Here is a 143,314-nt window from a genome sequence, read left to right as displayed (position 1 = left end):
TATTTAGCAGAATTTTCAAATTGACATAATCATTGTTCATCAAAATATGCCACATTAAGCATAATGGCTTTTTCTTTTAACCATGTCTCCGTGGGGTATTTTAATTTGAAACTTTCAAAGGCGAATGGTGTTCAGCCGACTTGTGTTCAGTCTTCACTGTTTTGTTTATTACTTTTTATTGCCCTGTTATCATAAAATTAAAATTAGGGTAAAGAAAATGTTTTGCAAACGCAGCCCTACCTTTACAGACTCCGACAGTGTCTATATTTACCCAGACTGCACCAAACATCTGGATGTGGGACAGAGTGGGGCTTGCTTGTAAATGTACTACAGTAGGCGCTACTGTACAGGCTGCTCCAATATGAGCTGTTGCCATGTACTGAGGTTTGGATCAAATTACCCAACCGCACAGTAAAAAGAAAAAAGGAGTTGTCGTCTCCCAAAGGCAGTGGTCTGGTGGCGACGATGTTGGGATTGAGGGTACGGATGGTTCATTTGTGAGTGGCTTCAGCATCAACAACACACAAATGAAGCGCCCCATAGCTCAGCAGCCGTCAGGCCACAGGACTGTGGTGTTAATGTCTGCGCCCTGGAAGACATTAGTCACTTGAGCCTCATTACATAACTCCACTCAAGATCTCAAGAAATGTCTTTACTGCACTGACTGTCTCCTAGATGAAATGTAATAAAGAAGTCAAAGCATTCTCTTTAGATGCTGATGACAATTTGCATTATCTGGTACAAACTATACAAAAATTTATGAAGAATATCATCTGAGCCCATGAGAAATTAAGTTGTTTTACACATATGCCTGAAAGAGTATTGCTATCGGTCCATAACAATAGATTCTGTATGTTTTGGTTGCTTTGTTCTTTATCTAAGAAACTTAAATTAGACTCTTAAGTGTTTTTATCACTTCAGGGTTGAATTGGCTTGACTATCACTTGTTTGACCTTTTATTAGTTGTTAGTTTTCAAACATTTGTACAATTACTAGAAGTTCTTATGAAAAAGCTTCTGCGTCTGTGTTCTGTGTCCATTGAGGATATAGACTCATGTCTGGTGCACAACGACTAAAGCACTTTGCCACTTCATCAACATTATTTCATTAGACTAATACTGAAAACTTGTGAAGTGGGTTTTAGTTTAAATAACCACATATAAAGTATACTGTATTACTATGTCAGTGGGAAATGAGACGAGTGTGTGGTATTTTTCTTTGAACATTTAAGAGGCTTCTCTTACTTATAAAATAAAAATTAAACTTCAATTTGGTTGTAGTTTTTTCGGATGTTAACATCTACATAAAACATCAACATACATAAAACTTACAATTGGATGAGGTTTATGTCAGTGGAAATGAAAATGGTGTCTTGGAACTTTCTTGAGCTGAGTAGACCTTTGTGAACAATTGGCATGATTTTCCTGATAGTTTCACCATCTGTGAGGCAGTAATCTACTCCACTTGATTCTTCAACAAAGTCTGAGTAGAAAAATAATACTGTACTTTGTTTAACTCCACATGACAGCTTTAAAGTTTCAGCTCCTTTAACCTAATCTCGCTTGTTCGTACCAATTCACTTGAAAAGAGACAAAAATGCAATTTGGCTAGGGCTGTTCACATGCCTTTTCCCCCTATTTTTGAGGTATCTATGGAAACTGAGCCATGTTGATGGGGCGTGTTGACAGGCAGACGCTGGCACCAAACACAGAGAAATCCCCGTTGCTCCTCTTGAGGGCAATGCATGCAGGGAAAATCCTGTAAAAAGTTATTTACAGCAGAGAAAAGTGAATTTTTTAAATGTAGTATGTCGTAATATTCATTGCTTACCTCATAAAAAGATCTAAATCTTAAAGATTCAATAAGGTTGACAAGTGAAAAAAAATCATATTTCATAGAAAAGGTTTTAGTTTGAAACTGGGCACAATCATTGCTCAGATGTGATTTGTCTCGTTTTTTCTATAAGTTTTCTTTTGGATTCAAGTGCATCTAAAACATATATTATTGACTTTGACAAGTCTCACAGTATTTCAGCCTTGTCATGATGTTGCTCAGAAAACTTTCAACTGCTATAACAATATCCTGAATCACGTACAGAGAGTTTGCATAAAGGCTCTTGCCTTCTGCAGTTACAGTCACCTATCAAATATCCATCCATCCATTTTCTACCGCTTGTTCCCTTTCGGGGTCGCGGGTGACTGGAGCCTATCCCAGTGACTTCGGGCCTTAGGCGGGGTACACCCTGGACAGTGGCCAACTTGTCGCAGGGTCAACACAGAGACATAGACATTACAGACAGTTCACGCTCACATTCATTCACTAGGGCCAATATAGAGTTACCAATTTTTACCTAACACATGCATGTCTTTGGACGGTGGGAGGAAGCCGGAGAACCCGGAGAGAACCCACGGTAACACGGGGAGAACATGCAAACTCCACCCAGAGAGATCATGTGATGTTGGTCTGGTCCGCCTTTGCCACCGTGCACCCCCTATCAAATATATTAATCCTAATTTATCCAATTTTATAATACATCTATGTTGGACCTAGGAGAGAATATCAGCAATTCTCTTCCCAAACAGAAAACATTTCATGCCGCTCCAACCGTTTTCCACTTCTAATACCTGAGACATCACAATATAATGACAAGTTCAAATCTAAAAACACCAAATTTAAATGAGGATTACTATATATGTGTTCTAAGATTATACATAGATGATAAGAAACTATATATTTAAAGTCATTTTCAATGTATGCCTTTTTCCTGGTGGGCATTTTGACTATGTGATACTCATTGATGTCAATATTTTGGTCTTTATTTTGTCAATATTTTTGCATCAATCATGCAAGAAGATTTCCTTGAATCTCAGAAAAAATCTGAAAAATTCCTTGAATCTCACAAAACATGATACGTTAATGTGGTTGAAACTATATACAGATGGAAGAGTTAAAATATTTGTGGAGAAAGAAGTGCGGGCATTTGAGGTTTTGAGGTCTCAAGTTAAAATACTTGACACTGAAAGTACCTACACATGTTAAGCTGTGGTCACTGGCCCACCTTGTCCTTACATGACATTGCTGCGTTGCACGTATAAAGTTGCTAATTATGTTACCAATTCTGCCAAGTTGATGACGTGCACAGGGGCAGCAGCTCTGAGCGCTCCAATGAGGAGGGTGTCCATTATATTCCTTGTCCTGACGGTGTCGGAAGATTTGTCCTGGAGCCAAAACATCACCGCCGCTGAGGGAAAAGCACAGCAGCTGCTCTTCAACCTGAGGACATGAGAAGAGTCAAACTCCCCCAGAGGCTCATGTCAAACTTCTAGAACTCTGCCATTCAGAGTTTGCTGACCTATGGTCTGCCTGTGTGGTTCTCCAGTTGCACTAAAGGAAGAGAAGCAGGAAATCCAGAGAGTGGTGAATTTAGCTGGAAAAATCAGTCCAACCTCCCAGAGAGTTCCACCTTGTGCACTTCCTGCTGCCTACTCTGGATTCACATCATCAGAGTCTGCTCTCATCCAGCGAACCCCCTGTTCCACCTGCTGCTCTCTGGTCAGAGGTACAGGTCCCTTCCCATCAAAACCACCAGAAGGACTGATCCACTGACCGCCTTCACCCACAGTCCATCAGACTCCTGAATGAGCTCTGTTCAGTACAGATACATGTTTAAACTTACTTTTAGAGTAAATAGTAAATATAGGGGATTCTTTACTGGTACTGGAATGTTATTTATGTCCTCCCACTTATGAGAGAGTCTGACATTCGAAGTTGATATCGATCAAAGAATTGGATCCATATTTCAAACATGGCGGACTGCATGTGAGTGTGGGTATGTTTATTGGAGTTTATTAGTGTTATGTGGGGCTCCATCCTGTATTAGGCATTTAACAATTCTATAATCAAATATCTAAATTAATTAATTTCTTGAAAAGATATTTTGTTTGTTAATCTGAAGGTTTGTGAAAATGTACCCATGACATTGACCCCTTTTCTGGAAATGACACTTTACCAAATGTGGTTTATGAAGATGTATTAACCAAATAATTAAATGGATAAACATGAATATGGAACTATCTAGTTGTGTTTGAGTTAATTCTAAGATGATATTATCAGCCAGGCTGTGACATTTATACGACCAGAACCAGAAGCTATGATCCTGAGGAGATGGGCCTGTATGTGTCCAAGAGCCTGCGTGTCCGTGTCACCTCCAGGGTTCACTCAGGGGTCAGGCTGCAGCTTAGTCCACACGCTGGGCAGGGCATGGCTGCACTGGAGCTCCAGGCTCTCACAGTGTCAGGCCAAAGATGCATTGGATCCAAGTTTTGTTGTAGACTTGAAAGTTGCAAAAAGGTCCTTTGCTTGAGTTTGAATTATGCAGTTTTAATTGCACGTCAAAAAACGGTCCAAAAAAGTTAGCTTCCGTGCTAGGCCAGAGATGAGATGAGATGAGATGACCCCTCATCTCCCGAGACCCAATCTCATGGAACCCCTCTGATGGAACTGAGTTGTCTTCTCTTTTTCTCACACATAGACCCCTGGGGGGTTGGGTTTTGGTGCCATTGTTCAATCAGCATGCATGCTGAGTCAGAGTTGAGCAGAAAAAAGATCCGGAATTATGCAGCCATTGTTTAGCATTAACATTAGGCCACATAGTTACAAAGGTAAATTATTGACAAGACTGTTATAAACTGTTAACTGTTGAAAATGATGAAAATGCAGAATGCAATAACATTATGTGCAGTAAATATATCTTGTGGACAAAGTCTTCAAATGATTGTTTACTAAAACCACATCGTCTTTTTAACATTTTAGCTTTTGTCTTTGGAGAGAAAATGGCTCTGTGAGTTCATTTCAATCCAAAAGCAGTCGTTCAAAGTTTCTGGTCCTGCATAGATGCCATAAATCTCCAGTATCATGGTACAACCTTACTCCCGCATTACTGTCACCATGGCAACATCCAGCGGTCATCTGCAGGTCCCTACATACAATTATTTTATATAACTATTAAAGAGTATATATGTATATTTATATCCTTTATATATGTATATATATATATACTTTTCAAAAATGTAGTGGTGTTAAATGCTTTCAAATGTTATAAATTGGTACTAAACCTAAGTATGCCCTTTAAAATGTACTTAAAGGCGGTATGGACGATTTTTCGGCGATTTGAGAACGCAGGCGGAAGTGCGCATGCGCACTCCCCCGTGCGGACTGATACAACACACACGTGCGTTTGTTTATTAGCGCAACGGAGCGCATCGCATCTCTCGTCTCCCGTAGATTTCTGTCCACTTCTGCGTCAGCTCGAACTGTCTTTCATCCGTCTTCATTTTGCCCCGTACACTGAGGGAACTATATTATGATAGATCCATGCACTTAGGCACGCGGAAACGTGGGGACGAGCCTGACGCGGCTTCAGGTGAGCGGCAGGTGCGTTTTATGATTGATACGTGGCAGGACAAATGATTTATCCACGCCACGAGGAAATATGATAAAAAATTTGCTGAAAAACGAACTAAAAGTTTTTCCTTAAGTACAGTACTTTTAATTTTGTGACTTTCCACCACTGCATACAAAATACCATGTGCCTTACATAAGTGCATATGTTTATATTTGGTGGATCTGCACTTTATGAACGGCGATGATACTTGCATCATAGCTATGTCAATTTATGGATGCCCTGTTTTATTCTTGAATCTTTTATAAAACAGTTCAATTTGTGGACATAACTAATTAACTTATTGAATGTTTAAAACAAAAAGTTGTATTATCCCTTGTTTAATGGTTATGCAGCTGGAGCCAATTAATCCAATGCTAGACTTGTTTTTCTTTTACTTGTAGTGCAGCTCTCTGAATACAGAACATCTACTGATACCCAGAGGCTTGTTTTTACAGTGTTCAGAGAAGAGTATATAGTTGATGTATTTATTTTGGTTGTATATTACATTTTATAAGGATATGTCTGCTTCTTTTCAGAGGGAAGATGCTTCCGCAGGCTGTAACAGATGTGAGCATGGGTGGAGTATTGATTGCTACTTCCATATGTTGTGTGTTTCTTCACGATTGTACTATTTTCCCTCCTTCATTCTATTGTGAATTACTTTCTTTGTTGTGCTTTTTTCTGTCCATGTGCAGGCTATTTCCATGAGTCACACAAAGTGCTCAATGCTGCAAACCAAGCTCAAGTATTATTACAGACAGACTCTGTTTATGCATTTCCATCAATAAATGGCCCATTGTCTCCTTGCTGGATTTAGTGTGTAGCGACTCTGGAGGGTTTTAATTTGTCTTTGTGAAGAAACTTAACAACATGTTGCATGGCAGCAGGAGAAGATAAGATAATAATTGCCCATATGAGATGAGGAGTGAGTGATATGTGTGAGTATGTTTGATATACTCAAATTATGAGTTTGCATTCTTGGCAGTGTTTCAAACGACCATCTGCCTTTAGCATGCCAATCATTTTGTTGTAATTAATTACACTGTCCCAGAATGCCAACCTCAAGGTAGTGGGTAGTTGAGTAGGCACCACTTCACCACCAGAACTGGCATCACAAAGACCTAAAAAAGGACCCTAAAAATAAACATGGGGTTTTGGAGTGTGGCTTAATGACGACATCTAAAATGTGTTAACAGCTTTACCGAGGCAAACCAAAAGACACAGCTCAGCTGCCTTAAAACAATTTGGGATGACAAATGACATAGGCGTTATATTTTCAAACACTTTTCTGACGCACAGGATTTAATACCATACACATTTTTAAGGACGCCTCCCCGTTGTCCCAAAACTTTTGACAAGTAACAGTGATCAAAGAAAGTTTTTTGTGAATGAAAGCTCAAATAGGTAAGGCCCATCATTTCCTCTGTAGTGTGGACCAGTGCCATGTAATGTTGGACTATTGGTCTGCTTCTTGACTTTGGTTCCCACCGATGGTCAAATGGGAATTACTGTAATTATTTATAAGGTGCATGAAAAAGAATGTAAACTACAAATGCAGCACTCTTGTTCTTGTTCTCTGTGAGGAAATGTGGGTCATTTTACCTCCTTGTTGGTGTGATTGGATCAAGCCCTGGGCTTGGCTCTGTTGTGGTTTGGGCCCCTTCAAAGCATGGTTGTTGGCGGAGTGCCGAGGAATGCCCATTACCTTGCGGTTGCCTGAGTCTGAAGTGCAGTGGAAGTGGCTCCTGCAGCGCAGCCACTGCATGAGGCTGTTGAGGGCTGAGTTTGTCCGGTCTGCCTTTTGGTGACGACAAGGAGGTGAACATGATGATGTTTCCTGTGTGGGCCTGAGGAACTTCCAGACAAGACATGTGATGTATTACAATCTTTTTTGATGGGGTCTTATAAAAGAACCTTTTCTCCTGGACTAAATGTGTAAGAAATGTAAAATATAGTTCATGTGGGTTGTTTTTGTCCAGGCTGTAATACTTCGTTTGATGTTGAGTCTGACACAAGGTGATGCAACTGTGAAAAGAGATGGGTGTGTCCAACAGGAGTTGACGCAGTTTACTCGGAAATTTCCCAAAGCTTGGAGACGACGGGCAGGGCTTTGGCTGCAGCCACCACCGAGTGGATCCTACTTTTTGTGGTCAACAAGATTTATTAGCCTTGACTTTGTGTTGATACCATTTGCTTTTCTTGTAGCGACTACTTACATTTCATGTCTTGTTAAAATTACTCCTATAATTAATCATTACATGACTTTGAATAAGTATTTACTGCTACACATTTATGTTACTTCAGGGTGTCATAAATGTTGATTCTAAAATTTAATGTATAAAATATATTTTTGTAGTCCTTCCACCATACATCAAAGAAACCTCAAAGGATGCAAAAGTCGTAAAAGATGAATATGCCTCATTGCACATGCTTTAACTATGTGTAAAGAGTACTTGCTGAGTAAGTTATTGATGTTTGTGGGGCAAAGCTCCATTCCATGAAACTCATACATTGTATCATACGTTTGTCTTTGGCTCTATCATCTCATTGTCATGTCACCAGAACTTTATCATCCAGAGACTGGACAAGATTCTGCTTACTCGAAGAGACAGGGCTAGAAACATCACAAACAGATTTGGCTTGAGTAGAACTAACTACAGCCACGTTTTTATACTTTTATATATACATCTTTTATACATTGTATAACAGAAAACTGTTGGCAACTGCAGTCAAAAGTCTAGACCCACAATATATGATGTAAGATGTATGAATGAGCCTGAATGCCAAGGAACATTTGAAGACATACAACATTGTGTTGTATTAATTGTATTAATTTTGACTTCGATAATAATAATTTTGACTTCGACATTTTGCCCAACACAAAAGAAAACGATAATTCTACCACTGGAAAGCGTGAGTCAAATGTGATATTTATAAAGTGCATAATTCTATTTTTTTTTAAATTAGGGCTAGTAATGTAGTATAAAATAACATAAAACAACAGTTACTCATACATAAAATGATGTGTCAATTAACTGAGGATTTCCCTTTTCCTTCACTGACGCACAGACTGCAGTGCTGTTGATTACTAAGCAGCTGATTAGGCGACCACCAGGTGCATGTGAACAAACGTAAATGTGTCCTACAGACCTGACAGAACTCATAGAGGACACATTATTATAATTATTGACGTCTGAGATACAGCTCACTCAAACAAATAAATCAAATTAAGTGACACATTTCATTAATTGGATGATGTTTAATGTACGGGTGACTTCTGAATGACCTTGTTGAAATTTTTGCCTCTGTATTCAGACTCAGATCAGTATTTTACACCTATAACAACATATCTCAAATATAAAGCAGCCATTTGATTTTAAACCAACTATACATTCACATACATACATACCAAAATCTGGAATGTCTTTGTTCCGACAAAATCTTCATATGTACAAGAATTTGAACATCAATGTGTCTTGTGCCTCAGCTTCAGACTATTTCTCTCATTTTTATGTCCACTAAAACACTATATATTTTCCTTCCAACTACAGGAACTTCATTTTGTAATGGTTTTACGATGTTTTTGTTACTTCTACACAGTTACTCTTACAGCTACTCTTACTAGTTTTATTCGTTTCCCCAAATACTTTTTTGCACCACCACTTAGTACTTTTACTCATACCCATCCAAGGATGGGTCAAATGCAGAGAATTTCATGAGGGATTAATAAAGTACACCTTAATCTTAAATTTAGTAATTTTTTTGGCCACTCTACATTCATCAAACTCAAAAGACGCTTCACATAGAGCAAATAACAAAAACAGTAATAGTTGTTCTTCAAAGTATCTGTTTTAGAAGTAAAGAAAATTAAAGCCGCAAGCGGCATCCAACGGCCCTCGCGGGCCGCCGGCCTTCCGACTCTGCACTCTCCATTTTACAGAGATGGCGCTAACGCACCGTCATTGTCTAAGAACTAAGACAGCGACACATTGTACATGTACAATGCTGTGCTTAACCAATGCAAATGAACACAAATGTCGGTCGAGACCGTGACACTTGGAATAAAAATATGGATAACTTTTGATGCCCCGTTTGTGTAGATGATTTCCCCAAATATGAACTTGATCGAGCTATCGCCCTGGGAGGAGTTCGTTAAAGTGTGAAGCGTAAAAATGTGGTCATTTTAGAGATTTCGCTGTTTTCCCATTTCTGACATATATTTGCGGGTCCGCCACACAGAGACCGTAGCACTTAGAATCAAAATATGGATAACTTTTGATGCCACGCTTGTGTAGATGATTTTCCCCAAATATGAGTTTGATCGGCCAATCGCCCTAGGAGGAGTTTGTTAAAGTGTGAAGCGTAAAAATGTGGTGATTTGAGCGATTTTGCGATTTTCCCATAAAGATAACATGGGATGTTTCTGTCATCGCTACGGTTACGCCGTACAAAATATGACTCTGGCTCTCATACTTGTATGATCAGGATGGCAAATTAGAATTTTGTGCAAAATATCATGTCATTTAGGCCAAATAGTCAGAATTCTGGGAAACGTTTGCGGCTCCGTCGCACAGAGACCGTAAAAGTTATCCTTAAAATTTGGATAACTTTAGATGCCCCACTTGTCTAGAGGACGTACACCGATTTTGAGGTTGGTGGGCAAAACGCACTAGGAGGAGTTCGTTAAAGTGTAAAACATAAAAATGTGGATATTTGAGAGATTTTGCGGTTTTCCCATAGGGATAACATGGGAGGTTTCTGTCATCGCTACGACTACGCCGTAAAAATTAAGGCATTTGTCTCATTGGCTTTTTTGATCGGGATGGCCAAATAGAATTTTGGGTAAAGTTTAGAACATTTTGGTAAAACTAATTTTTGACCTTCAATGTTAATTTAAAGGTCACTCTGTAGGGGGCGCTATCGCGGCCATTTCAATTTTGTCAGCCTAAACTGGTCCAAACTAGAAAGTTTAACAACTGATTCAAATTTGGTCCTAATCGGACTGGTTTTGATCAAATGGGAGCAATTTTTAGATCTGCAATATTCCAAAATAAGTTGTCCAACTTTGCGGCTGCGCTGCACACAGACCGTAAAAGGTATCTCCAAAAATTGGATAACTTTAGATGCCCCACTTGTCCAGAGGACGTACGCCGATTTTGAAGTCGGTGGGCAAAACGCCCTAGGAGGAGTTCGTCAAAGTTTGACGTGAACAAAATGGCTAACACAGCGTGTTTTCATTTTCAAAGGAAGATGGCAGCCATAGGGTAAGTCTGGGGGCGTGGCTACAGTGATTTTTTTTTTGTCCTCAAGAGAGGAATGCGTGTCCCGAATTTCGTAGCTCTACGACAAAGTTGACCTCGGGGCGTCTCCCATAGGCGCAATGTATTTTGACTTTTGTCGGTGGCGCTGTCGCGCCATTTTTTAACGAAAAAAAAATGGCCCAGAAAAAATCTAATTTTTCGCCGATTCTGAATTTTGGGCAAAGTTTGGTGAGTTTTTGAGCATGTTCAGGGGGTCAAATTAGAGCTCAAAAAGCAGAAGAACAAGAAAAATAATAAAAAATATAGCCGCAAGCGGCAATGATCGGCCCTCGCCACGCCGCCGCCACGCCGCAAGAGGAGGGGGCGCTAACGCGCCCCAATTGTCCTTTTATTACGCCTACTGCTGAATCTGTGAAGCTGTCACATCTTCTCACTTTGTTTTACCATCAAAAAGCAATTTTATTTTGAATTCTTGGCAAAATGTGCGGCTTTGCCGCACAGACACCGTGACTCTTTGAATAAAAATGTGGATAACTTTTGATGGTCCACCCCTGAAGATGAGCCTCACCAAATTTCAGGTTAATAGGGCTAAAGCCCTGGGAGGAGTTTGTGAAAGTCTAAAGTGTAAACATGTTCTGGCGATTTCCCCATTGGAATAACAAGGGAGGTTTTGGTCATTGCTACGGCAACGCCATAACAATTATGACATGGGTCTCATTGACTTTTTTGATGGGGAGGCCAAAATTGAGTTGTGTGTCAAATTTCATAAAATTTCGCAAAACTAAACATTTAACCTCCATATAAAATCTGTAGGGGGCGCTGTGGCTCCAAATTAATTTATTTCACTTCAAGTAGGTTTAGGGCAAAGAGTTTAACAACTGATTCTAATTTGACGCAATTCGGACTTTATCTGCGCAAACGGCAGAAATTTTAAATATGGGAGATTTCTGAAATTCTAGCTACAGTTTGCGGCTTCGCCGCACAGAGACCTTGAGAGGTATCAATGTAATTTGGATAACTTTTGATGTCCCACTCCTCAGTAGCATTTTCACCAAATTTCAGCTTTTTAGGGCCAACGCCCTGGGAGGAGTTCGTAAAAGTACGACGTTTGGAAAAACTCCGAAGTCATGTTTAGCCATTTTTGAAGCAATATGGCCGACATTTGGTTGGGCGGACGGCGTTGCCGTAATAATATTTTTTACTTCTCTTGTCACCATCTACCTCTGCGCCAAATTTCATGATTCTACGATCAGATTTTTTTTGGGTCATTTCCCATCTCTCAATGCATTTTTGGTACATTTGGGGGCGCTGACGCGCCAATTTTTTTTTTTATTTTAGAAAAGGGAAATAGCCAGAATGTAGAGAGGCACGATTTTTAGAGGTGTGCAAATTTTTGTGACTTTTCGTCAATGTTCACTGGGTGAAAAATAGGGGGGTTGGTCCCGAGAAGAAGAAAGAAAGAAAGAATAATATTCCGATACGAAAACAATGTTTCCCATTTTCCAAATATCATAAACTATACATTTTCGGAAAGCGCTCGCGCTTTCCTACCTCATGGTGTGGGTCCCTGGTCACTGACGGGTACTTTCGTTAATTTTGAGTGGGCTCCGCCCACTTTGTGTTTTTGGCCCTCTATACAGTAATAATGTTCATTTTTTGCATTACATGCTTATATGCACGGAACATGCAAGATATGGGGAACGTATTCGTGAGGTACTTAGCGCAAATGAGTGCTTTATATGGGGATGACGACCAAATGTAAAGTGCTCGTTTAGTGCGCACTTTTGCACGGGCTTCACCCGTTTACAACGGTAATGTTCCATTTTCCTACTACTAATTAGTATGCACGGGGCGTGCATGAGTGAAGGAGTGCGTTAGTGAGTGTTTGGAAGTGGGCAAGCGCTCGATTTCGTGCGCACTACGTGCGCACTTTCGCAGCCGTGCTTCGCACGGCCTTACGAGATTAATAGGCCTCTCGCCAGCTTGTGGCGCTCGGGCCTAATAATATTTTTAGCAAAAACAATATAGTCGTTTCCACTATAACAACAAATTATACATCGTTGGAAAGCTCTAAGCCTTCCCCATGCCGCTATGGGGTGGAATCATCATTACGAGCGCTTACGCGCTCGTCATTCCCTTTCCCGTCGGGATGCCCCTCCCACTCCCCATAGACTTCCATGGCGCATGCCTGCGGCATGGGCCATGCTTGGACTCATGCATGGACTCTCGCGTACAGGACGATGCCAGGAAGGTTTTTGGAGGAATGCAGCGCTTCGCGCTGTTGTTGTCAACAATGAGTGAATGGGCTACGCCCATTCACTCATTGTTCACTATTTCTGTCATAGCAGGAGTAAGTATGCATGATCCATGCCTACGGCATGGGCTAGTTCACTGTACTTGCCAGGGGCGACGGGGCATCAAACATGCGGGCTGCGCCTTCGGCAGCGTTGCGGGAGCAATAGGCCCTTCGCCCTACTGAGGCTCAGGTCTAATGAGAAAGAAGGAGAGGTGTGACTGTTCAATCTTTTTTGTGCATCACTGAGCGCTTTGAATAGTTTTTCCTTCATTAAACACATATTGGACCTGACCCTCACTATCCTAAGAAATGTTTGCATCAAATGGTTTGGCAGAAACTCCCATTACATGTTCATCTAATGTCTCCAGCTTTCCAATGTAAAAATCTGAATACACTGCTGAAAGTTAGATGAGGATAAATATTTCCTAATAACCAAGCAGAATTTCCTGTTGTGTTAAATATAGTACATTTGTCAATGCCAATCTTGTAGTAAAAAATGTTAGTCATTTTAGACTGAAGGGGCGTGTGTCACACTTCCCATAACCTCATGTGATGTCACAGGCTGACCAGACAAGACCTTCTGATTCAGCTCACAGTCATTTATATACATTTACATTTTATAAGCATTAGTGTTATGTTATGGTGATGGTCATTTTGTAGACCTGCCGCTAGGGCCTAGCAGCAGGTCTAGGCAATCGTACCGCTTTTTCTCTATAAAAGTCATCCAAGAGTTGAAGTTGATGTTCAACCCTTGTATCCAGAACTGTCCAAAGTAAAAAATTGATACTGCTCAGTCATGTACTCCAAAATAGCAAAGGTAAACTATAGTTCTTAAATATTATAATAGTAATTTCAATTCACTTGTTATAAGACATAAAACAACATTCTACTGAAGTACCTGGAGGCATGTTGTGCCGCATCAAAGCCGGCCCTTTACTGCCAACACAGTCATTAACTGTATGTCCTGAGGCTCTCCTGCATAGACAACCCTCAATACCAACACATCCAAATATTTACAAGAGGAAACTGCTGAGTTTTGTGTGGTCTAGACACAATACAATACCTGCATGCCACGTTCACCAATCAGGGCTCGTGAATGCACTGCGTAATGTGTGTTTTGGGTGTCTGAAGATGTCTGACAGGGACACCACAGTATATATAGTTACCTGTGGTGTCCCTGTATGTATATGTATGAATGTATATATATATATATATATATATATATAAAAATATATATAAAAAAAAAAAATATATATATATATATATATATATATATATATATATATATATATATAATAAGGAAGGACAGTTAAACATTTGTAATACCAGGATATTTAGCTGCACAATGACACTCTCAATATAATAGTGTTGTTGTTTCTCCTCAGACATACCATGTTTCGACGGGAAACCGTCGAACACACGATGGCTGGTGTGACGTGTCTTAAGATCTTCTTAGGTGTGGTCTTAAGACACATCACACTACTACAGCTTGTGATGCTTCTGACAAAGACAGAAGTTACTGTCAAAACATGTTAAGGTAATTACTTACTTATTGTTGCCCCAGGGCAGCTATGGCTTCAACTGTAGCTTACCACCACTGAGTGGGCTGTAAATGAGTAATGCACTTAATGCTTTGGATGTTATGAAAGGCGCTATATAAATCCATTTTGATGTATGATTAATAAATTAATTAATTAATTAATTGTGATCCAGAAGAAACAACAACACTTTTCTACTAAAGAAGACAAGATGAATATTCTTAATCCTAGTGCCTGCTGTAGCATCAAATCTTAACAGAAAAAAGCTGACGGACCAACTTGGAAGACATTGCAAATAAACTTAGTGCATTTTGGGGGGAAAGAAAGAAGCTCACGATGAAATAAGGTGTTTTTGATGGCGTTGTCAAGTGTTTTTGGTCATTATAAATTAAACGTAACACCAATAATCTAAATCTTGCTTGCCCAGTTTTGTATTTACCATTTCTTGTTTTTCACTTTTTCCACAACAGAAGCTTTGTGCATAATCCCTCTGCTAATGTAATGATGAATAGCCTTCAGTGGAGGAGGCCAGACATATCATATTTTCCCTCTGCTCCTGGACGTGACGGAGCAGGTTTGTGAGTCGGGGCTCGTCCAGAGGAGCAGGTCAGGTGTCTGCAGATGGACGCTTTGCTCAACAGCGCCAGGGACCGGTGTTTCTGTTACCTTTCTGCTCCTAATGAAATCAGACAGACATTTCTGTGATGTCATAGTTTAAGTAAGCCTTCTATTTCTACTCTTTCAGAATAATTAGTGATTCAAAGTCAAATTGGATGTATCAATTAACTAGTCACATGTTCGTTCAAGGATGTTCAAAAGCCTTGGACTGGTGGTCAATGGGCATTGAGCATAAACACCACACCTTTAATGAGGCTTGTGGCATTAAGGTTAGGTACGTATCACAATGCAAAGTTTGTTATTGAAGTTTTTGTGGTAGAATATTTTAGATTTGCAGTAAAAAGAATTGCCTATTTAATTTGGACTAGGCTACAGTTTGGACACAGCTGCCTTTGTGTTAAGTATTTGTACCGTTAATAGTTAGTGATGCCCTTTTTTGAATGAAAGTAAGAAAAACCTTTTGGACAGTTAAGGCATGCAACAGTGATGCTAACACTGGAGGGCTAAAAGAGATGTGAGGAAATGTGTCGCTGTTGTGAGCAAGAGTCAGTAGATAATGCTGGATCATGGGACTGTAGATGTGTACTAGCTTTTTAGTTATAACTTGGTGAAGAACATAACTAAAATAAACAACATTACCAATAATATCAAATACCAATTATCTTAAATCTCAATTATAGATATATTTTTTATTAATTAGATAATTTGGTTTTAGTTGTGGCACAAAGTGGCAACTGCACTTATTATTTCCACATCAGCAGTGAACCAAACTTTCCAGAGAATTATGCAATTCTGTATGAACAGCCAAATTCAGTGTGTGACTGACTCACCTTTGTGCACTGCCCCCTCATGGACAAATGCACAAAGTACACACTCCTGCACTAGGAGTGTGGAGACATTTGACCCATTGATGTCACTGGTCAGATGCATGAATGGCTGCCAGAGATAGATTACCACCACCAAATATTCAGAGATGGGTGTTAGATTTACTCAAGGGCAGTTACACATTTGTAAATGTGGATAAGCACCAGGTGTTGTAACTGTGAAACATGAATATAATATTTTTTTTTAATACGGTATGTCAATATGACAGCGGAGAGACGATTCATTTGCAAAAATAACTTTGTTATGAAATGATATGTACTTCTCTGAGTAATTTTCAGTCACTATACTTAAACTATGACTAATAAGTTTAGTACTAGTAGAGTAAAAGTTTTTGTAGCTCTTCCTACAGTGAGTACGTCTACAGTACTGACAAGAGCATGATGTTGACGATATGAAATGGTTTGTTTGTGGGGTTTCTGCTATCGCTGCTCTCTGTTACAACCCTGAACATGTTGGCTTCATGTAAACAGTCAGTCTTATTACAGATTAAATCATGGGCAGGAATCGTGAGTAAAATGATATGTTTAAGATTAATTTAAGACTTGGTGTGTGTGATTGCATTGTAGTGACTGACATGATTAAACTTAAATTAATTGACAAGAGAGTATTTTTGGCAGTACAAATTGGGAGTTCTTGGTAAACTGATGCTCAATAGACCCTGCAAAGTCCCGGGCCCACCCTCAGAAGTGCAGGCCCCTAGAGTATATGGACATGGTAGTTTCACTGGGAAAAAAATAAATAAATTACATATTGATTACTAACTATTAATATTCGGCTTCCAGTTTTAGCACATATTGTATAACATCCCCACGACGACGGTAGACCCCCTCACCAGAAAAGTAACAAAGCGGCTGCCACACAAGGTAACCATGGTTGCAATAGAGATGATTTGGAGGATTTGTCATTAAAGGTGCACAATGTAACTTTTCTCTTGAAGGGTCAGCCCCCTGATAGTTTCCATGGAGTTGTTATTGCTTTTCCTGAAATGTTCCACAATACAGCAACCTAGCTCCGTCAACGGCACGCCGCTAGGCCAAGCTACAGGTCAGATCTGTGGAGAGTCGCTCATAGTAAGAATGTATGTTTATGGTATTTGTTGCAATGAAAACACCTGCAATTGAACAAATGCAAGATACAGTAGATACGTATGGACTATGGCAGGCAATGCAATGATAACTGGCGGACCCCTACAGAAGAGTTGTCGAGGTATCAGAGCGCAGTCATCACGATCTCGATGGTTGTAATCCAACAGAAGTATTTTTTGGGGAAACGACCATTTGTGTAGGAGGACACAGGATAAATACATGCTCAGTTCCTCCTCTCTCGCATGTACAGTACTTCACCTACATTTCGAAACCTACAGTTCCACACAATAAAGTCTCTGTTATAAGAGGTAATTATTTGGAAAATGGCTGGTGACCACACCTTAGCCTCTTCTGACAGCCCCATTAAATCTGACGTGGGTGTGCTGTGAGAAGTAATACTGACCCGCGTGCCACCCCACATTTGAACCCAGGGATGTCACTAAGTTCTGCATGTTTATAAATATTATTAGGAGTGAGGTAAATTTGCTTTCTGTCTCCGAGTCATGCAAAGTTGTCTGTTTCGGAGAGGCTTTGATTTATAATCCATTACATAACTGTTAAATGAAGAAAGTGGCTGAAGGGAAATTGAGATTTATTTCAGCGGTGAAGTGGCCTGTGTGTTTTGGACCACAGGGGTATTTCTAAATGTGATGGGCGCATGCTGGTCAGACGAGAGGTGAACAGGCGGATTTTATGGTTGGCTCTGGAGCTAAGTGTGTTTAGACTTGTGGTTTTTGAAGAGGCGACTACAGATTCAAACAGACAAATGAAACAAACCTGCCGCTGCACACGTTTTGCGGATGCTCTAACAGCCTAATTGTCCATGAACTACTTTCTTTTCTAAGCTAATATTTGTCAACATTGAGCCAGATTTTGGAGCATAATTTGATCAAAAGTTTGACCTTGTTTAGTGAGATTGACTAAACTTGACCTTAGAGGAGACATAATGCTTTTTTTCTTTTTACTAATATACGTTGATCATGATTTGACATTTTGTCCATTGTAAAAAGCTACACAACAGTCCTGAAGCGTACATGTATGACCCAGAGTCCATATTCTTTAAAGTCAAATTAAAGAAAACTGAGCAACAAATATGCAGATAGATGCAAACAGTAAATTGATAAAAGAGTGAAAATAAAGATTAAAAGCAGTTCTAAAAGGGTGGGTCTTGAGGTTTTTCTTGAAGGAGGAGAGGCCTGTGCAGAGTTGTGATAAAGAGTTCCACAGGTTGAAAGCAGCGAGGGAGAAGGCTTCAGAGATTCAGAGCTTGATCCTGATCAGCAGAGGCAGAGGGATAGAGTGATGTGGTGGGTCATTGAGATAGGAGTGGGCCAGGTTGTTGAAGGTTTGAAGGTGATGAGGAGGACTTTATTCTGGATGAGCTGAGTGGAGGTTCTGGAGGACAGAGGGGATATGTTCACGGGGCTGTGAGGAGACAGGCCGCAGCGTTTTGAATGGGTTGTAGGGTTGAACGTTTTGCAGGGTGTATTGTAAAGAAGGCTATTATGGTCTGATTTGGGAGTGATGAATGCCTGAATCAAAAGGAAAGGGCTGAATGGAAACGTTGTGGAATATTTCTATGTTACAAAAGTGTATCAGGGCCACTTATAGGTAAAAGGGGAAAAGAGCATAGTTATAGATGGATATTTTTGACACGCAAATCTGCCAGATTTGGAAAAAGAGTATGCAAATTAAGTAGATTTGCTAGAAAAAATGAGCAAATTTGTTGAAAACAACATATGTAAATTTGCATGACAATGTCAGATTTGCTAGATTGAAATATGCGGATTGAAGGAAGTTATAGTTTATGACAATTTGCCAATTTGTGCTATTGTTTGGACTTTGATGAGAAGTTTGACGGTAGGCACTGAGCTACTCTAATCAAGTTGAAAGTATGTTTCTAAATGTAAAAAATCAACCAATATAAAAAATAAGACATATTTAGCTTTAGTTCTATATGGACACTGTTGCAAAAGCAGAGTCCATATTATTGCATCAGCAGCAGGAACAGGATATGGACTTGTGATATTATTATTTCTTATAATGAAATTATCATATCACAGACCTGTTGTTGCTATAATGTCAATATGAGCTCACTATTTTTATAGTTGAAGCTTTTCTTAGTGACAGATTATTCATGTAGTGAATCAAATGAGTGCATTGTGTTTGTATTCACCGTCATAGTGTGGACACAGTCAGAGCTCACAGCAGCTTCACTCTATCACGTTCATACTTTATTACACTCTGACCTGTGTTTTTACCTGTTGCCCCTGATGTGTCCAGGTTTTCCACTGGTTTGGTGGTCTGGATGTTTTCCTTACAGAGCATCATCACTTAAGTTTGTTTTTATTTTGTTAGCTCTAAAATTGCGCCTCTTTTAACACAGCGTCCACAAAACCGTCTCCTTTCTTTCTTCCACGTGTTTCCCAAAACCACTCGTCTCTTTCCCGGCTCAAACCTCAGTAAAGTGCGTGACGTGCGTCGGTACTTCTGGCGATCACTCTGTTCAGCAGCGCTGAGTGGGGGACGGGCGGCTGCTGAAAAGGAGTGTGGGACTGTGTAGTTCTAGTGATAATTACGCTATATATCTATCGGAAATTAATAAATATAAATATGAAATGTTCGTCTGGCCGGATTAAAACGTCTGGGGGGCCGGATGCAGCCTGTGGCCACATGTTTGACACCCCTGGTTTAGACCAATGTTTGTGTCCTATAATAATGTGAAAGCCCAATATGAAGAACTGATGAGGATCGCTTCCCTCTTCAGCCTCTATTGCACTGCACTTGTGCATTTCAACTGAATTTGAAGGGTGTCAAGCCTTGTTTAAGAAATATTACAATTTAAAACATTTCCCTCATATCAGCTGGTGACCCCGTGAAATCAGTTTGCACCATGAGAACCACGGATATTTTATGATAGTTTGTCCTTGATGTTTTGCCAAATGAAATAATGGTTGAATTGAGAACAAATAAATGATATGTTAATACGTAACAATGAATACAGTGGTATTGTACTGGTGTTTTTAATGGACATTTTACCATTATTATTGTTACTTGATTATTCATTTTATACTAATCTTAAACATGCAAAGTGAGGCCAACAACTGTCTGACAACTGGTCTTCTTGCGAGTTGTGTTCATCATTCATAGCGCAGACGTTTCTATAAATAGCATCAGACTCTCAGAGGACTGCATGGCCCAGGATATGTCTAAACGGTGGAAAAAAACACCACATCTGTGTGGTAGCGCGGCAGACGACCCTATACTTCCACATGTTGTGAAGGACAGAGACCTAAAAATAGTGTCCGTCTGGAGGAATGTGTGTGTCCTGCTGGTTCACACTCAGTTATACGTCTGGAAGATGTTTGAAAAGTTAAACGAGGCAAAGCGCTTACAGGAAAACTATGTGAGGTATTCAAGAATCAGGCCTGTGGAGAGGTGAGGTGATAATATAATAACAAATACAATACATTGTTGTATAGCCAAATTATCACAATAATGTCTAATGTCTACATCTGTTCAGTATCTTCTCAGTACCAGTGCTTTGTCCTTGTCTGGTTCTTCTACAACGAGATCAGTCATGGGAAAAATAAGATAAGATAAAATAAGATAAGATAAGATAATCCTTTATTGTCCACACATGGGGAAATTTCATTGTTGCAACGCAGGTAGATACAGAAAATCATTGTCTCTCCACTTCCATAATAACATACTATATCTGTGAGTTTCAGAATGATGAGAAATGAAGACTGCCATACCTATTTACTAAATATTATATATTTTGAATTGGAAACAGTCCTAAAAAAATTGTGTATAGCAGGAAGTTGAAAAAACAACAATATCTATGTTTGACCTGCCAACCCAAATTTACAGATCTAATAACTGCCCATATAAAAAAATATATATAATTGAAACACTAAACACTGAGGCATCAGAAACAGTTTTATCTGACGATCAGATGAAATATTTTATCTCAGTTTCACTATCGTCTCTAACTATTTCTCCAGATGCTGTAAGGAATTAGCCAGTTTGCAGTGTCTTCTGGGTGGCACAGTAAACACAAAAACATCTTGTACATATGTACTTTCTAGTCTGTTTTTGACCTTAAATAGATGTTTATCCAACATAAACCTCTGTCTGGGATCCTCTTCCTGACAGGGCAGGTAGCCCGCACCACAAAGAACCAGATTTAGATTTGCAATCCCTGGCCCCTGTTTGGACTATGCAGGACAAAAGTTTATTCGGTGGAAAACAGCGCACGGCACCTGGGCTAAGGAGAATAGGAAAATGCTTTAGCCGGAGACAGTTTGACACTTAATAGAGCACATGTGATGGGAATTCATGATTGAATCAGAAGGTTCAAGTCTAATATAGTCCCAGACCAGCAGCAGGAGGCCCTGAGGAAGATGATGGACTGTCTCTGAGAATAAGAACAGATGGCTATTGCAGTACTCACTACTAGATCAAGCTCCTAAATGTTGTATTCACAGAAAATATTCATATTGTTTTAAATAAAGAATGGTCACAATATATGTAGCATAAATAAATGTAAAACAGTAGCTCAAGGTTTAAAATACAGCCGTCCTCTGGCTGAGCTCGACATGTAAAAAGATAAATGACACATTAACACTCAATTCATTTGCCAGCTGTTAAACATTCCCTTCCTGTGCCAGTGCATAAAACTGCAAGCCATGTAATCCACAAACCCTTTTAGACAGTCAGTGAGACAAACAAAGAGTCCAACATGTGGAAAGAGAGTGGCTGTTTTTCATTCCTACTGCTTGATGTTATTACCAAGGTAGAGTTCAAGATTAATACTGACATCTAAAGATCAGAATTAATAATGCTAAAGTTGGAATCCTGTGTTTTAGCTCTACTTTTACGTTTTGGGTCCTCACCACTTTTCTCCAGAATTTCTCCACCTTTTTCATGCTCTATTGATTGACCTAATAATTTGGTAATAACTGTACTGTCACCATTCATCTCTCTTGGGAGAAAGGACATAAATATACAGACAGGATCTAAACGGCTCATCTCTCACAGCTATATTGACAAATCAAGAAAAAGAAATGGATTTTAAAAATCAAATTCAGCGGCTTTGATACGAACATTTGGACAGTGCTTATTTTTTATTATTCCACGCCCTGTTGGCAGCACCTTCACTGCACTGATATATAAGATCAATAGGCTACGCCCTGTGGGAAAACATCCCCCCAGTTCTATACAATCCTGCTTGACCCGAGAGCCGCCAAGGTGAGCCTGTGATCTTTGGCATCACCAACGGAAATCAAAGCCTTTCATTTATTAGTTTTCATCACCTGTGTTGTTGTAAGGATTAGAGATGAAGAAAGAGTCTGGATTATTGCAATGAAAGACCAACAAATTATGAGCTGTAGTAGATGTAAATGTATCCACTCCCCATCCTCAAAGCCTCCTACTGCCTGTATTTTGCATAGTGCATACTGTATATTTCTGCAAGTTTACTGTACATTTCAAGTAATTCCCAAAGGATAAATAAATTGTGGAATTAAAAAAAAGAGAACAAGTTTTGCTTTAACCGTAGAAAAAGCAAATTTAATAACAGAACAAAATATACCTTCTAAGTCAAGGCGAGCAAGTAATTTTGTGGTTGTCTCAATACAATGAAGAGAAAGAGCTACAGTCATTATTCTTCAATGCACACTCAGCGGTAAGCTACCTCTGAAGCTTGATGCCCTGACCGACCACCAACAGCCTCTTAGAGCATCAATCAGCCCCTCACACACCACATAAAGGGTGAAGTGTCTTTCATGCAAGGTTTTTACAACAGTATGCACAGGTGGGAGCTGAGATGAAACTCACCGCCTGGTTATGGATCTGATCGACCTCAGAACACAATACCATGTTATCACCTTTTTTGATCTATAGTTCATTTGTCAGTGATTAGAATATATTTCCACAGTTGTTATTTTTTGGGGTATTCAGTCCTTCACCATTTGATTCAGTTAAAATAAAGGCTTTTTGTCATCTGGAGTGAGATGAACTACCGTCAGCTCAACATGACGAAGTCCAAGGAACTAGTGATGGTGGTCCTGAGGAGACCAAAGCTGTTGTGACTACAAGAACTGACTTTTCTCTGCTGCTGAGGACCTTTGACATCTGGAGGACAATGCTCAGGGTTCTGTGAGTACATGGGGGCCAGTGGCATCATGTACAGTGGTCTGCTGTGGTCTGTTGTGGTCTGTGGTCTGCTTTGGTCTGCTGTGGTCTGCTGTGGTCTGTGGTCTGCTGTGGTCTGCTGTGGTCTGCTGTGGTCTGTGGTTTGCTGTGGTCTGTGGTCTGTTTGGTCTGTGGTCTGCTGTGGTCTGCTGTGGTCTGTGGTTTGCTGTGGTCTGTGGTCTGCTGTGGTCTGTTTGGTCTGTGGTCTGTGGTTTGCTGTGGTCTGTGGTCTGCTGTGGTCTGCTGTGGTCTGCTGTGGTCTGTGGTCTGCTGTGGTCTGTGGTCTGCTGTGGTCTGCTGTGGTCTGCTGTGGTCTGTGGTCTGCTGTGGTCTGCTGTGGTCTGCTGTGGTCTGTGGTCTGCTGTGGTCTGTGGTCTGCTGTGGTCTGCTGTGGTCTGTTTGGTCTGTGGTTTGCTGTGGTCTGCTGTGGTCTCTGGTCTGCTGTGGTCTGCTGTGGTCTGCTGTGGTCTGCTGTGGTCTGCTGTGGTCTGTGGTCTGCTGTGGTCTGTGGTCTGCTGTGGTCTGCTGTGGTCTGCTGTGGTCTGTGGTCTGCTGTTGTCTGCTGTGGTCTGTGGTTTGCTGTGGTCTGGTTTGCTGTGGTCTGTGGTCTGCTGTGGTCTGTTTGGTCTGTGGTCTGCTGTGGTCTGCTGTGGTCTGTGGTTTGCTGTGGTCTGTGGTCTGCTGTGGTCTTCTGTGGTCTGCTGTGGTCTGCTGTGGTCTGCTGTGGTCTGTGGTCTGCTGTGGTCTGCTGTGGTCTGTGGTTTGCTGTGGTCTGTGGTCTGCTGTGGTCTTCTGTGGTCTGCTGTGGTCTGCTGTGGTCTGTTGTGGTCTGTTGTGGTCTGTGGTCTGCTGTGGTCTGTGGTCTGTGGTCTGCTGTGGTCTTCTGTGGTCTGCTGTGGTCTTCTGTGGTCTGCTGTGGTCTGTGGTCTGTGGTCTGCTGTGGTCTGTGGTCTGCTGTGGTCTGTGGTCTGCTGTGGTCTGCTGTGGTCTTCTGTGGTTTGCTGTGGTCTGTGGTTTGCTGTGGTCTGTTGTGGTCTGTGGTCTGCTGTGGTCAGTGGTTTGCTGTGATCTGTGGTCTGCTGTGGTCTGCTGTGGTCTGTGGTCTGCTGTGGTCTGCTGTGGTCAGTGGTCTGCTGTGGTCTGTGGTCTGCTGTGGTCTGTGGTCTGTGGTCTGCTGTGGTCTGTGGTCTGCTGTGGTCTGCTGTGGTCTTCTGTGGTTTGTGGTCTGCTGTGGTCTGTGGTCTGCTGTGGTCTGTGGTCTGCTGTGGTCTGTGGTCTGTGGTCTGCTGTGGTCTTCTGTGGTTTGTGGTCTGCTGTGGTCTGTGGTCTGCTGTGGTCTGTGGTCTGCTGTGGTCTGCTGTGGTCTGCTGTGGTCTTCTGTGGTCTGCTGTGGTCTTCTGTGGTCTGTGGTCTGCTGTGGTCTGCTGTGGTCTGCTGTGGTCTGCTGTGGTCTGCTGTGGTTTGCTGTGATCCTTGGTCTGCTGTGGTCTGTGGTCAGTGGTTTGCTGTGATCTGTGGTCTGCTGTGGTCTTCTGTGGTTTGCTGTGGTCTGTGGTCTGCTGTGGTCTGCTGTGGTTTGCTGTGATCTGTGGTCTGCTGTGGTCTGCTGTGGTCTGCTGTGGTCTGTGGTCTGCTGTGGTCTGCTGTGGTTTGCTGTGATCTGTGGTCTGCTGTGGTCTGCTGTGGTTTGCTGTGATCTGTGGTCTGCTGTGGTTTGCTGTGATCTGTGGTCTGCTGTGGTCTGCTGTGGTTTGCTGTGGTCTGTGGTCTGCTGTGGTCTGCTGTGGTCTGCTGTGGTTTGCTGTGATCTGTGGTCTGCTGTGGTCTGCTGTGGTTTGCTGTGGTCTGTGGTCTGCTGTGGTCTGCTGTGGTTTGCTGTGGTTTGCTGTGGTCTGTGGTCTGCTGTGGTCTGCTGTGGTCTGCTGTGGTCTGCTGTGGTCTGCTGTGGTCTGCTGTGGTCTGTGGTCTGCTGTGGTCTGTGGTCTGCTGTGGTCTGCTGTGGTCTGCTGTGGTCTTCTGTGGTCTGCTGTGGTCTTCTGTGGTCTGTGGTCTGCTGTGGTCTTCTGTGGTCTGCTGTGGTCTTCTGTGGTCTGCTGTGGTCTGCTGTGGTCTGCTGTGGTCTGCTGTGGTTTGCTGTGATCTGTGGTCTGCTGTGGTCTGCTGTGGTCTGTGGTCAGTGGTTTGCTGTGATCTGTGGTCTGCTGTGGTCTTCTGTGGTCTGCTGTGGTCTGCTGTGGTTTGCTGTGATCTGTGGTCTGCTGTGGTCTGTGGTCTGCTGTGGTCTGCTGTGGTTTGCTGTGATCTGTGGTCTGCTGTGGTCTGCTGTGGTCTGCTGTGGTCTGCTGTGGTCTGTGGTCTGCTGTGGTCTGCTGTGGTTTGCTGTGGTCTGTGGTCTGCTGTGGTCTGCTGTGGTCTGCTGTGGTTTGCTGTGGTCTGCTGTGGTCTGCTGTGGTTTGCTGTGATCTGTGGTCTGCTGTGGTTTGCTGTGGTCTGTGGTCTGCTGTGGTCTGCTGTGGTTTGCTGTGGTTTGCTGTGGTCTGTGGTCTGCTGTGGTCTGCTGTGGTTTGCTGTGGTTTGCTGTGGTCAGTGGTTTGCTGTGGTCTGCTGTGGTTTGCTGTGGTTTGCTGTGGTCAGTGGTCTGCTGTGGTCTGCTGTGGTTTGCTGTGGTCTGTGGTCTGCTGTGGTCTGCTGTGGTTTGCTGTGGTTTGCTGTGGTCTGTGGTCTGCTGTGGTCTGCTGTGGTTTGCTGTGGTTTGCTGTGGTCAGTGGTTTGCTGTGGTCTGTGGTTTGCTGTGGTCTGCTGTGGTCTGCTGTGGTTTGCTGTGGTCTGCTGTGGTCTGCTGTGGTCTGCTGTGGTCTGTGGTCTGCTGTGGTCTGCTGTGGTTTGCTGTGATCTGTGGTCTGCTGTGGTCTGCTGTGGTTTGCTGTGGTCTGTGGTCTGCTGTGGTTTGCTGTGGTTTGCTGTGGTCTGTGGTCTGCTGTGGTCTGCTGTGGTTTGCTGTGGTTTGCTGTGGTCTGTGGTCTGCTGTGGTCTGCTGTGGTTTGCTGTGGTTTGCTGTGGTCAGTGGTTTGCTGTGGTCTGTGCTTTGCTGTGGTCTGCTGTGGTCTGCTGTGGTCTGCTGTGGTCTGTGGTCTGCTGTGGTCTGCTGTGGTTTGCTGTGATCTGTGGTCTGCTGTGGTCTGCTGTGGTTTGCTGTGGTTTGCTGTGGTCTGTGGTCTGCTGTGGTCTGCTGTGGTCTGCTGTGGTTTGCTGTGGTCTGTGGTCTGCTGTGGTCTGCTGTGGTTTGCTGTGGTTTGCTGTGGTCTGTGGTCTGCTGTGGTCTGCTGTGGTTTGCTGTGGTTTGCTGTGGTCTGTGGTCTGCTGTGGTCTGCTGTGGTCTGCTGTGGTTTGCTGTGGTTTGCTGTGGTCAGTGGTTTGCTGTGGTCTGTGGTTTGCTGTGGTCTGCTGTGGTCTGTGGTCAGTGGTTTGCTGTGATCTGTGGTCTGCTGTGGTCTGCTGTGGTCTGTGGTCAGTGGTTTGCTGTGATCTGTGGTCTGCTGTGGTCTGCTGTGGTCTGTGGTCTGTGGTTTGCTGTGGTCTGCTGTGGTCTGTGGTCAGTGGTTTGCTGTGATCTGTGGTCTGTGGTTTGCTGTGGTCTGCTGTGGTCTGTGGTCAGTGGTTTGCTGTGATCTGTGGTCTGCTGTGGTCTGTGGTCTGTGGTTTGCTGTGGTTTGCTGTGGTCAGTGGTTTGCTGTGGTCTGTGGTTTGCTGTGGTCTGCTGTGGTCTGTGGTCAGTGGTTTGCTGTGATCTGTGGTCTGTGGTTTGCTGTGGTTTGCTGTGGTCTGTGGTCTGCTGTGGTCTGCTGTGGTCTGCTGTGGTTTGCTGTGGTTTGCTGTGGTCAGTGGTTTGCTGTGGTCTGTGGTTTGCTGTGGTCTGCTGTGGTCTGTGGTCAGTGGTTTGCTGTGATCTGTGGTCTGCTGTGGTCTGCTGTGGTCTGTGGTCAGTGGTTTGCTGTGATCTGTGGTCTGCTGTGGTCTGCTGTGGTCTGTGGTCTGTGGTTTGCTGTGGTCTGCTGTGGTCTGTGGTCAGTGGTTTGCTGTGATCTGTGGTCTGTGGTTTGCTGTGGTCTGCTGTGGTCTGTGGTCAGTGGTTTGCTGTGATCTGTGGTCTGCTGTGGTCTGTGGTCTGTGGTTTGCTGTGGTTTGCTGTGGTCAGTGGTTTGCTGTGGTCTGTGGTTTGCTGTGGTCTGCTGTGGTCTGTGGTCAGTGGTTTGCTGTGATCTGTGGTCTGCTGTGGTCAGCGCACCTTGGGGATAAATAAAACTAATTATGTGTCTGATAATTAATTGCATGAACATTTTAGACATTTTTTTCTTTTGGATTTTTTGAATATTCTATATTACGTACATTTCTAACATTAAAGACAAGATAGGGGTGCATTTCTCTACAATTCGGGTTCACACACAGTGAGCATATCAACAATCTAAAAAAGTCAGAATAAAGTCACCTCATACTTGTGCCCTCTGGGACCGTCTGCACAGTGGGTCTTTCCTGACGTTCCTTTTGAGCTTGAAAGATGTTTTTTAAACAACCCACAGTCTGTGTGGTCCATGGGGCTAATGTGTCCCCCTCTGAGCCTGAACTCAAAAGTCATTTTATGATTAGACGATTTTTTTAATGGAAAATTACTATTGCTTTGTCAAAGTACATTAGAACTGTCCAACGGTGTCTCTTCTACGATATTCCACGAGTCTAAAAGGCAATATTAAGATGTATTATCTTTACACAATATAACATGGATAGATGTTCACCATGTTGTGTTCTCAGTTATGTTTTTTCAGCCTGGTTGACTAGGGGCCTCTGCAGGCGGCTGTTGTTGGCAGTGGTGTGAAGGCAGTGCACTGCAGATGGGAGTGATGGAAAAAACGAGGTAACCTTCTCTGGGGGAGTTAGCCATGAATAGTGCTTCAGTGATTCAGAGGAGGGTCAGTGCTAAATTAGGCTCAGAAAAGTTGGGGTTCCACTTAAGGGTGGGGCTTATATTCTCATAAGTGGTATGATTTAGAAGTGATGTCAGTAAATTGGCCCTCCAATCTAAACTCACATGAGAAAACACTGCCTTCACGTACTGCCTCACAATAATGAGACAGCTTTCTACTCAATCCAAGTCAACATTTGTTCTAAATTGTTTCATTTTTATTTTTTGCTGTTGAGTCTTAGTAAACTCTATGACTCTATGAGTCAAAAGCATTTAGGGTCAGAAACATCAGAATGGTACAAGCACACTTGGCACACTTAAAACCGGCACTCATAGAGAGTACCCTGGTAAAAAAAACTAGAGCTGACAAAAAGAACACAGAAGTTGTGTGGCCAAATGCGGTGTAAAACTGAGATGGATAAAATATCAGTCACACCTGGTGATGACAGTGTGATGTTTGGAGCTACAGGACCTGGGTCAATTTCACTCAAGCTCAAACCCTGTTGGGTTCTGCTGCAGGATAATGACTTTCAGATACTTAGAGATGCTGGGTTTCAAAAACCCTCCAAAATAGTGCTTAAACAAGTATGACAAAAATAAAACTGTGCACACTAATTTAAAACTATAGCACTTTACAAATATTGCACTTCGTGTAAGCTGCTTAAGAAGGTTGTACTATAATTCTGAGCTCAAATTATTTGTTTTTAATGTTTGTATATATGTAAACTTTTAATGCTCCTGACCTCTTGGCCAGGTCCCCATTGAAAAAGAGATCTCAATGGGGGTTTTCCTGTTTAAATACATGTTAAATAAAATAAATACATTTACCTTTTCACACTGGGCCATATAGGTTTGGAGATTTTCCCCTTACTATATAAAATGATAACGTAAATCACCTAGAGCAGTGTTCCAGTTCTTTCAGCAGATCCCAGATAAGGCCCCAAGTGTACGTAGATGAACACTTTGTTGAAATGTAAAACACACAGCTTTGGATCACTCCACAAGTGTCTCTTTGAGCGCAGCTGCATGGGAACCATTATAAAGAAACATATACAGTGTAAATATACGTGTATAACATGGGTAAATGGTCAGATAGCTGCTGAAGCGGCAGCTCTGAGTAATCATACAGAAACACTGCAGGTGTGTGAAAATACTGAGGTGACCTGATACTTGTGTAATTTTGCTTTTCTCTCGGGTTAATAATCTATTCATGGTTTACATTTATGTAGAATTAAGTAATGCTTTGCTTCTTCTCTGTATTACATGTTTGCTCAGCAGTCCTGGGGTCAGCTCTGCTGCGTGTGGCCATTTTCTCCATAGTGTACAATACTCCTCACATAAATTGCGCTTTGAAGCACTCTTTCCATCCAGAGAGGAACATTTCTCAGTATCCGGTTTATAATGCAACCCTCCTTCTCCTCCTCAACAAACCGCCCCTTTACAAACTCAGTTGGAGCTGATCTCTGCTTGTGTCATGTAAACCGTGACATTCTTTGGGAGTTTGTCAAAGAAGGAAGAAGGCGTCCACCTTTTTATTAAGGCCAAAACAAACATGGTCTTTATTGAAGTTTATATCCTTCTCTTTAAAGACCTTCTGTTTGGGTCACAGGGATCGATGAAGGGTCTGAAACTGTATGAGCTGGAGTTTTGTATCATTCTCCTGGAGTTACAAAAAATGGGAAACAACACAGATGTGTGGTTATTTGAGTCACATTTTACCCATTAGCAACATTGGCAGTTTAAAGTGCTTCAATAAAATCAGTGTGTAGTGTGAGTGTAAATGCTGTATGTCAACTGCCCACTTATTATCCATTTCCCTCCAAGACTTAGTGGAGGTTCCGCTGTGTCATCAGTTTTCCTTAACGCTCGCAGCTCGGCTCTGTTACACTGTCAGAGCAGCTAAAGCATGGAGCTGCTTCAAGGACTACAGGGTGGTTCTCCAAAACCAATAAACAAGCCCGTTCAGAAGAGAACGCTCCAAGTGTTCATCAGTCTGATAGGTTAAGGACTTAGCCTGTGGTCCACACCCAGATCATCTCTGAGCTGCTGCTGAGCTGTTCTGACCTTCCTCTTCAATTGCCACACTTACTGTTAGTGCAGTGTCCAAAGCACCCTCATTTCATTTATCTGTAATTAGCATAATCAAAGGATACATTCTTGGTTCTGACCAAATATGTCAATTCACACCTTTACCACATAGGTCAATACATCTGTGCTCCCTTTACAACTTGACTTCTCTCTGTTTTTCTCTGTTGTCATCAATATCCGAAAACATTCATGTGTTATATTACTATAATTAATGAATAAACAAGCTTTACTCCTTGTGCGCATGGCATGCACATATATGTATATTCAGATATATTTATCATCTAGCATGCTTAATTAAAAGGGAAGAGAAGCAGCCGTTCCATAGTAACCGCAGGCAGAAAGGAGAGATCTGTGTTCCTTTTTTCTTGTGTTGAGTGTTCTTCCTGTCGCCCCGATAAATGTTTTGTGGCACGAGCCACAGCCTGGGACAAACAGAGACTACAGTGCATTATGCGCTCTGCTGAGAAGGTGATCGGCTGCAGACTTCCATCTCTGCAGGACCTGTACGTCTCCAGGACTCTGGGACGAGCAGGTCGGATCACAGCCGACCTTTCTCACCCTGGACACGGACTTTTTGAGCCACTCCCCTCAGGCAGGAGGCTACGGTCCATCCGGACCAAAACCTCCCGCCACAAGAACAGTTTCTTTCCTTCTGCCTTATTTGACTTGACAAATCTTGCTTTTATTATTGTTCATTGTTGTATTGCAAAAGCAAGTTCCTAGCCTGTGAATTTCGTTCACTGACAATGGCAACACACCTTTTCTGATTCTGATTCTTACAAAAGACATGTCACAACATCTGATGAAGGCGGACGTTCTGCCGCCGAAACAATGAGTAATCGCTTGTATACCACTGTCTTGTTCAAAGAAAAGTGACACTTAATTTGAAAAATAAAACAATTAATTTTACAAATTGAAATATATTAGTTCGACCAATTCAACCAGCACAATGTACTGCTCTAAGCCTGAACAATATTAGAAACCTTTTTCAGAGCTGTGTCAGTTAAATACTGTATGTTTGGATTAGAGGAACATATAAAGCCCCTAGTGATGAACCCGCATCAGATATTGTGCTCTAGATGATGAAGAGTACAGATACAATAATGAAAACATTCCACACAAAAGGCCCCAGAGTGTCTAGAAATTTAACCAGAGATCTTACGAAGACATGTACTCGCCATTTATAATAGTTATTTTTAGTTTGATGGGGCAAATAGCCATAATGTAAAGTGCAGTTCCAGTCGTTACAGCCCGGATTAACACTGTTGTTATACATCTCACTACAGTCACACTCGCCCTAGTAATTGCGGTTTCTCGGCTGTCATAAAAATGCTGTAAAACTCAATTTGTTTGCCTTGAGTAAATTATACATGTGTAGTTTTCATGCTGTGGTTAACCAGCAATGTGAAATTATTTCTAACCAAAACCACTCTGTGTCTGAGTGTGTGCCTCCACAGTCCATCTCCGGTCACAAGCTAATTTTGCACACAGACATAACCATTAGTTATTTTTGGGAACAATTTATGCCACATTAAACTGCTCTTGGGGACTTTTTGGAGAAACCCATCGTGGTCAGACACTGAATCCTTAGTGACAATTTGTGAGTTCAATTAAAAATACATGTATCTTCTACATTAATTGTTTTGAGTAGTGAGTCATCTGTCCAAAGCTGTAAAACGTCCCCCTCAGGCTAATGGCAGTTTGTTATTGTCTGTCCTCATTATGTCCACAGTGAATTAACATCTTTGACCAGACAACAGGAAGTGTGAGTAAGACTTCTTTGCTGGTCAAAGTTGGCTAGTTTCATTCATTGAACACACTGCAATGCATCATATCTCGCAGACATGTTTTTGTCTTTTGACTATGTGCTAAATTCCAACTGCAACTCTGAGGAAGTGATATATGTATTTATCCAACCTATAGCTTCAGCAGATGCACCGCTCAGAATGATCGTCTCCTTGTCCAAATAACTGTAGAGGAGAGTGGAGGAGCTGGAGAGACGCCAGGTGCTATTGTGCTGATGAGGCAGATAGATTTGGGCTTCACATCACATCTGTGGGGCACGGCAGGCATCAGGTCTGGAGCACATTACCAAAGCTAAGCCCTAAAGCCCCTCGATTGCTGCTCAGTTCCTTTCTCATTACAGTATCACAGAGTAGAATCCTTCCCATAGCCCTTGCTCCGTAAGTTTGCTTGTTTGTTTTTTAACATGGCACAATATACATTCACCTTATAGGTCAAACACATACCAGGTTGTTTCACAAGTAGTTCATCCATTAAGAAATGTAAATTGCTAAAAATGCACTAAGATTTACAAATATAGTATCCAATCCACTTTATTTCTATAGCCCATTTATACAAACAAAAGTTGCTTCAGAAGTGCAGCACATGGTGAATTAAAATCAACGAACATAGTAATTAAATGAAAAAATAGAATAAACATAATAAACACGTAATAGAAATAGTAAATTATAATAAAAGCCGAGTAAAATAAATGCCTAGATATATGAAATAAAATATCCTTGGTAAAATGTATTATTAAAAGACAACAGATGAGCACACAACGCAGAGAATAAAAGTGGGACTTAAAACACAATGTGAGCGCGGTTTGGACAAAGGGGGGCAATTTACAAAATACTTTTGTTGAATGTTTACTTACTGTTTTTAATTGGTGTATGGATGGTATATTATCCTAATGCAGAACAAGAGTAGTTATTTACTCTTTGATTTATAGTAGTTTTGGAAAAGTACATTATAGTGGAGGCAGCACAAAAATGTATACTTTAAAATCTGTTAAATTGCCCCCATTATAGAAAATCTAAGCTTTCGCTGCATTGTTACGTTTTATCAACTGGTTAAACAAATGTAAAATACAGAGAAAATGTAATGATTGAATTAAATGAAAGAACATACTATGATACATTTGAAGCTGTGAGAAGAGTCTGCTGAGGTTGAAGGGTCACACAGCAAAGCATGTTCCCACAGTAGTGCTGGCAGCTTTTGTCAACAGGTTGGGGGATTGAAGGCTGTGTGCTGGTATGCGCTGACATGTGGATCAGTGCTACGGGAAAGGGCCTGGGTGGGATCGGGCTCACCTCCCACGGGTCTTAGGCCCAATAACGGAACAGCCACAGGTGCAGAAAGCCTTGAACCAGGCCTTTGACAACAAATAATCAGATAAGACAGCTTCAAAGAGCATTTAGATCACATTATCACTGATTTCTTTCAGTTGAATTTCAGCATCTGGAGTCCTGCATGAACTGTGTGAACAAAAGCTTGGACCTGGGCTGCCCAAACAACATAAAACACAGAAAATTGAGGAACGATATGAAGAAATGATATGAAAAAAATAGATCAAAAATATTTCTTTGTAAAATAAATATGCAGTGATGAGGTTAGACTAAATACATCAAGTTCATTTTTGCGTTCCCTTGCTAACCCTTCACCAAAATCCAAGAAATCTCACAATATATACAAAGACCTACAGAATAGAACAGTTCGCACAACTGTTTCGATGCATTGGATGGTTTGCTGACTCGTTTATGACACAATATATACTATAAATTAACTTTTGTTTTCAGAAACTTGTCATCAGTGTGGTTTAACTTTGACTGCCAATTTTCTAAACTAAACATTTCAGAATCTGTGTAAAATCTAACATTATGACACAGACTTTAAACACAATCACCAGACTGTATTGAAGCTAATATGCAGGTGTACAATGTTTTTTTACAATAATGCCCTTTCTCAAAATAGTTTCAGTGGTTGAACATATCCTGTTTCTGTTTCACTGCTGGAGATCTTCACATCTTGTCGTCGCAACACTCGAAAAAAACGTTTTTTATAACATTCGGTTTTGACGAACCTCTGTCCTTGTTCAAGTATACATGCAGATGAGAAAGTCCTGACAAGAACGTGTCGTCCCCTAACACTAGGTGGCGATATGCGTCGTTTCAGCGGTCTAATACAACCCCCCTATTCTGGTTGACCTTTTGCGTCACATAATTATAAACAAATCTCATATGCATTTTTGAACAACAGCAAGATGGATAGTCGTACAGCTTTGTTCATCTCGTATGTAATGTCCGCATTAGTTATTGTGCAGATAAAGTGCACGCTAACCCTGGTGTTGTCTTCTTCCTTGTAAGCAACCGGCTTCCTTGTATGGTTTTGTTTCTGGGGTCATAGGTCAGCGTGGGTTGTGGAGCATGCACACAAGCCTTGTCTAGTTTCAGTGCGATTACACAACCGCATAATCTGGGTGTCTCAATCAGAGTTTTGAACGCCGATTTCTATCGGAGTAAGGTGTTTACATGCACACGAAGATGTCTGATTGTATCGGATTAAAGCCAACTATTCGTTTTTTTCGTTTGCATGTAAACGTACTGACTATTCTGAAGTCCAATTAAACAGCAGGGGAAGACAACACCTCTGAATCCAAGGAAAATCCCAGATGAGGGCACAAGGGCGCACGGACGCCCTTACCTAGGATTTTCCTTTCTAACGTGAACTCACTTTTCAACAAACTGAATGAACTGGTGATGCTGATGAGACGAAACAGAAACTTTTCTTCATCTCCTGTTTTGTGCTTCACGGAGATATGGCTCAGCGAGTCGGTCACGAGGCGGAAACACTGCTCTCCTTTTCTGGAATATATTTTCATTAACTGCAAACCATTCTACTCTCCACATGAGTTTGCCTTATTCATTCTGGCCACTGTTTACATTCCACCGAGCGCGAACGTGCAGGAGGCACAGCTCACTCGGTGGAATGTTTGAACTATCAAAGTACAGACAGTTAATTAAAGTCTCGACCAGAGAGCAGAACAGACTATATCATTGTTGCACAACAGTCAGCAACGCATTTTGTGCAGTGGCCCGAGCTGCAGTGGGTCCTTGAGAACACGCCATGGTTCATCTGATCCCCACGTACAAACAGAGGCTGAAGCTCTCCAAACCTGTAGTGAGGAGCTCACTAGGACTGAGGGGACTGAGGACCTTTCTCACCCTGGACACGGACTATTTTAGCCACTCCCCTCAGGCAGTAGGCTATGGTCCATCCGGACCAGAACATTCCACCACAAGAACAGTTTCTTTTCCCTACACCTGCCACTGCCACATATATATATATGATACTTTGTCTGCGGTCTTCAGCCTGCGTCCCTTTTCTACGTACCCGTGGGGCTATTTGAAAAGCGCCAAGCAGCTATGCAGCTAAGCTGTTTACGCTGAAGACACAGACATGTGCGCGCGCCGTACACTGAAGTGCCACACGCCTTGTTAGGCCCGAGCGCTACAAGCTGGCGAGAGGCCTATTAATCTCGTAAGGCCGTGCGAAGCACGGCTGCGAAAGTGCGCACGTAGTGCGCACGAAATCGAGCGCGAAGCGCTCGCCCACTTCCAAACACTCACTAACGCACTCCTCCACTCATGCACGCCCCGTGCATACTAATTAGTTGTAGGAAAATGGAACATTACCGTTGTAAACGGGCGAAGCCCGTGCAAAAGTTCGCACTAAACGAGCACTTTACATTGGGATGACGACCGCAAAGCGGTCGTCATCCCCATATAAAGCACTCATTTGCGCTGAGTAGCTCACGAATACGTTCCCCATCTCTTGCATGTTCCGTGCATATAAGCATGTAATGCAAAAATTGAACATTATTACTGTATAGAGGGCCAAAAACACAAAGTGGGCGGAGCCCACTCAAAATTATCGAAAGTACCCGTCAGTGACCAGGGACCCACACCATGAGGTAGGAAAGCGCGAGCGCTTTCCGAAAATGTATAGTTTATGATATTTGAAAAATGGGAAACATTGTTTTCGCATCGGAATATTATTCTTTCTTTCTTTCTTTCTTCTTCTCGGGACCAACCCCCCTATTTTTCACCCAGTGAACATTGACGAAAAGTCACAAAAATTTGCACGCCTCTAAAAATCGTGCCTCTCTACATTCTGGCTATTTCCCTTTTCTAAAATAAAAAAAATTGGCGCGTCAGCGCCACCAAATGTACCAAAAATGCATTGAGAGATGGGAAATGACCCAAAAAAAATATGATCGTAGAATCATGAAATTTGGCGCAGAGGTAGATGGTGACAAGAGAAGTAAAAAATATTATTACGGCAACGCCGTCCGCCCAACCAAATGTCGGCCATATTGCTTCAAAAATGGCTAAACATGACTTCGGAGTTTTTCCAAACGTCGTACTTTTACGAACTCCTCCAAGGGCGTTGGCCCTAAAAAGCTGAAATTTGGTGAAAATGCTACTGAGGAGTGGGACATGAAAAGTTATCCAAATTACATTGATACCTCTCACGGTCTCTGTGCGGCGAAGCCGCAAACTGTAGCTAGAATTTCAGAAATCTCCCATATTTAAAATTTCTGCCGTTTGCGCAGATAAAGTCCGAATTGCGTCAAATTAGAATCAGTTGTTAAACTCTTTGCCCTAAACCTACTTGAAGTGAAATAAATTCATTTGGCGCCACAGCGCCCCCTACAGATTTTATATGGAGGTTAAATGTTTAGTTATGTTTAGCGTAATAAAAGGACAATTGGGGCGCGTTAGCGCCCCCTCCTCTTGCGGCGTGGCGGCGGTGTGGCGGCGGCGTGGCGAGGGCCGATCATTGCCGCTTGCGGCTATATTTTTCCGTTTACTTCTTAAAACTTGTAGGATATGCAGATGTCCCCCCCCTGTGGAGTTTTACACCCCTCAGAAGAAAGAGGATGTAATAGTGACAACAGAGACGCTCTGAACTTTGAAAATAACTTTTCATCAAATGACTCCTTTTGGATTACAGAGAGTAACGATCTCTCCAAGACAAACGCTAAAACGCTGAAAGACTATGCGGTTTTAGTGGTTTTAACAGACAATCATCAGATTGCAAAAATGTGTCCACCAGATGACTTTACATGTACATATTGTGATATTGTGTTTAACATGTCATTTTAATTTTTAATTTAGTTTCATAACTTGTTTTGTGGACAATTTTACCTTTTGTGTAACTCTTGTGGCCTAAAGCCAGATCTCGTCTCCTTATCAGCTCTGACCCCAGCGTGCATGCTGATTGGCTGAAGCCACGGCGCCAAAACCCCCGCGGGGAAAGACAAAAGGAGAGAGCAGGGAGTTACAGACCAGTACCATCCGAGCTCCAGAGCGAGTTCCATCCGAGTTTCTTTCGAAGCTCGACCCTCCATCCAGGGTCCCACCAGCAAGGTCCATGAGGCCTTGGGAGCAGGCCTCGGGCCTAGTTAGCGTGAGCGATGCTACGCTACGGGACAAAGACTTTTCCAAGAGAAGCTAATGTTCCCTCCCGGAACTAAGAAACCTGTGCCCGTTTTTTTTAAAACGTGATTGATGCTGCATCACGCAAAATCAAGCAAGGACCTTTTGCAACTTTTTCAAGTCCACAGCCTTTTAGATCAGCCACATCGGTGGAGCAGCACGACGGCCTTTTCATTCGGGAACGCCTCAGAGCCAAGGAGAACGCCTCAGAGCCAAGGAGAACGCCTCAGAGCTAAGGAGAACGCCTCAGAGCTAAGGAGAACGCCTCAGAGCTAAGGAGAACGCCTCAGAGCCAAGGAGAACGCCTCAGAGCTAAGGAGAACGCCTCAGAGCCAGGGAGAACGCCTCAGAGCTAAGGAGAACGCCTCAGAGCTAAGGAGAACGCCTCAGAGCCAGGGAGAACGCCTCAGAGCTAAGGAGAACGCCTCAGAGCCAGGGAGAACGCCTCAGAGCCAAGGAGAACGCCTCAGAGCTAAGGAGAACGCCTCAGAGCTAAGGAGAACGCCTCAGAGCCAGGGAGAACGCCTCAGAGCCAAGGAGAACGCCTCAGAGCCAAGGAGAACGCAGATCGCAGAACCGATCCAGTCCTTCTTTGGCCAGACAACGTCAGAGCCGAGCTCCAGAGCAGGCCCTTGGACCCCACGCAGGCCCTTGGACCCCAAGCAGGCCCTTGGACCCCACGTAGGCCCGTCTCCTCAGGATCACAGCTTCTGGTTCTGTTCGTATGAATGCACTTCACAGGCTGAATTTCATCTTAGACTTAACTCTTGCACACACCTAGATAGATCTAGAACCATCATGTCTAGTGTTTTCCATCTGTTATCGACTCATTTGCATATTCCTAATTCATATTTATCTGTTTAATTATTTGGTCATTAAATCTTCATAACCCACATTTGGTTAAGTGTTCCTTCATTTCCAGAAAAGGGGTCAATGTCACGGTTACGTTCTCAAACCTTTAGATCAACGAGCAAATTAATTTCTAATTAATTAATCTAGATATCCGATTTTAGAGTTGTTAAATTGCAGATTATCCGGCTGGTGCCCCATTCTTCTCTTAAAAATATGATTCAAACTTACCCACACTTAGGCAGTGTGTCATGTTTGAATTCTTGAACAATTCTTTAATCAATATCAAACCTGAATGCCCCCCCTCCTCCACAAGTGGGTGGACATTCATAACCTTACAGTACTTGTACTAGTATGTTACCCTACAAACTGCATCTACAGACGTCTGTGTACAAAAGGTACGTCCAAAACAATTCAGAATGAGCTCCTCGACTGCTGGCTGTGAATAAAAACTATATTTGTGTTTAAGTGAAAGCGGCTGATTTCGTATCAATCCGAGCCGATGACACATGTGATGGAGACATGTGATGTGTCAAACTCCGTGCTCCGTTACCGTTACTACAAATATACCATAGAGGAGTGTTTTTTTGGTTTTATTTATAACCTGGATAAGGCTAATGCTAAGCATTAAGTATCGCTTAACTTCTATTCATAAAAATATCCTTTGGTTATTAGAAAACCCATGAAAGAATGCTATAAATGACATGTCTTTAAGAACAACTTTCCATAGAGCAATGATGTCTTATGTGATTATTTTCTCTTCATCAGGTAATTTCTACTATGCACTATAAGTTACAGTATCACTGAGGTTTTTGTTTTGCTCTTTACTATCTGATATTTTATAAAGTGTAAAATGTAATTTTATGTCAAATGTATTTTCTAACAAATGGTATGCGCTTCTAAGTCATTGGAAACAAAGTTGTTTACTTTATTAATTCCGTTGTAAATGTGTATTTAAAATATGTATTTATACAGTCAATGTTAAATATTCAATTTCGGACATTAAAAAAATAAAAAATAAACACGGTCATGTCGAATTGCCCCCCCTATATTTTGCTTCACCAGCCGCCACTGTATTCAACCAATACTATTCACGCGCTGTTCACTTTCTGCTCTATTTCCAACCATCAGCAAATGTTTGTGTAAATACCTGTGTACATACCGAGACAAGTTTATTTTTTTACCTCATTTTATTAGTAAATTCTTAATTTCTGCATGCCATATTTGACTCTATAGATGCTGCTATTATTATTATAATTTTATTATTCATTGTTTTATTTTGCGCCGTAATGCCGAGAGAAGTTCCTATGTTTGCAAACTGTGTTCAATGACAATAAACTTTTTCTGATTCTGAATGTGTGAAAAGTCACAGCTTGTCAGATGCTCCTCCTGTGAACTCAACTGTCATAGAGCGATAAGTTTATTCTGTCATCACATTAACACATTCTGAAGGTGTCAAAAGCAGAAATAACTCACTGTTTTAATAATTTACTATTATTTAATAAAAAATACATGTGTTAAACTGTTATTTGTGGTAAAATGTCCTCCATAATACTAGGAAAAGAAATGATCACAAAGGCGAATATATGCATTTAGTCTCTCTAAACCTCTTTACCGCTCTGTGTGGGTTCAAGTAAATTCACAATACAAACAGTTTGGCAGTGAGTAGCTCCTGCCTGTCTGGGTAAATGTGTTTGCTCCAGGCCAGCAGAAGAAAACACTACTCTTTTCATTGTGGCTCCATTAGAGGTGGAAGTTGGTGGCAGTAAATGGAGCTGGCTGTCATCCTGATTGGTACAACATGAAGGGGACCCTGTGCCACTACTTCTAATTCTATTTAAATAAAATGTGCTCAGGAAATGAGGTGCTGCACCGAGCACACTAATCAAGTGTCTGCAACGGTTTGCAGTAAATTTGACAACAAATCAGTTTGGATTGTACGTAGTTTGACTACAGACAAAGCCTTTAACAACATTATTCTATTATTATTTTATTTGTCTGTTTATTCGCAGGCCTATGAGACACATGGATGTAAACATGATTGTTAGTGTCTTGCCTTGAAGCACTAGTTAGAGCTGAGATTGGATATGTACCTTTAAGATGTTATTTGTATCTGTTTATTATTGATGTTATCATATATTAGACAATATAACATTGAGTTCAAAATGTTTGACTTTTAAGTAGAGGTTTATTAATGAATGTTAAAGTTCTTTGTGAAATTGACCTGATTATAGTAGCCAATGGAAAAAGACAATGTCCCCCCCCAGGACCAATAAATCTCAACTGACCTCTGCTTTTTTCATCTCCAAAAGCCAACTGAGAACAGTCACTGCAGTGCCATACGCAGACTGACTCCAGCTGCCCTAACCTAATATAAAATAAATTGCAAATCGTTCTTCATATTGGGCCTGGCATTGTTGTGGACACGCATTTAGGAGCTGATAGTTAAATATGCCTAGTTCTGATTTGAGGAGCGGTTCACCTCATCTGGTTTAAGTCAGCTTGAGCCCAGTCTGTGAAGCAGCGTGAGACAGCTGCTTGGACAGTGGCAGAGGAAAGTGTGGGCCGACTCCGACACGCGCAGATGAACAAGATCAAACACTGTTCTGGACAGAGTTTAACACTGGAAAAAACTTCTACCGAGGCCAGAGAGGTAGAAGAGCTGATGACCAGTAGTGGTGTCAAAATCAGTGCCTGGTATAATCTGCTTCTTTATTGGTTCTAACAGTTGAAATTAACAGCTCTCGTTTCATGACTTGAACTCCATATGCTTGGCTTTGCTACGTTGTAATTCATTTTTAGTGACACAATATGAGAAGCGATATCCACCTTGAGAAGAGATGACAGCGTTCAGAGTCTGCTCAACCACTAAACTCTACGGCCAAGTTACAGAAGCTATTCAACTCAAAACTATAATACTGTAGAATAATGAGAAATGCCCAGTGTCTTTGCTGATGCCTCTGAGTCACTGATACCTCTGAGTGAGTGAGTGGTGGTATGGGGACATTGTGCAGATACACTGATGATCTGTTGGCCTCCTTTTATTATGATCTGCGGCAACAGACGTCCAAAAATCCACCCACACTACTGTTTTTTACATTAGTCTCTTCATCCTTTGATCACACTCCCACACAAAGAGAGCATGGAGCAGGACATAAAGCATAGCCCAAAGGTAAATCAAATCAGTTATGTAACTGTGAGGTTCTGCAAAGTATATTTGACTTCATTTTCAGCGCAAAACAATCAAAGATAGACAAACAGAAGCAGTTAACCTTCACCTACAACACCTCTGACCACCACCTATTGCATAAACACAAATCACAAAGTTAAGAACACACATCCATGCCCTTGAAGTTTAAGGTACTTTTAATACTGATGCTTTAATGGTACTTTCCAATCCTCACTAAGCATAAAACTATGTCAGATGTTTTGTCTACAGCAAGAGCAATGGGACTGGATTGTTTTAAAATGGACTGTTTTTCTCCACAGTGCTGAAAGGTGGTCTGGGGATGACCATGATGGACTAAACCTCTGGCTGCCACATGCTGTTCATCAGCCGGATATTTTTCTCAGTAGAGCTCCAGTTTTCCTGGTCCTTCAAAATAGATTATAAAAATGAACAGCTGGTCAAGGGGCTGACATCGACTGAATATGCATTTCCAGACGCAAATGGAAGCAATGTGTTTTATGAGGGATCGTCTGCGTTTAAATTGAGGTTTAGCTTGATATAAAGTTAATTTATATTAAAGTTAAAGGGGTGCGCAAAGGCGGTTAGCGTTCTTGCCTCCTAAGAAGGAGATCATGGGTTCGATTCCCGGACCAGACCAACATCACATGATCTCTCTGGGTCTGCATGTCCTCCCTGTGTTACTGTGGGTTCTCTCTGGGTTCTCCGGCTCCTCCCACCAAATCAATCTTAAACCTAGAAACTAAAATGTGTTTTTGTTTAGAAATTAACACTCTGACATACTTGAGGTTTATTGCCATTGTCAATGAACAGAATTCACAAACTCTGAACTTTCTTTGGCATTAAGGTGCAACACAGAACAATGAATAATAATAATATTAGGGAATGCATAACATTTTTAATTATTTAAATAAAATACACTTGGTCTGAATATATACACAATTTACAGTTATCACCAGTCCCAAAAAAATGTGGTTATTGGTTTTAATAATTGTTAAAGTGACAAGTGTTAAGTGTTCATGAGTTCCACGGCAGAGGGAAAGAAACTGTTCTTGTGGCGGGAGGTTCTTGTCCGGATGGACGTAGCCTCCTGCCTGAGGGGAGTGGCTTCCTGCCTGAGGGGAGTGGCTTCCTGCCTGAGGGGAGTGGCTCAAAAAGTCCATGTCCAGGGTGAGAAGGGTCGGCTGTGATCCGACCTGCTCGTCCCAGAGTCCTGGAGACGTACAGGTCCTGCAGAGATGGAAGTCTGCAGCCCTTCTCAGCAGAGCGCACAATGCGCTATAGTCTCTGTTTGTCCCTGGCTGTGGCTCCAGCGTACCACACGGTGATGGAGGAGGTGAGGATGGACTCAATGATGGCCGTGTAGAACTGCACCATCATCTACACTGGCAGCTTTGCTTTCCTCAACTACCGCAGAAAGTACATCCTCTGCTGGGCCTTCTTGATGAGGGAGCTGATGGTGAGCTCCCACTTGAGGTCCTGGCATAGGTTCCCGAGGTGTCCAGCTCCTGCAGGATAAAGTGGAGTGCCAGGTTGTCGGCGTCATCTACCGACCCGTTGGCTCTCCAAGCAAACTGCAGGGGCTCCAGCAGGGAGGAGGTGAAGAACTTGAGGTGGGGCAAGACCACGCGCTTCAAATGACCTTGCAGTTAGAACCATTTTGTTTTCATGATAATGTTATTTTTTATCCAATTTTAAAATTACACCTTTAGATCTCACCTAACCATATCTGAGCTAGAATCTTGGCCTACATTGTTAACCTTCAGAACCAATGCCCATTGACTTCCATTATAAACTCAGTTTTTCAGCCAGATGCAAGATATGCATTAAATAATGTGATATTATGAAATACAATCCCAACCTAAACTTCTGAGTGGAAAATTTAATAATTTGACATATTTCATCAGCCCCAGGGTCCCCCATTGTCTTTTATATGGAAGTTGCTGTGAAGGTGTCTTGTTCTATTCCTGGGTTCTGTGTAACAATGAAATTAATGAAAACAATGCATGATGCAGAGATGATCTGTCTCACTGACCAGGAGAAAAACTGAAAACGTTGGATGGAAATAAACCTGTCACGTTAGAACCAGCACTGACTCAGATTTATACTCCAGGACCTGTACATGTTCAAGACTGTACTAATTTATTAGAAAATCAATTCACTTTTTATTATTATTTGTAATCCTGCTAATGTTGTACTAAATTAAAACCATTCTGTGGTTAAGGCAATGGTATTTATATTAGTAAATCATAGTGTATTTTAATTGTAGACTCTTACATTCCTATAAGTTATCTGTTCTTTTCCTCTGTATCTACCTCTGTATCTACCTGCGTTGCAACAATGAAATTTCCCCATGTGTGGACAATAAAGGATTATCTTATCTTATCTTACATATGTCAATTATTTATACCAACATTGATTTGGTGCATTATTGTGTATTGCACTGCAGCAGATCACCTTTTATACCAATGGCATTTACAATGGTTCAGTGCCTACTCTATAGATACAGTGTGTTTATAGAAGGATATGAAAAATAATCCACTTCAGATTCATTCATTAATTATTTCATATTTTGTGTTTTTGGCATCCCAAAAAAATATAACTTTTGCAGACAAAATGGTCCATATCTATCTAAGTTTGATCAATTCTATATATATTTGGGTACGAGTGGGACCTAAAATAGAGGTGTCAGAGGGTTAATGAAAACAACCTAAAACGCTATGAAAAACATTTACTAATATGTTTTAACCTTCAGGCCCTCCAGGCAACATTTTTGGGTTTTTGAATTACATTTCTTGCTGTAATTTTGATGTTTGGTCATAATTGGTCAAAGGTTTTCTTTGAGATTTTTGCCTCACAATAAAAAATAAAATTAATAAACGAATCAAAAATCCACTGTCCACAAAACTCACGCCATTTTACGTCCCATTGATTTCCATTTTAAACACGTATATTCTCCTTCTGTCATTGCTGTACACGAATCATGTTCAGCCTTTTGTAACTTGTTTAGAGGAACATTGTGGGAGTAATTTTCCCCCTAAAATACCAAAATAAATGGATACGTAAATGGATATTTTCATGTTTTGTAATGCATCCTCACTTTAGACCTATACTTTAGACTTTACTTTAAATAACACCAAAACTAAAATATGAAAACACATGTTGGTACATGTTAGAATTCATTTTTATTTTCTTATGTTTGTTTTTAAAAGTCTCAATGGCATGGTACCTTCTTATTAATTTGATCTCCTCCAGCCCCATGTCCCATTTAAAGCCCTGTGCTCTGCAGACCAGCATCTCCTGGTTGTCCCCAGGACCAGGCTTAAGTCCAGAGGAGACAGGGCCTTTTCTGTTGTAGGACCACAGTTGTGGAACACTTTGCCTTTGCACATCAGAACTGCACACTAGGTTAGTGCATCACTCGAACACTTTAAATCCGTGCTCAAGATGTACTTTTTTCATTGGCATTTGACTCCAGATAGAGTGAGATAAGCTTTTACAATTGTTTGTATGTTGTTTTGCATATGTTGTCACCTATATGTTTTGTTGTCTGTACTTCGGTAAGCTCTGGCTGTCTTTAGATGTGCTTTATAAATTTGTTTTGGGATATACAGCATATTTTTGTTTTTTGACGCACAGGTGTTTCGAAGGGAAAACTATGAAAACGAGAACCCATGTTTTGTATTAATGCAGAGAAAATACATTAATGATCAAAAAACAAGACATTTTTTCTTGTTTATAAAATGGCTATAAGATGAAAAACACATGTTTTTTAATGGAAAAACAATACAATTACAACTTGAATATTACCATGGTTGAAATAAGTGGATTGTAAACATATGTATTGTATAAATGTTCTAATTGCAATCCACATTTAGGCAGATTAACAGCATTCTCTCACAGCATGAATTTTAAATGCATGTATTTTGCTGGTTAGTGTGACTTCAACACCACGCTTATTGGCAGTAAGACCTCCAACTACTTAAATTCCCACAGGTCAACCCTCCAATCAGCCAACAGGAAGTAGAACCTCCTCATTATTACAGCGCCACTTGTTTCTTTTCCATCGTCATGTGGTTCTGATTTGAACATGAGGCAAACTGTTTTCATTTGGCCGGTAGTTGCTCATACTTTTACTTTACGGATACCATTACGTGGCTTGTCCGTCCACCGTGCTTCAGGGAGCAGGCCACCAGGCGTTTTAGCATTAATTGGAAGTTGTCTTTCAAGTTAAGCCCAGTGGAGCCCCCTCCCCTTAGCCCCTTGTTATGACAGGGTTAATGGCTTTGGCGAGTGGTACCTTTTACGTGGCCTCCTGGGTTTTGAGACTTGCTGTGTTCTACTGGGCCTCAGTGCCAATTACAGTAATCAAAGATAAAAAGTGGATAAAAAGAGAGCCTCCACATCTGGCAGTTAAGGTGTAAACCAATATGAGGAGAGCAGAATAACTCCTTGTTTGACGATGTACTCTTAATGCTCTTCCATGTAGGTAAAACCCACTGAAAAGAACTCATTTTGTGTAGCTCATGTCAGAGTTCACCCGCAAAGATCGGTTTTGTGAATGTTTACGCAGATGTTGTCTTGTATATGAAACAAATTATGTCTAATTTATTTACGTATTTGTATCATTGAAACATGAAATTAAACAAATAATAATAATACACTGCTTTTCCTCCTTAGGTCTGGTAGTTGTGACCACAATAAGCACAAACAACAAACGCGATATGGTTCCTGAATCCAACTACCATGTACCATGAAGGGGAGAAGCTGTGCTCTCAATGTCAGTTATGTGTCATGCTCAGTCTTTGGACCAAGCAAAAAACACACTTGCCCTTGTGTATGTCGCGATATACATTTTCAGTGTTACAGAAATATGAGAAAAAATAGCACAATTTAACAATTATTCACAAACACAGTGAAAACTTTACTACTCCTCAAGTTTGTGACATTGTGTGATACATTGTTCTAAATGGCAAAATAAATCACACTGACCAAAATAGCTTGATAAAAAAGTATAGTCTGATTTTGTTTATCTAGTTTTTTACTATAGATTGACTTAATTTTGCTTCTTGTGATCGGAATCATCACGATAATCGATTAATCGTGCAATCCCTGAAACATCCCAAGAAGGGTCAAGGTTATTAATCCCTCATGAGGCAAATTCCCACTCACACTGCTTCTGCACAGCGTCCAGAGACCCATCTGCAGATCTTGAGCCAGGCTTGGTCAGGACTCTACTGTGGATAGAAGATTCCCTATTGTGCATGTTGTGGATTGATGGGGGAAATCCACCCAGACACGGGGGAAACATGTCAACTCCAAACAGAACGCCCGGTCCAGGTGAAAAAAATCCCTTGTCAAGTGAAGACTATTGGAGTTAGTCCTATGGCTGGACTTAGAGCATGCAAACGTGAATGATCAGATAAAAATACATGTAATATGGTTCAATGATAAAGCAGTCATGTTTCAAGCTTAACAACAGATCTACAGTTAAGATGACTTTGATGTTGTTTCCATGGATAGGAAAACCTTTCCTCTCATCAGTCAATGTCCTGATGTCCTTTTGGTTCCCACCATTCACTCTGTGCCCGATCCGGACCTGCAGCAGAAATGTTTCCTTAAGGTGTTGGTTTATTTTTAGAATGCGGCGAGGGCAAAGGTCGCTGGAAAAACTGGGGGGGAATCTGTTCAGTCACATAAATAATTCGGCGTGTATGCTTTGTGTTTCAAATAACAAGTTCATGTAGGGATCGCAGGTGGTTGAGTTATAAACTTTGACTTGCTAATGTTGGTGAATGTAAAGTTTATCAGGTTTATGGGTTAAAATACTGAACTCTTTTGCTTAGTGCATTATTGACTTTTGTTAGTTCAGACCAAGGTGTTTGTTTCTATGTTGTGTTTAAGCAGCTCCCTAAAAGAAAGTTAGCATTATGGGAAACCCCCAGTGCTCTGACAGATGTCCCCCTCCTCGGTAATTACTTTTCCATAACAGCCCTGAAACACTTATGTATGTGGTTAGAATAACAATTTCCACATGAAACACTTGTTCATTCATAAGATTCAGAGAAGCTGCAGAATGGGAGATCCTTAGACAAAGACACTACACTATTTTCAGAACGCACAGTTAGAATTGATCAGTTTTAGGGACATTACATTGACTTATATTCATTTCCTGGAGAATGATCCTAAGCTTAAATTTGAAATTGTGTTGTAGATCTACAGTATTTTTATGTAAATCTCCACAGTGTTTCCTCCAAAAAACAGAATCCTAAATTTTGCCCTCTCTTATTTTGAGTTTATCGGACTTGACTTATTTATAAAGGTCTGTTAATTTTAATCACATTAATAAGTCCTACTGACCAAAATATGTATGTCATAAGATAAGATAAGATAAGATAAGATATTCCTTTATTGTCCCACATGGGGAAATTTCATTGGTGCAACGCAGGTAGATACAGAGGTAGATACAGAAGAACAGATCACTTATAGGAAGTCTGAAAAACACTTTCAGTAGAAGATCTCCTATAAATAAATAAATAAATACCATTGCATGTGATCCCGACAGTAATTGCACATGAATATGTGTCACGACAGCACATAGATTGCACATGAATTTCACAGTAATTGCACATGAATTGCACATGAATTCCAACAGCAATTGCACATACGACAGAATTGCACATCAGTATTAGGTTAGGTCAGTATTGCGACGGGATAACGTGACAATCTCCGGGTAAGACGACTGTTCTCCGCAGTTTCATGAGTTCCTCCTTTGTGGAAACGCGGTACGGCGCCGGCCGGGGGCGGGGCCGGAGCCGGGGGGCGGGGCCGGAGCCAAGACACATCGCAACGACACGACGAAAACACTCAATCCAGCCGAATAAAGTCAAAACAAGTTAATTTAAAGCGGTTCCAGTGCGTGTCCCGATCGTTCGTGAAGTTCCTCTTTCATATAAACGTGTATATAAACGTGTACCGACGACACGCCGTACTTTAGCGCGGCCGGAGGGCGCGGGGGGGGGGGGGGGGGGGGGGGCTGGTGGGCTCGCTCGGAGCTAGCTCACGTCACAACAACGCAACGAACGCAACGAAAAACGCTCAAATCCAGCCGAAAAAAAGTCAAAAACAGTTGAATTAAAAAACTATTCCAGCGCGTGTCCCTATCGTACGGTAAAATAGAAAAAATATACTAACTATATTTACAAAATATAGGAGATAAAGCACAATAAGTGTGAGAAAGAAGAGAGAGCGTTTACACCGGGCTGCCAGCTGTACCAGCGCCTTATGACGTAACAATATCAACTTGTTAATCTCTCCAAAGGTAAAAGGGCTTAAGGAGACTGAAGGTTGTACAATCTGTATGTGTGTGTGTGTATGTGGGAAAGTTATAAGTGCATTTTGGAGAAGATTAGATTTCAGTTTGCTTTCGCCGTGTTCCAATAATACGTTAACAAGCACATTTTGATTTGTCGACGTGATAAGACACACATATATAACTGTCCCAGCGCTGCCTCTGTTTAGCCCGGCTATTGTGCTTTTGGTGTTGACAGCTATGGATCACACGCCCAGCCAAGAGATGTCCATGAGGCACGTACCGCAGCGCGCCAAGACCAGGTCAAAGTGCATGCTCCAGTTCAGAGGGTTTGTTCTTTTCTAAAATAAGAACTTGCTGCAATCGATGAATCACGGCGTTATTACAAAGCGCTTTCAAAACAACGGAGTGTCGTGTGTTCTAATTAAGTTCAAAGATAAGCACGAAATGGGAGCAAAAGTTTAAAAATGCACAACTAAAACAACAAAATTACGGTGGAAAAAAATAAAGAAAAGAAAATAACAAAACATAGTCTAATACTTGAATAAAATAGTACTAAAGGAATGACAAAAAGCCCAGATTTACACAGAAGAAAAAAGCGTTGCTTAAATTAACAGATTATTAATGTTCATCCACCTCAAAAATAAAAAGTGTCTGATTGCGTACATTAAAGATGCACTTTGTAACTTTTATGGTGAAGGAACCTCCATTTGCTCATTTCCATAAAGCTGTTGGTTGATGGTTTTACCCGGAATATTTGTCAGGATGGCATTAAACTTGTATCTCCATGGGGACAAGCAAGTGATGCCACCAGGCCCAGTTATGGGGCAGATCTGTGGAGAGGCGAGCCCGATCACAGTGAGAATGTATGTTTTTAAAGGTATATTTTAGCAACAAAACACCTGTAATTGAAGAAGAAGGGGATGTGAGGTTTAATGCCAGAAAAGTTACATGGTGCACCTTTGAATTTAGATTTATTCAAAGAGTATCTGTCCATGGATTTCAGAATGATAATAAATTAGGACCGTTGCCATAGCAATTAATAATTTAAAACAAAATATATTTTTAATGGTGAGAAGTCTTCAAAATGTTGCCTATAACAGTAAATGTGGTGGTTTATGTGTGCAAGCAAACTTGTATGTAAGTATGTATTATGAATTAAACGTAAAAACAGATACATAAGTTTAATACGAACAATGTCTGTGAATATTTCATCTAGACTTAATTTACATTAAACCTTGCCAAAACAAAAAAAATAATACACACAATAATTAATATAATATTTTTTAGCACCACTATTGAAGTTAATTTGCCAGTACACATGAATAGCGTGTATAAATAGAGTTTGGATCTGAGCCTGAGATCTGTCAGCTCCAGATAAGAAGTCCTATCTACTGTTAGTCTGTCAACAAGCTCAAATCACACTGTGTAATTGTCCCTTAAATCATCAAATCTGTTTCCAGACGTGGCTCTGTTAAGTCTTTTGTCATGTGCCTGGGGTTTTACTAGAAAACTGATTTGCTGATAAAAAGCTGAGAGCTGTGTGCACTGCATCGTCCCATTTTATCCAACATCCCAGTCCAGACGGGTCCAGCATCTATTTTCAACATTCAGAAACAGGCCAAAATCTTTCATTAACACTCATAACTATATTTTCTCCTTTTTCTGAGATTTATCTATCAAATATAACAGAGACTTTGTGTTATATTTTTGTTTGAATAACTATTGGGAGTGAGAACACTGAAGAGAGGCCCATGTTAGATAAATACTATTCTGATGCTCAAAGTAAAGTATATTCAGTGAGTCTGGTGATTCCTGTTCGTCTATGAAACACAAAAAAACTTACAAATTATCACAATTGGCATATTTCTAAAGAGAACTCTGTTGGAGCTCAATGTCATTTTTTGTGTAATCCTCCTTGTTCACTTGTTAAAAAACATTTATATAAATAAGAACAAAATTCCATTAGACTGATTGGAAAATGTTATTAAAAATAATACATAAGTAAATTTGTCTTCAAATCAAATTCAGCCTGCCCTCTTTTTGTTTCAAAAACCTCATTTAACCTGAACAATATTATTGTACAAATCTCAGTGGCCCCCATGTTTCCTTTGCTGTGCTGAACGCAGCACTTCACACGCAGTCTGGTAACATCGTAACTGTTTGATATTAAGACCTACAGCCTAATTTGTCTTAATTATTCATAGAAATGTATTTTATAAGATTAAAATAGAAAAATGTGTTTAGAAATTTTTATATTTTGAAAACACTTTGGGTTTTCAGATGTAGGCCAACTTCAATTGTCACAATTATAAATAACCCTTATTACTTTTTAAAAATGTTGTTGGATTAATTTTGTCTGACAATAATTGAATTAAACGACTGCTTTTTTAATTTTCACAACTTGTTTTGTTTTTGACTCTCAAATCTTTAGTATCAGAACTTTAACTGATTTGCTATATATAATGCCATCCCAAAACATTATAATAATTGTTTTCAAATGATGTCATTCATTTGAATGTTTAGATGTTAAGGCGATTACATAAATGACATTACATAAATATCATTAGTTTGGTTGAAGGGCGCGGCTGAATGGTGAAAGAACCCTTATCTTTTTGTCCATTTTTGCAATGGAGGTGTAAGGAAATCCAAGCAGCTCATCCACCCATCCTCCAGGACTCAGGGCCTGTGTGATCCGCCCGGCTTGAATTACCCTCTGTCGGGCGTGGAGTCGTCACTCAAAACTGCTCTTCCTTGTTATGATTTAGATGGGAGTGGGCCCCAACTCTGGCTCCAAGATGCTGATTATCTAACTGTTTCATCAATGGATGCCTCAAGTAAAGTAAATTACTATCAATATTACGGTCAGTTGTTAACTAACCAAACAAAAACATATTTCTGAAATGAAGTACCTGAAAAGATGATTTATGTTTTTAAAATGGCATGCATATTGTTGTATTGATTTCCCTTTGCTTGATTGTATGTGGATGGATTGAGGCCATCTGAGGTTGCCGTTTGGACCTGTGCAATCTGCTGTTGTGTCCTTGGGCAAGACACTTCATGTGATGGGTGCCAGGTGGCTATAGTTTATCACCATGTGGGCATTAATGCACAATATACAAAACAAACTTGAAATAAAAAATAAAAAAACACAATTGATTACAGCGCTGGGACCTATAACAGCCATGAAGGTTTTGAATACATTGAACACTTTGCAGTTTTCACTTCACCCTGAAACGTTTCTGTAGTCTGACTCTGAGTGATTGCACATTATAAACTGAAATCTTTTATGATTTAATAGATTGTGATTGTTATTTTGTAGTTTGGCTCCCTCACAAAACAGAGGGATTGAACAATACAAAATATATCCTGTTGAATTTGAACATCCTGGCTGACCAGTGTTGCTTACATTAAACTGTATAATAGGGGAGCGCTGTATTATTCTTTTGACAATCAGTCATTGCACCTTAAATTTGAGCCTGGTGTATATTGGTAGTAATTGTTCATATTTGAACTAAGTGGCATGTGGCTCGCAGAGCTGCATCTGAACAAATGGGTAAAAACACTCTATTTTGCTTGAATTGAATAGTCAGACAGCCGCTCTGCCTTTCTTCTTCTTGTGGAAAGTGTCTCCCACAAATTAGCTATCCAAACATGACTCTCAAAACAGACAAATTGAATAATTTAGGCAATTAGCTGAAAAAATACACACTTCCACTTACTTAAATAGGATTAACGAGCAGCACTTTAGCTTTCCATTGATGAACGCTACAGAGCCGTCCAGCGGAGGAGGAAGTGTCCTCAGACCTGAACAACAACAACACAATACATCCAGGGGAAGAAAGATTGACCTGGTCTCTGCTGGAAGCTCTTTCATAAGGCTTCTTTAGTCCTGAGGCCTCAGCACGACAGAGGATTTCATCATTTGATGAAAGAGGGTTAGATCAGGTCTACAGCACTGTGAATGAAAGAAGATCAAATTACATTACATATTAAAATATTTTGGGGGTTTGTTTCTGATAATATTCCATATGAGTTCACTAAAGATACCAACAGCATTTATCAATAGGCTATAATACTCAGATGTACATTTTCCCACACACATAATTGTTGTTAAATCTAAGAATCACTGTTTCATTGGACTTTCTTTTGGTTCTTTGACTCTTGTTTGTTAAATCAACAATTCTGGGAGGGCCATTGAGACAACTGATGTTGTGATTTTGGGCCCTACAAAAGTAAATGTAATCAAATAGTTAGCTGAGGAATATATATATTTACTAATTCTGCTAATAATAACTAATACTTTGATTTAGTGCACACAGTAAATGGGCCTGTCTTTTACTGCATTTTTGTGTTCCCTCATGAAATGTCAAACACTTTAGTCTTCCGGTATTAGCTGAGATGTGTTCTTGAAGTTGGATAGTGCATCTCAGAAAGAACAGAATGGGCTTGGACGCAACTTTGCTCTGACATTCCCCTGAAGCCTTTCACACTTAAGTCCTGATGTGTGCTGGGCTCTGAACACTGGGCAGGTTTACAGTCTGTCAATCAAAGGCATTAAGCTTGACTCCACAGGTTGTAGATTTTGCTGAGCTGGCAAACACTTTAATTCCAATACAATGAAAAAAGATACTAGTCTCAATGTGTTCTGGCTGACTAGCAACGTTTATCAAGAGACATATTGAGGCATTTTACATGTTTGCACCACCAGCCACTGTGTGGCACTGTAGCTTATCTGGGCAAGTGTGCCTTTTTAAGGCCTAATTTAAGGTGGTCTCAGGGCCACAGAGTTGAGGCATACAGTTTTTGACCGTGGTTGTTGTGCAGGTGTGGCAACAGGTGCCAATAAAAGGATACCTCACTAAATACATGAGCATTGGGTTTTTAATCCACGTTTTCTAACACCTTTTATCTCTGTTAGTCTAGTCGCTGGGGGCACAAGGCTGCTGGCCGTTACATAAGTAAAACTGCGTCGGGATTGGAACTTGGAATGCCTGGCTTCAACAAGTCAACAGCTCGGCATAAAGGCAAACCTTTTGCAGTTGAATTGGTTGGTGAAGTGTCACACACGAGCTGTAGGAGTGTTGCATCCTTAAAGCACAGGCTGATATGGCGGCCCTTTTGGTGCGAGCTTATTATCATCAGGTCATCAGAAGGAAGAGGGAGATGTTATAACTGGAAATACAAATTGCACCAGCTGAGGAGAAGCTCGGAGAAGTCCAATAAACTGAAGCGTGATTCCTCACGTAAGGGAGGTTAAAGTGGATACTACAACACAGGTGCAGCCATCATGCTTGGCCAGATCCACCAATAGTCAATTTGCAATCCTAGCAGCTCTACTTTCTGTAATTTTAAACTTTTATTTTTCAAAATTGCTTCACAAACTGAAACTTAATAAATAGTTACCACAGGTGTTATCACATCAAACAAAGTTATAATTAGAAAAACAGGAGAACCTGTCACATAAACTTTAACTTCTGTAGAAATTAATAATTTACAAATTCATGGTGATATAATTCATTTTTTGTGATTAACTCAGTTCAAATTCTGTCTGCACTTAATATAGATATAACAAGATATAACTAAATATTTAGTAACAATTCAATCAAAATCATCTTTATGTTAGATAAGGATTGGTTCTTCAGTGGGTCACTTCTTTCTACATTTAACAATATAGCATTGGCCAACCGGAGCTTAATTATTGCAAAGTTGATGACACACAAAGAAGGGACAGTAGATCCAAGAGACCCTCCAAGCTTCAGACCCCTGACAGTCTTTTTTTTTAGACACTACGCTGTGAGCTCCAGCTCCTGTTGTGCCAGTTGTCAGTCATTGGGACGTGCCAGCCGCCTGGAGCTGCTCGACACTAAGCACCTTTATGTCCTGTGGATTCTGTGGCTTGAAATTTTGCCACAAGGACTCGCTGCCACCTCATCCTCAGCCTGTAGCCCAGACCTCAGGAGGGTAAACCTGGCAAAGACCGAGACCAGACTGTGGTCAGCGCTAAACCTCTGCACCTCAGTTAGACCTTTTTGTCTGCACATTAGACGCTCATCGTGAATCAATAAACATAATCGCTAAAAGGGAAAAGCTTAAAACTAAATTTAGAAAGCGAAACAGCAAAAAAGTGGACACACACAGAAATGTTTATTTTAGTAGATTTTTATTTTTTAAAAAACAGTCACATTCTACATTCACAGCACTAATTAATTTTGCTATAGTTTACAAAGGACAAACCATATTGACAATTATATTTAATCACCCAGGTTCCTCGAGATACAGCTTCCTACGGGGTCCACAGGGAGCACTAACTTTAATATGCTACAGAGCCATACCAGACCTATAAATACATGTCTACACATGACTATATTTACTATTGGCTATACTATTTTTAATTCCAACAATAAAAAAGGCTGTATACTGAGCCTCTTTGTGCAGCGCTGATGTTTGAGGCAATAACCTTATTCCTGTCCAGGGCCACTTTAAAGACTGCTTACAAATAATGGAAAATACTGCTGGTAAGTGTGCACATAAATATGGGTTTCTATTTGAGAATTTAATTAACCATCAAAATCACCAGTTGGAATCCATTCTTTCATCTGTTTGTGTTGGAAAGTGTCTCCATACCTTCCAAACCTGGTGAAGTCAGTTGCTCAGTCATTTTGGGGGATCTGTTATGATTTTAGTGTTTATGGCTGTGACGCATTCCAAATGAAAGTTTTCCATCACTGAGTGAGGTCTTCTCTGTAGCACCCACTCACACCCAGTCTCGCTCTGTATCACCTCCCAGAGCTCAGCCTGCTGACCAAAGACCTGAACATGATCATGCTTTGATTTATTCTGATGCATTTTGCCTGTATTGTAAGTTATTTTTACCTTTATTTAACCAGGAATTTAAAAAACTCAAATTAAAAATCTCTTTTGAGTGTCCTGGCCAAGAGGCAGCAGCATAATAGCACACAATTAATCCAGATATTACACAAACACAAGGTTTCCTTCACAAAAATAGCATTTATTTTCCTCTGAGCTGCTGTTGATCTCATAAGACCGCTAACTAAGATAGGGATCCCAAAGTGTTGAGCTTACTCTTTAATGCAGACCACAGGCAACAGTTTAGAGGCCGTTATATTACAAGCCACCGTCAAAACACCATCACCTTGAGTTTGTTTTTTGATGACAGGTGTGAGGCTGCTTTTTCCTTTTAACTTAATTTGTCTACATTTTTATGGGGATTAGGTACTGTACACCTGGATTTCCTCTTATTTTAGGAAATTATTGTATTTGCCAAGTTATTAAGTATGAACACCACTCTTGAAAGTACACTGCCATCCTCTGGACAAAATGTGCAAGCACTGGAGTTGGGCTCATTTACATGAGAAGTACTAAATGTAGCAGGGTTGATCACTTTGCAACATTCAGCTTTCAATGCACCTAGAAAAAAACGAACTATTTTTGGCATCACAATCATTACTTGAATCGCCCATGCCAGCTTTTTGAAGCCCAATCTCAACAGATCTCAAGAAGGTAAGCCAGTCAGGACCTGGTTAGTCCTTGGATGGGAGACCACTGGGGTGTGGCTTTAGTGCAAACTGAGCACATGAACAATTGTTGGTGGTCAGAGGGGCCCCAGGGCAACCATAAGGAGCTCGCTGGAGTGAGTGACTGCCATAATGTAGAGCATCTTTGAGTGTCAAAATCATGTCAAGTAATTCACGCCTGACACTGACAGCACAAAAGAACCAGCTGAACTCACCCTGAATGTACGCTCCTGACCCCAATGATCCCTTGCAGTCCCATCCAACTATCAGCCAATACGCGGTCTCACCACAACATAGAACCTCATGTCAAACATCCTTGTGGCTAAGAAATGCTCATGTAGTGATCCGTGTGCCCAAAGCACAGAAGGGCATCAGCCAAGACACCAGAGGAACCAAACCCCTACACGTAGTTGAGAGAACAGTCGTTCAAGTATGCAGAACCCGACAAACAAACCTGTGCACTGCCTGGATTTATACAATAAACAGCTTCACTCTGCCAGTGACCAGACATTCTACAGGAGTAATAAGATACAGACCAGACATGAAAGCTCCTCGCCATGCATGAAGGGTTCCATCAAAAATCCAGCACCCTGACACTGTTCACTAGTCGTAAGGAAGGAGGCCAAGGACTAGTGAGTGTGAGCGCCACAATGCAGGACGTAGTATCCAAGATCCACCAATACGTCAAGGACGAGGTCCCAAACAGAAGACATTCTGAAAGTCTCGAGGTGCAAGAGGGACCATCATGGGAAGACAAGCCCCTACATGGGATGTACCACCGGAATCAAGAAATCCTACCAATGGATAGAAAGAGCCAGTCTGAAGGACAGAGGCCCTGATCATGGCAGCACCGGAACAGGCCCTGAACATCAGATCAATAGAGGCCCAGGTCTACCACACCAGAAGACCCAAGGTGTAGGCTAGCAGGGACAGCATACATGGAGCGCCATAACCAGGTGGCTGGCATGTACAGAAACATCTGTGCAGAATACAGGCTAGAGACCCAAAGGTGGTAGAACATGATGGAACCAAGATCCTGTGGGACTTACAGATACAGACTGACAGGTGTGGAAGTGGTGCCCGTGGTCATTGCACCTGACCCACAAACTAAAGTGGCTACAGCAGATCCCAGGACTTAACAAATGTAATATTTGTAACACATTTTTAAATAAAATTACTCACGTCAGTTTTGCCGCGTACACACACAATTGTTCCCTTCCCTTTATTTACCCTGGTCTTCACATTGTAGTCTGGTGTATGAAATGGAAACTTATGGGCTACTTTCAAAACCCAACAGTTGGAGCAAATCCCATTTTGACCCATATTCATTAAAACAAAGACTGTATTTTTGTCATTTTATTTCTGCACAAAACCACAAACATTAGAAGAAGGTGTTTGGTCTCTTGGTGGTGAAACGTGGTTTGTGCTGACGGCGCAGGACCCTATGGGGCAGAGGGAACTTGATCTTGGAGTCCTGAAAAGAGGAAAATGTTTGGTAAGAGACTACTGAGGACAAATTTACCCCCAAACTAAATATTTTATGCAAAATTCAATTTTGCACAATATTATCTGAAAGTTTGCAAATATTTTTTTGGGAACGTGACATTGATGTTTTTTTTGCATTGAAAGAACTATTAACATTTCTGTAGATTTCCTATTTTGCAATTCTTCATCTTAGACTGAAAACACTTGTTTCCTTAAAAGTTAGTCTCCACACCCAGAAACTATTTATATTTTAAAATGTAGCCAGTTTCTAACCACCAGATTCTGAGTGAAATTAAAAAGCTGGAAGAGGAATCTGGCCTGTACTTTTGCGGGGTTGTTAACTGGCACTGACAATGCTGGACAGTCCAGAGATAGACCCGCTTTTTGTGCACCATTAGAAGAGATACTCACGTGGAACTGCTTGATGGCAGGTCTGCGGCATTTGTTGGCCGGGATAATCTGAACTTTCATGATCTGGATGGCATGAGCACGAGCGCGATGGCGAGCTCCCATATCACGATCTGCACACATTAAACACCATTACAGCAAAAAATTTGAGATTTTTACAGGACTGGACAAATTTGAATCAAGACCACGATTTTGTCATAAAAGTGAACCATTGAATATAAAAAAGGCGCAGCTAAACTAAATTTACCAAGAAAAAAATAAATTGCGCGTCTATATGCCGCAGTTGTCCACGAAGTAACATGTGGCGCGGACCAGGAAATGTTCATTCATTGTGGGGGGGTTATAAAATACTGACCACCGTATCGCATGTCCGCTCGCCACATGCAACTCTGCATTTAGTCTAAATTCCGATTAGATACGTTTCTCACAGAATTTTGAAGCTTAACATACAGAGGAAATGACCGAACCCCTTCATTTCATGCTCTCCAAATCTGGCTCTGCTCCTGCGTTTGTACGTAGCGAGTGAGCAAGAGGGAGAACTTCCCACTAGAGCCCCCCCTACAGGATAACAATTCCCTCTGCAGCCAGAAGATGGCCCCCAATTCAAGTAGTCCCATAATAGTAGTCTTTAAAATGTTGATATGGCTTAGTAACAGTATATGTTGAGCAAAACTTAAGGAAATATCTGGAGGAATATTGTAGTTTGTGTCACTTACAGCACTGAGTGACAGCTCCAGAGGTGGTCAGATCCCTGTACTCTCTGTACATGTTGTGGGTGCCACTACGAGAGTCATAACGCAGCCAAATGCCAAAGTTCTTCACCTTCAGTGGAGTTTTCTCATGAACCTGAAAGGGAGGAAACCATAGGTACCAAAGGTAAACAAGCTATACACACACACTTTATTTACAAGTAAAGTCAAATCTTACCAGTCCACAGTAGACTGTCTCACCAGACGCCTTCTTCATTTTTCTCAGTTGAGACACAAAGTACCAGAAGCGAGACTTGGCCACAACATGGTTGGGGGCAAAGATCCTCATCCGATAGAGAGGAGGTGCAGGGTTTTTGGCAGAGGGCAGCAGACGCCCAATGACTTTATACTCCCTAAGCTGAACAAGACAACATTTTAGCACGCACATCAGAGTTTGACAAACACTTCATAAGGATACATTTAACATGTTGATCCTTGAATTCACTTTCAACGGCACTGAAGAAGCAACAGAGAAAGGCGACAAGGAACAATTTACTATCTGCACACCAGACAAGATCATACCATTACCAAGATATGAACTTTGGGTTTGGGTGCATTTTTGGCCTTCAGGGCATTCAATAACTAGCAACTATAAATCATATTTAAAGAAACAAAATCGATTGTCGATTTGAATAATTACCACTACTGACAATATAATCTGTTTATTTTCCACTAACAACGACGGTTTTCCGTATTTAAACAAGCAAGTCATCTTTAGAACGTTAAAGAGGGACATAAGCAGGACACACTGAATCTCATTACAATCACCATCGTCCACATGGTGCTGACGACGCCATGTTGTAGCCGCTAAAACTCCGCAAGGAAAATGTCATATCGAACTATGAAAACGCATATTTACGACACACTATCGGCGGGTGGTGGTTGAATGATATCTTAATGCGTTCATTGGCACAGTTTCTGGTGTGTATGCCAAAACCACATCCTAAAGTAAGGGTTTTACGTACTGTGCCGGACGCCTTCATGGTGCCTCTCGCTCACTGCCACGGTAAAAGAGGAAGTTGGAGGGCGGAGTCAGTGTACGTCAAATACACGCCGGAACTACGCCATATCACGTGACTCATGCTCTTTCTATCATTTAGTGCCGATATTATAATAGATCCATGTTTAGTGCACGGAACATGAATCTATTAAGAATATTTACATCTACAGAACACTTTACATACCAAATGAATTCGTTAGTTCAGTGGTTTCCAACTTTGTTCTCTCAGTGACCCTTATTGTACCAGAAGGAACCAGAAAAACAGGACCAGAAAACGCATTGATTAAAGGTTAAATTAAAGCTGGGATCATAAGATAAATAGGTTAGGGGTTTTTAATAAATAATTCAAAGCTATTAAGTGGTAGCAATAATTCAAAAAATAAATCAAAACAATATTAGCAAAGTTAATGCTTTCCCTTCGTTATAATTTTAGTAACTTGCTTGGTTATGCTAGTGTAGGCCTGGAATAATAACCTTTTTGTTTTTTCAAGGTACAATTTAATAAATAAGTACAGGAAAATGTAGGCAACAGTTTTGGAAACAAAAACAACAAAGTGAAGTAACGTGCACATTGTTGGATATGTGTACAAAAGCTGACAATGACAGCAAAAGCTTAATAGTCAGAATAAAAAAGGTTCTAATAAGTAGCATTTACAGTGCACACTTGGATTTAGCTTATAGTATAAAATAGTTAAAGCAATGTTTGCTATCAAGCAGCCTACATTCAGCTGGAGGAACTATTTTTTTCATACAACACTGGAAGGTGCCCTGATTTCGTGAAAAATCCACACACACACACCCACACACAACACTGATGACTGATTTTGATCAATGGCTTCATCTCGGAGTGCAAACCGGTGCTGACGTTAACATTTCAACTTAATCTGTTGTGACCTCTGACTATGACTGTCCGTTTTGGATTTGGTCTGTACCATGTGGTTGAATCCTTGTTTACCAGTCATTTCTGAACATGATTTATATATCCAGGGAAGTTTACTTCACATAGAAAAAGCACAGGTATCCAGTGATATAAGAGATTTGTGAAGGAATGGATTATGATTGCTGGATCTTTGGAAGCCTTGGCTGGTCAATTGTGAAATAATGAAGGTATAAAATTAAAAAAAAAAAAAAATTACATTGGGTCTAAGATTTAAGGCTTGAGGAGCACACTTTGGGAGAAAATATATTATAATATCATATCTGTTCATTTGAATACCCCCAAATCACTTGATCATTTTCAATTTTGTGACAGTGTAAATGCACAATACTCTTCCCTTTGTAAAGTTTGGTTCTGTTCAGCTTCTTCTTTGATACAGGGTCAAAATAAAGGTAAAAGCAAAATGTACAGTATGTTAGTAGGCAAGTTAGAAAAATGGTTCTATACCCACCACAGCTCATCTTCAATACTTTTTGTTGTTTAATGAAAGATCTCCCTTAAAAACAGATCACATCCCTTTTTAGAAAAAATGCTATAAATAAATTAAAATGAACTTAAACACAAGAGCAGTAAAAACAATACACTATCTGAATGTATGGATGCAATGATGCGGAAGTCACACAATTTAAGCAGAATAAATATACATAACAAGGGAGAGATTAATTGACCTACTTATTGTTAATTAGCTGTAATGGTCTGTTAATATCAACTCCAATATCTGACCCACGTAGAACCTTCTCATTTCAAATTCAAGTTTTTTTTCTCAAACAGAGCTACATAGAACGTGAGACTTAAAAGCACCTGCTGCGGTGGATAAAAACATAAAAAGATCCAATTCGCATAGTCTCAATGATCAGTGACGTAGCAGAATATTTACAGGAAAGCTGACATTCTTTTATTCTCATGGTCCAAGTCCAGCCAGTGCCATTTCACACCCGGTCACGTGCTCCTCCCCATTGCTGTTTCCATAGAGACGACCTTCCTGTCCAAACAGCAGGAAATTAAAAGAAAGAAGAGGCACTTCTTGAATGGCTGGTTTTGATCGTCCCAGATGTCAGATGTTTGCAACTGTTTGACTACAGGTGGCGCTGTTGTCTTAGGGGCCTACAGCAGGGAGGCACTTGGTAACGATGCTGGGTGGCGAGATGCTATGTCATCAGAATAGGCTTCTGCCGCACTTCGAGGATGTCTAGGGGTGAAAACATGCAAAAATAACACTTCAGTAAGTACACAACACATGAGAATACACCAAGGCATTTTTCTACGGACAATGGCAGTACATGCCAGAGAAGTAATTCATGTTTCTAAAAGCAGATTGAATATTTCAAATGAAGTTGTTTTTGAGAAGAAGATCTGAATCTTGTCCAAACAAAGATACCCACAAAAAACAGGGTTAAACGAGGTCTAAACGGGGTCTCATGATGACTAGCTCAAGTACGAAATTCCCTCCATGACCTCTGACCTGTAGTGATGCGGTGCAGTGGCAGAGTGATGTAGGTCAGGTGGGAGTAGAGCAGGAAGTAGTCCTCTGTCCGATTCAGTTTGAGCCAGGAGCCAACGAGGGAGCGGCCCGTTCCCGACAAAGAGCGAGAACGCAGGTTGGTGGCTGTGTGGATATCTAAATATAGAAAATATCAAAAGTTTCTAAAAATTGAATAAATAAAATATGTTCTTTAATCATACAACTGCACTTAATTCTAAAGTCATGAAAAAAAATGATATTTGCAGAATGTAACCATTCTGTTGGGGGGTTTGCCACCTGCTTGTCTCAGCGGAGATGTTATTATTTTGCCTGATATGTTCCACAGTATGGCATTAAACTTGTATAGCTTGCGTTAATTCAATTACACCTGTTCTTATTGCTCAAAAATGCCTTGAAAAAACGCATTCTTACCATGAGCCGAGTCAACTCTCCACAGATCTGACATGTAACCTGGCCTAGTATTGTCACCTGCTTATCTCCACAGAGTAAAATATGGTTAATGCCATACTGTGGAATATCCCAAGCAAAACAAAAACAGAGGGCTGGTATCGGACCCATGACCTAGTGCACAAGATTTCTATCCAAAAAGTATATTATGGTATTTAAGATTACCATAATATACTTTATTTACTAACTAGTGCAGTATATATTTATGCACTGATTTCCTTTCCTAAACATTTTCAACATTTACCGTACTTTTATTTATTTATAAATTCGTACAAGATACACTTCTAAAATGTCTGCTTTATGTTACTATTTCTATTAAAATATACCTTAAAGTGAGTGCCAAGTTAGTTCGGCCTAAATAATTTCACTAGATGGGTTAGTGAAGTGGCGTTACCGTCATCATCCTCCTCCCTGAAAAACTCCTCGCTGTCGTTGGCAGAGTGAGACTTCTTCATCTCAGCAATTCGGTTTCGAGGTACTTTGCGGCGTAGTGACGGTGAGAAAAAGGAGGGTCTGTTTCGTTCCGGGGTCGGAGGAGTGCTGAACGATGTTACCTACAACAAGCCCACATATACAGTTAGAAATTAACACGCTGCCAGACCTCTAGCCTTCTGACAAAAAGTTTGACTATAATAATACCGCTGAAAGTATTTTGCTTCTATAAAACATGTATCCAAGCATGATGACTGAATACCATCCACCAACATCTATTATTGATTACGACCTCATTTCAGCAGAGTCAAAATGAGGGTCTTTACTAAGCAAGTTTGAAATAAAGGAGAATAAATGGAGTTGCTCTTACCTTTTCATGCATTGGTGACATCTGGTCTTCCTCTGTGCCACAAGGGGACGTGTCACCAGTCGGGACTCTGCTAACAGCCATCTCTGCGTGCCCTTTGCCTTGAGGACCTTTCATCCTCACAAACTCCATGTTGTTGTACTTATAGAAGCCGAATGACATACGTTGGGCCATTTTAGCAGCAACGCTCACCTAAAGCACAGATATAATCAGAACGTGATTGAGCACAAGCGAGTGTGGGAATTATATTATGCTTATATATAAAATAAAATAATTATACATACAAAAGGACATATTATGCTAAAGCAACATTAGACAGCCTCATCATTCCTGCATGTTTGAGTAATCCTGTAAAGTCCTGCAACTGAGAAGGGATAAGAAAATTCCCGCTTTCACCTGCCTATTCCCACCCAAATCGCGGTACTTAGTTCTGATTATTTGAAAAATTAAGACTCTTGAGTTGAGTGACACAAGTAGGGTTCTAAAAAGCCACTTTTCAAAAATGTAACAAAACATGTATATGACAATCTGCTATGGTGAAATGTCACTATGAAGAGGCTCGTCAGTTCTGCAGTTTTGAACGGGAAGTCAATGGAATATTATCAAGCCGTTTTAGAGCAATATTGTGATTTACAATGAACAAAATGTAAAATGATCTACTTCTGTTATAGTTGAATACTAATCACATGGACAAAAACCCAATATCTCCTTTAAGACATGTCATCATGTTCATGGGTCTCACCCGGTTGTCGTAGACCTTTCTCAGTGCTTCGTAGCGAATAGATCCCTGGAAGATGACTCCCTGGAAAGTGTTGCTTTTGTCACTCGCCACCAGCTCCACGCACACCATCTCTCCCTCGCCCACAGTCATATCACTGAACACCTACAACAATAAAAGACATCAACATCTCAATTTCAAGGTCAAAACATCAGAATTACAAATATTTTCATTGTTCAAACCCTAAATGGCCCATTGATTTGAAAATGATCTGCTTTCGCCTGCTGACCAATAGTGAATCAGAAAAGGGTGACACATCAAATGTACAATAGAAGGAGGCGAGTTGCTGAGACAGTTTCTGGTCATCAGTGGAAGGGGGGTTGACGAGCAGTTGGTGAGAAGCCAGAGCCCACTCCACACAGAGGCAGGGTGGATGTTGGAGAACTGCTGCTTCTGATGCGTATTGTACTGTGATCAGGCTCCCGACACCTCCATGCTAAATCCATACTTTGCATCTTTGTAGTGCTCTCTGTCACCGGCCCTGTGCGCTACCTCCTTCTGCTGCCTTAACTGCCCCAGTTTTGGTATGAATCAGGGTTTGTCATTGTTGAAAGTGACTTTGGTGTGGGAACACAAACGCACGCACGCATACACACACACGCACGATTTAATACATTTTCTCACCTCCTCAAAATTATCAATCATGAAGAAGATGTTTGGGTAGCTCATCTTGGACTCTTCTCCTTTGCTGTCCATTGCATGTTTACTGGGTGAAGCAAACACCTCCTGGAAGAAGTATAAAAACATGTAAACATAGGAAAAAGTTAAATTAAGCAGTTGTGTTGTCACAGTTCTCTCACACCTGACATTTCTTTTTATGGATGTGGATATCCCCTGCATCTGAGCGTGTGCAGACTGCACATGTCACAATATAATCCAGCTGGAGAAGTTTGGGAGAGAAGCACAACATTACATGAGGACCTGAATCCAACGCACACTGTACACAGATATCTATCGATGTACTGCATCTAATCCTGATTACCTTCTGCAGAATAAGATTCAGGTAGACACTCTCCTCCCAGTCTATGTCAGGATCTCCGAGGCCTGGCAGTTTCTTAGAGTCTCTCCTGAACACCTCCACCTCCACCTTGCACATCGAATGCGTCACAATTATGAAAGCAAACACCTTTAATAAAAAAACACAAGGCTCAATCATCTTCTCACCTTTTTGCCCTCTGTGTCGTCAGTGTTGACATAAGACAACTTCCGCCGAACGTAGAAGAGCATGTCGTCTTGTCGTGGAGCCCACTTCTCCATGAAGTATGTGGAAAACATCCATGTCCAAAACACAATGCGGTCATCCTTAAAGCAACCTGAAGGAACAAATTCATGATATTAACAGAGCATTATTTTGCTGGTCGCACCAAGGAACAGTGACTACATTCAGTCAAAGAACAATGAAGGGACACTTGCAATAACATCACAGAGTCAGATGACCACCCCCACACAGCCCCAAGGGTGCTCTACCATCTACTGGCACCTGCTACTTATTAACTATTGCCAAGCAACCGGAAGTTCAACTTACTGCTCGAGCTACTTTAGGAGAAAACCTGAAAATACTGCCGCCATTACCATTTTTATGTTCTAACTTCCCAAATATGTGGTCTGTGGTCAATATAACCGTTTTGAACTATGCTTTTAACATTTTTGCACAGTACAATACAGACTTCAGTAGGGTCCAATAACCTCTACAGTACATACTTGTTTATATTGATTGGCAGTTGCAAAAATGCCATTGATTGATTGTACACAAATGATGTCAATGAGATAACAGCACGTCAAGTTCTGTATACAAATCATTTTCCCTTGAAAATTACTCACTATCAACAAAAGACCGTGGATGTCACTAATAATTCATTTACCAAAATGTCATCTGCATCTGAGAGGGTTTTGTTTTTCAGGTTATTTTTTATATCTCATGTTTAGCTGCTGCAGAAGATGTCCAGATAAAAATGTGATGCTATTTGTAGTTGGACATCCCATTTCAAAAGTACTGTGTAATGATTGTGTTTCCCATTTATAAGTTGATTGCAGTTTGACCAAAACTGAAGAGACAGGACAGAATCCTGCCAATGGCAGACAAAGCCAAAAATATTGCATTGTCTGGAATGTTCCACATCTTTCGTATATTTATTATTCAGTTTACATTTCTGTAGAAATACCTTGAAAAAGACAACACATTCTTACTGTGAGCTCCTCCCACAGATCTGCCCTGTAACGTGGAATGATGGTATCATATCTCCATGGAGATAAGATGTTAAATGCTATACTTTAGCAAAGCAATAACACCTCCATTGTGACAAGGTGGTGGACCCTCCACCAGAAAACTTACACAGAGAACCTTCATTGTTGTTGTGAACCCTGAGGGCCACCATACTTTTAAGACCAGATTCAAGTTTATGTTCTACTTTTGCTTTTGTTCACCAACACCACAATGTAAAACGTCTGGAAAAAACACATGTTACAGAGTGAGACGTTGATGCATCAGGTGAACCAGAATCATGTCATGAGATTATCACTACATGATGAGGAATTGATAACACAGCTTTTGCCCATGCAGGAGACATCACGTGGGGCTGTTTAACGCCAAAGGGGCCACAGTTGGATTTTGTGAGTCAGAAATACACATATTTTGACAAATCAAAAAGAAGCAAAATTGTTGAATCTACTGTGGTATACTGGGACATGATATGCTCACTGATATCAGTATCTCAACAGTATTAGCCATAAACATGACGTCCATCACATGCACAAGCGGCAAGATAAAACCATGAACAAAGCTCTATTGACCTCACTGTCAGAACAAATGACCTACAAAAAGCTTCACTATAGTCCCCAGATCCAGCTGACGCTTATTTGCACAATATCCTCTAGAGACAAGGATGAAGAGAAACTACCAACCCACAGTCCAGTCTTATTCCACAAACCCCTTAAGGTGTACTCTGGTCTATTCAGAAAGTTAGTCCTTCCATAGACTTGTTTCATCCTGGTTTAGTCAACTGATGTGGTATGGTTGCAAGTGTGAACACAACCTACATCAGATTGAATGGAGTTTGATGTAGCCTACTCTAAATCTGTAACAATTTGTTCTTCTGATCCCGTTTGAGGGCTTCTGAAATCAAGGCTTTGGCTATCTTCTCTTCATCTCCCTCTGTAAAGGTCTGCACAAATGTGGACAGGAGGGTTTTCCATCTCTATGATTACCATTACCAGCATGGCGACTACCATTGTTGTTGCCGAGTCGTGGTATAGAAAATCCATTCAGCACATAAGGGTCATGTGATGAACTCGTTAAAGAAGAGGTCTCGTTGACGTTAAGATTGGCGGTAATGTAACACTTGGATACCAACCGCCATAAAACACCAAAGAAGAATTAGATTAAGAAGTTAAACGAGATAAAGACGTGTTGTCGCGGGGGAGTAACAAAAAGGAGATCGGAGCCAAATGTTCTCACTTTTGTGCTGTAAACCAGATAAAGGCCACGCGGACGCACGCTCACCGAGTCCGCTGAGCTCCTGTCTGATGCTGAGTCGGTTCCGCTCGTCGGCGATGGCCTTCAGCATCTGCCCCAGGGATTGGTCCAGGTCTCCGTTGTCCTCCTCCACAGCGGGCCCGACGGCATCACACAAACCGGGTACAGACGCCATCTCCGCGCTGGGATCATGACAGTCCAATCCAACAACCACCGACAGCGGCTGCAGCGCGGAGCAGTGCGACGGAGAGGCTCCCGGGGCCTTGGGTGTTGTAGACTGAGAATGGGAGACTCCTTTTAGGCCGAGCCCGCTCTCCCGTGATCTTCGGCCGGGGGAAAGCGCAAACAGACAGCAGACAGTGGCCACACGGGGAGACGGGTTCTTCTGTTGTGTGGATCAGCTGGAAACACCCCTAACACTTCCGGTAACAATACGACGCTCTTAAAGAGACACAACAGCAGAAGGATTACCGCTTTCGAGCAGAGTGACGATAACAGCTGATTACAAAGTCCGATCGTTGTGGTTTAACCAAAGCAAAAGTTAGTACAAATCAAAGTAGTTGTTTATTGAGTAATTTCGCGTTACACCAAATCAACTGTGTAAACTCCGCCCATTCCTACAGAGCTGGTGATATATCAAGCGCACACCTTGTTTTAAGACAAAGGATGACGTCAATTCTATACGTATAAAAAACATTAAGTAGCCGATTGTTTAGTAAAGCACAGTGGTCATATTTGTCCAATATCTACGTATAAAATATGTTTCTGAAAGGATTTATTTGGTCCAACTGGATTCTAATAGGCTTCATGAGCCATGGTATAAATCTAGGACTTTCTAAAATCGAAGATCTCATGTAATAAGTTCACACAAGATTAAAAGTGTTTGCATTTTAATTGGACAATTGTGTTACACAGCTCAAGGAGCTGTAGTTCCAAAAATCTGTGCTGCAATGACACCAAACTCATTACCTCCTTACTTGTGGGCATCCAGGGAAGCAACATTGAGAATGGACTCACACAAGTGCCTGGGCATAACAAACTGGACTGGACTCATAACACAGATGCACAGTACAGAAAGGACCAGAGCAGGCTGTCATTCAAAGTGTTTTTTTTTTGGAGTGAGGACCTTCTGACTTTGTGGTGGCAACAGCCATGATGGGAGCAGCAGCATCACAGAGAAAAGAGAGGGAAGAAGGGACACCCTGATCAGCTTCAGTGACAGACTGATCCACTCTTGCTGTGTGAAGGAGAGGTTCTGCAAGTTGCCTTCCCACTTTCAGACTGTAAAATGTGATTTATTCTGTCGATTTGTTCCATCATCTTGAAACAGTATACATACAGAAAGTGTACATTTGTGAAGCCAACATTATAAACTGAACCACACAATGTATTAATAACAAATGTCAAAATCCCGCCTTGTCTTATGGCAATTCTGTCTTGTCCCATCATCGTTAAGTATCAGATATTGTATAACAATATTTTTGGCCCATAGGTGTTATTAGACAGGAAAAACAGCATGAAATGGGTATGAGAGAGAAGAGAGGACATGACATGCTGTAAATGTTGGGAGTCGAGATTCACACAAAACAAGTGGGTTATTTAACTTTAGTGACTGATTCATATTTCAATATATACAATTTAGTTAACATAATAAAATACAATTTAACACACAAAAACGCCACTGTTGACAACTGTCAGATGAAACCTTTCTCTCTGCCTCGTGATCTGGGATGATAGCGTTGAAATGGATCAATAGGGAATGGTCTCTGGTCAATATCACCAATAATTCGTGGAACAATAGGTTCAAAAATTGGCGGAAAGCCAAATGGAACAGGGCTTGGATATGGAGGAAGGTAACGATGAGGCCTTGGATATGGAGGAAGGTAATGATGAGGTTGCCGTTGCTGACATTCCTTGTGAATTTTGTATTGTCTTCTATAAAGCTGAAAATGTATTTAACATTTTAAACAATTCAACATCCAAAGTACGTATTATGTATTTTCAGCTCACCTCTTTCCAGTTGGTGTCTCTGGAACGATTCCTAGCATCAGGATCTAGTGACAAACAAGCAATTCACATTAAATCATAATCCTTTTGACAAACAGTGCAGAACCATTAATATATGATTACAACTAATATATGATTACAACTATATTTGATTACTGAAATCCAATAGAGCGCTGATGCTCAAACCTGGGAGATACATACATTTTCTTCTAGTTGTTTTAAGAAATGATTCCATGTTCTCCCATATTGCTCTCACCTCTGAAGTCTCGCAGAAAGAGATGCTTCCACAGTGTAGAGTCAGATGTAGTATTCAGAAAGTGTCTGCTGACCATGGACAGCCTTGTCAGAGAGTGTACATCCAGTAGCCTTAGCACTCTGAGGAGGAGCTCCGGTGGAAGAGCCGATAGACCAAAGGCTACAGGCAAAGCCATGGCTAAAGAGGCCAAACAGAACAAAACAGTAAGTACAAGATATATCAAGACTGTAAATACAGAAGTAGTGGAGCACACCTTCTCTAGCAGCAGCAATCAGAGGATATGCTAGGAAGTCTTTGTATATTCTGGACAGTTTCTTCAGACATTTGAAAGCTGCAGCAGCATGCTCCCCTAAATACACAAGAAAAATGAGGTATGGTGAGACTCCAGCCCACTATGTTGACTTCTGGAAAGTACTCAGTCTCTAACACTTCAAGTGAAACAAGTTGCCTACCTGGCCACTCATTGGTCACATAGCTGGATGGATCCAAACATAGGTTACCAACTGCACACGCTTTTTCATTAACTTTCAAAGTTGCTACAGGAGAGAAACATTTTTTTAAACCTCACATGAAGGAAGAGATTCTCTTAATGTATCACAAAATTACCATTAATGACAAGTGTAGGGCCGGTGCACACAGCTGCCAGAATTGCTAGGGTGTTTTCACATAGAGCGTGGCTGTACTTCAGCTTGTAAACACCCCCTGCTCCTCTCCACCCAGCAGGCATGTCCACTGACTGGAGCTCACATCCCTGCACAGACAGTCAAGACAAACTATGAGTTTTCCCCTGAAAATAATAGTTAAACAAAGACATTATTTGTCAATTTGCAGATACATCTTCTAAACATGTTTTTTTTTAAACCTAACTGCATATCACACCTCATGAGTAAATCCTGTTTCGAGCATCAGCAAGTGTCCAACTACAATGATGGCATCACTAGGACTTGTGCTGTGGGCTCCATGATAGAGGAGTTCAAGAGAAAGAGGAGCTTGACCATCTTCTGCTTCACTGCATAACATGGGCTCCCAACTGGGGACGGCCTGTTCAGACTCCAAGACTTTACTGTGAATGGCAGAGCTGCTGCAGCCGGGCTATAGCAGTTGAAGAAAAAAAGAATTATAGCTTTTCTCTAAACTCCCGTCACTCGATTGGTATACATGCAGACAATTTTATAGTTCCATTTCTTTGTTTACTGTAAACAATGAATTTAACAAACACTAACTTCATTGTATGATATCAAAGTTGTCTGCTGGGTCTGAGTCTGACTAGCAGTATTGTTGTTATGCGTCTGCTCAGCGGAGGCAGAAGATGAAACAGCAACAACATGTCCAGGCAGTATGACACAGATCAAATCTCCAGATACGATCCCACAAGATGATAGAGTCTGTCCATCACCTGAAAGAGGTTCTGTGCCATTTAAGGATAGGCTGAACTCTGTGGTGGTACTGGAAGAAAACAAAAACAAGGGCCTACTTAAGTTTTGAATGCTTTTGGTACATTCATGCAGTTAAGTCTGACCTCAGGCCCTGTGAAGGCAGCAGTGTCTGCCTGATATGGTCTGAAAGCTCTGATAAAGTAGGGTCTTCTTCAGGAAGCTCCACACGGCTGCTCTGCCCGTTGAGTCGAACTCGTAGATTCATTCTAAAAAAGGAACGTTTTCACTTTAATCACTACTTGTAGTCACTAGGGTTATTTTTATATAACGGTAGAGAAATACTACAATTTGCATGTAACCCAAGGGCTTGTTGAAAGGCATTATAATATTGCGTCACAAAGTACATGATTTCTTATCGTAAATCTTTGACATTCCGCTGAATCATGTTTGTTTAGCAATGCAAAATCACTTTTCAATTTGATAAAGGTACTGTTAAACTGAAGAGTCCGTTAAATCAAGGTTCACAAACCACAAAAACAATAAACTATAAAATAGACTACGACCATAATTCCACTTCCCACAATAACAAACGCACTGCATGAACAAACTAAAGTTAGCTACACAACGTGCACATTTTATAAGTTTCAGTTTTCGTTATTCGGATCCAACTAAAACAAGCTACAAATGTCGGCTAATATAATTCTTTAACAACATTGATAAATTACTCTGGCTTGGCTCAGCACTTACTTCTCACAAGTATTTCATGAAGAAAAGTTACATTTATGAGAAGTTCATTTCTCCTGCTATATTCCTTCTTCTTCGGTGTTTAATGGTGGTTGGTATCCAAGTGTTACACCACCGCCACCCACTGTAGTTCCACGTCACTGCAGACCTTATTCTTCTTATTCTTCATCTGTAACTGTTGTTGTTGTTGTTGTTTTATGGCGGTTGGCATCCGAGTGTTGCATTACCGCCAGACTGTATTCCTTAGACTGTTGTTGCTGTTGTTATTGTTTTATGGCAGTCGACAGCATTACCGCCAGACTTTATTCCCCAGACTTTGTCGTAGTCCTAAAAGTTGTTCTTCCAGTGCTTTGACCTCCAGTGCTTTGACAAAGCCCAAGAGGTCATGAGATGCCTTTGTCATTGTATCCTATAGAAGTTCTTCCTCCCCTCAGACTTTGTCGTAGTCCTTAGAAATTCTTATTCCATTGCTTTGGAAGTACAAAGCCCATGAGGTCATGGGACGTCTTTGTTGTTGTTGTCCTCTTCTGCTTCTTCTTTGGGGTCGAACGCGGCTTTGAAATGTGATTCAAAGCGCTGATCACGTGATTTAGATGGGTCATAAAGCTTGTCACGTGACTCAGACGGTTCACGACCCGCTGTTGTTTCACGGGTGTGTCACTAGGGGGCTCTCGTCTCGATCCTGAGTTCATGGGGGACTTTAAGCGAACAACAACAGGGGGGTTAGGGTTGGGTTGGCAGGGGTTGACTAAAGAATGAAGTCTAAGTCAAAACAAGTCTAAACAAAGAATAGGTGGCGGTGATGTAACGCTTGGATACCAACCGCCATAAAACACCAAAGAAGAAGTAACATTTGGACACGAAGAAGAAGAGTCAGCGCTGGAATAATGTCTAAAGAATAAAGTCTAAAGTATAAAGTCGGAAGAATAAAGCCTAAAGAATAAGATGTACAACAACAGTAGGTGGCGGTAATGTGACACTTGGATACCCTGGAATAAAGCCGGTTGGTCTCTGACGCAACAACTATTCTAGTCACAAAGACGTATCATGACCTCATAGGCTTTGTAACACCAAAGCAATGGGAGGAGTACTTTTACGGACTACGACAGAGTCTGAGGACTACGAAACGTCTGAGGAATAAAGTCTGGCGGTAATGCAACACTCGGATGCCAACCGCCATAAAACAACAACAACAACAACAACAACAACAACAACAACAACACTTGGATACCAACCTTCATAAACACTGAAGAAGAAGAAGAAGAAGAAGAAGAAGAAGAAGAAGAAGAAGAAGAAGAAGAAGAAGAACAACAACAACAACAACAACAACAACAACAACAACAACAACAACAACAACAACAACAACAACAACAACAACAACAACAACAACAACAACAACAACAACAACAACAACAACAACAGAGTCTGTTTGGTTTCAAACCTATGACTCTACAAAGTTTAAAAAGGTCTGCAGTTGGCTGTCAGCCGCAATTAAAAGCAGCAGCAACAACAACAACAACAGCAACAACAAAAACAACAACATCGTCTAGAGTTTGAACCACTTTCTCACACTGTCATCTGATGGTGTCACATTGGGGACACCATGTTGGCCCGCTGAATTTCAAGAGTTCAAGAGCCATATAGTATATTATGATTTTGTGTCAAGAGCTACCCTGTCCTCCTTGGATTTTGCTGCTTTTCCAATGTAAGAGAATAAAAATCACAAGTAAATTAAATAAAATAGACTGCGTCCCTCCACAGAAGGGATGTAGGCCAATTTTAAATAATACCTTAAATGTAAAAAAACACAAACAAAATGTATTTTTATAAAATGTATATTTTCAATATTAATATTTAATATTTTTTAATATATTCTAGAATCACAGTTGCGTCAATAATACACACAACTAAAATGCGAAGTTTTTTTTATTGACAACCATAGCACTGTGGATATGGTAGTAGTGAAACATACCACTAGATGTCACTCTGAAGAAGTGTTCTTCTGCTGTGTTTTATGGCAGTTGGTATCCAAGCACAATATAAATAGATCCATGCATTACCGCCATCTACTTCTTCTTATTCCACCTACTGTAGTTGTGCGCCCTAGACTTTAGACTTTAGTCTTTAGATTTTATTTTTTAGACTTTATTATTTAGACTCTAGTCTTTAGACTTTACACTTTAGACTTTACTCTTCAGACTTCTCCGTTTTTCTTCTTACAACTCAAACGCAACGTGAAATCGCGAATCACAATGTATATTTTTCCCGGATGGGCTTCCGTACTGCCCTGGTGACAGACCATTCATACAGAAGCTACATAACATTATTTCTGAAGTTTTGTTCATTTGACATTCAAAGACATGAGCCGAAGTTACAACGATGAGCTGCAGTACTTGGACAAGATCAGCAGTAATTGCTGGCGGATTAAAAAGGGCTTTGTGCCCAACATGCAGGTGACGCAAACGACTTGAACGTGCTTAGCTTCTTAGCTTCTTGAATTATGAATAATATGTCCTTTTAGGTTGAAGGAAACTTCTATGTGAACGAATCCCTGGAGAAATTGATGTTTGAGGAGCTTCGTAACGCCAGTCGAGGAGGAGGTTAGTGCATTTCTTTCTGAAACGTTTTTTTCTGAATAGCCCTGTCAGCTCACAACTTGGTGCATTTATGTATTTACTGCCCACTCCAAGTCAATGTGGCGAGTGACTTGGCGGATGGTATGATGTGTAAAATGTGTATGGTATTTTTCTCCAACCTGTCACACCAGTCCGAAAGTATCTGCTTAATAACCATAAACCTACTTTTAGGTATTGGTGGATTCCTCCCAGCAATGAAACAGATTGGAAACGTGGCAGCACTGCCTGGAATTGTACACGTAAGCTTCAATAATGTTGTAGACTATCTCTCCATGGAAATGTTTTATATGTAATATATTATTTAATAGATAAAATGGGCACATGTGTAATATTGCCATAGAGATCCATAGGTCTTCCTGATGTCCATTCTGGATATGGATTTGCAATTGGAAACATGGCAGCTTTTGATATGGATAACCCTGAAGCTGTGGTTTCCCCAGGTATGCCAGTACAACTATTTTTCTATAAACTGTAATGTAATTTTGCACTGCAGACACAATGAGACGCATTCTACACCTTACATTTGACACGGAAGTTGGTCATTAAAGAAGATATAATTTGAAAATAATTATATTTCTGCAGGTGGTGTCGGCTTTGATATAAACTGCGGAGTGCGTTTGCTACGGACAAATCTTGATGAGTGCGATGTCCAGCCAGTAAAAGAGCAGTTGGCTCAGGCTCTGTTTGATCATATCCCTGTGGGAGTGGGATCCAAAGGAGTTATTCCCATGAGTGCCAAGTAGGTGCAATTTATACAAACTAAAAGACAGTATAAATAACAGTTTCCTCCCCTTCTATTGGTTTGATTTTTGTCTTTTTTGCCAGAGACCTTGAGGAAGCTCTGGAGATGGGTGTGGACTGGTCTCTCAGGGAAGGCTATGCCTGGGCTGAGGATAAAGAGCACTGTGAGGAGTATGGCAGGATGTTGCAGGCAGATCCCAATAAAGTTTCATCCAAGGCCAAGAAGAGGGGACTGCCACAGGTAACAACAGCCACCGCTTAGTGCATGTAATTGTAATATGTCTCTTGCTGTTTTGTCTATTTGTGCATTTGTCAAATAAGTTCTGTGTGTGGAAAATGATCTCCCCTTGAGCACAATCAAGTCTAAAGATTATATTTTGGAAAACAAGTTTTAATTGGAAAAATGCTATTCTTGTGGTGCAGCTGGGAACCCTTGGGGCAGGAAATCATTACGCTGAAATCCAGGTTGTGGATGAAATATACAATGACTATGCTGCTAAAAAAATGGGCATTGACCATAAAGGCCAGGTGTGTGTGATGATCCACAGCGGAAGCAGAGGTCTTGGCCACCAAGTTGCCACTGGTATTTATATTTATAAATGTTTATTGAATTAACACTGCTGATCAAGTAACATACATTACATGATCATATCTTTAATTGGCCCTGTTACAGATGCCTTAGTTGCCATGGAGAAGGCAATGAAAAGGGACAAGATCACTGTGAACGACCGTCAGCTGGCATGTGCCCGAATCTTTTCACAGGAAGGACAAGACTATCTAAAAGGCATGGCTGCGGCTGGCAACTATGCCTGGGTCAACCGTTCATCTATGACCTTCCTCACTAGACAGGTGGGAACTGCATTTACAATAATTAATGTTCAATTTGCAAGCAGTTGTTTTGAGTTAATGTATATACATTTTTGTATCAGGCCTTTTCTAAAGTTTTTGGGACTACACCCGACGACTTGGATATGCATGTCATCTATGACGTTTCCCACAATATTGCTAAAGTTGAGGAACACATTGTTGATGGAAAACAGAAAACACTGTTAATCCATCGCAAAGGCTCCACCAGGGCCTTCCCCCCTCACCATCCACTCATTCCTGTTGACTACCAGGTCCGTACAACATACACCTTAGTCCCTTAAGTGACCAGTTCCATTAACTGCACCTTCTTTTCAGCTCACAGGTCAGCCGGTGTTAATAGGTGGAACCATGGGAACATGCAGTTATGTCTTAACTGGCACAGAGAAAGGGATGACTGAAACATTTGGCACAACATGTCATGGAGCGGTACGTAGTTTAACCTTTAATTTTAAGTCCTGCTTGCACAGTTGTGGTCAAGAAAGGGTTATCTCGTAAGGTTGATGCTTGATCTGGCTTCTGTCCTCGAGTCCCAGACCATGTTTATGTACATTATTGTAAGTGGTGAAGGTGGTTGGCAGACATGTTTCTGTCTGGCATCTCTTACTATGGCAGCAGCTTACACCACTGTGGTGGAGTTTGTGAATGATGCATTGTAAAGCTTGTGTCTCAAGAGTACTATATAATATCAATGTGTAATTATGCCTGTCATTCATATGGTCCAGGGCCGAGCCCTCTCTAGAGCAAAGTCACGCAGAAACTTGGACTTCCAGGATGTGTTGGACAAACTCGCTGATAAGGGTATAGCTATCCGAGTGGCTTCACCCAAGCTAGTGATGGAGGAGGTTGGTAATAGAAGGCTACTTTATATTATTCATATTTAAAATATTCAGGAGTGGAATTAAAGTTTTTTTTTTTCTGTTATAGGCTCCTGAATCATACAAAAATGTGACAGATGTTGTAAACACGTGCCACGATGCTGGAATCAGCAAAAAAGCCATCAAACTGCGACCAATAGCTGTGATTAAAGGATGAACATTTAAGACCATAGCCACATCTCTAGAAGAAAATGCTGAGATTTGTTTATCTGGCTTTATTTTGTTTGAAAAAAATCTGTTTGCCTTAAATGTGGTTTGAATAAGTGTTACAAAATTGTTTGTTTTCCCTGGCATTTATTTCCTCCATAACAAACATAAAACATACACAATTTTAAATACAAATAACACTTTATTGGTTCTAACAGTTAAGTTCAAATGAACAAAGACCTTTGTTTTTCCAATGAAATTAGCAAGAACGTCCTTAACGAAAGCAAATACCAATGTATATTTTGCCGAGTGGTTCTACTATTTAACATCGGTTTACCAATAACTTCAGCGTGAGGGGATGGTGAATAACAAATGACTTGACTTGTATACCAATGATTTTAATGGTATGTAGTCAGTTTTTCGAGCGGTAAAATATAAGTACATGTCTGTAATTTGAAACTTACTTGATGTGCTGAAGTGAGAGATTCCATCACAACATCAAAACCGCAATAAATATAGCACTTGCTGATTGTTTTGAATCACAAACAGGGCATTGACAGGTTTGTTTGCTGTCATTTAACAAAATATAATGCAAGAGATTGTGTATGATAAACCAGATTTTGTAGGTCCAAGCCAATACAGACTAAATTAATTGACCATGTTAAAATGTATGCCAACTTCAGCTTGATACATTCAAAAGGCATTTTGAATATTGCCGAGAAAAATGCCAGGAGAAAAACTCATTGAGTGAGGCATTAACAGTGGCATCGTGGTTGCTTCACAGTATATCATGCAGTTGCATAATGAATCTTCAATTGTCACGACTTCTTGAAGGGAATGCTTCCATACAAGTTAAACTGTATCAGGAGCTGTACATAATTATCATTCCTATGGTAATTGTATATTTTAGGAAGCCATTAAGAGTGGGAAGTGATAAGTAGTAAAACCCATTTGACATGCATATGAATTCAATCTGAGTCTATGATGATAAAAATTGTACTATGAATATCAGTTTTAATACATTTTCATTTTCTGGCACAAATGAGCTCCCATAAAAATATTTAAAAAATAAACCTGGGGACTTTATTTACATTTTCTTAACATCTTACTCTTATTTACATTTTATGTCAATTTGAAATTAATATTCCTTTTTTTTATTAACATTTCAGAAAGGCAGACCAATTACAGAGTTTTGAGACCAAACTACTGCGAATGGTGATAAACTAAGCATCTTCGTAAACATTTAAACTGGGTGCCACCTCAGACATTCCCAATAGATAATTAGTGCTTTAAGCACTTGATTCACTTCAGAACATGAAATTAATCATACTTTCTCTCAAAGAAAAACAACTTGGATATGTTTTAAATAAATACATTTCCAGCCCTTGTTTTGTCCACTTTGCAGCATCAAACACATTACAAAAGCCTATGTGTTGTACTGTAGTTCTTAAAAAGTTTTGACTAGAATAAAGCTATATTTGTTAAATCCTAGAATGTTAGGATAATTGTTCTCCCAGGTTTACTTCTACAAGTATCTTCTAAACAAACGTCACTTTCCACATTGTTTTGCCCTCACCAGAGCCTCTCTCAGACCAAGTCAGTCTGATTCGTGGACAGCTCGTCGCACTGGAGGGCATTCTCCATTTGTTCATCTGTCATCCCAACAGACTAGACTGTTTACGTTTAAGTGCAGCTCAGGATGAGTTGAGTGGCAATAAAAAACACATGTGAAGTGTTCCTTTAGTCATAATGATCCTTAATATTCTACAGCCTGGCTTGTTGAAAAAAGGCCTGTTGAAATAAAACCACACAAGACATTGGATGTGTAAATATAGTAACCAACTGTCTAGTATAATCTTGTTTGTACTCAGTAACACAATTCTGACCTTCAAGTAGGTTTTCAAAAGTTTGACATCAGGTTCTTGCAACACATGACACAATTCCTAGGAATAATATTAAAAACAAAATGAAAACATCCCACACATAAAATACCCAATTTGTTTAACCAATATGATTGTTCGATCTAATGGTACCTGTGATATTTCTGGAGATACTCGAAGAGACGGCAAATACTCCTGTTGAAGGAACTGAATAAACTCCGGCCCCTGAAACATCAATGACAATCATAAACGGTGATTAGTTGATTAAACAACTAGTGAAAGACTTTATTTTTCTAACTTTACCCGTTTGAGATGTATCATTTTCAGGGTGACGGCACACTCAGACAGAGTCTACAAAACGAACAAAAAACTAATAGGCACAAAGGAAACACCAACTTTGAGCTGTATTTAAAGCAGAAACTTACAAGGACCGTCTGTGCATCAGAGAGGTCAAAGGTCGGTTTAAGAGGAGCCATGAAACATGCAGGAACTATGTTTTTGTAGATGAACTCAGGGAAGCCCACCATGCCATCTTTTCCCCCTGAGAATAAAAACGATCATGACTTAATAGAAAATGCAATTAAAAAACAAAACCATTCTATTACTGCATTACCCCACAGCTCCACTAGTTTTGAAAGGATAATGAAGCAGGTTTTTTGAGCAATTGGGTCAGGAAAGTCAACAGCCCCCTGGATGATTGTGAATACAACCTGCTCAATATTTTCTGCACCTAAAGAAACCCCAAAACAAAATAGAAAATGTTAATTGAACGTTTGCAATTCAAACTATATTCATGCAGTCAATATAAATACAGAGACCAATATTGATATTGACAATGTGCAAAGACACTTTAGAAATATACTGAGAAATGCCAACACCACTTTTAGCCACCGTTTATGGTCAATGTAACGCACCCTGATTGGCCATCACCTCGTTCATTCCACTCCCTGTTACAGTCTGAATGAAGCAGAAGTAGCTTCTCCTCAGCATCTGCTTCTCCAAGGCAGCAGCTTGGTCATTGTCCTCGGCTGGTCGGGCCAACACCTCAAAAATGGCAAGTACAAGTGGCATGAAGATTTGCTGTAGGAAGGGGGACACCTGCCTCTGTCATGGTGACGAAAACATGGGTCAGTAATTACATAAAGTTGAGTCGACAGAAGGTTTTATAACATGAGGGTTCACCTTGAATTTTGCAGTGATTTGGCTGATAAGTGGGATAAATTCTTGCAGGTCCTTTGCCTCACAATCTTTGAGCATGTGTTCAGAAGCAGATGGAATAAAGGGCAGCACCTCCTCTTCCATGCAGATGATCATTCTATGGAGGAAGGAGCGCACAGAGCTGCGCAGCACTCCTCTTTGTACAGGGCAGCTCAGGGCAGGGAGAAAGGTTTGGAGGCAGTCTCTGTAGACCTCAGTGCAGCCACATTGCTTCACCGTCTGTTTGTTACTGAATGCTTTACTGGTGCGACTTAACAAAACAATACACTCAATAAATACAGACACATTCAATGATTGATATGACACTACATCCAACTCATACCTAACAAAGCCAACAGCATGGCTCAGACAGTCTGCGAGGGAAACCTGTCTCTCCTCCTCCGTCTCCTGCAGGAGTTTGGCAAGAAGCACTCCAAAAGCCTCCATCAGAGGAGTCAGCAGGCTCCTCATCATTGCCTGTTTCCTCTCCACTGGACTTTCACCATGAACAATCAGAATGCCAGCGGCCTCAAACATAAACAGCTGATCATCACTTGTCAAATGTGCAGGGTAACCATTTTCCTAAATTATGTAAGAAAAAGGGTTTCAGGTTTTCTTCTACGATTTACATTTAGAATTCTATATAACAAAATGTACCATAATGACATGTATTACATACAGGAGGTGCAAGCGCGAGCAGGTCCTGGATTCTGGTCAAAATGTCCTCAATGAAGGCATTCATATGTTTACTGTTTTTGAAATGGGGATCAAAAAGTTCAAATCGATGTGGGCTACATTTAAAACTGAACTGCAATAGAGACTTACTGCAGAGTTTTGATGAATCTGGAAAAGAGGTAAGCTACTCGACTGCGAACTTTGGGACTGTTGTGTCTCAGTCCTCTTTGGTCCAGAAATGCCATCTGCACAAAAACACTAGTGTTAAAAAATAGGAAAACATACAAAATTGGCAATAGGCTAAAAGTTTCTCTTACCAAAACATTAGGAATGTGCTGAGGCTCCACAATGAAGAATTTATCATATCGCACTACAGTCTCAAAGAACTCTAAAGCCACTGAGCTGTGTTGGTAACTGCTCACACCACACGACACCAGCTACAGTATTGAAAAAGTAAGGTTAAGATGTTCCTGAAATATCAGGAGTGTCCAAACATATTGCTCATCAAGAGCTTTGTGTTGAAACATAGCTGAAGCAGGGTCAGAATCATTCAAAATCATTCAAAACAGTCCACTACACCTTCATGTGGACTAGAAAACTTAATATCAGGTCTGACTCATACCAAAATGTTTGTTATTGACGTTAGGTGCAGTAAAATGTACTACTTTGGCACCAGGAAAAGGGTCAAGACAAAATGGGCCACAGTTTAGACACCCCCACTTTAGACAGAGGACTCAAAACTTACTGTTCTCATCATTTCCTGAAGAGCATTTGTCTTTGCTGTATCTCCAGAGAAATGTGCACCATGAGATGCAGGCAGCGCCTCTCCAAGCATATACACCAGCCTTATAGCCACTTCAACCTCCATAAATGGAGCGGTCTGCCAGTTTCTATGGAAAAAAAGAAACTGGCCTGCTCAAGTTGAATGTCAATGTCAGTCAAAATGGTAAAAAGAGAAATGTCTCACTGCATGGTGTTGGTGAAGACTCGACGTACAGCCTCCAGCAGCAGCTCAGGGGAAACCTGAGCTAAACGGTCCAAAAGCATCTTCATCTGTTTCCGGTACTCCACAAACATGGCTTCATCTTCACCTTCATTCTCAAAGTTGTACTCATCGTCATAGGTCAATTTTTTCATAACTGCAAGCATTATTGCCTGTAAAAAATAATTGTTTAAGACAGTAAAAGAATACATTAATTAAATCAAAAACTTGCCTCAATATTCGCCTTCTGTGGATCTGTCAGCTGTGGAAGCTACAAGAATACATACACATTATGAGCCTTTAAAGAAGACAAGTATTATGTTCAAAGAAAAAAAATGAAATGCCCATGCTCCAAACCGGTGTGCAGTGTTATTTGTTTAGTATTAGGAGTCTCATTATACTTTGAGTCAAAAAGCTGAGCTCACCTGTTTAAGGACATGCAGGTAGTCATAGCAGAAGCCCACGATGTTTGCAGAAATATCATCATCCTCATGGACCAACAGTTGCAACAATAGTGGCACTTTGGCTTCCAAAGCTTGGAGTGTATCAGCTGCTTCTTTTACGTTTCCAGCTTTTGCCAACTTTGTCCAACTCTGCACCAAACTCAGTCCCATGCCATTTATCAACCGAGAAAACTTTGCCAAAAAGTCTACATCCTCCTCCTAAAAAGGTACAAAAAAAAAAGTCTTAGTAAGGTTTACATGAAAATGAAAAACCGTATGACAGAACAGTCAACACTGCGGAGAATAGTGTAAATATGTACACCAGGGATGATTCTGGCATACAGAGCAGCTGGTTAAAAATGTGTCATAAGCATAATTTGAATTAAACAGCTCAAAATATTCATGTTTCAAGTGGCCTCATCCACAGGATTTACAGCATGTGTCAAAAGTTTCTGAACGAAATCAAAGAAATGAATAAAAATAACATAGTTTTAGCTAATTGGAAAACAGAAAATAATTGTAGACCCAAAATGAAAAAATTTCACATGAAAAATGAAATGGTTTTTGGGCTTACTGGTAATCAATTGGTCAACTTCAAAAAGCGATATTGAGATGAAGGCGCTAAACTGGGACTAGATCCAAACTCAAGCGGAGCAGCTCTGGTTCAGGCCGGGCTCAGATGAAGGAGTAGAGAGTGGTGTGAGGTGGTTCGGCCTGACCAGTGCTTCCCAGAGGTGCGAGAAAGACGAGCCACTACGGACAAGACCTGCTGAACCAGGCAATAGATCCGTGCTACTGTAACTTGAAACTTGAAATCAGTTTTAAACCTTGAAAAAAGCACAGCCTCAATAAAAGGAGAAGTCCATAGGATTGCTAAATTACATTAATTTAGCAGTGTGTGTTAAGATTACCCTAAAGACAATCAGGGGAAATAAGTTTTGGTTTTCCTGTGCAGTTTGGGGTTTGTTTGAAGTTGGCGTACATAAGGGTTGTGTTAAAAAAATATATACAGCGATATATTGTCACGGACTCGGTCTCGATTAAAAAAAATATTGTTAATAATGTTTTAATATTTTTGTGACCCGGAGGCTTTACTAGACAGGAGGCCAGGGTGAAGTGGGGGATGGCAGAGAGTGGAGGACACGCAACCAACAGCCACAGTCGGGACCCGAACCCACGACACTGCGGCCGGCCGCACCCAGAGCCTGGCATACCACTCGACATTAATTTATTATGAATTGTCCAGGCAACCATTTAGAAGCAAACTCTTAAAGAGGGGGACACTGTTACCGTCCTGCAGGAAAAGCAGAAGCTGCTCAATCTGCCAGAACCCAAGCTAAATGACTGACGTGCAAACGAGGTGGAATAGTTCTTTTGATATGCGGTCATATGCGGCCATTTGCTGTATGAGCTGCGCTCCTCTCGGCAGAGCTGAGAAGGAGCTGTGGACCTATCAGCAGCTGATCTCGCTTGTGCATAAAATGCTGCTGCAGCATGTTCAGACCAGGCCATGTTTCTTTAGCAAGAAACATGCAATACTTTACTAGAATGTGTTCCATATGTTTCTTTTTAGATCAGTTGGTTGGATGTATGAAGCATATTGGATCTATAAATAAGTTCTTTGTGGATAAACATGAAATTTCATACATTCTCTTAGTACCATTTGGTAAATTTTTAAAGACCCTTTTTTCAAAAATTGTATCGGAATATATATGTACTGGCAATACCCAGTCTTAGCGTACATGGTACATGGTACACTACCTCTGGACTTGCAGTACGGTTCATGTCAATATTTATAAAGTTTAAAGTAAGAATCAAAAGAGTTTTGGTTGTAAACCACATGCACCAATTTGCCCGTACAAACGTTTGATAAATGAAGTCCAGTGGGTTTTTGTGCTGACAAGGAAATAAAAGCCGCTTCCTTGAGAAATACACAAAAACAAGATATTCATATTTACAATTCTTTTTTACCTGTTCCACAATGAAGAAGCCTGCAGTTTGCAATACTTGGCTCAAAGACTCCACCAGTTTGGTTTTGTCCACTGGATCCATTCCTTTATTAACTATTTCGAACAAGCAGTCACATGCTTCCTCTCTGAGCTCCTCCATGGACATTTGACTCAGCAGCAAATTCACAAACCTAATAACATATAGAGAAATAATCTGTCAGACCCATGTTCATCCCCATTAAACATGGCCTTTCTAATCTACAACTAACCGGTCATTGGCGATGAGGTTGAGGTCAATCCAGGACACATAAGAGCCCACCACCTCCAAACACAGACAGGTGAGCTCTGGGTGTGACTGCTGGTATGTCTGCAGAATCTGAAACCATGACTCCACCAAACTGGGGATGCACTGCTCGCGCATTGAATCTTTGATTAAAATATTTCGGCGTGTCTCCTAAAGCAATAAACAGAGCACATGAAAAGACCTGCCATAGAACAAGTCCGCCATTATTTTACTTTTTTTAGGACCGTCAATTAATCCCAATTTCACCTAACTTGATATACAGATGTTTTAGGATTATTATTTCTCAACTGAAAACATAATTTTTTGTAATAATACATTCATCTTATTTATGAATTGGTGAATAGTTCAAAACTAATCAACAAGTTCCTTCACGAAATGTACAAAAGACAAATACTGAAATTTGTATACAAAATTGTAACATTAAAATGGTTATCGGTTTTACATTTTTGGGTGGTAAATGCAGGCGACAGACGATGATGCAGAACCAGGTCATGAATGTGGGCTTTTTAAAAGATAATTTGGCCCACATTCTAGAGCAAAAATAATTCTTAGTTTATTTTTAGCAAGTTGCAAAAAATAAATATGGATATTTGGAGAGGATGCGCATCCGTAGTTCACAACGGAGCTAAACCAACCTCCTTAAAGTAAAAGGAGACGGTAAATGGACCGCTAAAGAAAAAGAAAAAAAAAAGAGAAGACTGTGGTCCTCTACCAAGTTTCAGAGCAACCATGATCATAATAGACTCCCTATAGGCTCATCCTGTGATATTACTTAAGAGATGTTAATATTGTTACTTTCCAGGTGGAAATTGATATACAAAATAAACTGGTGAGGAGTATTTAGTTGACTTGCCTCAGGTGAGTGCATGATGTCGCGGTCGACCACCTCCGCATCAATGGCCATGAGTGTTCGCAGGTAAATGTCAACGCCATGAGGATTTGAACCGACAAGTGACAGAATATCAAAGAAGAATTTAGGCCACAGAGTTAAGTACTCCATGACAAATGTGAGGGCCAGCACTTGAGCGGCCTTGTTTCTGATGAAGGATTTCTCAGGTTGAGGTCTGATTAACTGCACAGAGAACAGACACCGATGTTCAGCTTTACACAACGCATTAAAAATTTATCACAACTTGTTTAAGGTTTGACATTTCATGAATGCACATTTAATAAAACTAAAAAATGCCCCATTAATGTTTATGGGTCTCATTGATAAATCCTCGATACATGGAAAAAAAAGATTTGAAATGTACATACAAATAGCTCTGGCATCACAGGAGACATTTACTGATCTTCAAGTTAAGTCTAGACCCACTGTACACACTATGCACAGAGTCAAGGCAACGAGACGATGGGGCAAAGAGTTGTTGTTTTTTTACATAATTTTCTACAGAATAAATTAGGTAAATGCTAAATTAACAATGTATTTTTCCCCCCCACTAAATTTCTAGACTTAATACTTGATGAGTAAGCGGGTTGCTGCCTGTCACCAGCCAATGACAGATGATGCAGCACTGTCGGTGCAGAACCGGTTAGTCCAGTATTTATGAGCTCTGAACCATTCCCCCAAGAAACTACCTCTTCAGGCCAATTTGCTATGAAATCTTTTCTGATCAGTGAAAAACTGGCGCAGTATACGGTCATTATCCACTAATGCACTTTACCGTACCTGACACTGGAGCCACTTCATCAGACACTCTCTGATGAGCTGCTGTTGAGGAGCACTCAGACCAGCATGCCTAAACAAACAGAAATAAAAAAATAATGGAACAGATTTTGATAAAGCCGTTTAAATAATCCATTGTAACATGTGAATGAAAGAGTTATTCATTCATGTTCATACCAACTATAAAATTGTAACAGTAACTCTGATTAAAATTGGACATTCATGCGTAATATTATGCTTTTCCTCTGATATTGAGAAATAAATCAATAAAATGTATAAATCATAATTTTACATTTTGTTACTGCAAACTCCTTGTTTTTATGCTAAACGTCAAAAAAAGGGTCACGTTCATCACCTTCAGGATCCTCGAGGCCCAATTTTTTAAAAAGGGCAATAAAATACACAAATACTCAGACCTCTTCATCTACTCATAAATGTAAGTAAATCCTTGATGAATTGACATATTTCTAAAATGAAAAGTGTCAAGAAGAAAACTTGAGCTAAATCTATTAGAGCCAAACATATGGACAACAATGAACAGTAATGTTTTTGTTGCATTACTGTGTTTTGAATAGGAGAGAGAGAGAGAGAGACATATATATATATATATATATATTTTTTTTTTTTAGAAAGAGTCGTCACCTTCGGGACCCTCAGTACCCATTTTTAAAACGGCCATAAAATCCAAATAGATTAATTTATTTTTTCCCACTTTCAAAACTCAGATCTCTTTATCCACTTCTACTCCACACAAATGTAATTTTAAGGTAAATTATTCCAATGAGGTGAGCATGTGCGTGCGTATCCACATAGCTCTATCTGTTTAAAAACCATTGCCATGGAAATAAGTTATTTGGTAAGCTTGCGGCATAGTACAGGGCCGCAACATTGGACATTTAAAAAATGTATTAAGTGGGAATAGGTTCAACAAAAAAAGAAAGATGTTGCATCTGATGTTAAAAATTATTAGCGCCAACTTACCTGAACTTAATTTGATGTTCCAAAACTTGAAAACAGAAAAACTTCACGTGGTCATCACTTAAAAATAAACAAATGCATAAACATTTTAAAAATGTTTTACATGACTATAATGTTGAAAATAGCATGTGCTTTTTAGTTCCAACTCACTTATAAATTCCTTTCGCAAGGGCTTCTGCACACACCTCCCAAGCATCGTGAGACTCCTTCAACTGCTCAAAATATGCCATAGCCTAACAAATAATGATAAAAACATGGATGTGTTCATGTGTACAGTGCATTTTCATATTGTACATTAGATTTTTGAGTACTTTTTTATGTTAAGGAGCTAAAATAGTACATCAAATTAAGATGCAATATAATACACTGCTGCTTTACCACAGAGGGTACACTTACCCTCTGCCTGTAGCGGGCGTCGGCATTGGGATTGAGCCCCAGGAGGGCCTGCTCGTCCATGACAGCAGTGACAGACTGGCAGGCCATTGGTGTGTTAGCTGTGGTCTGCGGTAGAAACACTCCTCTCTTCAGGTGACAGGATCTCTCGCATCTGCTGACACAGATCAACTGATTAAGATCATCACGTCTTGAAAGTCTATTATGATCATTATCCATTTTATAGCCATCATAGCCTTAAATAATCCAAATAAATAATAATAAACTTCTCAAGAAACCTCAAATTTGAAAAGCTTTGTTCAGTTTGGGTGAGTCTGTCATTTGACATTTTGGTTTCACCTCTGACCATTTTATGAATACATTTTACCTGCTCAACACATTGAAATTAAACGAAAGTTTGCAAGCACTCAGCTTAAAACACCAATTATTATTATTATTATTATATGATCTGAGCATTACACCCTACAACGCTCTTATAATAGAGACATGTTTATCACTGTCAATGCGGGTGACAATTAATAAACATAAAGTCAAGACAACAACTAACTTCACAGTTAGGGTTTAGCTATTAGGGCAGCAGCACAATACATTGTTTGACTCATGTCCAGCCTGGATGAGGCAACATGGCAGTAATATTATAAACCATATTTGCAAGAAATCTGTTGTTGGTGTAAACATGGGGTGGAGAGTATTGATGGTCGGGAAAAAATGACCACCCTTAAAAAGTTGACAACTCAGCGCTACTACAAGCTTCAAGCATCTGAAGCTAACTGCAAGCTACTACGGCTAAGTTATGCTAAAGGTTAGTTTTCCAGATGACGAAATAAAGCATACTTTGCAGTCCGTAAAGCCATAGTGGCAAGCAGTAAATCGGACGCAGTACGCGTTTACTAATATGGAAACCTTATTTTTCATTCCGCGTGCACCAGGACTAGCATCATTAACGTTATAACTGTTCGTCCAGTTACTTCATTTACATCACCGTTCTGAAACACACTCCAGCACCGTTAAGCATTTTGTCACAATAAAGTTTTTATTATGATACATCCGATGTACATACCTTAATGAAACATTAACGCATCAGTTGCCTTTGTTTCTTGTTTAAAAAAAAAAAAACATCTAAATCATGAAGGAGTTGTCTACGGTAGCTCGCTTTTTAAGTCACGCACACAACGAGAGCCACGGTGCGGCGTGTCCACTCGTTTAACATCCGGGTCAGGCAGGAAGTGGTACCGCATCTTAGCTCTCAACCATGGATCTATGACACGGATCTATTATGATCTATGATCTCAACAGATCTCTTTTTGGTTCAGAAAAACATGGCCGAAAGTGATTTAATATTTATGTTCAACATATGAACAAAAGATTTGCTGGTGATGAAACTGAGTGTGACCCTATGCAAAGTTCTACTATTAAAGATTAAAGATTTTAACTTTGTGTTTATAACAATGTAATTTTTTCCTGGAAAAACCACAAAGGTAGTCGATGGATATTTCCTCTTCTTTTATTCCTCAATGAATGTGTTCACAATTGTTATGACGATGACAGCACACCTCTCGATTAAGGCCAGTATGATAGCCACACAAAGGACACTTGAATAACCACAGATTGTAAGTAAAATGTGGCACTTATATGTCGTTTCATAAAAGCTCAATGGGGACACATACACACGGGGTCAATCATTGAGATAACAGACAAAACCTGTTGCAATAAATAGTTCCCAGAGCAAAAAAACATTGAGACGCTCCAAATTAAATAACTCTACTTTCATTATAAAAATGTGCCGTCACTGCAGGTATTTCATTTGTAAAACCAAATTGAACAGACTGTTACTTGAAGATTCAGCTTCTTCAAAATTGGAAACATTTCAACTCTTTGTACAATAATTTGTATGGATATACACTTACCCTCAAGTCAATTTACCGCCTTTGACAAAACGGTGAAATCAAAACAAGGGGCAAAAAAATAAACTGTCAAATTTGTAATAAAACAGCAGCAATTGGAATGTAGCCGTGATTAAATATCAGAGCCTACTTGAGAATTTGTGATATATCAAAAACAAACATTTCACAGTATAACCATCAAATTACTGAAGATGAACTCAGTTCAAATGTGCATGTTATAAAAACAACTGGTTAGGTCAATGTATGTGAGACCGGTGGGGTTTGACTCCAGGAAGGGTCTGGGCAGAGGTGGTGAGATGTACTAAAAGGTGATTGAGAAAGGTTTAGCCTTTTTTCTCTTCCAAGAGTTTCAGAAGCTCATTGGCATCTTCCTCCGTCTTGACACGTATGAGAAGTGGGATCGGCGTATTGGGGTTTTTGTCATCAATTATAGGATTGGGAACACACACAAGCATGACATTGTTCTTGCCAACCCTGGAGCATGGTTGGGATGACTGTAGAATTATGTTCAGTAGTATGTTTCCTGTGAATAGAATATGCAGATAATGAGAAACACACAATATTTAAAATGAATAACTAAATAGGTTTAAAAATCATTCACTTGTAAAGCATTTGCCAATCATTTTGGTATTGTGCAGAGAGATGTAAAAAACAGCAGGTGGAGCTATTCTCACACACAACCATCAAATTTGCTCAGTCATTCAGAAAAAATGTATTATCTAAATAGAAACTAAAATACAAAGTGCAATGTTTATCAACATGGTACAGGGGGTAGTAAATGTACATAAATAAAATATTTTACCCAGGTTGGTGTCAGCTCGAATTATCATCTGAGTTTTGTTTTCTCCACTGTGTTTCAAGTGCAAAGTTCCCACTCCCTTTTCCTTAAACTCGGAATCTTTTTTGTAGAACATTTTACACCTTGAGTTGAAAAAATAATAATAATTGTCAAGGAACTGCAGTCAATGTACACATTGGAAGTATTGCATGATGTGGTACACAACATCCTTTTCCCCTGATGCTTACTTTTTGGAATAGAAAGCATCTTCCTCTTTCACTTCTTTGACTTCAGGTTTGGGTGGCTCTTCAGTTTCCTTGTCTTCATTTTCATCTACAAGACAGAATAAATATCTTGTTAACGTTTAATTGAAGTTCAAACAAAACACAGCCTAATTTTCCCTGAACCTTTGGAAAGCCCCTGGCTAAATACTACCTCATCCATTGAAAAACTCTCGATTGTCATTAAGCAGATCATATTTTAGTTAAACTAAATTCATATGACCAGGACGGTCAGAAATGTTTAATGCAAGTAAAAAACACAAGATACCTGTTTGTGGTGTGTTTTCACTTTTTGGTGCCGCAAAGGACAAAGTTGGTGGGGAGCTTCCTGCTCCAAAGAGGGGGCTCTGAGTTGAAGTACTGCCGGAGGAAAAAGAAAAACTGGGAGCTGTGGACTTGGATCCAAATGAACTCAAAGCTGTACTGTCCACCTTCTGGCCAAAATTAAATGAAACGCCTGTGGGAACAGATGTGGTGGTTTTGTTTTGGGTCGACTCATCAGGCCCCTTCCCAAATGAGAACAAAGCTGTTGTTGGACTTCTGCTGCAAGAACTGAAAGAAGCAGATTGAGCAGGAGTGTCTGCTGGGACAACTGGCTTCTCCCCTGAGCTGACGTCAGAAGCTCCGGCAGCCCCATAATTCTTTTCAATGCTGGTCAGATGTCGTTCATAATCCCTGAAGATGGGGTTCAGATCACACAACGGGCTGTCATTGACATGCTTGGTGATCCAGTCCCGTACAGAGCAGTTAAGAGCAGTGAGCTGCCGACTGTACTCCTTATAACCGGTGCTGCTGCTGGAGCCTGCACTTTGAGCTGGTGTCAGGGAAGAGCCATTGGTTTGTTTTGCAGTGATGTCAGCACTGACACTAGAGGAGGCAGATCCATTGAGTGCTGAACACAAAGAGAGTGCAATTTTAATTTCACTGTCAAAAGGGGGGTGAAATTGTATCACCTACCCCTCTCAACAGATTAGCATCGTTAGAGCATATAGAGTGTATTTGCATAAAACTACATTTTGTACCAGTTGCAGTTGTGGAAGTGGGAGGTGAAGAGAAAGTTCCAAAAGAAGGGACGCCGTTTCCATTGCTCAAACCTCCAAAACCTTTGAAACTGCTGCCATCGCCAAAGCCCGAAAAAGAAGTTGGTTTTGTACTTGGTGTTGATGGCGTCAGAGAGAATCCCTTAAAACCTTTGAAGGAGCCACTATCTGCCTGCCAAAAATATGTATATTAAGAAATCAGTTTGTATGCTCCGTTTGACAACACAAATGTATAGTATAGCCAAAATTACTACGGAACGCTGCTGAATAATGTGTGTCAACGTTTCAGAAAATGAAATTGCAGAACGAAGTAAGAAAAGAGCAGAGGTCATGACATGGGGAGAAATCTGGGGAGCTGTGAAACCTGGACTGACAGAGCAATGGCCTCATGCTCAGGAGAATTACTCAAATATGCATGAATCTAAATACAATTTCTAGTGGTTTAATGGGGGGGATTAAAAGCTCCAAAAAGTACATTTTGTATGATCGAACATATTGACTGCAATACTTACCTCTGATCCAACATTTCTGCGTTTAGCCTTTTTAATAGGACGATTCTTTAAAACATCATCACTCGCTAGAGAAAACATCCCAGCCTGGTAAGCAGATTAAAAAAAATAACATAATAGAAACATGGATTACTTTTTATTTTTATTATAAGGCCAATATACAGTATATATTAAAAAAAAAAAAAAATACAAAAAAATGATAGGTTTTAAATTACTGACCTCTTCTCCCTCTTCTTCCTGATCCCAGTTTCTGTCGGTTAACTCTTTGTCTGCAATTCTTTTGGCCATACCTGAAACTTTAAACAGATATCCATGGCAATAGGTTTGATGGATTTGAGGAATGATCCAAGCATTGGTGATTGCTACCATAGTTCTATTCATGGGTTTCAGGCAAATATTCCTTTTGATGGATTTTGTGAGGACCTTTACTCGTTCAAAATATGAATTTAGATTTTTAGTGTGCCATTGTTATGATAACGGGCCTTCGTTGTCATGCCAAATCAATCAATCAATCAATCCTTGTGCATGAAACCTAACTTTTGAGAACATTTTCACACTCAAATTACATTCCATTTTGTTTTTCAAAATTGCTAATTGCTATGACAACAGTCCTAATTTCTCATCTCATGATTTACACAATGCATATTTTTTGCTTCTAGCTAGCGTTATGTCTGAACGTAGCTATAACTGTAATGGTTGTGGGATTTCTAAGAGATAATCTAAGAAACAGGACCATAAACGCAAATCTTAAATATTCGCAGTTGTGTTAGAAATGATTTACAGTCGCAGCGATCAATATTTTAGCCGAATTACATTAGCTTGTATCGCTGTTAGCTGCTAAAGCTAAAGTCTATGGTAAACGCGAACGAGGTTAAACACTGACGACAGTTTCAGTTTACATCGACCGGAAAATCACATACCTTTTCATAAATTGTTACTCCAGGAATATGATAGATATTAATTAACGCAAAGAATGACTCTCTGAAATGCTCTGTATTTGGACTAACCGCTCGTATCTCTCACACCGCCATTTTACATCGCTGCATATCCGCATGTGTTTGCGCGGCCCCGTACTGAGCATGCGCGATACAATAACCTGTTTAGGGACTTGTAGTCTTACACTCATGGTTGTAGTCCGTTCGTATACGTCCATGATTTGCTCCTGTTTGATTTTCTCAGATGCAAGTGTATGTTCGTGTGCTCATTCTTTTGTAGTAACTCAAACGAGTTTACAGTATTATTGAGTGGCTTTCATTATTTCCTTTAGATTATAGCCAGGCCTGATAAAAATGTGTAAGATAAAAGACTGTTTCAAGATCAGTTGAAAAGAGATACATTTTATCTCCAACTCCGTATATCATTGTATGGCAAATTAAATACATCAAGTTATTTTGATATACAAAAGTATAGCCTAAATGACACCTATATATGATACTAAAGACCATAATTTTAGGATGTGCTGTAGACTACAGAGAATTAGACAAATGCTTGTGAACTGTAGGAATAAAGAGATGCAGGAATAAAGAGATGCAGGAATAAAGAGATGCAGGAATTGATGGCTATTTTCCAAGATTTTGGAATCCCAATGGGCTTTGCCAAACAGAAACAGGTGCTCGGGAAAGTGGGGAGCAAGCTGTGGGCTTCAGAGGCCACAGGAGACCTTTGACCAACTGTCAAAAAGAACATGGTGTGACTTGTCAGAGAAAAAAGAAACAATTAAAATGACTTAACTATCTTAGATTTTTATTTTTTAAATGCATGGGTTTGCAGCACTAACTTTCATATGTTATTTGCTTGTAAAATAATCAGAATACTTAATTGAACCTACATCATTCAGTTGCTTTATCTCAAATATCTCTTATCTCTTTAACACAAATAAAACACAGTACCGCCACTCTTAATTGCATGTAGCAGGTTTTGACTATCGACTAATCTAAGAATTTACTTTCTATATTCCAGGTCCATAACATGCATCGCACACAAAACCACACTTGTCTGCGTCTCATTTAAGATAAGAGATAAGAGATAAGATATTCCTTTATTGTCCCACATGGGGAAATTTCATTGGTGCAACGCAGGAAGATACAGAGGTAGATACAGAAGAAAAGAACAGATCACTTATAGGAAGTTTGAAAAACAAATTTCACTCTCTGCCCTCCGAACCATGACACAAGAATCTCAGAGACAACAGAGAAAAGCAGAGCATTAAAAAAAAAAAAATAAACATTGATTTATTTGCCAAGGATTATTCATATTTTCCTTTCCTTATTCTATACAGTGCTGTGCTCTTTTTAAAGAAGCATGTGAAATTTCATCCACATTCACTCTAATTGCCTGTTCAGCCAGCATGTCAATTAACTTTTACAAATAAGGCTATAATTAGCATGAAATAATTGATAGGCTCTGTGAATAGCAATTAGTAGTGAGAAATAAGAGGCCACACACTCAAGAACAAAATTGACTGGCAGTGGATTCTTTTACACTTTTTGGGAGAGGTGGGAGATGAGTGAAACCAGCCACTGCCAATCTGGACGATGTAAAATTAATTAAATGAATACAAATGTTTGGGGTTAGGGTATGTGTATGTGTATGTGTATGTGTATGTGTATATATATATATATATATATATATATATATATATATATATATATTGGAAACTAATAAAAATCTCAAAACATTTGTGGGGGCAGCAGCACAATACACAGTGGCAAAAGACTGCATATTTTTACTCAAAAGACTTTTCTCACAGATGTTTCTGATGGAGCCCACCATCAGCTCCCTCAACTAGAAAGCCCAGCAGAGGATGTACTTCCTGCGGCAGCTGAGGAAAGCCAAGCTGCCAGCGGAGATGATGGTGCAGTTTTACACGGCCATCATTGAGTCCATCCTCACCTCCTCCATCACCGTGTGGAGGTGAGACTACAACACATTGTGCTCTCTGCTGAGAAGGTGATCGGCTGCAGACTTCCATCTCTGCAGGACCTGTACGTCTCCAGGACTCTGGGATGAGCAGGTCGGATCACAGCCGACCCTTCTCACCCGGGACATTAACTTTTTGAGCCACTCCCCTCAGGCAGGAGGCTACGTCCATCCGGACCAGAACCTCCCGCCACAAGAACAGTTTCTTTCCCTTTGCTGTTGGACTCATGAACACTTCCTAACACCTGTCACTAATTTAATCAATAACTCACTGCACTGTTCACTTTATGCACTACATCTGTAAATGTAACTGTAAATGTTGTGTACATACTAAGCCAATTTTTATTTTTATCCTATGGTAGATTTAAATTGTTTTGCTTAATGTGTGCTCTTCTTGATTTGATATACCGTAGGTTGTTTTATGTTGCACCGTATCACCAAGGCAAGTTCTTACGTTTGTGAATTCTGTTCTTTGACAATGGCAATAAACCTTTTTTGATTCTGATCTTTATCTGTGTGAAACCTTTTAAGCTAAACTTATATCCAACAAAACATTATTTTAATATACATTTATCTGTATGGGAGCATGTGTATATTCCAAGAGACTGCTTTAAAAAAAAAAAAAAAAAAAGTTCAGTTTTACACATATTTTATGTAACCAATATTTTATTGGCATTACTACTACTACTGGCATTTAAAACGCTTAGATGTGTGAAGGCACATACTATATAATGTGCAAAAAGGCAGAATTAATTGAGGGGAACGAGTGTTGTCTCCTGCCAGCTCTCAGACTGTGCTTAGCTGACATTTGTGTCAAACTCTCATTCGTCCAAAGACTCAACCCTTACAAATGTCAGAGTATCTTTTCATCAGCAGTATGTTCTTGGCTTCACTGATGAAGACCTGCTGATATTGGAAAAGATCTCAACAACATTGATGCCATTTAGAGTAAACAAATAATTGTGTGTGATTGAGGAGCTATTTGTTATTTTTAAAAAAATAATGACGGTGATATTTGAAAATAAAATCCTATTTACTGTGCCGCTCGTGGTCGAGTTGATAGCATATAGTGAGTTTGAATCCGGCTCTCAACATTCGCCAGTCTCATTCCCATTTTCACACTCGTATAAAGCCTGCAGGCCAAAAAAATCCATAATATAACATTTTTCAAAGTGTAATATATTACTCAGCTAAATACTGATTATTGAAGTAGTAAATATGAACAAAATAACCTCTGTATTACCTCTGTCCGTGGGTAAGGAGGTTTTGAGCCAGTTAAATGGAGGCTATACTCCCCCCCTCCTATATAATATTATATGATATAGTAAAATAAAAAGTCAGTAATCTGACATGTGTGTATTTAGGACAAGTGCAGCTTAAAACCCTTGCATCTTGAACCCAAAAGCCACCACAGAGAAGACTTCAGGAGTTTCACCGTTGAGCCGTGAAATGAAAACTAGCAGCTGATGTAGCAGCAGACCTGGATTGTGTGGGGGAGGGTTCGAGCAGGCAGTGAGCAAAGAGAGGCAGAGAAAAGAGGGGGGTGGGTGAGCGGGGGACTACTTTCTGTCAGCGGTGCAAGCTGTCCCCCATCTGTAACTTTATTTTTAGGATTTATGGCTTAGTTCACCATAATTTTACCATAAAGTTCCAAGAGAACATAGGAGGCCTGGTTATTGGCTCTGTCCATGGTGCTACTTTGATCACGCCCTATGCTGTGGAACGCGTTTTGACTGTATCATTTTATTACAGTCTTAAATGTATTAAGTAAGCATATTGTTTTGGGAATTGTTTTCTAATTCACAGCAATGTTTCTCAATCCCATCAACTCTCAGATCACACATTGCTGCGTAAAACCACTCCCCTTGCTTCTGTTCATTGGCTTCTGTTTCTGTCATTCAGTTACGTCATCTCTTGTTCAACTCCTCATAGGTCTACACTCCCATGTCCCTCGTCCCTCTGGGAAGACTGGCCAATAGCAATGACTCTTGTGGGCCGAGGTGGGCAGTGCAAGAAGGGGTGCTATCAGTGGTCAAGCTGTCAAAAGAAGGGAGAGGAGAGATTTGGTGAACATAAATGCCACAGTTAGCTATTTATCAGATTTTGTATTTGAATGTCGCACTTTATAAGTTATGATCAGGGTTCTTTGTTATCAATCCTAAACTATAACAAAAAAATATTATAGACGATGTAGACTATTAAAGGCTCTGTCAGAAGATGCGTCTTTATTCACATGCATGTGTGTGTTAGTTGAGCTAATGGACAATATCTAACACTTTATAAATAAAAAAAATAAAAAATCACGCTTCTTTCAGGGTTATAAACATGTATTCTAACTTTTAATATGACTATGTAAACATTCTAAACCTAAATGAATTCATCGTGGACAGCAATGTTTTATGACAGCTGCGTTGTGTTATATATTGTGTTCTAAATTATAGACAGTGTGATCCATATGGACAATGTTGGATACTTTTGAAATGTTCTCATTGCGCATGCGCAGTCAAAGCTCTGGGCTCCATCCGGGAACTTGAGAATTACCATTGACAGCCAAAGCGCTACTTTTCTCCAGGCAAAGTGAAATCAAGCCGCGGACTCAGACAAAATATAGTTCCCGTTTTTCAACTTAAATTGACCAAATAAGAAGCCAACTTACTTTTCCAACGGACTCTCCGGCTTACGGACGTAAATATGAAAGGATATGCGCGCGGCCGAAGACATGTTTGCTCTGTTTGGATCACTTTTTGAGACAGGCGGAAAGTGGGTGATCCGTCCTAGCTTGTAAAAGAAGCGAGAACTTGCCTTGCAGTCGGAGTAGTTCTTCTTTCAATTGTTATTGTCGCTTTAAAAATCTTCAATTCACTTTAACTTTGTAACGATCGCATCGAAAGTGGGAGAAAAGTGATTTTCTATCCGGAACATGGAACTACAGGGCCTACAAGAGGCGTTGAAAGTAGAAATCCAATGTCATCAGGTAAATGAAACATCGTGTTATTCTATCCTTATTGGCGTGAGCAAGTGAGAGCAGATATCTGACGGGATGAGAGCTGAACACTCCGGCTGAATAACTATGCGACATACCGCTTAAAATGTCTTATAATGTCTGTCGGTGTCACGACGACCCTCCACGTCTCATCAAGTGTACTTTTCACTCTACTTTGTCTATCTATCGCTGTTCTTTTCTCGAGCAACAATAATCTGGAGTAATGATGCGGCGGTGTTGTGGTGATCGGGACGCGACCTGAATATTTATGAGGGGCTAGAAATGGATCGTTGTGGTTAAAATCATCGCTTTGTTCGTACCTTACGTAGTCTAAGTAACTTGATGGACTTTCATAACCTTGGTATGCTCGTGTCGTGTAACTAGTTGCACAAATTAAGTCATCTTACGCCATTTGTGTTTGTTATCCTCCATCGAGGTTTCAAACGGGGCAATGAATTGGGGAGTATGCAGAAACTTTATCAGCTCAAATCTCTTGGACTCAGCGTCACGGTTTCTTTTATTGATACTACAACATTTAGGAGCATTTTGCGCATTTACGAGTTGTACATAATTACTTTACATCATATTGGCCTGGTAAGTTTCCTCGTGTTAAACTGACATTTCATTACATTGCTTCGCTTGAGTGATAGAGGGCTCACGCTTGAAGCTTCTTTTTGTCAAAACAACTCCATATATCAGCCTATCTTTACTTACATTCTGTCTGTTGTCGTATCAGAGATTTAAGTCATAGGAAAAGCATCCTTCCTTAGATTTGACGTGTTGCTCTTATGGCTTTGCGTTCTGACTCCGTTTTGTATCTCAGGCTGTGAAAGTTGTGCAATGAACATTGAACTGGTTGAACATTTTAGCGTCCATTTTGAGTTGGTCGACATATTTCTGGAGAGTAAGGTTGGGTTGATAAAAGGAAAATAGCTAACTATCCCGTCAAGACTTTAAAAGTGATGTTCGGCCATCTCAGTTTATATGTGAGTTATTATTGATACCAAGATGTGTAAAGTGTGTTGCATCGCGAGGGTTTTGTTACTTTATACTTAATCGGCCTGCGTTATTTCTTGGAGGTCACGTGATTCAGTCTGTGATTGTGATTCGCCCACGATCACGCTTTCACTTTTTTATTGCCTCATTTTAACATGGGTGTCCTACATTAACTTCGAAGCAACAGAAGCTCGTCTCTGGAGCTGTTCTGTCTGAAATCAGACGGAAAGCAGCTGAGTTCAGGACCTCGGCCAGCTCCGCGTGCAGCTGCACCGCTCCTCGTGCAGCTCCAGCTCTGCTCTCAACTTCCGAGCTTTACTGCTTTGTTTTGTCGGATTATCATAGCCAACTACTGCAAACATCATTAACCATTCAAAAGCTGCTCTGTTTTTCTTTTCTTTTGAGAAGGCATTAAAGTCGAGGTTTGTGCAGCGATTTATTGTTTTATTTTTAAAGAAGGAACATGAATAATACTCAAATAAAAACAAGACAAAATAAATGCACACAGTTTTGTTTTGATATGGCGATCTTTGTTTTATTCAGTCTGACTATAAACGCTTCTTAATTGTTAAATAGTTGTTTGTGTGTTCAGTTTTATAGTGGAAGCTTCCATTTTGAAGAAAGGGGTGGCCTCCCTCTTCCCCTGTAACATGGAGAGGAAAAGTCTACAGAGTTTCATACCGGAGGAGGAGAAGGAGGGGGGGATGGGCCCCATTCATGCCTAACATTACCATTTTGATTGCTTTGATGCTGTTTTTGGTTGGAGGGGGAGGGGAGTCCAGGAAAGAGGGAGCTAGAAAGCCCAGTCAGCACTGCATGGCAATGTTTTTAGTCTCTACTCACCACAGATTTCTTTCTGTTCAGCAGCTGATTGTGACCCACACATTACACAGCATGTATGAACCCAAAGTAAATTAATTCCAACGAACACAAGACCAGAATTTTGTACTAAAGATATTATTTTAAGTAAAAGTATATTGAGTAAACACGGAAATCCTCCTCATAATAAACTTTTAAAGAGTGACTATTTTCACATTGCGCACCAGTCTTGGTCTCATTGCATATGTGAATATTTCTTCCTGTAAGGGAGAGCCTGGAGGTCATTTCATGGTCACAGACTGAGCAGGCCTGAGGCTGACAAGCTGAATGGATAAGTTTTACTGCCAGAAAGAACAGTTGGACAAATGCTTTACTGATGCAATGTTGGTTTAAAGGCAGTACTTTACTTGGGAGTTTATTCTGTCACAGTGAGTCGAAAATGTTTAATACCAGTCTGATAGTGAGAGGAGGAACACAGTCTACACTCTACTGCTGATGGATGGAAACGCAAATGTTAGTGAATCACTGGGTGCACATCTGTAACAGTTAGTGTTCGGCAAATGTTCTTTTCCTTCTCATTTGAGCAATATATTGTTGACATCAGCCTCCCCAATCTCAGAGTTTCAACCCTTGAAACACTATAGATTCACTAATTGAAGTGTTTTCTGCTCAACTTGCTCAGCATTGCATCATGGTTTCTTGTTTTTGTTCCTTTTTCTCAGGCAAAAGCATTTGAACGGTTGTATTGAATCAAATAGTTTTAGAATTTCAATCCATGCATGGTGCATACAACGGTTTTTGGTTTGAAATATTGATTGTGATAAGATCTAATTGATTCTGTATTGCTTAAATAAAATTGCAGGTGTTGCAATTTGTGTCCAAATAATAGCATTATTTTGATAATTATCAGAATCATTGATTATTTATATTTGTTCAGGTGGATCTCGTAGCCTTCAAAACGTAGTTAATGATAGCAGTCATGAGCATCGAAAAAAACACTGGGAGATATTGCATTTAAAGTCATATACTCACTGTTTATCTATGGAAAGTAGAACCAGTGAATAATCATTGCCAGAGCTATATGGTGCTTATCATAATGCATAAAATGTCCCAAGAATGTATGAGCTTATTATTCGTCAACGGAATGAAAAAAAGCCCTTATTTCATATGCATCTGTATAAATCTTAATTCAAATAAAGCTGTTTCCACTAATAACTCAAATTAAACTAAACTGTTGTTTACAGTGCATCTCCTTCAAACAACATTGGTGATACCAGTTTTAAGCCTAAATTAAACAAAGTTTGTATCATCTTATTCCTAACAATTAGTTATTGGTACCATTAAACACTTCTGATTTACACTTCTGGTAACACTTTTCTCCTGGTACTAAAAATATGAATATAATTTTCTCTATAAATATATAATAACTCCTTAGAGACATTACCTCTTTGGCTATCAAACTTACCTTCCAGTTTCCGTAAATAAAGCAGCAAAGCTACAATGAAAAAGTATTGGTGTCATAAACCAGGTAACATTTAAGTGTTTATTAAGTAACCATATTTAGTTTGTGTCTGTTTTTGTTTATCATTTGACCGGCCCTGTTGCTGTTGCCGTCCCTCATCCACAGGGTCAGGACCACTGAGGGTACAGAAGGTATCATGGAGCAGAGTAACGTTACTAGCAGCAAATGGCACCAAATTCTCCAAATCCCAGAGCGGCTCATTACACACTCCTGCTACTGGCGATTTTATACAACAGGATCACAGTTTCCTTTGGAAAAGTATATTTGCAAGATATATTCAGCCCTTTAAACAAATGTGCAAGTTTGTCTTATGTTCAGACGTGACCTGTGATTAATGTGACAGTACTAAAACATTTATACTTAGGAAATAAATTATAATAAAAAGCACTATTTTACTAATATTTGAGACCATTCTAAACCTATTCAGGAAACATCAAATGTAGTCCTGTTTATGTAATTTCTTTCTGCGTGGTTACTTCAAATGAGTAACGAGTTTTGACACTTTCAGTTTCAGTTTATTGTAGTTTATTTAATTAACAGGGACAATGTGCAACTCATTAATCCCATAAAATAAAGGTTTTAGTTTGTTTTCAGCTGCAGCCAACGAGACATGTCATTGTCTGGACAGTTTTATTTGTATCAACAAGCCTTTGCAGTAGACACAGCCAATCCTGAGCATTATCAAACATGTAAGTGAATGGAAAAATCCAACAAAACCCTGACCCATGAGCAATGATGTGTGCATTGATGAGTGTGTTGAGCTTTGACTGAGCTCCAATAGGACAAACTAGTGTGAAGTATCCGTCTGGTTCAAATGTGGACCTTTTAGTTCTCTCAGGATTCACAATGAACACAAATGGAGTCCAATTCTGCAACAAAAGAAATAAGGACTGAACTGATATCTTAAACTTCTGTTCCAAGCACCTGAGCTCATATTAGGATATATTTGGCTTGATGAAAAGCTGAGCAGGTCCAGGTTATTTCCCCCAAATTCTACTTTGCATTGTTATTTCAAGAAATTTAGGGGAGAATAGTTCAGATACTGAGCTGCAAAGTGAGGTATTTAGTTTGGGCTCTGTCCTGATGGTGATGGTCTTGAATAGAAGACAGATCTCTTAGCTGCATTTGTGCGTCTTCTGTTGCTTCTGGGCATAAGACGGCGAGAGCTTCATACGTAGCAGCAGCACAGCACCAGTCAACATGGGTTAATTCATTGTAGCCTTTTTGCTCCAGTGGCCTCAGCTCGGCCACATCAGCACTTTTCTTACAGTCTCTGAAGTGACTGTTTGCCTCAAGTAGAGGCTTCACACAATGCCCCAAGTGCAGACAAAAAGCAGCTGTCTACACAAGTATGGATCCAAAACAAGTTTGTGGGGTGCACACTGGGTAACTCCATTGTGCACCCCACAAACTTGTCTTAATCTTTGGGCTTCTTAGGTCCACAGATTAATCTATATTCTGGAAGCAAGTCACATAGAGCATGGGTGGGGATTTGTGGAAACTGTTCAAGTTATCTTTGTCTATTTGCAGCAGATCATTGTTTTGTCTGGAAAAATTAAAAAAAATGTATTGTTAATGTTGTAACAATGTTACATGTGTAAGTTATCAGAATACAGCTAATGATATTGCTGTTGTCAGATATATTTGGTTATTATAAGGCTTAATAGCACACATTTCTTTTAGGGGAACAATTTTACGTAAAAAATAAATTGCTGGCAGTTAATATGAGCTTACTGTCACAATATGTCATACTTTATCTACATCTTCAAAATATGTCTGGGGGTCAACGCGTTCTGGCGTCAGGATTTAAACAGTCCTAATAGAAAAGTGAGTGTGACAGTTGCTGTGAATAAGCCATGCATATAGTTCATATTCAGGGCTCGTTCTGCTGACTGACAACATGAAGAATGTCTTTGTGTGGAGAACGAGACTAGAGAAAATCCAATGACAAGTATTGGAAAACGTAATGACTTAAAGTGCACAATGTCGTTTTCTGGTGGAGATCCCGCCACCTGCATTGCCTGGTGTAAAATGTAATGTTGGGGATTGAAGTACTCGTGATAAGAGAAGCCCATAAATGTAAAATTGTAGAGAAGGCCAGAGCTCAGTGCAGGAATTAGTGTCATACCTGGAATGTTCCACAGTATGGCATTCAATAGCCACATTTTACCTGGCTACAGGTGTATGCGTTTCTTCATACATAGCAAAGTCCATTTATGATCAGCCTCTCTTCTGTCAGTAAGATTTTAAGACACAAAAGTGGACTAAAAATCACATGGGAGCGCTGCCTGAAAGGTGACTATATCCACTTTGTGACTTGAGAAGCCTTTATTAAAGTTTAGTGGCTGTTCAGGACAGGGGTCAGTGGCTACTGTCCCACAATGCCATGGTGCACTGTCAGCTGACAGACCTGATTAGAATGCACAAGTCTATTCACATCTCATTGGTACTTTCGTCTGACGGTTCCAATGACAAAAACATCCATCTTGTAGGCAACTAATATATATATATATGAAGGTGTATTAGGGCACTTATAGGTGAAAGAAAAAAATAGCATAGAGCACCTTTGAGTTTAAAGGTACAAATATAGCCATTTTGATTTAATAAACACGCAAATGTATTAGGATTTTAAACTTTTTAAAATGTGTCTGAAATTGTCATATTTGCTGTGCATGTGGAATGGAGGAAGTTGGTGGTTTTGGATGGGGAATAATGACATGGCTGTAAACTTAAAACATTTTTTGTGTGACTTTTGCCTTTGTTAAACCACGATGATGTAGTTTACAACTAGCAATTTGCCAATTTAGGTTATTTTTTGGACTTTGAGAATTATTTCGCTGTAGGCGCTACTGTGTGGAAGATATACACTTGGACCTAAACTGGACTAAGTCTAGCCAAGTTGAAAGTATGAATCTCTCACAATCTTAACAGTCTAGACCAATGTTAGTTTGTATCCTATAATACTGTGAAAGCCCAATATGATGAACTGAGGAGGATCGTTTCCTTCTCCTGTCCCTGCTGACCTGGGCTGTGGGATCTGGAATGATTAGAAAATGAGACTTTACTTTATAGTGAAATTACATTTTGTATAAACTTTTGAGTTAATGCTAGCAAGGTTTATAAAACATTTGCAAAGATTGACAGTAACAGAAAGAACTTGTTTTGTATAGGACATTGGCCCATTCCTCCGCCTTCTCTGACTGATTGCCCAGGCAACCCCAAAATATCTTTTATTCCCCATTTAGACCCCTTTTCACAAACAACTGCCTCATGCTCCAGTGAACTTGTTGTGCTGGGCAAATTATAAGTGTGTGAGGAGCAGTAGAGGAGCTAGAGCATAATTAATTACTCTCACAATTACGGTTTATTAATACTACCACCAACACAGGCCTATTGTCAGACAGCCGCGTGGGCTCGACTCGACTGGAGCACTGCTGAATCAGCCACATCACAACATCCTGACCTCTGATTGGACAAAAGTAGAATTTAGCTTTGCTTAAGTGTGCTTACTCAATTCTATATTGCTGGTTCATGGAAATTAAAACTGAAATTTAAGCTGTCAAATATACACTTATACACATGTAGAAGAAGACACACATCCAAAAAACATTAAAAGCCTGAGCTTGAATCAAAATTAAAACATACAAAAGAGGATCCGCGCAGCAGTAGGAGCTCCCAAGTTTTAATTTCACGTTTTGGGTCACAAACCCTTTTTCCAACATGAAGATGGTAAAAAACACACCTGTTTTAAACCTGCCTGCTGGTCACCGGACAGGTCAGGTCATTTTTCACATAGAATAAATGAAAATACACACATGACGTTAAAGAAACAAAAAGTGGAGCTCCTACTGCTCTGTGGACCTTTTTTGTATGTTTTCAACAGAAATGGTGAGGCCATTGAGGGCAAGACGAGTGTTTTGTTTGCTGGAGCTGAAAAGACATAAGGAAAGGCCGTTGTTTTTCAAAGCAGCTGGTTCAGTCTCAGGTCTTTCACTGCTCCTCACTGTTTTTTATTATCTCCATTTCTGAGTGTGAGAGGCTGAAATTGCTCCCTAAATGCTTATTTAGGAAATATTTTCAATGGAATGCCAATAATTAAATAAAACAGGCATTACTAAAAGTTGTAATATGGTTATAAATACAAATTTATTATAAGAGCTATGTTTTAGGGTCCATCAGGCCTAATCAAATGGCACATTTTATGGTCCCTTTCTGCCTTCACACAAACAACTCTCTTGGTCAGAGCCACCGAGACAGACGTTGTTTTTATATTCATAAAGAATTGTGCCCTGATTTTTATGTATTATTTTATGAGTTTCTGCTTATGGAAGCATAGGCTGGATTTACTTCCGTCATGACTAAAATTAGTTTTGTTTTTATGTACAAAAATAATTATCACAAGCAAAATACCTTATATATTCACTATTTGGGAGTAAACAAAGTGAGGCATTAAAGTGCCCTGCATATGTGCGGGTTTAAGTTGGCTCAAATATGAATTATACCAATATGCTAATGCTGTAAGCTGCGACGTTACTGTTAAATAATAATAAGGTTGAAAAACAAAACATACTTGTGACAACAAACTTGCACAACCAGAATCTTGTATGTATTCAATTGAATGCAATTCATTTCAGTAGAATCCAAAAATGGATAAGATTAAAAAATATTGTCCATAAAAGGAGGTAGGACTCATTTAGCATGCGTGACTTCAAAGAGCCTTTGAAAAATGGATCAGGTGAAACTGAAGGAGGCTGAGGCTTTTTCATCAGTGAACAACAGCCAGGACTAGTTCACGTCGTCTGTGTAACCGTGTGTCCTGAGGAGAAGAGGACATCACAGGGACTTTCTAAAGGTCACCACTTTGCGACAGAGGACAGCTTTCTCCTTGTGTGGTTGACTTCATTACTGTGAGTAAAATAATGAAAGAATGTTGGGTTGCCATGGTAACACAGCATCGCTGGAGTAATCATTAAATGATGGTTGCACCCCAAACGAGTTGTTTTATTTATGTTTTTCTCATTAAAATATCAAAGCGAGTCAGGCGACTTGGAGAGCGGATGAGAAAGGCTCTTCCTGTTTGGTGGATTTGGAGGCTCAGCCATATTCTCAGGAAATAAAAGTCAAAGAAACGGCCACATCCTTCAGAGCCAAAGGTCACAGGGTCACACAACATATTACCTCACCCACATGATAAAAAACAAACAAACGTCCTGGAAGCACAACTGTAAGAATTAGGGCTTCAGCTATTATGGGAATAACTGTGACTAAATAATGTCAAAACAGGTTTTATTACAAAGGCTGCCACATTATTAAATCAAAACTGTAACACTTTGTGATTTTTATAAACACCCCTATATACTTTACTGGTATATTCTCTATTTTGAAGCATTTAGTCACCCGGTTTGTACCTCAATCTGGGTAATGCATTTTAAAACCCTCAATCAAAACCCTCAATACTGAAATAATCCTTAGTTGCAGCTCGAGCTGGGCGATATGGAAAAATTTATTTTGATAACATTTTCTTCCATCTATTTGAAAACATACATTACACAGGTGTAGAGACCCGAGAGTTAGAATCACTACAGTGGTGTCGATAGGACCAATGACCAAATCCAGATCTTAAGTTTTTTTTAAAGTACAATATTAAGACTAATCCATGGGGCTGAAGCGACATGACACACTCATTGTTGTTGCCATGAGGACAAAAGCCGCATGCTCACTGTGGGCTGGGCCAACAAAAACTCTCAAAACAAAGGATTCCTCTTCTGTAACATCCCCAAAGACGTTGTTTGTCCAGAATTGTATTGCTGTGGTCAGGAGGGACCAGTGGACTTACAGAAATCACTCCAGACTGAGCTGTTTGTTTCAGGTAGCTAGCAGCTGGATAATGTTAGTTCACATATTGCATGGCTATCCTAATACACGTTTGCCTACTTGCAGACAATTTTAACTTGATATATTTTAGGCTCAAACAGTCACTAAGAGAAGATAAGGATCAAAGCCCATAACTTCTGTCTTCCTGAAGTGTCAACCCTTTTCATCTAACAGCGTCTCCAACATTGTTGTTGTTGTGTTACTTTTAATTGCAGTTGGCAGTTGTATTTTCTGCCACCTACTGTAGTTGTACGTCTTCAAAGTATGCGTTTTACACCATACAATTATTTTTTTAAAGGAGAGGGAGAGAAAGAGAGATAAAGAAAGAGGGAGAGAGAAACAACATTCTACATTCTAGAACTCCTATATGTTAAAACTGAACTGAACAAAACCTGCATGCAGGACACAAAAGTAAAATTATATTCTATTCTATATAAGTGGGGCCAATCCCAAACAATTAAATAGAAAGAGAAACATTAGTGGAAATCTCTTTCAGAAACAGTGAATTTCACACAGTTACACAAGCCCCGCCCTCCATCTGAGATTACAACATCATCACATTCTAGACTGTGAACACAATTTATTGCATTTGCATTAGCGCTATCGGCAGAAACATGTGCAATGTCCATGCACTAAATTATGCCTTAAATTTCACTCATAAATGGTGAGAAAAATGTATTCTATAAAAGCGCACGAGGAGAGAATGAGATAAGCCTAGCTGTATGAGGCGACACAGTTACTGTAAAAACACGGTTAAAAGCTAAAAAAAATGGCATCAAAACATGTCTCCTTTAACATAAAACATAAAAAGAGTTTGTGCCGTCCCTTTTTAAGGCGTCGTGTATATATGTTACATTACCAACAAAATTTATAGGTTTCTTACTTGAACAGTTTTTTACTAGCAGGTTGAGTGATTGTGAGTTATTTTGATCTAGAGTGTTAGTGTTTCCATGGTTTCTGCAGATGTTCGCTTTAAAAAGAGGCCTCTTGAAGTGCTGTGTTCAGGGTTTGTCTGACTCAGTTCAGTTGTGAAATGTCTTCCATTTTTAGAGATAAGTCTGTCACAGAGAATCAATGTGAGAGATTTTAATTACTCTGGGTCCCTTTGTGTTGTCTCTGTGTGGGTGCGCACTTATGTCTGTGTTTGTGTGCGCACCAACTTTTTGCACTGCGCTTTTTGTGTTCTATTCTGAAAGTGCTGTGTAGGATTCTGCCCAGCTCCAAATGTTTGAAGATGGAGGATATTGGTGGTTTGCGGATCACGGCTGTGCTAATCTGTGATGAGCTGTCAGGTCTACGCCTCAGTGTCTAATCCTTCCATCCTTCCAAATTCCATCTCTTTCTCCCATCTCCAGCTTTGCTCACGGCATCACTGCGGCTGCTTTAATACTGATAATGTCTTTTCCGGTTCACAGGGAGTATAATCTTTTAGAATCCTTTTACTGAAATCAGTAAAAACTAAACAAAACTTTAAGGAGATGCTATTGCTGTCTCTTTGTCACAGGCATTAAACTTGTCTATTTACATTTATTCAAGGGCAAGTGTTTTTTTTGGCGTTAAATACCTCTCCACAGATTCTACCAGTAACATGACCTAATGATGTTTAATTACATACTGTGGAGCATTCAAGGGAAAGCAAACATCTCCATTGAAACAGCATGTGGTAAACCCTCAAAGTCACATACTGTACTTTTAAACTATGACATGTTAAGTGGAGCAGTTTCAGCTTATTGCGCATTCCCTCATAGTGTTTTTTGCCTAATATTCATGACCTAAACCATTATCTGAGAGAATGGAGGACCCTTGTGTGCATATTGAAGGCAGCAGATTCTGAAGACTGCAATAGTTGTCGCGGTTTGGAGTTGTGTGCTACTCATGAAAACATTTTTAGGACCTTAGAGCCCTCATCCTGGCTTTTTAGGACCTTAGAGCCCTCATCCTGGCTTGTCCCTAAGCAGCTTCAAAGTTATAGACATTTCTGCCTCCAAATCTGTTTGCTTTGGATTTACGATTGTTTAGAGCCTCAAAAGTGCATTTAATAGAGTCTATTCTGTGACTAAAAGTCTAAAGTTGATCCAAAAGAACACTAAATGACATCTTTAAAATAACAACCACATAAAAGAAAACACGTTTGATAACCAGGCCATTTCAAAAGTTGTAGTCCCTAATCAGAAACTGCGATGGTAGCCAAGTCATTGTACTTTTCAATTATGCACGATATAATGTTTCAGCCTTCACTGCTACTAAACTACTTAATGCCTCAAAAAGTGAACTTAACAAAAACTCATTACACTATTTTAATCAGCTTACAGTGGTGTGTGGAAGTGCTTAATCTGTTTCAACATGGTACAGTGGAGCCTGTAGGTGAGTTTCTTGTAATTTGACTCTGATTCGTACAAGCCATTTCCAGCTGTGTCAAAGAAAAATATAAAGGCCACTTATTTCACATAATGAGCACACACCATCCAGCAGCGACCCAGGCTTTTGATCCTGCTGCAAATCCTGTCGGTGTTGGGTCATTACAGCACTCTGTCAAGACGTGGAGTCAAGAAAAGTGTGGAAAAAATATGTGTTGCACTGAATCATTTTCTTAAAACATACCTGCTGCTCTTTTCACCGTTTTTTTTCTGCGAGCTTCCACTGACCTGTGACTCAGAGCTGTACCCGGAAGCAGGATGAGACATAACAATTCATACTGTGAAGGTAAGAGCGGTCATTTAGCATGACCACAGCATCTACATGATGTCATCTTGCCTTTGCCTTTCTAAATCCTAAACTCGTCAAACAAATATTAAAATTAAGTTAATTTATTATGAAAGTACTTTAGATACTGAAAAGTTCAAAGAGGATGCTTATTAACTATTAATCGTAATTAGTAAAATGGCTCACTTGATAACATAAAATATAAAATAAACAAGCATTACATTTTAAAGTAAACACTATCCAATTTGTCTTATTTGTATTACTAATACTTATTACTTTACTTTGTTATTTTAATTTATTCATTTGAAGTATTCATTATTCCTCAAAATTACCATTAATGTTAGCACTAACATACAAATATATATGTTAACAAACACAAACGTGTCCTCTGGTGAAGTATTTTCTTAATCAGAAGTCTTCAACAGAGTTTTAAGTATTTATCAATTTTAGTGCAACTCGGCAAAAACCTTGGACAGGAGGGAGTGTCATTAACACTGAGCAAGCCGATCGCCATTGTGCATAGAGCAAGTTGCTTTTTATTAAAAATAATTCATAATGAAAAGTAATTTTCACCCTTTTGCTCCACCATCTTCACTGAGTCCGTATTTGTGTCGGCTGTAGCCAGAAGATGGCATGGTTCGTATGTGCTCTCGCCTCAAACGGGAGATCAGGGCCGCTGCTATTAATAGTCCTGGCATGCTTTTTGAATGTGTGTCTGTAAATAAACTCACAGGAGGGAACAGAAGCAGAGAGAGACGGGACCCGAGATGCTCAACCCAAACGCAGATGTGCACATAAAGCGACATGACAGTTTATTGCTGCGTAAGTGGCTGATGATAGTAATGAAACGTGAAAGGGATTTCCTGTATGGAGCTGAGATTTAGCGAAAGACGAGCTATAAATACACTTTGACTCTAACATGATGACATATGTAGCACAAAAAAACATTTATTACCAAGGTTTTTTCTCCTGAGGCGTAGGACACTGAGATTTTTGCATTGGGCATTTTTACAGGATTAGAACTGTGTGTGTGAGGAATTAAAGGCAGCTGAGACAAGGATATTACAAGCAGTTTAGCTGGTCTTCAGATATACATTTTAAAGAAATTATTATTTGTTTTATTTAGTTGGGACAGTGCATGGTAATGAATATTCTGGATTGTAGCCATGGGCTTATTTGCATCCGTTGTCCTGCATTCACTCACACAAACATGCTCTCATATAAATATAAGACCATATAAAGACAAGTGTCTTGCCCAAGGACACAACGGCAGTATGCACTACCTCCCCACTGTGGCATCTGACTCGCCTAATCAAATGTGACTAGGCGAGCACCTTTTAAAGGATGCAGTCAAGTTGCCTGGTAACTAAATGGGAAAGTAAAGAATCACATTTCTTAAACAAAAGCACATGAAGGATGATGAGGAATGTTAAAATGCCTCAGAATCAACCTTGAAAAGGAAACAGAATTGATGAGGCATTGATGCAGCAGCGGTTAAGATTGTAAAATCTGTAATGAGATGTGTCTATGGCAGCGGATCCCTTACTGATGAAAGGAAGAACTTCAACCTCACTGATAACTTGTAGAGACTGATAATTGGTAAATAAGGACATCTGGTTGTTTAAAATTGCTAAACAACCTAAGCACTATTATGGACTTCATTATTGTTGTGAAAGATGTTGACATGGTGATACTTTTAAATGTAGGACCAGACCAAACATAGGTGTAAAGAGGTGGATTAGTGAAACGTATATATTATGATCTAGTGAGTACTACCTCAGCTGGAGCTCATGGAATGTCAAGTATCATAATAATACCTTACGTACAGTTTTCAAAATACTGTAAATTTGCGCTGTCTAACAATGTTAGATTATGACTAAATACACTAGTATTACTATTTCCTGAAAACCATGTAAGCCTACTTAATTAACAACAGTTTGTACCACAGATTTTCTTTTTTCTTCGACGTTGGTCTCTACATTAAAACAGCTCATTAGTTATTGCGAGGCAAAGTTGCCTGGTAATCATCACTCAGGCTTCGACTCGGCTGACTGATGAGTAATGTGCAACTAACGCAATTGCACAAAAATCCACGTTCATTTCCATAAGACAATGGGCACATACCATGGCAGCACTAACAATGCCCAAAGACAGAGCCGTTTCTCTAACTTGCTCAAATAATTAGATTAATTTAGTCGTTTAGTCTGATGACGCCTCAGGCCTGGCCCCAAACGTCTGCTCGAGTCGCTTGTTATTTCTGTGTTGTGACGAATGGCTGTAACTTCAAATAGCCTCCATGCTGCACTGGCCTTTATCTTTCTTTCTCTCAGGCACTTCTCTTCAAATCCTATTTATTTTTAATTGCTTTTTTGTCTGCATCTTTGTTTATACGACTGTGTGGCATCCGATAAGTGAAGGAAATAATGGGAAATTAATTTGAATACATTTACAGAGGTGGATGCTTGTTATGTGTGGAGGAGGAAACTACCTTCTTATTTTGGGGGCTGTTGCATTTCTGATCCTTTTTCAAACTGGATGTGCAAAAGCTGGTGGTTGTGGAAAGCCATCAGACAAGTCTCATTTTGGCAGAGATAAAACTCTTGACCAGGTGCAGGTGCTGTAATTTTCAAACCTTTCACAGAAGGACGATCAAGGCTTAAAGTTTAAAATTGGGATAGAGGGCAGGTCGTGAACTCTTGTCTCATATTTACCTACCAACATGAAACAAGAACTGTGACTGACATTTTAAACTGTATTTCACATGTTTTTGTAAAGAATACTTTGTTTGGTGGGATTTTACTTGTAGTAAGTATTAATCGTCAAACACAGTCAAATGTTTGTGAAGAAAAATACAGGAAGAAGTGCTGAGTTCTAAAACATATTGATGAAATGAATATTCAGTCAAACATTAATTTGACATAATAGCAGTGTCATTTTTTTCTTCAGAAATACCTATTCTGTAATTTAGGGGAACTATGGTGGATGGACGTCAAGGCTGTTAAATGTTTCTGCAGCACGTCTCCAGCTTGGATTATACTTCCCGCTTATAAATTCTGAACGGAAAAGAAACGCTTGGAGCAGAGAAGACGTTGGCAGTATTTACAGTCTGTGCGTTCATGTGGCTAAAGACAGTAGAAATTTGAGCTAGCTGCTAGGAAATCCCGCTAATTTCCACCTGACTGTCCTGAAAGATAAGGTCATGTCAGGGTTTCTACATTCTCCAGAAGGGTTTCATAATTCCTTGCCAGTTGTGATTTTGGGCATTTCAATAATAAATGGAATTGGATTTAATGCCGAGAATGAATGCAAGGCAATCTCGATCTCCTTTATAGCAAGTGAAATGCTAACAGAACGTCTCCTGGACGATGTGAGCGCAGCATTGAGTGCGATCCCTACCACAACCATCACTGAAACCAATCAACATCTGATATAACTAATATACACACAAGCAGCAGTGATCCTAGAGATGATTGGCTATAAGAGCAACATGGAAATGAAAGTTGGAGGCAAAATTCAAGAAAGGGCCTACGTTCCTGAGACTGAAGGACCCCTCCAAGGGTACAGTCCCATCCAACTATTGGCCCATATCACCGGCCTCTCCACAACATGGAAGCTTATTTCGGGCATCCTTACGGCTAAGATAAGTGGGCACATGGATCAATACATGAGCAAAGCAGGGCATCCACAAAGACACCACAGGAGCCAAACCCCTACTCCTGGTTGACAGAACAGTTGCCCCCAAGAGTGCAGAACCCGACACACCAACCTGTGCACTGCCTGGATTGATTACAAGGAAGCATATGACTCAATGCCACATACATGGATCACTGATTGCTTGGATTGCAGCTGTCCATCAGATGTGGCATATACCCACTGCTGTTCTGCATAGGTCTGAACACCCTCAGCCAAATAATCTACAAGACTGGCTATGGATACCAACTCAGGAATGGGGCTACCATCAGTCACCTCCTCTACATGGATGACATCAAGCTGTATGCTAAGAGCGAGCAAAATATCGACTCACTGACCAAAATCTAGTGGGATGTCATTTGGGCTTGAGAAGGCAAGTTCTAAGAAGCCAGCTCAATGGCAAGAACAATCCCGGGCAATAAACAGCTACGCCCTGCTAGTGAGCACATGTTCTGCAGGAATAATAACGTGGCCTAAGGAAGAAATACACACTGATGTTAAGACATGAAATCTCCTCACCATCCAGGGAGGATTCTACTCCTAATGAGTGGACTAGTGAGTGTGATAGCCACTATCCACGAGGAAAACAACCAAGATCCACAAGTACATCAAGGATAAGGCCCCAACATGTGACATGCTCAGTGAATGTCTCAGGCAATGAGGAAGAAGTGCAAGAAGGACCATCATGGGAGTACAAGTCCCTGCACGTACCACCAGAACATAACTGAAGTGGTGGATATCAAGAAATCCTACCAATGGCAAGAAAGAGCCGCTCTGAAGGACAGCACAGAGGCCCTGATCATGGCAGCACAGGAACAGGCCTGAACACCAGACAAGACCCAAGGTGTAGGCTGTGCAAAGAGGCCCCTGAGACAATCCAGTACATAACTGCAGGATGTAAGATGCTGACAGGGAAAGCATACAAAGAGCACCAAAACCAAGTACCTGGCATAGTGTGCGGAGTATGGACACCAAGGTCAAAGTGGGAAGACCAAGACGGCAACATCAGGAAAATGGAACATGAGAACCTGGAGAAATACCAAGGGCTCAGAGAGGAGCTGGAAAAGACATGGAAGGGGAAGGCAAAAACGGTAAGGCAAGGCAAGTTTATTTGTAGAGCACATTTCATACACAAGGCAATTCAAAGTGCTTCACACAGCAGGAAAAATGCATTCAAATCACAAAGAAATTACAGAAACAGAAATACAATAAAATTAACTAAATTAAAAATTATCAATCCAACTGATTTTCTAAACTAATAAAATCACAAACAAAAGAGAAGAGTGCAAAGAAAAAATTGTTTCAGTCATATGCGCAGCTAAACAAAACTGTTTTTAGCTTAGATTTGAACATTGTCAGAGTAGAAGCCTGTCTCACATCTTCAGGAAGACTGTTCCAGGTTTTAGCTGCATAAAACTGAAACGCAGATTCCCCATGTTTTGTCCTGACTCTGGCACCAGCAGGAGGCCAGTCCCTGAGGTCCTCAGAGTCCGAGATGGTTCATATGGCACTAACATATCCAAGATGTACTTTGGTGCTAGGCCATGGAGAGACTTGTACACAAGCAGAGCTGCTTTAAAGTCTATTCTCTGAGCCACAGGGAGCCAGTGCAGAGACCTGAGAACAGGACTAATGTGATCATACTTCCGGGTTCTAGTCAGGACCCGAGCAGCAGCGTTCTGGATGTACTGCAGCTGTTTTACAGCTCGTTTGGAGAGGCCAGTGAGCAGGCCGTTACAGTAGTCTAATCTACTGGAGACAAACGCATGGATAAGTCTCTCTAAATCTGGTTTTGACACTATATTTTTGATTTTGGCAATGTTTTTTAGATGGTAAAAAGCTGCTGATGTTATTATACCTATATACCTATGGTCATTGGAGCACTCGGTGCCCTTGGTGCAGTGACCCCCAAACTGGAAAAGTGGCTTCAGCTAACAAAAGTGCAGTGCAAGGAACAGCAAAGATACTACGCAGAACCATTAGCCATAGCTAATTCAAAACACCAGTCCCTAAGAAGATTTTTAACAGATCGGACTGTCAAAAAAACAAATGTATAATAGGACAGCAATATACATTCACACACTTGCACTCTGTCACTCTCCTCAACATGGACATGATTGAGTGAGTAAAACTTTTTTTTTTTTATTGCTCTCAATTGTTATTCAGTTGGTATGGTGAAAATGTGAACTTCCAAACAGAAAACATGACCGTCACCTTTCTCAAAAGACTCCCATTCTTCCCGTCTGACAGTTTCCAGAGCTGTTGCCATGCGTGATCTATGCTCTGTGCTGTAATGAACTGCTGTGGCCACATAGAGCCGTGCTGCAGCAGCACATACAATTCCATTTACCTGACTGTAATGAAAAGGCCGTTTGTGGCGTGATGGCATGGACTGGGTCATCCTGCCTCTGGGCTCTGAACAGCAATGGATGGAAATGAGTTGTGTGCATGTTCCCAGAGGGGAAACTGCAAGGCCGCTCCACGTCAACACTTCTCCAGCTCATCTTTTTCCTTTTGAACATGGCGTGTGTAAGGTGCCAGGTCTTAAGGTGAAGCGAATTGTGAAGATTTGATTTTACCTTATTGTTATCATCTTAAGTTGTTTTCAATTAAATAAAATGTATTTTTGTAAAGCAAAAATTGTCAAGTAGATTAACAAACATATACAGGAAATAAGAAAATGGATAACTGTGCCAGAGCATTGACTGTCCTTGGACCCTCCTTGTGAATAAACACATATTTAACAAAAACACAAAGTATTCACAAATATGATAAACCAATCATTTGGCATATTGGACTGCTGTTGTCATCTATTGCTTTTCAATATAATGCAATTGTTTTCTTTCAAAAGGATTTTTTGGCCCGTAGGCAGGACAACTTTGTGTGAAATGGGAATGAGAGAGAAGGCAGGTCATGCAGGAAATTGTTTGAGCCGGGATTCAAACTCATGACACTGCGGCCGGCTGCACATGGAGCCTGGCATTTGTGCTGCCGCTTTAACCACTCAACCAGCAGGCAGCACATGTTTGTTCTAATTCTAATTGTAAGCAGAAATAGTAGCCACTGGCATGGCCCTAAGTTGTTTGTGATTTGCAGTAACCTCGTACAGGGGCACACTTCCTGTGTCACACTTCCTCTAATGGAACTCTGGCATGCCTGTGCATGTTCCTGCTCCAGCATCAGCAGCTGCCACACCAAAGGCAGGCCTCTGGGTGCAGCCTGGACACAGTTCTGGGACCCCCCTTTGACCACAACACCTGCTTAAAGTGGTTTTTGGATCTTTGGGAGGCACATCCCATCACCCCTCAGACACTTCAACATCTCACTGAGAATAAAAGTAATCCTTAATTGAACACATTTGTGCCTAAATATGTAAAATCAGCCCCTCTTGGGTAATGACTCCCCTTTCCCGGTTAAATAAAGGTCAATCAAAAAAACTTGAATGCTTCATTATGAATAGTGAACGCTGATTTTATCTGGGTGAAACTAGGCTAACTCATCAAGTCTTTCAGATAACAATTATTTTGTCTACTGTAATTGTTGCATTTTGAACAGCATTAAATTCATTTTAATTTAAAGAATTGTGTTGGGCAGAAAGTAGGAAGTAGTTGGGGGCAGCTGGCAAGGTGGCTCATGCTCCCGTGTGGGTCCACAGTCGCAGCTCTGAAAGATGAAGCCTGTCAGAGCTAGCCAAACAGCGCTAATGCCTTTCCCAGAAAGCCTTGCCATCCAAATGCTAACAAGCAAAAGCTGGCTGTGTTTGTGTACATTTTGAACAGATGCTCTGGCTGTAAATATGAAGGAAAATGCGTTTTGTTTTTATTTCAGAGTATTTAGCAGCAACTGGTAGTGTCTTCTCCAGGAAATTTGCCTGGGATTTAAAAACCTGTAAAAAATGTCATATGTATGGTTGATCAAGCATGTGCACATTTCATCAAATGGTCTTAAAAAATATAAAACCAAAAATAAATAAATAAATCTGTTGTTCTGTTCTTTTTGCCATTCATATCCAAATTCACAGAATGTTCTTGTATTTTCACATTAACATGTTTTGTTCATTGAGTGTTTAAGGCCATGTGTCAGCTGTCAGGATTTATTAGCGGCCAATGGCCAAAGACTTGACACTATGTAACGTATGGTGTATTACACAAGTGTAATCTCGTTTTGATTTAACACACTCATCAGGAAACTATCAGGCCGGTTCTTCCACATTTCCCCAGTGTTAAGAGCCCATTTGGACTCTACGACTGCACCTGAATGTATCTATTTGACAATCTTTCCTACACATACATCACTTTGGTTCCAACCACCTGCTTTGCTTCAGGGAAATCACTATAAATGGGAGTTTCTGCTCTCCCCTGACATTTCTACATATATCCATTAGATTACAGATGACAAATAGGCTCAGATCTTCCTCTGTTGACACGCATCAGCCCAGCTGTAAGAGGCTGCTCCTGAGGTTTACTGCTGTTTGTTCCGCTGCTGGAGGGCTAGACACTGCAGCACAGAGAAGCAGCAGAATCAAAGTTTGCACAACAAAAAGACACATACTATTTTGTTTTATGACGTAACTCTGTTTTTGTTCACAGAATCAAACGATATGCAAAAGCCTAAATGAACTTCAGAATGGACAGGTAGGTAGATGCTACAACCCTACTTTTTTAAGTGTAAACTTTTTTGTATAGCATAAACAGAGCCTGTCCATCTTGATGTGTTTCTAAAGTAACGCTCCGCTTGTGTCTACAGAAAATGTCACTGAATGTCAATGAAACAGTACAGAGTTAAGCAGATAGAAGTCACTGTGAGAGCTGTGATTTATTACCACAAGAAAGTCCATTTGCATTGCATCAGCTTTACATTTATTAATTTTGCAAAACAGCGCAGACAGTACATTCATCTCTTTGTGATGGCAGTAGATTAGAGCGTTGTTGCATTACTTTGTCTAACAAGTTCAACCAAGTTTACGTTTACAGGGGGCAGTACAACTTTATTTTCTATGTTAAAGAAGAAATATTATGTTTTTTGTCATAGTTACAATCTTTGACACTCATGGATCATTATTTTTATATTTTTGACATTTCAAAGCGCAATATTAATCTAAAACAACTTAATAAAAGATTATGTTTCCCCTTTACAGTACGTCACCCTAAACGTCATCAACAAAATTGCAACACAATACTGTTAAATCCTACATATATCGCTGTATAAGTGTTGTTGTTTTTGCGTTCAAGTTAATTGGTTCTGGATGGGCGAGGCTCTTCACCTTCCCCTGTACTTTCCCTTTGGTGTAATTAGACTGGACTGAGAGAGGAGCTCAATTTAACATCATAATACGACCAGAGTCAAGCTGTTCTGAGATCCTAAAGGCTTTATGAGCCTCTTCTCTGTTGGCCACTGTCAACATCAAGAGCATCACCGTGGAAGTCCAGTCAGTCAGGAGGAACAAGCGCCATCCCCACCAAATACTAATAATACTGAAGGGCTTCACTGAATATACTGTTGTCTTACTTGTAATTAACATCTGTTCAGTCTCTGTTGCCCTTGCTGCTTTACATGAAGGGCACAGCGTGTATGACGGCGCCGCGTTCCGGGAGTCACCATGTCTCGAACTAAATCACCACCTGCTATGAGCAAATTAAATATTGACTTCTGGTATTGACTTGTAGATCTAATTTGAAGTGATTGCGGATGAGCAGTAATGGGGCTGAAAAAGAGGGCGGGCGGCTTAATGGGGTGCTGCTGGTCACTTGTTAAGATGGCTTTAATTGACTAAATGTGAATCATTGAGTTGCAGAGATTGCATTAAAATATACACAAGTTGGGTTCATAAATTTACTGACAACTATGTTAACAGAAAAACTGGACATTTTATAGCAATTTGTTTTTCTTAAGCTGTTATGAGGCTCTACATTTTTATTTTCTTTGTTGACATATCTTTATTTCAAACTTTGAATATGCAAAAGATGCTAACATGTTAAAATGAAAGACCACTGCGATTACATCATATTGAGACTAAATATTACAGCTGTGAGACACATCAAATAAACACCTGAACCTAAAAAGTAAAGGAGAAGTTTATAGCAGCTTCTTTTTCTTTAGCTGTTATGAATCTACATTTAGATTTGATTTTCTTTGTTTTAGTCAAATGTATCAGCAGAGTCTTTGTACCTTTTGTAACTGTGAATATGCAAAAGATGCTAACGTGTTAAAATTAAAGACTACATCGCGTCGTGACTCAATGATACTGTCAAATGTGAGATGTAAAGAAAAAAAACAAGCACCTGAACTTAAAAGGAAAAAGGTGAACGTGTTGACAAGATGGTGGTCATGTCTGGGACAGGTGTGAGGAGAATAAATGTCTTCCCCTTGTGCCAGTGTGAACCCCCACAGAATGTCCGAGGTTTGCCCCATCGTCCTCTAAAAGCCCGGCTGTGATGCACCACTTCTCTTTACCACCGCTGACAAACCTCATCAGAGAGCAGCGTGCTGAGCCTCAGAAATGGAACATCTTTCTTTGAGATCCACTGTGTCAATATTTGCCCACTGGCTCAAGCCAAATACACTGATATTGAAAGGCGTCACACTCGGAGAGGCAGGAGGAGGAATGTGCCAGACAAAGAAGCTGAGGTGTGGATGGAGCGTCATACCTGCTCCGAGAGCTGACGGCATGACTTAACGCAACAGGGCACATGTTTTGAAGCAAGTTTAGGTTATTTTTTTTAGACATGCCTATTTGTGAAAAGATACTTAAAATGTGTTGTATTTTCCTTCCTGTATCTTTTTAAAATTGGATTCTGCCACATAACAGCATAAGTTATTTATGTTTTTCTATACTATCTACTCAAAACTATTAACCAAATACACACCTATATTTTTAAAACAATGACTTGAAATTACTGGTCTCTTTTTTTAGAGTAAAGGAAAACTAGATAGTAAATTGAACTGAACATTGAAAGATTTGGTCGGCTGGTACATGTCTCAAACACACCAAAGGCCCATTTTCACCGCACCGTGTACCCCTCTTTGTCTCGGTCATGCTGACTATTATTAATTGAGTGTCATTTCCATGGCAACGTCATCCCCCAGCCCCTTGTTACATCATTTAAACCCCAGTGTAGTACAGCGGCTCCTGCCCCCTTCCTTCAGTGTGCTGGGATGTGCCTCGTCCCTGCCCCGGGCCTGTGCGGAGGCGGGGGTGGGGTACAGAAAACCTTCTTTTGTCCCCTTGTCAGACCCAGTGGGTGACAGGAAGTGCCCTGACTGTTATTGCCTGGCGTGACAGTTGGATTTTGGTTACGGTATTTTGTACAAGTGAAGACATTCGATTTTGACTTTGGGTCAAAGTTAATTAGAGGTGGGCAATATATCAGCAAAATTGATATTATTGTGAATGTTGTTTGAAGTTTTGGACATTTTGAATGATGTGTATATGCTTTATAGTTAAAATAGTGATATTTCTAAACTGTTGTGGGTAATTTTACATTCCATTCACATTTGTCGGCTACGTAAACCTCAACTACTTTATTTAAAGATATGTTTTAACACATTTTTGTTGAATTGACAAGCGAGACTAGAACAGGACTTTTCAGGGGCAAAACCAGTACAAAAGCAATACTTGAACCAGGTTTTCACTAAGGACTAAAACAAGACTATACCTGGACTAAAATGTGACTAAAACAGGACTAAAGCAAGACTAAAATAGAACCTAAACATTGAGAACCAAGCAGTTGTTAGTTTAGAGCTGTACTGTTAATAATTAATTCCTGTTTGTAGAGTATGATTTAACTTGTCTAAATTAGGACTAAAGCAAGAATTCAACTAAATCTTTACTTTCTCTGTCCAGTTTTTACTGTAGTCCTGGTGGCCACTGAAGGAAGCACAGCCAAATTAGTAATCCTCACTTTTGAAGACAGTTCTTATAGGTTTTTGTGCACTCGAGTGTGCTTGTGTGCGTTGTGTGTGCTCGCTGCTCTTTGTGGCTGCATCTGTCTGCTTCTATTGTCTGCAGGGGTCCATCTGCTGGCCTCCTCCCCCTCCATGCCCCCCTGTTCTAGGACCCCTCCTTTTGCCCAATCATGCACTGGATTGGAGTTGTGTAGGAAAGCCAGCTGTCCCACCGGCCTTAGTTTGAGCTCAGAGTCCACTCATGGACCACAGTTTTGGACTACGTCTTACTGAATGAATTAAACTTACTGAAAGTCGCACAGCTAGCAGTAAGTCTGATTTGATTTCTTCTACCAAAAAATAACACTAACATTGTTTAAGATGTAGCACTAATAACTTATACTTGCAAATAATATTTTTTCAAAACTAGTAAAGTTGTGTTTTCCATTGCCCAAAGCCAAATGTCAAATGGAACTGTGATTGTTGATTGGAGTTGTTGACTGTCTATCCTGTTCATTTTTAGATACTTGTTTCTCCAACTTAAAAAGAAAATTGCATGTGTCAACTTTATATTGGATCACTGCTGTTGTCACTATTGCCTTTATTGCCCATTGTAATAGGAATCTGACTTTTTAAAGTTGAATCTTGAATGGTTAGTCTCATCGTGTTTGCAAAACTGAAATTCTTCTGTGAAATGCTTCAAATTTGGAAATTAAGCCAATGTGCCTCGTTTTTTGCTTTGATAAATCCGACAAACACAGACGTTTCCTGAGCTAGCTAAATCCCCCTCTGGCTGTAATATTTCTCCCTGTGACATTCAGGCATTTGACTCCTCATTTTTCATCACTTTCACTTATTTGTTTGGTAGAAAGCCTCAGAGAAAATAAAACTGACAGAATCATCCTATTTAGCTCAACAGATGTCCTTAATCCCGGCTAATCCAGCATGTTAAGCGGTTGTTTTCTTAGGCCCGACCTGCACAGGCGCTCCCCAAAGGCCAGTTAGAAGCTGCTGGACTCCTCTGGTCACCACTCTGCCAAGTACAGAAGGAATAAATAGTGTCTGCAACGGCTGCGTGTCATCATATTTGTGATGCTAGTTAGAAGAATACATTTTAATGTATTGAACGTTGAGTTTTGAAAGTGAACAGTCTTCATAACAAACAGGCGTGCAATGATTAGTAGGCCTGTCACAATAACACATCAAGTGCAATATATTGCTGCAGAAAAGTATTACAACAAGCAATAATATTGGAACTACTTTATGACTCTGATACAATAACCCAAAAAGAGGATCATCCAAATAAATCCGTTTTAACATGAGTAAAAAGAAGCTACAATTAATATATAGCAGAATGACACGCTTTAGTATTTCAACAATTAGTCTTTGAAGGTACTTATTCAACCCTCCACCACTCAAATCTTATATCAAGCACAAAATTCCTCACTTGTGTAAATAAAATGTACACACGATACTGTACTGAGACCCATAAAATATTGTTCCAGCAATCACATATTGAATGATAAGTCGATATAGCGATTGTGACAGGCCTAATCGTTAGCAATAGGGCTGGGTTCCTTTTAGCTTGATATTGTTCAAGATATGTAACGAAAAACGTGTTTACAGTAGCGGTACGTGAAATGCATTTATCATCGTGTTGAACATCCCTCTGACAGCTGATAAAACTAATAATGCGATTGCCTTGTCGTTACATTCACAGCTGTGTGCACAGGAAGTTAAGAGTCATCCTCAAAAATCAATAACCTTCATCCCCCTCCCTCCCTCTGTTCCTAAACTCTTCATTTGGTGCTGTATTTGCCATGACTATATTTGCTCACAGTTGTTCAGCATGGACAAGGTCGTAAGATAAGTTCCATCACAACTTGAAGGCTATTGTTATTTCCTTTTAATTCATAAAAACAACCAAAACTGCACTTTAGACCTCTACAAACTGAAATTTGAACGATTCTTGCATTGGTTTAGAATATTTCACTACTTCACTCTTTCTCGTTTTTCCTGATTCTGCCCAACGACTCAGTTATTGTGGGCGATCGTTTATCTCTCATCAAACGAACTTTTACTCAACTCAAAGCCTGTCTGTGTGTGTCACTCGCCTGCTGGGCTTGATCCTCGCCGACAAAGCAGAGGTTTTACCGTTTATGTTTTCCTGGGGCTGATGTGAAGCGACAGGAAGAAACTGGAGTCTTTTATAATGAAGCCAGTGCACACATTATAAAGCGTTAACAGCCGCACCATCAGGGTTTAATCACAGGAAATATGCATGGAAATATTCAAGAGAATTCCCACACGCGCCACTCTTGATCCGCTCTTTATTATAGTTTTCATTTACATCATGGCTTCCCTGCTGTGTGGGCTGATTGAGTCTCTGTAGCAACATGCCTATCTGCCCTCTTCTGCTATTTACAGTGTAAAAATGTGTGTTTTCAGTATGAAGTGTTCAGTAATTTTACGTACCTGAGAGCCTAAAAGCTGCTTGATGCAAAACATTGATCAACTTATCAACTACACAGGAATAAATACTGTTTTAGTTAATAGTTGGGCCTATATTTAATTGTACAGCCCAAATCTGATTGTTAAAAATATCAGTCAGATCAATCAAATCAAAATAAGTAAATATATATATATATATATATATATATATATATATATATATGCCATGCTATCTTTGGGCCTGGATGACCCACCAACCCGACCCTTTCCACCTCTCCCCTCACTCCAGAGCTTGAAAACATTTATTTAACCCACGTACACTATTTTTTAGGGGAGCACAAGGGATAATTACCTCATAATGTTCAGCTTTCTAGAGTATTACGACTTAAAAAAAAATCACTCAAGTTAAAGTAAAAAGTAATAACTCCAATAATTACTCAAGTAAGAGTAATTAAGAGTAAACATAATTGGAGGAACTACAGTACCAAGTAACAGTTTGGACGTAAAATGTATTTAGAAATTGGATTTATGAGTTGATGTAATCGGACAACAAAACATTAAATAATGCACATGCAATTACGTCAAACTAAGTATGGTGTCAGAAAAGTACTATGATAAGTTAAATGTCCACCTCTGGAGCTGCTACTTGTATTTTCAGTGCACCTCTGGTATAAATCACTATAAAGACTAATGTGCCACCTTTGGAAAATCAATTATACATCATTAAGATATGTACTTGTAAGACACATCTTTCTTGACTATTAGTGTACTCTGCTTTATTTTTTTCTGCAGGGTTGGCATCTGAGAGCTTGCATAAACCAGAGCAGACAACTATCATGTCAAATATCCTTTCCCAACACATAAACTTTCTTCATCTGTCACTCGTGAAATTACATCAGTTAAAACCTGCAGTAGATCTCACCCTAATGGACGCAGTCGAAAGCTGCCAGCACATCTCCACTTTAAATTCTAGCTTTTACTTCGTCCAATATCTTCTCTGCATCTTTTGGTTTTGTTTATTTACTCAAATGAAATCTTCAGAGCAGATTTTTTAAGCTGATGCTGTGAGCTCTTTGTTATTCCCCTCTCTCACAAACAGAAAAACAGTCATTTGGGCCAGCTCTCCTTCGATCTGTTTTTCCAAAGCTCTGCGTCCATCTCAGTCGCTCAAGCATTCACTTTCCGCCAGCACAGCTTCTGCGTAATCATTTTCACTTCCTTCTTTCACAAAAGTTAGAGAAGAATAACTATAAAACCACTCGCAGCTTGCAGGCTTGGAGATTTGGTAGAAAACAGGATTTGGGGTTTCTCTGGATGAGTAAATATGAAGCACATAAGACACAAAGGATTTAAATTCTCTAAAAGATAGAAAGGTGTGTCGCAAACTAGCAGAGGGCGACATGCCAAGGTTTCAGGTTTCTTGTTTCTAGATCATGATTTTGTTATTGCTTGTTTATTGTTTGTTCATAATTCTTCAATGTTTTGTATTATAGGACAAACTACTGGAACATTTGGTGTAGACATTAGACATTAGAGGTGGAAGAAATAATGTTATGATTGGATTTCAAGTGCTCAAATCTTTGCTATTACCAAAGACACAAAATGCACATAATTCTTGATAGACCACAGCTGGAAGACACAGAAGTATTCCATACAAAAGTGTTTAACATCCTTAAAGTTTAATTAACCAACCATTTATACATTTACAGACGTGTAAATGAACTGGTCGATAAAAGGACTGATCATCTCTGAGCTGGTTGTAAATACGTCGTGCTGCAGCAGCTATTGTGAGAGACTCCATTAAAGGTCTGTGTCAGATGAACCACACTGACTTTGTGATTTGCATTTAAATAGATGTATTGTCTGTTATTGTGGTAAAGAGGTCTTACCACATGATCAGATTTTACTGAGTGAAAATTGAATTTTGCCGCATAGACAGACACTAATGCTGTTGAACTGAATGTCCTACATGAGGATTCAAACGGGGGATTGAACTCACTGTGCTGAACTCACTAAACAGATTAATATGAGCTCTGATTTTGTGAAAAGTTACTGGACTCTTTGGTTTGGTTTGAGAAAGACATTTCATTACATTACATACGCTTGGTGCAGGTGCTGTATGTGTCATTTATCTTTTGTGACGCGATATAGGGTTGGTCAGAGGCAACTGTTGTTGTGATTTTGGGCCTTACAAAAATAAATTGATTTGATTTGATTTGATTATGAACAGTAGAATGTATTTAAAGCCAGTTGGGTGTGTGTTTTTTTGACTGAAACTCCACCTGCACATCTGGACCAGTGGATGACTGATCCCTGGTGCCAAAGCCTCTGTGTGTCCATTTTGATAAGCTCCTTTACTGCCGGAGGAGGTGCACCAACATCCAACTCCATGACTTCAATTCTCTACTCACTGCTATTGGTTACACTGTGCTAGTTGTTAATACAAACAAAAAAGCTACATTAGTTTACATACAGATGGTATATCTATATGTATAAAGTATTTTATTCTTCTAATTGGTGACTCATAAAAACAAAGGAAAACTACAACTCAAGCGTCTCCCTTTGACTAAAGGACAAACCGAGCTGTGTGTCTGTACCTCTGAGGACTGAAGGGCCTGTTAGTAAATGGAGTGTAAACAAAGAAAACGTCCGACAGCTGTGCTGATGGGAATCTGAACAGTGAATGTGCTTTTCAGCAACCTGTTATCACAAAGACACACTATCAAACTGGAGTACATAATGAGTGTGCATAATCCTGCGCTCACCAGGATGCGAGGATGACCTTAACAATGTCTGGGGAGCTGCGCCGTCTGTAAATTAAACCTGAATGTCGACTGAGAGAAGCCTCATCATGACGCAGACACAGAGCTGGGGTTCATGTGGACCACATATTACTGCCTTAAACCGTTAAAACAATCAACTCTGGCTGTTAACATCTGACCACATGCTCAAGCTGCTCTTCGGGATTCATGGGTTTCAGCTTCCTGTCATTCTGAAACTCAAGGATAGAGAGAAAACTACTGCTGCTAACTTTAAAATATGTACTTGTTTAAAATGTATAGTGTTCTCCTCAAGACTTTCAAGTCACTTATAAACACATGTTTCCTCATGTTTCTTCCTCGGGTCTTTATGCTATGTTTAGACACAAGTGTGTCTTAGAGTAAAATGCAGACTGCATTAACTTAGTCTGGTGTGTTTGTCAAAACTGATTTAAGCTCATGAAGACCTGAACAAGAGCGACTGAAGAACCAATCCCAATGTGGACTGTGGTAAAAGAGACTATCACACATTCTATATGACTTTAGGGTTTGCACATTACACAAAGAGCTCTCTGTGTCAATGCACAAGTTTGCTGATTAATTGTAAAACACCACTTTTCTCTATTCTCTGTGTAAGATGGAGCTGTCAGGAGGAGTCACACTCTGGTTTATGGCAGATACAAGCATCGCTCTAAGCAAGTATTTTTATTTCAAGCAACAAAAAACACATTTCATACGTCAATACGAACGTGTCACACAATTAGAGAAAGCTTTTTTCTGTCCTGGGTGTTTTCTTTAGTGCCTGTTGTACATTATGTCGGGGTCTGACGTCCACTGCAAACAGACCTTTGTTCCATCAGCCCCTCTAAAAGCTGTGTCTAGTGTGCTGTAACTTAACACCACGAGTGTCAGGAAAAGTACTCATCTGTCAGTGTGGCTTAGCCCTCTGGACCTGAGGTGATGGGGCCACCTCAGTTGGAAGCTCTGTGCGTGATGCAAGTGCAAAACAGCTTGTTTAGAAAAGTCTTAAACAAAGCCCAACCCTGTGCACCTGCTGCTCTGTTGTTTGGATAAATCTGTGTTACAGAAGAAGGAGGAAGTCATGGCTGCACAATATTGGAAAAAACAAACAATTTAGGGCTGCACAATATGCCCCAAATTCGTTTTGTCACAATTGTTTTTGAATATCAACATTTTCTCCCTTTTTAATGGGAAAAATGGCAATATAAAGGTATTGGATTATTGTATAACTTTTTGCTATTTATATTTTAGTCTTCTCTCAAATACAAATGGTCTTTGATGTGTTCAAATATTCTCCTAAAACAAAACTCTGAAAGTCAAATTCAAAATAGAAGACGTATGTAATTTGCTGTTCTAAAGTTCTTATAAAGTATATAACATTGTCAGTACAAATACTGTGATACATTTGTGTATATTGAGCCTCTGTGTGATGATGATTTTGTAAATTGCTGTGAAAATCACATTTTGGGTTAGATGTGATAAACAGGGAATCCTCTTGAGCCACCTGCTTTATTTTGTGTCCAAATTGTTAATGCATGAGAAGAATAGGCTCCTAATCCATCTGCAGCAGTACAACATGTCTGTCTGTGGTACCTGCTGACTCCTCTCATTCAAGTTTGTGTGAGCTCTCTGCAGGAGGGGCCCCTCTGGGCTCCTCTGCTGCAAGGGCTTTCAATGTCTGACCTTTGAGACAATCAGAGGTGGTCCGCTCTGAACAACTACTGAATGGACTGTGCTGGCCCCCGGGCACCACTACTCGGCCGCCCGTGGAGAACATTGATTACATGAAACAATGGGGTCCTCCAGAATCACAGATTTTATTCTATTTTTTAAATAACTACACTTTGTCTAGTCTGGTCTAATTATAATAAATTAGCTTTCACAAAAGCAATTCCATGATCAGCATTCAAAAGATTTATATTTTCTATTTGCTTCAACCGTTATTACTCAACCTCTAAATCTCAACATTTCTTTGGTTGAAAAGTATGAACAATGCAGTAAATGTGAGTTTGTATTAGACCTTTGCAAAGGTGTCTGGGGTCAACTCTAAATGTCAAAATGTGACACTGGGGCCTACCAATAACTGAATTTATTTTTTCCTCAAGCACACATTATTGACCGAACGTTAATGTGCTCCTTTCACAACAATCCTTTACATTTTCACTCTCCTACTGCAAAATAGAGTTAATCAGCAGTGCAAATGACAAGTAAAATTGTATTTCTCTTGGCATTTGCGGTTGTTTCTAAAACTTTCTCACGAAAATACATTCTCTGTCCAATTACAGAATCCTGCGTAGCTAGTCAAGTCTGCAAAAGCGTTCAAACTGTGAGCTGCGTTACTTGGACCAAAATCACACAGTGCCTGCTGCTGTTAGAGCGTAAGAAATCCCTCTCGTCTGTCATCCGTCTCCACGCCCACAAAGCCAGTGCACCGAGCATATGTGGAGATATGGAGCGATACAGGGCCCACTATAAAATATTTAGAGTGGCTCTGTTTAGTTGTGTGGGGTGAAGCGGAGGGGCGCTGACTTATCTGTGCTTTGGAAGATGTATTTTTCTTTTCCAGCCTAAAGAGGCGGAGGCAGTGGACATGTGGGGGAGGGGAGTGTGTGGTTGGTGTGAGGCCAGTCTGCCGACTGTAGCAGCTCTGAGCCCCTGAACTAAAGTGATCTGCTGCCAGTCCTGTTCTGTTCACATTAGAGCCTAAAGCTTAAAACAACTGTGTGTCCTGTTCCAATGACTCTGAATATTCTGTGAAAACTGATGCAGTGCAGTGGGACTTACATCAGTTGGTTGGTTGTTGTTAAGTCATTACAAGTCAGGTGAAATACCTTTTATTATTTTCAGCGCAATAATATTGAATGTCTATTTTATTCATTTACTTAAAAAAGGGGACCAATGTATAGTAATGAACATTTAAACAAATGCAAATATACCACATTATAGCCTCAGAATAATTTCCATTTTTTAAGCGTATTCTTTTTACATTTACATATTTATTACTGTAATATCTTCTAATATTTTATTGCAATTTTTTTTGCAAGCCTTTCTGGTTATGTACAGCCCTTTTTGTATGTTTTTCTATAAAAATACGACTGCATTTTTACATACAGCTCGTTTAATGTGACAATCAATGCCGAACACAATAGCTCTCTTGTTAAAATCATAATTTTGAATATGCTGCTGCAGAAGATAGTTTTAACTGCATTCAGAGCTGGGATTAACCAGGAGGATATTCATGGTGCCAAAAACAATTCTCTTTGTGCTACGGTCATTTCTGAGTTGTCCATCTCTGTCCATCTTTACCATTACGAGTCACTTTACTGCACATCAAGATGAGCTGTAGCATTTTTAGCAGGCGTTAAGCCTCATAGTTCTGCTCCTCACTCCTCTTTTGTCTCCTCACAGAAGCTGGCTGTCCGAACCTGTCCTGTCGGGACGACCAAGCCGCTGTCCCTCATCAAGACCCCCGGCCAGGGCATTGCCATCTCTGTGGTGCCAGCCAAAGCCCCTGTCTCTATGGTTACAGCACACATAAAGGGACAAAAAGTGCCAAGTTCTGAATCACTGCAGACATCCCCCATCAACCTCCAAACCAGTAGCCGAGTGGTGGCTGCAAGTGTCCACTCGTTGAGCAGCAGGAGAGCCACAGTGCTGCCTCCATCTCAGGTAAATTACACAGCAAGTGTCAGGATCATGCTGCTGCATCCTCTCATATATTTGTAGTTATACTCAATATATTACATTTGACTTAATTGTTCATTGTTTTATGTCGCACCGAATCACCAAGACAAGCTCCTATGTTTGTGAATTCTGTTCATTGACAATGACAATAAACCCTTTCTGATTCTGATTCTGATTCTGATTCTGATTCTGACATTCACACATGGCTGTATCCAGTTTCTATTGCAGTGGTTTAAATTGTTTCTATGGCAACAGCAAGGTTACGTAAAAGATTCACATCTACGTACAAAACAATTTCTTTAATATACTATTTCCATTTTAACTTCTTAAAAAAAAAAACTCTGCTTATTGTCCTTGTGTTTCCAATGTTCCATTGACAGTGTGAATTATAATAATCCAGAGTGAGGGTGAAATCTCGTCCTTCAGTGCTAATAGTACTATTACCTCACAGTGTTTTTAATGTTGCTGTCTAAACAGAGGAATGACCTTCTACCTGAAGGTCATAGTATAATGTTGAGTTGATGTTACGACCAGATGTTTCTCCAGTTAAGTGACAGAACAGAATTTCCTTTGTTTTTTAAACATTAAGAACCATTTGAGCTGGTAGCTTGTTAAAGAAGCTTGTTAGGATTCAGGCCACAGCGCAGCAGCTCCACTCTGTATTCAGTACCACAGGCTGAAGCAGCCTGGGCTCGGCCTGGCAGCCTCCACACTCCTGCAGTAATTGCACATCCCCTCAAAGAGAGATGGGCCGGGCTTCGGGCCTGAGGCTCCAGTTTTATGATCACACTGTCTATTAGCCCCACTGTCTGTCCATCACCTTCAAAGCTTTGGTAACTCAAGATTGCATACTGATTAAAATCATTATTATATATGATGTGTTTGCTAAAGTCTGCTTTGGTTGGTCACAGAGGTGATGGGTCAGAGCAGACAGCTGTGGGTTTTATGCACCTATAAGCAGTCCACAACACCACTTAAACACCTCCTGCCATCCACACTTACAATGTTTCAACCTATCATAGAACAAACAGCAAGGCTCATTGAAGAACAGGCGGGAGGGACGTCCCACAGAAGATCTGGCCACTGATTTCTGAAGATCAATAATGATAGGCTGCTCTGCATGAGTGTACACAGCATTGTTTCACTCAACTCAGGACCACTTTCATTCTGTCATCTTATTCACTGCCAGATTTCATTTAGTCCAATACCAAATTTTACTGTACGTGTTAAAAGGTTTACTGTTGTGACACATCAGAGAATTCTGGAATCAAGTGGCTCCTTGTTGTGGCAGCTCGGAACTTCCTCTCATTTAGAAAACTAGTTACTTCACATACAGTATAAGCATTTGAGCACTGATGAGGTTTTTAATTTGGGATGGAGACTTCAATGTCTTTGTTTAATAAAGGCAAATCATATGGTTGATTGTTTAAAGTTTATTAGTATTTCAGAGTGTGGACTTGCTCACGGTCAACTGTTTCTATGTACACCATATTCATGTTGACCATTACATTTGAATTCCTGTAAGCTAAATGATTATGTTATGTGTTATTGTCTTATATATCAAGACTGGACATGTAAAGCAAAAGGACACTGAAGACAAAAGTCAATATAATCAATACAAATGTATGTTAATGTGTAGTTACTCTGTTGCATCTAAAACATCTAAAAAGTTGCATACAAACGAGACTCAGCTGAACTGTGCTTAAGTGGAGCAAAGTAGACGCCCTCCGATGACTTCAATCGGAACTACATGCTTTTAACTGATGTTTACACTTCTCAAACATGCTGGAAGGTTACAATAATGAATAACATAATTAAGATTTAAAATACTCTCAAACCTCTCACAAATAATGACTTAAAAGACTTGTAGGGTTTGGTTAGTGCTCTTGTACACACTTAAAAGCTTAAATGTTTTAGCTCGTCTTGCATCAAGCCACTTGGGTTGGGTCAGCTTTAGCAGTTGTAGCAGCAGATGTAAATGTTTTGTTGGACATGCGTGGCCCAGGTCGCTCTTGGTTTGAGTTCCCTCTGGATGACACAATGACACCCTGATTTATCAGTGCTGCTTTACAGACTTATGAACCAGGAGATGGAGTCTGTCATCTGTCTTAGCTACGCTTCACTTAGCTCTTAGAAAAGAAAATTATAAAACAGGAAATGTCTCTTCCAAGGTTGTGCTTAGAAAATGGGTAGCAGCCTCCCTTCACGAAGGTGCTTAGCTTTGTAGAAAAGAGGCAACAATTACAAAAATGAAAGCCTTGCACTGCAAGAATTTTCATCTCTGCAGTTGCCATAGGAACAGGCCTTGGCCGCCTCCTCCCCCTCCTGTGCAGCCTGTTCTGCAGCACAATACAAAGCAAGGAAGAGATTCTCACTGAACAAGAACGGGGGGAGGGTGTGGAGAAGGTGAAAAGTTTCCTATTTTCTCCCTTTTCTTGGAAACAGGCAGGAAATAGGAAATGCCAAAGATGTGTGCACAAATCACATTTACTGGGCCACAGTAGATTTATCATGAGCATCTTCTAAACAAGTTTAACTATATCTTTAAGTATTGATTAAAGTGAGATCTATGAATGTCACTGAATGTCAGTTCTGATCACAGCTTCTAAGAAGCTGCTCCTTAGCAACATGTTGTCCCATATTTATTCCGTCTACGAAAAGTCTGAGGAATAAAGTCTGGCGGTAATGCAACAATTGGATGCCAACCGCCATAAAACAACAACAACAACAACAACAACAGACTGACGCTGGGGTCCTTGTTAGTCCAACTCCGGAGCAAAGCTCTGCTGCTGTTTGCCCACTTAATGCTGAGGAACAATGGAAGAGAGGCATTTTTATGACTAACAAGAGGAGAAAGTATTCTGTGGCAGAGCAATCATTTAATGAGCTGGCTAAGTTTAGAATGTAAACAGTAGTTGAAGTCACCTTTATTTAGCTTACCATATTCTTGCGGAAGTATCTTTTTATTCATGACAAAAAGAAAACAAAGAAAAGAAACTATGCATTTAATTATATATTGTCGTTTTTTTTTAACTTAAATGAGTTGTTCAAATATGTTTCCAGTTATACTTAAACCATGTTTTAATTGTTATATGTTATATTTGGGCCATGTAAAAGTTGTGTTAACATGTTTGGCGACTGTTTGTGTGCAGATGTTGGGGACTCTCACTGCTGTGCCTATCAAGGTGCCTCAAGTTAGCTCTTTACATCGGCTGGCAGGACAAGCCACAGTGTTACCTCAGGTAAATTACACTTGTATACATATGTTTGTATACATACCGTACGTACGTACGTACGTAAATACATACATGTATGTATGTATGTATGTATGTATGTATGTATTGACAAATATATGTATGTATAATATATATAATATTGAACAGATGAATTACAGATGTGTATTTATTTTAGCTGTGTAAGCACATGTATCAAACACTAGGTGGCAGCACATGCAAAAGGAAACTTCTGTGATTCTACACTAAATGTATAATGTATTTGATTAGTTCGGAATGCTTGCTCTATAATTTTATGCTTACTCATTAGTAAATATGAGTAAGCATACTTACTAATGAGTAAGTATGCTTACTCATTAGTAAGTATGAGTAAGCATACTTACTAATGAGTAAGTATGCTTACTCATTAGTAAGCATACTTACTCACAGCTATTGGTAGCTGTAATTTTGTGTGTTGTGTTAATTCTGGCCTTCATGTTCATGTTGCTCTTAAAGGTCAGGCCAAAGACCCAGATCCCAGACAGCCTTCCTCACAGTGGTCCCTGCCAGGAGCTGCAGCTGCTCAGTCTGCAGAAGGCCACAGCAGTGGTCAGTCCCAAAAGCCAGGGCCCTACACTCCCCACCGCTAACAGCACGCTGAGCCCAGACCAGCAGCCAGAGAGGCAGGGGGCCGCCTCCCCCCCTCGGCCCTTGGTCCACAGCCTCACTGAGGCACTAGAGTCCAGCAGTCCTGTCCAGCATGCGTCAACAAGTCCTGGTGTAGCATACGCCATCATAGCTACATCTCCTCCAGCCACCAATGGAGTGTCAGCCGTCAGTGAGGCCATCAAAGTACAACCAATGATCTTCAGCACTGAAAACAAGGTGGGTGTCCACTGCTAATTGTCAGAAAACAGTTGATTTCACAGTTTACAAATCATTAACTGTCACCGACATGACAATTTGTGTAACTACAGTGAAGAATTAGGAAAGACAACCCTACAGATTAGAATTTGTGAAAATGTTATGTTAACAAAATAAAAATATTATTATCATTTATTTTTTATTCAGGTCATAATAATCCAGCCGCAGGTACTCAACAGCAACAAGGATTCCCCCGAAGGTCAGGTTGATGTTCCCTCACAGGACGATCTACCCTCGCCCACATCCCCTTCCTCAAAGCAAGATGAGGATCCTGAAGTAAGAATTATTCTGTAGCATTATTACAGTAAAGATTCAGTGTTTGAAAAGTTATGTCAGTCAATGCGTTGGAATTATTTAAATATGAACTTGTTTTACAGAAAATTGCCTTCATGGTGGCTCTTGGCCTTGTTACCACTGATCACCTGGAAGGTAAAAAACAACAACATTATTTTGTATAAATCATAAATCATATTTAGTTATAACATTTACTGTCATGTGCCAGTTGTATTTTCATCTTCATTCATTGTTTTGCAGAAATCCAGTTGAAGAGGCAAGAGAGAAAGAGACGAAGCACAGCAAACCCAGCCTACAGTGGCATGTTTGAACCCGAGGTCAGACTTATTCTTGTTATTTACATTGGCGAGACAAACTTCTGCTGTGATCTGACTTTAAATGTATATGATTGCAGCGTAAACGCCTGGCATCCCATTATCTGAACAGCTCACTCTACTTGACAGCACGAGGTAAAACAGTAAACTGTGGCATCAGCTTTTTGTTGCTTTTGTCGGTCCCTCGTCTGTGCATTAGTTTGAACCTATGTCAATCAAAAATAACTCATGCAACATTATACATGATAAACCTACCTGTTGCATGGCTCCCCTTGTAATCCATCTGTGTGTTACTAACCTCTGCTTTGCTTCCGTCCACACGCTAGACTCTGAGGACTTCTGCTGGAAGGTACGTCACGTTACTGACAAAAACATGACTGAATAACAAACACATCAAACTCTGTGTTTTATGTCAATGTTTCTAAAACCATTGAAATGCCAAACCCACACACAGCTTGTTCTGTTTATTTATTAAGGTCCTTTGTGTTGCAGGATGACTTGGAGCATGATGAAATCTGTGCTGTCTGTAAAGAAGATGGTGAGATGCAGCCCTGCCATAACTGCCCCCGAGTATTTCATCCCAACTGTCTCCACCCTTCGCTCAAAACCCCTCCAAGAGGCCCCTGGTACTGCCCCAAGTGCCAAAAGAAGGTACCAGATCATTTCATGTGTGCTTACTAACCAACATGGAACAATCTTTGAATTACTATTTATCGACAAACGTCAAATATTCAATTGATAACAGTTGGTTGAGTGAACAATACTACAACTTCAGTTTTAGGGGCTGCAGAACATTTTTTCCATGTAATCCAGAATATAATGTCTTTACTGCAGGTGCTGAACAAAGAAAACTTATCGTGGCCACAAAACTTTGTTCAGTCGTACGTCACACACAAAACAGGTGAGTAATGTCTCCTAATAAAAGGTGAGTTCCCGGAGACATCAGCATTCTCACTGGTCTGTATTTGGATGCTCTTGCAGTGAGGCAGGAGGAGAAGAGGCGGCTAATGAGGAGGAACAATGAGCTGAAGAATGAGTGCGCTCATCTGGAGGAGGAAGACAAGAACCTCAACAAGACGCTTGAAGTAAGACCCCCGTGGAGAGCTGGCTGTGCTTTTGATTAAGTCGTGTTAGAACGGTTCATCACTAAAAGATGTCTGTGTTTCAGCAATGCATGGACATGAGGGAGAAGCTTCTGAAGCAGCAGAGGGACACTCGGGCTTCTCTGGACCGGATCAAGTCTCTCCTCAGACTCATTCAGCGTGACCAGGTCATCCAGGTCACCATGACGACCACCACCACCATCGCCGCCTCGCTGCTGTCCCAGGCATGGATGAAACCCACCAGCACCGCCATGCCCAGCCCTTTGGCCACGCCCATCCAGAAGAGCCACGCTCAGAGCCAGGACAACAACTAGCCCACGCTGAGGAGCAACTTTGGATTTAAAAAAGCGACAAAAACTTGAGAGGAGCTTGGATTTGAAGTATTTTTTAAAACCGTCACCTACAGTGCTTATGAGATTTCTTTTTTAAGTTATTTTGTATTTATTAATGTCCTTGGCCTTAATGTAATTAATACCAGAAGATAGATTTGAACGCTGCAGCAGAGATCTAGAGAGGCTTCTGTGCGGCCTAAAGATATGTCCCTTTTTTTAAACACAAGTCTAATTACTGTTACTGTTGCATATAGTGAGAGAGAACATTAGAGTTAGTTATAGTGCCAGAAACAAAGGAGCAATGAAGGACTGTACAGTGCTATATTCAAGTAGATGTTCTCATTCTCTTATTCTCTTATGAAAGTTTTTGCCATACACGTTCAGGAGTTCATTGTGTTTATAAATGCATATGAGCCTTCAAACAAAACAGAGAAATAACTTTTTTCAGTATTAAATATAGTTAAAGAAAAGTATTTAAGAGACTACATAATTTAGCATTTCTAGTGAAGATGTTTGCGTTTTCACGCTTGCCTGTTGATACTAATGTTTGGAGTATTCAAGGCGATCTCTGTACATATGTTTTAGTACATCGTCATCAGGTTTTGTTTCAGTGATTTTTTTCAGTGAGAGTCCCTGTTGGGCCGGTTTGCTGGACACAAAACACAAACAATAATAGGAAGTACCGACAAAGAAACAAGAAAGAAGGGCAACATAACTGATAAATACTTTACCAATCAAAGTAGCCGGGTATTGTATTTAACACCTACTCAATTGCTGCCGATGTTGAGCCAGTGACACAAATGTGCTTTTGTAACACTAAACCAACTTTTCAATTTATAGATAGGTCTGACTCTAAAATCTCTTCTTTGTCATAATGCCAAATTCCTATTGTTTGTGCAGAGAAAGGAGCAGTCACCAGCAGGGATGAACAAAACCTTTGTCCACTCAATACAAACGTGCATAACTCCCGTCCTCCTTAAACCATCATCAAATATGCCAAAAACCTTTCCGTTTTCTGGAGTCATCGTACATCAATACATACAGTGCTTTTTCCTTTCCCTGCCTTTTCTATTTGAAGCGTTTTGTACTTTTTGTGTTTTATGAGCGTTGACATGCTTGTTACAGATCAACACTGCCTCAAGTGCAAACCCGAACTGCAGCGGTTTGCCTTTGATTCTTTCATAACGTGAATCAAAATGTGACAAACTCGTCAAACGACGACATTTTGGCTTTTGATGGATGTACGTGGCAGAGGCGGTTACTTTTTGTGTCGCCTTTGTGTCGTACTCATCCATGTCTTGCTAGTCTTCCTTAGTCCAGCAGCATTTTTTGTGATTTGTATTTCATTTTTCTACACCAGATGTATCAGACAAATGCACAAACATAAAAATACACTTTATAATTAAGTTGAGAGAAAATGCCTTTATGGGAAATCACTAGATGTAATTTATTTCTGTTTACATAATTTCTTTTATATATTTTTGAACAATGTGCAGCTTACAAGATCCTTCATCCATGGCTTTAAAATGAGAGAACACAAGCAATATATTAGAACCCTCTACCCTTTTTAACAATGTTCTTTTAAGTTAACAGCTGCAAAAAATGTTATCAAAATCTAGCAAAGTGGCTAAATCTACAAATTACCCTTTTAACATTTTATATATTGTTAATATAACATTGTTACTGTGTACATTCTCTAGGTAGAAGTAACAAACTAATTTAATTAAACAAGAGCACGTGATCAAATTTTGTTGGGCAGCTTTTAAAAACTGCACTGGCAATAAAATGTTATTCAGAAGAACAACCATGTTATTTTCTGTATTAAATCTGAGCATATCAACAGGTGAGGCTCTGGTAGACAAGGTTTGCCTTTATTACAAAGTCATCTATTCACTTAGGTTAATGTTTATTAAAATATGCTTTACTATTAAAATGTATACAAGGTATAAAACAGATTACTCCAACTTTGATATACGCACCATCAGACCAACATAAATTAAAACATGCCTTATTCCATCATTGTATTATCTTGTAACACTGCAATATCAAGCCATTAGTTCATTTGACCTTGATTTACAAGTTAAAATCACTTATTTGTACTATTTGTGGATTGTCAGTCTATGACACTGCTGTACCTAAGCACACTGTTTTTATTTATGTACAAAACAGTAGGGCTCTATATATCTGCCGGATAGACATATGCATTAACACTGCACCCGACTTGCCTTTAAACAAACAGTATCATGATCATGCTTTGGGTTAAAAAGCTGTCAGAATGTACCTTGTGATGCATATCAAACGTCCCATCTGAGAATCCAGGTGAGAGAAGAATAATGGATCATATCAGTGTCCACCCATCAAACCCCCAAAATCTCCTCTTCATTTGTTTCTATCAATCTTCTCCGGGAGAAACTGTGCAGCGCTTAAACAGATATATTTTAATACACAACACAACATTTGAACAAAGAAAAGAAAAAAGACTTAGAACATTTTATATTCTTTTATCAAGCAAAAAAAAAAAATGAAATTAAGCAAGAGCATTGAGGATTTTTTTTATGGATTTGCCAATTCTGCATTCTGACTTTTAGCTTACAATGTCTAATGTATTACTATTACTTTGCCATAAGAAGACAACACAGAGTTTGGATGGAAATAAAAGTGTCTTTTGGCTGTTAAAGTAGAAGTTTTTTTATTTGTCATTAAGAGAACCGTCCAGTGGATAGTGTGTATAGGAAAGTGTTTGTCTTACATATGCCAATGTAGTTTTTTCTTCTTTGATGCATTGAAAGTTGATTAATGGAAGTTGATAAATGGTAAAGAGTAGTATCACGTTTTGTACCAAGTTCTTAAAAAAATAAATCAATAATAAACTGGTTTAAAGAGCAACTGGTTTGGTCCTTTTTGTTTTCTATACATTACATTTCATGATAAAAAGAGTATTACAAAAGAACAGAAAATGGCTAGTAACATTTGATAAGTCAGTGGTTTAACATAAATTATACCTATAAAAGTGCAAAGTGATGAAAATATAATCCAGTGTTAAAGGTGAACTATGTAACTTTTCTGTTTGACTGTCTCCATGGAGCTGTGCCTAGATCATTCCAAAATATGACATTAAACCTATTTATCTCCATGGAGACAAGTGACACCACCAAGCAAAGATCTGATCTGTGGAGAGGCGTCATGTTTTTCAAGGTATTTTTTGCTACATAAAAACACTTGCAATTGAATAAATGGAAGAAAGTTTTGTGTTGAACATTACAGCTAATGCAATATTAACCATCTCCCTGACAGACCCGCCACTAGAAAAAGTGCACCTTTAAAGTGAGTGTTTACGCACTTTCCACGCTTTTCCATTATTTGCATAAAAGACAAGAGCAGCTCACAAGATTTTTTGACATGTATAAATTGAGTAGACAATATAGATACAAATTCAGTGGATGTTTCAAATCAAATCAAATCAAATCAATTTATTTTTGTAAGGCCCAAAATCACAACAACAGTTGCCTCTGAGGTTTCAGTAGATTGACCTTAGAAATGGCCCTGTGACTGGTGGGAACGTTTCAGAGAATAAAAGGTTTCTTTTTCTCCTCCGAGCGTAGTTTCAGTCACGAGGCTGCGTCCCCGAATCCGGCTCCGGTTCAGGGCAGTACCTCAGCCGTGCCGCGGTGCGAGATAAACACCGTGTGGAAGTGTTCGATGAGGATCTCGGCGAATATGTTGATGGGCGTCAGGGCGGTCAGAGAGACGGAGTTGTGCCGAGGCCAAACCAGGTTCACTCCAAAGACACACGCCAGGTTAGAAGGACTCATCTTGTTAGTGATGCTCTCCTGAGAAACCTGTGAGAGATGTGGTTAATGCAGTGATAGAAAGTAAAGTAAAGTCATAAGGTAATAAGAGGAAATGTACCATGTGAAGAAAACACAGCAAGTATTTGGCCACAATAAAATTATATTCAGGAAGACTCTCTATGATCTGTTTACATCGGCTCACACGGAGGCTACTTTCAACCTCTGCAAAACAAGAAATTGAAGAAAAAATTACTGTAATTGTAATGAAGTTGTGAATATGAGACATTTTCGACATACATTGGTTTTATTAACCAGATATCCTGTTTAATTAGATCTAAATGGTTTGAATTTCTGACATTTCTAATACAATACCAAAGACAAATGACTTAAAAACACAACTCAAACTCACTGATGACATCCAGCACTTGACTGTAGACTCTGAACGTGAGCAGTGGTTCAGGCAGCTCCCGGATAAATGTTTTTAGGATGACAGCAGGAACATGGACGTCTCCGTACTGCTCAAAATGTACTGGTTTACCTGGAACAATAGCATTATAACTGTCAATTTGAAATGTCTTTTACAGTCACTACAATTCACTTTAGTAGAGTGCATTTTATTCACCCAGATTATATAGTTTCTGAATGTCTTTTATCAGTTGAACGCGAGCCGAGCGTCTGAAGATCCCCTCTGTCTTCATACCTTAATATGCCCAAAAAAACAACAACACATTTTGTCATTTCAATATATTTCCTATGGCACTGGTCACTATTATGTTTGACAGTCACCGTTCTCTTTCAAGTACGCGATGGTCTGGGTCATCACCGGTGGAATCATGGCCCCCACGTTCTTCTCTCGAATGCTGTCAAGAAACAGAACGCATATAACAGAAGATCACAGTTGTTACGGTGAGAAGCAGGAGGCGGAGACGTACTACTGCAGACTGACACCAAACTGCTGCGTGGGCAGTGGAGGTCGAGGTGGGGGCTTTTTCACTGAAGGAGCGGGTCCACCCTTCTGAGCTACACGTAACTTCTCATCGTGTCTGTTAATGAGCAGCAACAGAGATATCAAACACAAGTCACACACGTGCAATTGTTTATCATAATTGCTTATGTAACCTACTTGATCACATCTGGAGGGATTATTAGCTGTTCGTAGTTCAGATAATCTTTCAACTCAGACAAATAATTCACATACGTAAGCTTCTTTCCAAACTTGTGACTGGGGGGGGGGAAGAAAAGAAAAATATGCACTTTTCAGAGGGAAATGTGAGCGAGTTTGGTTTACCTGATCAGAGGTTTGAATAAATTCCACACAATTCTGATGAAGTTTGTCGGGTGAACAACATAAAGCGCCTTCAGGTTCTTCTTGTATCTGGAAAATACTTATAGAATTCAATCGTGGAAAGTATAACAAAAATGACAAAAATAATAATCATTTTAATATTATGGAAAAGCAGTGATGGTCCAATATGAATGTTTAGAGCCGATAACCAATATTTGCTGATAAAGATAATAACACAATTCAATGTAAAATAGTAGTAGTAGTAGAGGTTTATTTGGTTATTTTACAGTTTAATCACAATGTACATAACAACCATACAAGAGACATGACCGAAGGAGTTTATAAAGTTATTAAATTCACAAATGAACTTTTCACTTAGTATATGATTAGTAATTAGTATATGATGCTATAAAACTATATATAAAAGAGTCTGTCCAAAAAGTCAAATTTGATGCACCGAGGATGAACTGGCACAACAACAACAAGGCAGAACAAATATCTGTGCCAAATATGTGCATCAAAAAGGACACAATAAAAACTTACTTCCTTTCAAACTCACTGTAGGTTTGTCTTATCCATTTCAGAGAGGGCTTGTTGGTGCTTCTCAAGCCGTAGTGAAAATACACCAGGATATAGTCCATCTCCACGTACTGATCCAGTGTGTACTTGAGGTATCTGCAGTGGAAAAATACAGTACTTCTTTAAACACGTGTCTTTTCAAAGATAATCGACATAGTAAAGTGCAGTGACCCTAGAAGTCGGTGGTGATCCAGCTGGTGAGACGGAGGCAGACAACAACTACTGAAGACGATCAACTTCCTGCCATATTTGTCGTCTCCTGGATGAAGAAAACGGTGTGGGGTTATTCAAAGTAACTGCTAAACACTATTTGTAAACTTTTCTTCAAACTGTAATTCTGTGAGCGCTACGAGCCACTGACCAGAGACTTGAATGATGCCATGACGGGCGATGTCAAAGTACGGGTGAGAGAGGTCAACGCTGCATCTGCTGCTGGGAGGACCATCTGCGC

At 40.1% G+C, this 143,314-nt stretch overlaps 8 protein-coding genes and 1 non-coding gene across 11 annotated transcripts in view; 2 read left to right on the top strand and 7 right to left on the bottom strand.

The window, feature by feature from the left end:
- Positions 1–57,879: 57,879 nt before the first annotated feature.
- On the bottom strand, positions 57,880–60,266 carry rpl18a (ribosomal protein L18a). The gene is made up of 5 exons (XM_072453925.1): positions 60,146–60,266; positions 59,359–59,538; positions 59,148–59,277; positions 58,435–58,544; positions 57,880–58,012 (listed from the first exon to the last, which is right to left on the bottom strand). Exons 1-5 carry the CDS (start codon positions 60,161–60,163, stop codon positions 57,920–57,922), a joined length of 531 nt encoding a protein of 176 aa, XP_072310026.1. The 5' UTR covers positions 60,164–60,266; the 3' UTR covers positions 57,880–57,919.
- LOC140368463 (small nucleolar RNA SNORA68) lies at positions 59,604–59,738 on the bottom strand. Its single transcript, XR_011928174.1, has one exon. It is a non-coding gene; the product is annotated as a small nucleolar RNA SNORA68 (small nucleolar RNA).
- A 410-nt stretch (positions 60,267–60,676) lies between the features above and the next one.
- On the bottom strand, positions 60,677–68,499 carry kiaa0930. The gene is made up of 10 exons (XM_072453924.1): positions 68,124–68,499; positions 65,789–65,937; positions 65,607–65,711; positions 65,427–65,504; positions 65,249–65,350; positions 64,589–64,729; positions 63,850–64,038; positions 63,442–63,601; positions 62,580–62,735; positions 60,677–62,306 (listed from the first exon to the last, which is right to left on the bottom strand). Exons 1-10 carry the CDS (start codon positions 68,269–68,271, stop codon positions 62,266–62,268), a joined length of 1,269 nt encoding a protein of 422 aa, XP_072310025.1. The 5' UTR covers positions 68,272–68,499; the 3' UTR covers positions 60,677–62,265.
- Positions 68,500–69,389: 890 nt separating this feature from the next.
- On the bottom strand, positions 69,390–72,501 carry fbxo7 (F-box protein 7). 2 transcript variants are annotated; one of them, XM_072454201.1, is made up of 11 exons: positions 72,483–72,501; positions 71,879–72,001; positions 71,583–71,805; positions 71,239–71,451; positions 70,966–71,110; positions 70,812–70,895; positions 70,613–70,708; positions 70,360–70,536; positions 70,107–70,150; positions 69,980–70,039; positions 69,390–69,949 (listed from the first exon to the last, which is right to left on the bottom strand). In XM_072454201.1, the coding sequence occupies exons 2-11, from the start codon at positions 71,998–72,000 to the stop codon at positions 69,791–69,793; spliced, it is 1,323 nt and encodes a 440-aa protein (XP_072310302.1). In that variant the 5' UTR covers position 72,001; positions 72,483–72,501; the 3' UTR covers positions 69,390–69,790. The 2 variants fall into 2 exon arrangements, with proteins under 2 accessions (XP_072310302.1, XP_072310301.1); XM_072454200.1 differs by having other exon boundaries at positions 69,390–70,039.
- A 2,232-nt stretch (positions 72,502–74,733) lies between these two features.
- rtcb (RNA 2',3'-cyclic phosphate and 5'-OH ligase) lies at positions 74,734–77,766 on the top strand. Its single transcript, XM_072453922.1, has 12 exons — positions 74,734–74,932; positions 75,001–75,079; positions 75,287–75,354; positions 75,456–75,555; positions 75,698–75,854; positions 75,941–76,097; positions 76,280–76,439; positions 76,530–76,705; positions 76,786–76,974; positions 77,039–77,149; positions 77,446–77,565; positions 77,648–77,766. Exons 1-12 carry the CDS (start codon positions 74,840–74,842, stop codon positions 77,753–77,755), a joined length of 1,518 nt encoding a protein of 505 aa, XP_072310023.1. The 5' UTR covers positions 74,734–74,839; the 3' UTR covers positions 77,756–77,766.
- A 1,250-nt stretch (positions 77,767–79,016) lies between these two features.
- Positions 79,017–89,327, bottom strand: xpot (exportin, tRNA (nuclear export receptor for tRNAs)). The gene is made up of 24 exons (XM_072453923.1): positions 89,273–89,327; positions 88,216–88,369; positions 87,970–88,052; positions 87,823–87,879; positions 86,845–86,914; positions 86,029–86,247; positions 85,141–85,325; positions 84,894–85,062; positions 82,905–83,141; positions 82,712–82,750; positions 82,465–82,652; positions 82,243–82,387; positions 81,815–81,934; positions 81,648–81,742; positions 81,502–81,571; positions 81,166–81,404; positions 80,808–81,093; positions 80,540–80,729; positions 80,239–80,355; positions 80,051–80,166; positions 79,929–79,976; positions 79,779–79,850; positions 79,632–79,688; positions 79,017–79,536 (listed from the first exon to the last, which is right to left on the bottom strand). Exons 2-24 carry the CDS (start codon positions 88,300–88,302, stop codon positions 79,510–79,512), a joined length of 2,916 nt encoding a protein of 971 aa, XP_072310024.1. The 5' UTR covers positions 88,303–88,369; positions 89,273–89,327; the 3' UTR covers positions 79,017–79,509.
- A 373-nt stretch (positions 89,328–89,700) lies between these two features.
- On the bottom strand, positions 89,701–93,797 carry nup50 (nucleoporin 50). Its single transcript, XM_072453921.1, has 8 exons — positions 93,645–93,797; positions 92,944–93,020; positions 92,728–92,811; positions 92,198–92,387; positions 91,444–92,067; positions 91,143–91,227; positions 90,919–91,037; positions 89,701–90,639 (listed from the first exon to the last, which is right to left on the bottom strand). Exons 2-8 carry the CDS (start codon positions 93,010–93,012, stop codon positions 90,440–90,442), a joined length of 1,371 nt encoding a protein of 456 aa, XP_072310022.1. The 5' UTR covers positions 93,013–93,020; positions 93,645–93,797; the 3' UTR covers positions 89,701–90,439.
- A 4,484-nt stretch (positions 93,798–98,281) lies between these two features.
- Positions 98,282–138,742, top strand: phf21b (PHD finger protein 21B). Of its 2 annotated transcripts, XM_072453916.1 has the most exons (14): positions 98,282–98,617; positions 118,820–118,864; positions 130,754–131,014; positions 134,182–134,271; positions 134,758–135,126; positions 135,313–135,441; positions 135,543–135,594; positions 135,700–135,776; positions 135,854–135,908; positions 136,100–136,122; positions 136,266–136,424; positions 136,608–136,674; positions 136,755–136,858; positions 136,942–138,742. In XM_072453916.1, the coding sequence occupies exons 1-14, from the start codon at positions 98,564–98,566 to the stop codon at positions 137,188–137,190; spliced, it is 1,734 nt and encodes a 577-aa protein (XP_072310017.1). In that variant the 5' UTR covers positions 98,282–98,563; the 3' UTR covers positions 137,191–138,742. The 2 variants fall into 2 exon arrangements, with proteins under 2 accessions (XP_072310017.1, XP_072310018.1); XM_072453917.1 differs by lacking the exon at positions 118,820–118,864.
- A 1,968-nt stretch (positions 138,743–140,710) lies between these two features.
- Positions 140,711–143,314, bottom strand: part of LOC140367437 (rho GTPase-activating protein 8-like) — a 4,372-nt gene continuing 1,768 nt past the window's right edge. The window contains exons 3-13 of the mRNA XM_072453918.1: positions 143,225–143,314; positions 143,035–143,122; positions 142,828–142,959; positions 142,288–142,374; positions 142,123–142,221; positions 141,932–142,042; positions 141,786–141,859; positions 141,622–141,699; positions 141,409–141,537; positions 141,118–141,221; positions 140,711–141,047 (exon numbers count right to left, since the gene is read on the bottom strand). The exon at positions 143,225–143,314 is cut by the window's right edge and continues 39 nt beyond it. Of these exons, the coding sequence (XP_072310019.1) occupies positions 140,850–141,047; positions 141,118–141,221; positions 141,409–141,537; positions 141,622–141,699; positions 141,786–141,859; positions 141,932–142,042; positions 142,123–142,221; positions 142,288–142,374; positions 142,828–142,959; positions 143,035–143,122; positions 143,225–143,314 (1,190 nt within the window). The 3' untranslated portion in view covers positions 140,711–140,849. The remainder of the gene's footprint in view (positions 141,048–141,117; positions 141,222–141,408; positions 141,538–141,621; positions 141,700–141,785; positions 141,860–141,931; positions 142,043–142,122; positions 142,222–142,287; positions 142,375–142,827; positions 142,960–143,034; positions 143,123–143,224) is intronic.

The sequence above is a fragment of the Eucyclogobius newberryi genome, unplaced genomic scaffold (genome assembly GCF_026437365.1).
Source record: "Eucyclogobius newberryi isolate DKJ021-1_F unplaced genomic scaffold, fEucNew1.0.hap1 SCAF_2, whole genome shotgun sequence".
Classification (NCBI taxonomy): Eukaryota; Metazoa; Chordata; class Actinopteri; order Gobiiformes; family Gobiidae; genus Eucyclogobius; species Eucyclogobius newberryi.
The sequence above is the reverse complement of the archived record's forward strand: the minus strand, read 5'-3'. Positions and strand labels throughout refer to the sequence as shown.

Excerpts from the sequence above, each read along its gene's own strand:
- rpl18a (XM_072453925.1), bottom strand. Across the intron at positions 58,545-59,147 it reads TGGAGCTGTCACTCAGTGCT|ATCGTGATATGGGAGCTCGC; the intron begins GTAAGTGACACA and ends TAATGTGTGCAG. Across the intron at positions 58,013-58,434 it reads CTGCCATCAAGCAGTTCCAC|GACTCCAAGATCAAGTTCCC; the intron begins GTGAGTATCTCT and ends TCCTCTTTTCAG.
- kiaa0930 (XM_072453924.1), bottom strand. The coding sequence starts at position 68,271 with ATGGCGTCTGTACCCGGTTTGTGTGATGCCGTCGGGCCCGCTGTGGAG. Across the intron at positions 63,602-63,849 it reads TGTCACCAATGCATGAAAAG|GTAACATCGTTCAGCACTCC; the intron begins GTAAGAGCAACT and ends GGCTTGTTGTAG. Across the intron at positions 62,736-63,441 it reads CAGGGAGGAGGATGATGACG|ATATCCACACAGCCACCAAC; the intron begins GTAACGCCACTT and ends TTCTATATTTAG.
- fbxo7 (XM_072454200.1), bottom strand. The coding sequence starts at position 72,000 with ATGAATCTACGAGTTCGACTCAACGGGCAGAGCAGCCGTGTGGAGCTT. Across the intron at positions 71,111-71,238 it reads AAACAGGATTTACTCATGAG|GGATGTGAGCTCCAGTCAGT; the intron begins GTGTGATATGCA and ends CTGTCTGTGCAG. Across the intron at positions 70,040-70,106 it reads GAGACACCAACTGGAAAGAG|CTTTATAGAAGACAATACAA; the intron begins GTGAGCTGAAAA and ends ATACATTTTCAG.
- rtcb (XM_072453922.1), top strand. The coding sequence starts at position 74,840 with ATGAGCCGAAGTTACAACGATGAGCTGCAGTACTTGGACAAGATCAGC. Across the intron at positions 75,355-75,455 it reads CACTGCCTGGAATTGTACAC|AGATCCATAGGTCTTCCTGA; the intron begins GTAAGCTTCAAT and ends ATATTGCCATAG. Across the intron at positions 77,566-77,647 it reads CCAAGCTAGTGATGGAGGAG|GCTCCTGAATCATACAAAAA; the intron begins GTTGGTAATAGA and ends TTTCTGTTATAG.
- xpot (XM_072453923.1), bottom strand. The coding sequence starts at position 88,302 with ATGGCCTGCCAGTCTGTCACTGCTGTCATGGACGAGCAGGCCCTCCTG. Across the intron at positions 81,935-82,242 it reads TTCAGGAAATGATGAGAACA|CTGGTGTCGTGTGGTGTGAG; the intron begins GTAAGTTTTGAG and ends TCAATACTGTAG. Across the intron at positions 80,167-80,238 it reads AAAACTAGTGGAGCTGTGGG|GGGGAAAAGATGGCATGGTG; the intron begins GTAATGCAGTAA and ends TTTTATTCTCAG.
- nup50 (XM_072453921.1), bottom strand. The coding sequence starts at position 93,012 with ATGGCCAAAAGAATTGCAGACAAAGAGTTAACCGACAGAAACTGGGAT. Across the intron at positions 92,812-92,943 it reads AGGAAGAAGAGGGAGAAGAG|GCTGGGATGTTTTCTCTAGC; the intron begins GTCAGTAATTTA and ends TCTGCTTACCAG. Across the intron at positions 92,388-92,727 it reads GCAGAAATGTTGGATCAGAG|GCAGATAGTGGCTCCTTCAA; the intron begins GTAAGTATTGCA and ends TATTTTTGGCAG.
- phf21b (XM_072453916.1), top strand. The coding sequence starts at position 98,564 with ATGGAACTACAGGGCCTACAAGAGGCGTTGAAAGTAGAAATCCAATGT. Across the intron at positions 135,595-135,699 it reads TACCACTGATCACCTGGAAG|AAATCCAGTTGAAGAGGCAA; the intron begins GTAAAAAACAAC and ends ATTGTTTTGCAG. Across the intron at positions 136,123-136,265 it reads CTGAGGACTTCTGCTGGAAG|GATGACTTGGAGCATGATGA; the intron begins GTACGTCACGTT and ends TTTGTGTTGCAG.